The 133,945-nt window shown below is 47.3% G+C and overlaps 5 protein-coding genes across 8 annotated transcripts; 4 read left to right on the top strand and 1 right to left on the bottom strand.

Moving 5' to 3' along the window:
- Positions 1-38,744: 38,744 nt before the first annotated feature.
- On the top strand, positions 38,745-52,046 carry LOC144099187 (uncharacterized). The gene is made up of 3 exons (XM_077632325.1): positions 38,745-38,934; positions 41,971-43,980; positions 48,078-52,046. The coding sequence occupies exons 1-3, from the start codon at positions 38,923-38,925 to the stop codon at positions 48,300-48,302; spliced, it is 2,247 nt and encodes a 748-aa protein (XP_077488451.1). The 5' UTR covers positions 38,745-38,922; the 3' UTR covers positions 48,303-52,046.
- Positions 52,047-53,839: 1,793 nt separating this feature from the next.
- Positions 53,840-70,353, top strand: Sms (spermine synthase). 2 transcript variants are annotated; one of them, XM_077632322.1, is made up of 13 exons: positions 53,840-54,220; positions 57,959-58,033; positions 58,863-58,983; positions 60,272-60,359; positions 61,210-61,265; positions 62,296-62,331; positions 64,676-64,851; positions 66,069-66,225; positions 67,223-67,310; positions 67,958-68,069; positions 68,183-68,262; positions 69,122-69,237; positions 70,178-70,353. In XM_077632322.1, exons 2-13 carry the CDS (start codon positions 57,973-57,975, stop codon positions 70,209-70,211), a joined length of 1,125 nt encoding a protein of 374 aa, XP_077488448.1. In that variant the 5' UTR covers positions 53,840-54,220; positions 57,959-57,972; the 3' UTR covers positions 70,212-70,353. The 2 variants fall into 2 exon arrangements, with proteins under 2 accessions (XP_077488448.1, XP_077488449.1); XM_077632323.1 differs by lacking the exon at positions 62,296-62,331.
- Positions 70,354-73,541: 3,188 nt separating this feature from the next.
- On the top strand, positions 73,542-85,862 carry LOC144099182 (putative phosphorylase b kinase regulatory subunit alpha). The gene is made up of 6 exons (XM_077632318.1): positions 73,542-73,614; positions 74,366-75,684; positions 76,491-77,864; positions 82,831-83,082; positions 83,870-84,076; positions 85,432-85,862. The coding sequence occupies exons 2-6, from the start codon at positions 74,368-74,370 to the stop codon at positions 85,783-85,785; spliced, it is 3,504 nt and encodes a 1,167-aa protein (XP_077488444.1). The 5' UTR covers positions 73,542-73,614; positions 74,366-74,367; the 3' UTR covers positions 85,786-85,862.
- Positions 85,863-86,673: 811 nt separating this feature from the next.
- Positions 86,674-91,420, bottom strand: CHMP2B (Charged multivesicular body protein 2b). The gene is made up of 8 exons (XM_077632321.1): positions 91,266-91,420; positions 91,032-91,123; positions 90,919-90,960; positions 90,681-90,782; positions 90,546-90,596; positions 90,371-90,473; positions 89,123-89,229; positions 86,674-87,241 (listed from the first exon to the last, which is right to left on the bottom strand). Exons 1-8 carry the CDS (start codon positions 91,297-91,299, stop codon positions 87,131-87,133), a joined length of 642 nt encoding a protein of 213 aa, XP_077488447.1. The 5' UTR covers positions 91,300-91,420; the 3' UTR covers positions 86,674-87,130.
- Positions 91,421-91,546: 126 nt separating this feature from the next.
- LOC144099183 (U3 small nucleolar RNA-associated protein 14 homolog A) lies at positions 91,547-119,735 on the top strand. Of its 3 annotated transcripts, XR_013307338.1 has the most exons (17): positions 91,548-91,684; positions 91,773-91,827; positions 92,059-92,135; positions 93,795-93,853; positions 95,437-95,582; positions 98,527-98,604; positions 101,407-101,484; positions 103,591-103,713; positions 106,308-106,402; positions 107,387-107,510; positions 107,885-107,962; positions 108,593-109,740; positions 110,705-110,821; positions 111,774-111,873; positions 114,191-114,468; positions 115,367-115,469; positions 119,621-119,735. XR_013307338.1 is itself a non-coding variant. In XM_077632319.1 (16 exons), exons 1-15 carry the CDS (start codon positions 91,653-91,655, stop codon positions 114,461-114,463), a joined length of 2,583 nt encoding a protein of 860 aa, XP_077488445.1. In that variant the 5' UTR covers positions 91,548-91,652; the 3' UTR covers positions 114,464-114,468; positions 119,621-119,735. The 3 variants fall into 3 exon arrangements, 2 of the variants coding, with proteins under 2 accessions (XP_077488446.1, XP_077488445.1); XM_077632319.1 differs by lacking the exon at positions 115,367-115,469; XM_077632320.1 differs by lacking the exons at positions 111,774-111,873; positions 114,191-114,468; positions 115,367-115,469; positions 119,621-119,735 and having other exon boundaries at positions 91,547-91,684; positions 108,593-109,744; positions 110,709-110,821.
- The last annotated feature ends 14,210 nt before the right edge of the window (positions 119,736-133,945 follow it).

Genomic DNA, 133,945 nt, shown 5'->3' with positions numbered 1-133,945 from the left:
ATTTCCCTCAAGAGGAAAGTGTACAACAGCATAATCTTACCGGTACTCACCTACGGGGCAGAAACGTGGAGGCTAACGAAAAGAGTTCAGCTTAAGTTAAGGACAACGCAGCGAGCCATGGAAAGAAAAATGATAGGTGTAACGTTAAGAGATCGGAAGCGGGCAGAGTGGGTGAGGGAACAAACACGGGTTAATGACATCCTAGTCGAAATCAAGAGAAAGAAATGGGCTTGGGCAGGGCATGTAATGCGAAGGCAAGATAACCGCTGGTCTTTAAGGGTAACGGAGTGGGTTCCAAGAGAAAGTAAGCGTAGCAGGGGGCGGCAGAAGGTTAGATGGGCGGATGAGATTAAGAAGTTTGCAGGCAAAGGGTGGATGCAGCTGGCAAAGGATAGGGTTAATTGGAGAGACATGGGAGAGGCCTTTGCCCTGCAGTGGGTGTAGTAGGGCTGATGATGATGATGATATATATATATATATATATATATATATATATAGATTTAAGAGAAGTGGGCACTTCTACAAAGACACTTTTATTTATCAACGTTTCGACCGCGGTGCGGTCTTCTTCAGGACTGTAGTGGTCTCGCGTCAGAACGTCCATCTGACGCGAGACCACTACAGTCCTGAAGAAGACCGCACCGCGGTCGAAACGTTGATAAATAAAAGTGTCTTTGTAGAAGTGCCCACTTCTCTTAAATCTTTATTCTGCGGAGCCAACGCAACCTACGTTCGTAACAATATATATATATATATATATATATATATATATATTGTAGGGGTGTGTTTATTCGGTGAACCCAGATGATTCCAGCCGCTCAGGGGAGACTCGCAGCGAAGCGTCAGGCGTGGCGAAAGAGCAAGGCAGCGAACAACTTCTTCGTCCTTGAGAGCGGCAGCACGCGACGCATGTCAGTGGTTATATCGATGAAGATTACCACACTACAGTTTCCCCCCGGGCAGAGAAGGAGCCATCCTGGCGACTCATGGTGCTGAAAGGACAGACGGATCGTAGTAGGGCTTGATTCGGTCCACATGAACTATTTCGCGTCCACGGCGACGCAAGTCCGCAGATGGCGTAACGGGCTCAACTACGTAGTTCACAGGAGATGTTTTTTGAAGCACTCGGTATGGACCGTGATACCGAGCAAGAAGCTTCTTTGACAGGCCGGCGGTTGTGGCAGGAACCCAGAGCCACACCAGGGAGTTGGGCGCATATGAAGGCGCCTCACCAGTGTCACGATGGTGTTTTTGTTGCCATTGATTTTCCTTTGTGAGCGAACGAGCGAGCTGACGGCATTCTTCTGCATACTGGGCGGCGTCCGAGAGTGGCGTCGATTCAGAAACATCAGGGCGGTAGGGAAAAAGCGCGTCCATTGTGCAGGTTGGCTCGCGCCCGTAAAGAAGAAAAAAGGGAGAGAATCCAGTGGTGGTCTGTATCGCAGTGTTGTACGCGTAGGTTACGAAGGGAAGAACGTGGTCCCAGTTGGAATGAGCGTCGTTGACGTACATGGCCAGCATGTCACTCAGAGTACGGTTGAAGCGTTCTGTCAGGCCATTCGTCTGAGGGTGGTAAGAAGTAGCGGTGCGATGAATGATGCGACATTCTTTCAGTAGGGCCTCGAGAGCGTCGCACAAGAAAACGCGTCCGCGGTCACTGAGCAGTTCCTTCGGAGTCCCGTGGCGAAGAATCAAGTTGTTGAGAATGAACAAAGCAACGTCTCTTGCAGAGGCAGAGGGTAACGGTGATGTTTCAGTGTAGCGAGTCAGATGGTCTACTGCCACAATAATCCACCGGTTTCCAGCAGGAGTAGTCGGAAGAGGGCCATAGAGATCTATGCCAACGCGGTCAAACGGACGAGCAGGGCAGGGTAACGGCTGCAACGAAACAGAGGACTTCTGAGGAGTTTTTCGGCGTTGACAAGATTCGCAAGCGCGCACGAAATGTCTTACGAAGCGGTACATTCCACGCCAGTAAAATCGCAGACGTAGGCGTGTGTAGGTTTTCAATACGCCACCGTGAGCACATTGTGGGTCACCATGGTACGCAGCACAAATGTCGGCGCGGAGATGACGCGGGATGACTAGAAGCCACTTCCGTCCATCAAGCAAATAATTGCGGCGATAGAGAAGACCGTCACGAATGGAGAAGTGGTGTGCTTGGCGGACGAGCGCTTTGGAGGAATGACCGGGAGTAGGACTTGAGAGAAAATTCAAAAGTGCATTGATCCAGGGGTCATTCCGCTGCTCGGTAGCCATGTCGATAGTTGTAAGAGTCGACATATCGTAGGCACAGACGTGGTCAGACGAATTATCTCTAGGCAATGGCGAGCGGGAAAGAGCATCCGCGTCCGTATGCTTCAGCCCTGATCGATAAATGACATGAATGTCAAACTCCTGGAGACGAAGAGCCCAGCGAGCAAGGCGACCGGATGGGTCTTTCAGAGAGGCAAGCCAGCACAAAGCGTGGTGATCGGTCACAACGTAAAACGGTCGACCATACACATAAGGACGAAATTTTCCGATAGCCCAAATAATGGCCAAACATTCCCTTTCTGTGACTGAATAATTAGATTCTGCCTTTGTCAATGTTCGGCTGGCGTATGCCACAACATACTCGCTGTAACCAGGCTTACGTTGGGTAAGGACGGCACCAAGCCCAATACCGCTGGCATCAGTGTGGATCTCCGTAGGCGCAGCCGGATCAAAGTGGCGTAGAATGGGCGGCGAAACCAAAAGGCGGCGTAAAGTGTCAAAGGCTTTATCGCAGGCTGGAGTCCAGGCGGAAAGGTCGGAGCTGCCGGCAAGGAGCTGGGTCAGAGGAGCGATGATAGAGGCGAAGTTCAAGATGAAACGTCGAAAGTAGGAGCAGAGGCCGATAAAGCTCCGAAGCTGCTTCAGGGAGGTTGGCTTCGGGAACTCTGCAACTGCGCGAAGTTTGGTGGGGTCGGGAAGAATGCCGTCCTTAGAAACTACGTGGCCTAACATTGTGAGTTTTCGAGCGGCAAAGTGGCACTTCTTCAAATTCAACTGAAGCCCAGCGCCGGCGAGACACGTGAGGACATCCTTTAGGCGGAGAAGGTGAGAAGAAAAGTCGGCAGAAAAAACTACGATGTCGTCCAGATAACAAAGACAGGTCTGCCACTTGAGTCCACGAAGAACAGTGTCCATCAGGCGCTCGAAAGTAGCCGGGGCATTGCAGAGGCCAAAGGGCATAACGTTGAACTCGTATAATCCATCCGGTGTTATAAAGGCAGTTTTCGAGCGGTCATTATCAGCCATCGGTACCTGCCAGTAGCCGGAGCGCAAATCCAAAGAGGAGAAATACTCGGCTCCCTGTAAACAGTCCAAGGCGTCGTCGATTCGCGGCAAAGGATAGACATCTTTGCGCGTGATTTTGTTAAGCCTACGGTAATCGACGCAAAACCGGATGGAACCATCTTTCTTGGTGACCAAAACAACCGGAGAAGCCCATGGACTGTTAGATGGCTGTATGACGCCCCGGCGAAGCATGTCGTCCACGTTGTCAGCAATGACTTGGCGCTCAGAGGCCGACACGCGATAAGGACGCTGTCGTAAAGGTGCGTTTGTACCAGTGTCGATTGCGTGCGTAACGACAGACGTGCGACCCAGAGCAGTGTGAGGAAGGTCGAAGGCAGAAGTGAAGTTCTGTAGAAGAGCAGCGAGTTGATCGCGTTGTGCGGGTGGGAGATCTGCGTCAATAGCTTGTTGAAGAACATCGGGTGGTGTCGAAGCGGTCGCTGTATCGCAAGAGCTGAGCACATTAACGTCTAATGAAGTAGGCGTTGCAGGAAGAGTATTTACAAGCGCGGGATCAAGTTCTTCAATACGACCGAGACACTCGCCGCGTAGCAGGACGGACGGGCACGAAAATGGATTTGAGACGTACATTGCACTAAGGCCATCTTCGATCTTGAGGACCGCAAATGGAAGCAGGAGGCAGGGATGGCGTGAAGCGGCGTCGGAAGGTGTGAAGAAGACAGTCGAACTAATAACGCTTTCACAGGAGAGTGGAACGAGGGCAGCAGAAAATGGAGGAATGTCTGTGTCACTGGCGACGAGGAGTTTTGCAGGCCGGGTAGGGACGTCACACAAGACGGTATCACAAAGAGGTAAAAAGGAAACTTCCGCGCGGGCGCAGTCAATAACGGCATGATGAGTGGAAAGGAAATCGTAGCCCAGGATGATGTCGTGTGAGCAGCGAGACAGTACAATAAACTCGATGGTGTATAAGACGTCTTCGATGAGAACACGGGCCGTGCACGCCGCTGAGGGATGAATGCGCTGTGATGAGGCGGTGCGAAGCGAAAAGTCGGAAAGTGCGGTGGTCACCTTACGAAGACGACGGCAAAGAGCTTCACTGATGACTGATACGGCAGCGCCCGTGTCGACTAGAGCGAGTACTGCGACGCCGTCGACAAACACTTGAATTACGTTAGTGGGAGAACACCGAGGACTTGAAGAGTTCGAACCAAGCGCAGTTCTTGCCCCGGGAACTGCGACTGTTAGTTTCCCTCAACGGTGCCGGTAGAACGTCGGAGTGGGGACGGGGAACGGCGACGAGGGGAAGGTGATCGGCGAGCTGTGTACGTTTGATTGTCACGAGATACAAATTCGGAACTGGGCGGATTTCTCGGCGAGGGCTGGTCTGTATTGTAGGAGTAGTTCCATAGTTCAGGTCGAGAAGGTGGAAGGCGTTGGCGGCAAAGGCGTGCGACATGGCCCGGCAGCCCGCAAGAGTAGCAGATTGGTCGGTTGTCCGCGGTACGCCAAGGGTTCGTAGGGCGTTGGCGTACCCTTGGAATAGGGACATGGAATGCAGACCCAGGCAAAGGCGAAGGAAGGTTGGAAGGAGCGGCCTGGTAGGAAAGAGATGCTGATGGCATGAGCGGCCTGGCCGCAACTTGGGCGTAAGTCAGTGGTGCCGTTACTTGCGCTGGCACGGGGCTGGGCGGCAGCACAGGGCTGGGCGGGAGCATGGAGCTGGGAGGAAGAACGTCAGCGATGTGATCTTGAACGGCACGCCGTATGGTAGGGGCCAAAGACGGAGCCATGTCAGGAACAAGGCGGCCACTATCCTGTAACTGAGGGACCAGCGATAGCTGGCGGGCGACCTCGTCTCGAACGAAGGCTTTGATTTGCTGAAGTAAAGGGCTGTCCTCTGATGGGGTAGAACCGCCCAGCACAAGTGTAGAGATGGCGTCGTCTCTAACACCGGACCGCCGGGTAGAAGCGCGCTTCTTACGAAGCACGTCGTAGCTCTGGCAAAGCTTGATCACGTCACTCACCGTGGCAGGATTTTTTACCCAGAGCATTTGGCACGCGTCGTCAGAGATGCCTTTCATGATGTTCTCGATCTTATCCGCTTCAGTCATTAGCGGATCGACACGCTTGCATAGGTCCACGATGTCCTCTATATAACTAGTGAACGACTCATCGACTTGCTGAGTGCGCTCACGCAAGCGTTGTTCTGCCCGGAGCTTGCGAACTGCAGGGCGGCCGAACACTTCTGCAAAATTCTTTTTAAATGCAGACCAAGATGGCAGGTCTGCCTCATGGTTGCGAAACCAGAGGTTCGCCACGTCAGTCAGATAAAAGATTACATTGCTTAGCTTGATAGCGTCGTCCCATCTGTTGTAGCTACTGACGCGCTCATATGCCGCCAACCAATCGTCGACGTCCTGGTCGGCTGTGCCACTGAAGAAGCACGGATCACGCTGCCGTAGAGCTCCAGAACACAGCACGGTGGTTGGGAGGGGCGACGATGTCGTGGCAGTGTCATCCGGCATGCTGGAAGCAGAGGGTAACGTGCGGCTTCTTAGTTCCAGGGTGGACGGGAACGTACCCAGCAGCACCTGCACCAATTGTAGGGGTGTGTTTATTCGGTGAACCCAGATGATTCCAGCCGCTCAGGGGAGACTCGCAGCGAAGCGTCAGGCGTGGCGAAAGAGCAAGGCAGCGAACAACTTCTTCGTCCTTGAGAGCGGCAGCACGCGACGCATGTCAGTGGTTATATCGATGAAGATTACCACACTACAATATATATATATATATATATATATATATATATATATATATATATATATATATATAGCTAGCTATGTGCAGCTGCGTTTGGGGAATATTCGCCCTAAGATATATCCATAGGGCATGGTTGGTACTGTCAATTTGTATGTGCCTTCCTGTGCCCATTCGCTGTACGTCCGTCAGCAGTCATCCAGATACGTCCGGAAGTGGTACCCACTGGACGTCCAAGGGAGTTTCATTGCCTAATGAGTTCGAGGTGGCACGGCCACAGCGGTTCCTTTGTTGCCGCTCAATTGAGCCGTATGAGTGAAGAAATAGAAAAGCTCGCTTATGTCGCCAACGGAGCATTTACGTATCGGCACACAAAGGTGACCACGCAGCCGTTTGTATCGCTAAAGCCGAAGAAAAGCGACACGGTAGAGCGCTGTTGCATGTAAAGTACCAAAAGCGTTGAGAGAAGCCGAGCGCTAAAGTTGAGGACTAAAGTTGTCTTTGCTGCCTCTTGGGCCGATTTTTTTTTTTCTGCTTAGAGTGTAGGTAAAATAAAGATACCTATTAGAGCGAGTGTGGCCGCTGCTGGGGAATGCCATGGATGCTAGATCCAAAATGGGCGAGCCGTAGCCCACCATCTTTGGTAGCAGACCCACTTTGACCTCGCAAGTTTCATGGTTAAGTTTTGAGGTTAAATTGAAAGCTGTGAAAACAGCAGGGAGGCCATACGCGCCCTGCCCGGCTCTAAGAAGAGAAGGGCACGAAGGCGGGAGAACGTCCAGCATGGCCAATACCAGAAATTGGAAGAGAATGCACTTTACTCTAAGGTGACACCAATTTTTACTGGCGAACTTTCTAATCATACAGCTATAGGCGTCTGGTTGTAATTAAATGTTTTTAGCTGGCTTTTTGTAATGGCCATATCAATTTTTAGGATTTCGAAAACGCGAATAGCCTCGGCACTGTGGCTCAGCAAATTTTGGGCATTCGTGTGCGCTCTTCAAATTTCGCGCATTTTTAGCTCTGTGTTCTGCCCACACTGCCATGCTCGATGCTGCTCGCTTCTCCAGAGCAGCCGGCAGAGTGAAGGTCACGTGGCACGTGCGTCATTGACGTGTTGGGCGTTGCTGCGCACGCAAGGTGCACAGTATTTGAGAGGCGTGCGAGAATGCCAACATTTGTTGCGCCACAGTGCCGTGTTTCCTATATATTGTAACAACTGATATTGTTATTACTACTGTCAGTGCTAGGTATTCAAATCTGGAATTGTAGCCAGGCGCCTGAATGTAATAATTAAACATTTAAATATAAGAAATTAGTTTACCACCTTACTAGCTTACTTTAGTCACCTGTTCTCTGACGTCCACCAACACTGATATTTGCCGCAGAAGCCACCATTTGTCAGCTAAAGAAACCTGATTTGTAAAATTAGCGGCAGGCTTCTATTAAACACCCGGTATGGGGTCTTCACTGAAATACAATAAGTGGAAGTCCAGCTCCGTCGTCATGCGTTCTCAGTACTTGCATTCCTTCCGCAGGTTTTATTTTATGTGGTCGTGTAACAATTAACTTGCCCAGCTCTGCACTCTTAAAGTGTTGCCTTCAACAAAATAGAGTTGCGTTGCTCGCCTGCTTGTTAATTGCGAATTTGTTTCTTGGCGCGACAAACTATGGTCTACTACGTGCCGCTTCGTGCCCAAATACCGAATAAAGTAATAACAATAATATTTTTATTGCCACTACATATATATCGCTACATATATGCTGTGTCCGCGGCTAAAAACAGTGACGAGACAACAAGAAAGCAGGGAAACATTACTGCAAGTACCGAAATAGCAGCGAACGCTAGAATAATGTTATAAAATTATGTAAGTTGCAGTAAGGTTATATCGCTAAATATTAACAAGCATCGTTATACGTTTTATCAAAAACGTAATATCAAAGCTACCCGCCGCGGTGGCTCAGTGGTTAGGGCACTCGGCTACTGATCCGGAGTTCCCGGGTTCGAACCCGACCGCGGTGGCTGCGTTTTTATGGAGAAAAAACGCTAAGGCGCCCGTGTGCTGTGGTGGTGAGTAGTAGTAGTAGTAGTAAAGACTTTTATTCGACCATAATTTATAGGCCGAGCATGTCGACCGCCTGGGCGACCAGAAGCCGCTGTTCTTCCCCTTCAGCGCCAAGCCAGTCGAGCCAGGTGGTGATGGATAGAAAGGGTGGGGGGAAGGAACCCGACTGCTGAGCAGCCGGGCAATAGAAGAGGCAATGGGCCAGGTCCGCATAGATGCAGGGGCAGTTGGGACAGGAAGGGTCCGACCGATAGCGATAGAGGAAGAGGCGGGACGGGGTGATAACTGCATTCATCTGAATGTGCCGAAGGCGAGACTCCGGCACCGTGAGTGATGGATGAGGGGGAGGGTAAAGGCGTTTGTCGAGGCGGAGCTCAAGGTAGACCTCTTTTATGGTGCGGCGAAAGGTGAGCCTCCCACCGTCCTCCGAGGGCTTGGGCCAGGGGATCAACGGTGCCCGGAAAAGTGTGTCGCGGGCGAGCTGATGGGCCAGCTCATTGCCGTCAATCCCTGAATGCCCAGGGACCCAGCGGAGGAAAACGATGGAAGGCTGCAGTGCGGAGACCGCTCGTTCGACCTCCTGTTGGAGAGAAGGGGTCAGGGTGCGTTTCTGTATGTGGTGTATAGCGGCTTGTGAGTCTGAATAGACTTGTACTCTTGGAGAGAAGGAAGGAGGGCAAATGACTGGAGGGCATGCGCAATGGCGAGGACCTCGAGGGACAATGCGTCTGGAGGGTGTAGATACGGCCCGCTGGTGTGGGTTTCAGGAGCAGGTAGGTGTGGATGGTACAGGGCGTAGCCGCAGGAACCTCGAGGAGCCACGAAGGAGGCATCCGTGTAAGCTACACCCTGGGTATCAAAGAGAGGGGAATGGTGCTGTGCGGCCGCATGACGACGTCCGGCGTGCAGGACGGGGGACATGTTGGTCGGGAGGGGAAGGATACGAAGATTCGGAGCGGGGGTGGGAATAGGAGAGGTAAACGGGGAGATTGGAATGGGCGAGATACCCGCTTGAGTCAATAACCACTGACCCTGACGGGTAAGGGAAAGCCGGGCAAGTTGCGAGTCACGATGGAGACTGAGAAGAGAACGAAGAGGATGGAAGAGGCCTGTGGCAAAGAGCTTAGTGGTAGAGGTAGTGATAGGGAGGTTGAGAGCTGCCTTGTAGAGGCCCACAAGGGCAGTCTCGAGAGCGTTAAGTTGAGTCTGATTGAAGGAAGCGTAGGGTGCAAAGTACAAGACTTTGTTGAGGGCCAGCGCGTGGGCAACGCGGCACGCGTGAGCCTCGTGGAGACCTGAGCGTCGAGTGACCACGCGCCGCAGGAGGTGAGTTACAGAGTGGCAGGTGGTGACAGCGCGGTGGAGGGCTTGCACATTCTTAGCCGCATGCAAAGGGAAGCCAAGAACTTTGCACTGTGTGACGACAGGAATGGGAGAGCCAGAAAGGTGGAGAGAGACGAAGTGGTTGTGTGAGCGCTGGTAGGAGGAATGGTTGAGAAGGAGAAGCTCGGATTTCTCAGGAGCAGGAGAGAGGTCAGCGGTGGTGAGAAAGGAGTCGATGAGATCTAGGCCACGTTGCAGGGTGTCCTGTACGTGACCGGGAGAGCCAGATGAACACCAGAGAGTGATGTCATCGGCGTAAAATATATGATGCAGGTGGTGAAAAACATTTATAAGCAATTAAATTTTTACAGAAAGGTGATTGGGGTAGGACCCTATTGGCCCTTTCCCCTCACAGTACTAAGTGGAGCCCCTATTCCGGGGCCCCATTGGCAAGCAACGCCGCCCGCGTCCGTTGAACCAAGGCCTTTTGGCTCTTTAGGTCTTGACAGCCGAGCAGGGCCGCCTCCCAGTCCTCTCTGGTGGGGTTGGGGTTGGGGGGGATAGATGGGTTAGATTGACACGCCCAAACCATGTGGAAGGTGTCAGACACCTCGCCACAGAACTGGCACGTGCCATAAAAGGATGTATTGAAGTGTTTAAGCACCGCCGGGAACAGTACAGTGTTAGTGAGAATTTTGATGAGGAGGCGCTCGTCAGCGCGATCCAGACCCTTACAAGGGGCCGGGTAGCGCCGGTGCTCCTCCTTGTAGTAATCGGTGATTTGTTTGAATGTAATGGCCAGATTGTCTGATTGGGAGTACCCTTCCAAGGACAGGGAGATAGCCCGGGGAGAGAGTGCGCGGGCGGCCTGATCGGCCTGTTCGTTTCCCTGGAGGCCCTGGTGACCGAGGGCCCAAATCAGGTTGCGTGGAGTTGGATCTTCAGATCGACAGCGATATTCCAGTATGCGCCAGGCAAGCGGGGGAGCCCAGCCCAACTCGTAGTTCCGACAGGCCCCTCGCGAGTCGGTGATGATGTGTTTTGACTTGGGATTCGTGAGAGCCAGAGCAATGGCAATCTCCTCCGCGTGTGTTGCGCTGTAGGCTTTGAAAGTGAGCCCGTTAACTGTGTTTGCGTTGTGTACGACTGCGGCCGTGTACCACCCCCCGTGGTGTGGGCCGGCAGCGTCTACGTAATATACATGTTCTTGGTTACCATAGTATCGCGCCAACGCTTCCGCGCGCGCCTCGCGACGACCGCTATGGTCTTCACTGGACATGTTGCGGGGAAGGGGTCGGACCCGGAGGGCGCGTCTCCAGGGTTCTGGCACTCTCTCCCTTTCCTCAATGTGGTAGTCGTGTTTGATGTGTAGCCGGTCCAAGAGGCGGCGACCGGACGTGGTCTGTGCAAGACGCGTGTATTGGTTGCATAAGTGGGCCTCTCGAAGCTCCCGAAATGTGTTCACCACGCCCAAGGCCAGAAGCCTCTGGTTGGACGTGGTGATCGGAAGATCGAGAGCCCGCTTGATGACTTTCCGCAGGATGACCTCCACTTGGTCATCATCATGTTTGCGCAGGTGCAAGTAGGGAGTTGAGTAGAGGATTCTACTCGTTACGAAAGCATGGGCAAGCCGCAGTGCATCCTTGCTTCGTAATCCGCCCCGCTTGTTTGAGACCCGGCGGACCATTCGGCCCACCTGGTCTCCCACCGTGCGAAGTTTGGCTATGGTGGTGTCGACTCTGCGTTGGTGGTGTATGAAGAGGCCAAGGACGCGGATCTCCTTGGCCTCCCGGATCGGTCCCGAGGGGAGACTGATGCGAAGCGGAGTTGTGTCCCGGGGGAGGGACGTAAGTGCACAAATTCTGATTTAGCTGGGGCGCACTGGAGTCCGCAGTAGGCCGCGTAGTCGTCGACTAGGGTCGCTGCTGCTTGCAGGCAGGACTCCATGTGGCCCAGGTTGCCTTGCGTGGCCCAGATTGTAATGTCATCCGCATAAATAGCGTGATGTATCCCGGGCAGAGAAGACAATTTGGAGGGAAGGCGAAGCATTGCCAAATTGAAGAGCAGGGGAGACAGGACCGCGCCTTGAGGTGTTCCCCTCGAGCCGATGGTGTATGGCCCGTGTTCCGCATCTTGTATGCGTATATAGGCTTGACGGTCTGTAAGAAATTGACTTATGTAATGGAATGCTTTGTGGCCACAGTTGGTGTTACTGAGGTGGTCCAGGATTACTGCATGTTTGACGTTGTCGAATGCGCCTTTAAGATCCAAGGCCAGGACCACCTTGTCGTTGTGGGGACATTCGACAGGATCTAAGATGTCGTGGTGGAGCTGCAGAAGTATATCCTGTGCTGACTTGTGAGGACGAAAACCGAACATGGTGTCCGCGAAATTGTGCTGTGTTTCGAGATAATCGGAGAGTCTGTCGCGCACCATCGTCTCCATCAGCTTGCCGACACAAGACGTCAGAGAGATGGGGCGAAGGTTCTCCACATCGATAGGTTTGCCGGCCTTCGGAATGAAGGTCACGAGAGCCGATTTCCAATCGAGAGGGAGAGGAGTCTCTCCGTCCCAAATGCTATTGATGTATTTGAGGAGCGCGGCGTAGGCTGCGTCGGGAAGGTTGGCCAAAAGCTTGACCGTAACCTTGTCGCGCCCAGGTGCAGTGCCCCGCTTCATCTTGCTTAAGGCCGCCCGGAGGTCGTGGAGCTGGAACGGCTTGTCCAGCTCCGTGTTCTCTTCGCCTGCATACGAGTACGCCGCCTGCCGGGGGTCCTTAGTGGTACAAAGGTATCGATCCCTGAGCGTGTGCGCTAGCTGTGTTGTCGTTCCTGTAAAGTTGTGCAATGCCCTATGTAAGTGGCGTTGGGTTTCCGTGCGTGTTTGTATTGGATCGTGTGCTGTGCGATGTCAGTGCACGTTAAAGATCCCCAGGTGGTCGAAATTATTCCCGAGCCCTCCACTACGGCACCTCTTTCTTACTTTCTTCTTTCACTCCCTCCTTTATCCCTTCCCTTACCGCGCGGTTCAGGTGTCCAACAATATATGAGACAGATACTGCGCCATTTCCTTCCCCAAAAAACCAATTAATATTATTAATATTAAAGCTAACGATTATTCTAATGCTATGAAATTATGTAATTAATGAATAATGTTATGTGTTTGATCAGAAACATTAACCTGACACATTAAGCAAGCAATTTTTAATATGATCTTCTAAACAATGTTATAATGTCCGAATCATAACTGTAAAACAACATTACAAATATATTTCAAGCACTGGATCCCAGAACTTTTCTCATTGTCCTTACAGTAAAGATGTTTTTCAACGGTACGACGAGACAACGCTGTTTCGTCGTACCGTTCAACATGAACCAACCAGCCACACTCAGCCCCCTCCATTTTTTTTCAACTAGTAGCACTTTGCAACTAAATCTCTTAGACTGTGCCTGCCATGGATTCCTTCGGAGGTGACCAGTGTATGAGATGCATGTTAAGCTGTGTTGTTGAGCTCCATTGTCGTCCTCATTGTTAGCCGTTCCAAAGCGGCAAATTGTGAACTTTCACAACTGGCAGGCCTGCATACTCATGCGAGGTTGCTTCGCCATTTTCAAGAATGTTACAATTATGTTATTATATGTTTATTAATGTTGCACTCAAACAGAAAGGAGTAAAAACGAAGTACGCTGTCCTCTATAGCGCACTCCCCTGTGTCCCATACAGGCGTATTAAAGATTCTTTTCGAACATTACCGAAACGTTAGAGATACGGACATCAAGAACATTGTATTAACATTTGACCAAACCAGAAATGTATACACTGCCGTAATGTTTCGGTGGTATACCTGGGTAATGGCCGGGGCTCTTTGCGTCAGAGGGCTCAATTCGAATTTTAAAATTTCGCTCGCGTTTTGTTTCGACTTTTCGCGGAAGTATAGCGCTAACAGCGAGATTGTTTCGCATAAGTGGCGACGTTTATTCGTATACAAAGCGCTTGTAAATTCTTCTCGTAATTCGTTGCGCTGTATGGTACGTGCTAGGCGGCGAAACTGCAAACGCGTGCCTCTTGATGGTGCTATTTTTGGTTTCAAGCGGCGTTTGTATACTCTCAAGAAAGCGAGCAGTAAAAGGTAAGCATTTTTATTTTCTTCGCCCTTTGCCAGCTGGGTCGGCACGCGTGGATTCTACCGTTGGCCTCCCTTTCAAAGAAGGTAGCAGAGCACACTCCGCGAACTGAAATTCAGAAGCGGCGAAGTCAGCAGCGGCTGCCGGTGCGTGCGGACGGCTAGTTTCAATGTTATGCATTTTTCCTTCACTCGGCGCAAATGTAGTCGGCAGCCGACTTCCATCCTCCCAGCGTCCTGCGACATGGAATCCGGTTAAAGGGGGAAAAGAAAAAAAAAAACAGGCGAAAACGTTACTTTTTGTTGTGATTATTTTTTTGTTCGCTTCCGAGAGCAAAAGCCACTCTCTCGCTCAATCTCCGCCAAGCGCTTGCTTTTCCTGTACCGCATGCTTTCCATCTGCTTTCGCGCGCGACCCCGACCACGACGCTCTTACTGGGCGAGGCTTCGCTTGTTTATCATCTCGCGGGTATGAACAACCCCGGAAAATGAATTTGAAAGTCTATATACGTATGTGTCGTGTGCAACTGTGACGGCCGACGTCCCGTATAGCCGGCTGCCGTGCTGGCTGAACTGGAATATATACCGGTGTAGGAAGTGGGCCCCACTCCCCCTTACCTCCAATTTCTAGCTCGCACGTCGTCGATTTTCACGCCTTTTTTGCTGTCGCTTCTCGACCGCCGAGGTGCATTCAGTGACAGCAACAAATTCCGTGCCTATTTTCCACATTCTGTATCAGTGGCCTTAATAGCTGCACGTAATTCTTAACACATTCGCGTATATGCTTCCTGTGTCCGCCTTTGCTGTGGATACCTGGGGTGTTACGAAACCGAAATTACCTGCAAATAAGATGGGTTGGGAGCGGCCTGCCAGTTTTCTTTTGATATGTTTCGTGTTCCCCGGCAGCCGCCGAAGAAGGGTGCTGTGTCACGTTCACCCCAAGCTTATACTGACGGACCGTTTCTATGAACATAGCGGAGGGCGCCCATCTAAGCACCTCCACAGCAGACACGTTATGCGGGCAGCCGGTGCCCCTCAATGGATACACTGGGCCTGTTTATTTATTTATTTATTTATTTATTTATTTATTTATTTATTTATTTATTTATTTATTTATTTATTTATTTATTTATTTATTAGAGATACTATCAGTCCGGTCAGGACCAAGATAGGAGCGATACAGGGTACAGATTACAAAGGCGGAACACGCCAGGTAGAGAGCTGTAAAGTGTTTGACGAGAACAGTAAGGACGGTACATACAGCGGTCACGAACTGCTTTAGCAGGATACGTACTCAAGAACGAAGCGGCTTTTCCCTGACAAAGGACCCGGGCCCCTTCCATCCAATGGCGTTGGCCGATTCCCATGACCCTGCTAGCGCGACAATACAGGGTGTGGCCTGTGAAAGGGGATAATCCCCTCCTTCCATGGTCGGGGATAGCCCCTCCCTGCATTGTCACGCTATCGGGTTCATGAGAATCGGCCGAGGCGACTGGCTGGAAGGGGGTCTTTTGACGGGAAATAGCAGCTTCATTCTTGAGTTGTGTTCGACTATAGCACCATTTGTTACTACTTTTCGCCCCGTCCTGTACCTCTGTTCCTACCAGCCAATGTCCTGGTCGCCGTCTCATTTAGCAGTCGGACAACATTGTACTCTAGATGGCGGCGCTAACCTTCAGCATCCTTTTTTTTTTTTGTGTCGACAAACTGACAGAGGTCTTGATGGTCGCTGAGTGAACAGAAGCCGAGCATGCTGTCTTCTCCTTGCAACTGCTTGAACTTACTGCACCTCCTCTGACTCCAAAAACACGTGATGCGCCGGCTGACTGAGGTGAATACGATGACGACAGGCAGATTTTCCTGTCCGACTGACCTCTCTATACATATTGTTACGTGACGGCAAGCCGATCGATGAATGAGATGAGATGACAGGTGGCCACAGAATGATTTTAATGGCGGACGGCATGGCGCGAGCACTCCTGCCCGCGCCACTGCACAGTTCGTCTCCTACTTCGTCACACTACCCGGGGCCGTCGGGGGACCGTCCCGATCATGAACGAGAAGATCGACCGTGAAGATGAAATGCTGTAGATGACGATGGGCTTGAAAAATGGTTGAATACAGAAGAAGGAGGTGAAGGGCTTGCCGCCACGGTTGATGAGACGGTCGGCGAACGAGTCCCGGTCCACGAAGCATCCGGGCCGTAGGGTGCCAGGTCCTTGGACGCACCGAACGGCAGAAGCAGGGGGTGGTGTCCTCACGTGTGGGCAGCGTCTCGGGTCGGTCGGGTCATTGTGGTCGCGGAAACGTCGTCAGTTCGTCGAGTCTTGTGGTCCGGACGGGTGACGGGGCTGGGGTGAGCGGCGAGGTCGGTTCAGGTCTGGCGGGCTGGGGCACAGCCGGCCGGGGCGGACCAGGTATCCACGGCCGATGACCACGGCAGGCGCAGTACGCCGAAGCTCAGGGACCAGGATGGCGATGAAGGGACCCCAGCACCTTACACCAAATGTTACGTGACGGCAAGCCGATGAATGAGATGACAGATGGCTACAGAATGACTTTAATGGCGGATCGTCGTTGTTGTTACCCTCATACAATGGCACATGCCCACATAGGGGGATTGGCCAAGAATTGGGAGGCACAGAGTTTTTCAGGTGAATATTTCCTGGAAAATAAAATGAATGCTAAGGAAGGAAGAAGCAAACAAAAAGGAACAACGAAGTGAAACGGGAAATGCATAACGCACGCAGGAGATCGATACTGATGTTTATATCCGAGTGGTTAAATGATAATGGTAATTCTAAGAATAAAAATAATATTGAAAAAAAATTTAAAATTTCCAACGTAGCCGATTTGATTCCATTAAAAAAATTTGGACGGCGGTAAAAACAGACTTGTGGCTGTACCCAAGTATGGTGGCTCCAAACGACAATATGACTGGGCTGCTCAAACAAAGGCCAAGCTGTTGTAGTGGTTTCTCTAAAAACCGTCTTCTCATCTTGGTGTATCGGCGACAAAACAGCAAAAAAATTGTCTATGGTTTCGTGCTCACCACAGAATACACAGACGGGATTAAGCACCAACCCAGACCTGTGCAAATAAAAATTTAAGGATGGGATCCGGCAGCGGAGCCTTGAAGAGATACCTCAAGCTGCCGTGAATGGCATGATTGTCTGCTCCACGAATACCTCAGGTGCATGTAATCATCAGATCTTAAAAGAGATCCAGTTGTCATTCATAACACATTGTTTTCGAAACCTCGCTGCTGTATAGTACGCTGTAGCCGGAACGATAGGTAGCACGGGGCCATTGTGGGACGCCTTTGCCAGGCAGTCCGCAACTTCATTGGCAGTCACACCGCTATGACCTGGCACCCATATCGTGTACGAGGCTCAAATGCGGAGGCAGTAATGAATGGAAGGTGTTTAGGATTGGTGAATCTGCAGCCGAAGCAAGGGACAAACACAAAGAAAGAAAGTCTGTAATGACAGCCACTGAAGAGAAAGCTGGCTCTAGTTTGCGAAGAGCAAGCACCACCGCCTGAAACTCCGCTTGGAAAATTGGGGTGTAGTCGGGAAGCCGCACAGAAAAAGACCAATCTAGAAGCGGGCAATATATTCCCGCCCCTGCCTTTTCATCACATTGGGAGGTTTCAGTAGCTATCATTAAGCTAATAGGTAGGTTTTGTAAATGGTCTTCTAATAATCCATTTTAAATGCGGGGTGGGTGGTAAGTGCTTAGCGTTTTTCGGGACAATGTCATCACAGACAGTTTCTACAGAGGACCCACTGTTCTTTGTCGGAAGGATGTTATACAAAAGAACATTTAAACGACCAAGCAAATTTTGTACCATAACTACCTGCGGAGTATGAAATATAGGCCAGTGGACTACAAAAAAGGAAGTCGGCTGGCAACAAAAAACAGACAAGGAGCGGTGTAAATCTGAATCAAATATCCTTAGGTACGTCTGAACAGTTAGGAATTGAAATCTAGATGATAAAGGAAGAATACGGGCTTCAAGATAAAGCACGTTATTGGCCACAAATTTTGGGGAGGCCAAGGCACAACCGAAGCGCTTCCCGCTCCAAAAGAACGAGCGGGCGAATTTTGTAAGCAGCCGTACCAGAAAACAGCACAGATCCAAATTCTAAAATTGGTCGGACATACAAAACATAAATCAGCAAAAGTGCATCTCTCCGCATTCCAGACCGGGGATTACTTAATCTACGCAACACGCCCACAGCACGAGCCCCTTTCGCGGCGACATGGTCAATGTGAGAGCGCCATGTGAGGCTGTCATCATAATGACACCAATACATTTTAATGACTTAACTTGAGGAATATATTGCCGCTGGTAACTGAGATACAGATGAATAGGATCTTTCATTTGAAAAACAAATACAGCGCACTTGTTTACATTTAAGGTTCTATCGACGTAAGTCACACAACCAACTTTCAAGCAAATTCAGGTACGATTGCAGGCGTACATATAAAGAATGAATGTCAGCTGCAGCAGTGAAAAATGCAATGTCGTCCGCATAGACGTACGTGCGAATGTTTTGATAGCTGGGAATATTAAAGAGCACAGGCGACAAGACTGCCCATTGTGGAACACCACTGGATTGTTTATATCTTCCATAACTCACACCATTTAGTATACAAAAAAAACTGTCTGTTTTCAAGGAACGCAGATATCCACGCAAGTAAGTAATTCGGAAACTACAGAGTATGTAATCTTTGCAATAATATGTAGTGTTCTACGCTGTCATAAGCTTTGGCTACATCTAATGTCACCAACGCAGCATGCATTTTTTTTGGTGCCGCGCAAGACGAATGCGACTCTCAAGATCGGTGTGAGCATTCCACATGGAAAATTTTTGACGGAAACCAACTTGACAGGGACTAAGGATATTATTGCGGTCCACAAACTCCGAAACACGTAGGAGTATGACCCTTTCAATTAACCACGTTTAATGTCAATGAAATGGGTCTAATATTATCCAGAGAATAGTCACCACCATTCTTTTTAGGTAAACGGATCACTTTTTCGATTTTCCACTCAGGACGAATCCATGCACGTTTGATTGAGAAATTAACCAGCTGCAATAAGGAGGTAGGGGACTCCTCAAAGAAGATACTTAACATTTTTGATGTTACCCTATCAGGGCCAGGAGCAGCAGTTGATAACCTCAACACTATCGGGGAAAGCTCGGGAAGGGGGGATATGCTGAAACTGGTCCACTGGCGCCACAAACGCGGAGCGCAAAGGAAGTACAGAGGCGAAATGCTGTTCTAATCCTTTGACAAGTGTCTCATCTGTTTCTATTGCTTCTTGCGGGGTCAAAACACATGAGGGTGAATTTTCTTAAACCGGAATCTTTTTCCGCGATCTTAAGAATCCGAAAAGTGCGCGACGATTTCCTGATTTTGACAGGAAATCAAAATGCTCGGACTCATAATTTTCTTTCGCTTGTGAGATTGGGCGTTTAAAAGTAGCCTGGCGCGAGCACTCCTGCCAGCGTCACTGCACAGTTCTTCTTCTACTTCGTCACAATATAATGCCCAGATCGTCGAAGGCTTCTATTAAGACGAGGAATCGGCAATGAGCGATGTAAAAGCACACTACACTGTACTGGTGGGCAGCGTCAGTGCCAAGGCAAGCAAGAAGCAGGCTGGAGACCAGGCATTGGCCGACTTTGGCACAATCTCTAGAGATAGCAGGGAGGAGGTTATTAGGAGAGTTTGCACAGAGGAACAAGTTACGGATCATGAATAGCTTCTTTCTCAAACGGAGAGACAGGAGATTGACGTTGAGGAGCCCCGATGGCGATACTAAGAGTAAAGTAGATTTCATACTGTGCGCTCACCCTGGAAACGTGCAGGATGTGGAGGTCCTCGAAAACGTGCGTTGTAGCGAGCACGGGATAGTATGGTATCGAATTAGTTTAGTCTTGAAGAGTGGACGGAAGAAGCTAGTGAAGAGGAAGTCCATAAACTGGTTAGCGGTAAGAGGGAAAGTAGAGAAATTCAGGATATCGCTGCTGACCTGACATTAGGCTTTAAACAAAGACGACGACTTAGTGTTCAAGCAGTTCACAGCTCTCATTACGGAATGCGCAGTAGAAGTACGCGGTAGGACGGTTTGACAGGATACCCGCAAGCTCTCTCAGGAGACGAAAAATCTTATTAAGAAATGCTAAAACTAACGCTTACGGACAAAATAGAACTGGCATAGCTATCAGAGTTAATAAATAAGCGCAAGGTAGCCGTCTAAAGGAAATTTAATATGGAGAAAATCGAGCCTGCTCTAAAGAACGGAGGTAGCTTAAAAGTAGTGAAGAAGAAGATAGACATAGATAAAAACCACATGTATGCACTACGAGACAAGGGCAATTTCATTAGCAATATCGATAAGATAGTTGAAGTAGCCGAAGAGTCCTACACAAACCTATACAGTAGCCAACGTAATCAGAACATTAATGAGAGAGGCAGTAGCGCACAGCAGTGGGACATCCCGAGTAACGAAAGAGGAAGTAAAAAAAGCCATAGGAGCAATGCAAAGGAGAACAGCAGCAGGCGATGATCAGATAACAGCAGATCTGTTCTGGAACGATGGGAAGATTGGGGAGATACAGGATGGCTAGAAAATCTAGCCACCCTGTATACGCAATCCCTTACGACGTCGAGCGTATATATACCGCGATCTTGGAAGAACGCTCACGTCATTTTAATCTATAAGCAACGGGACGTCAAGGACTTGAAATATGACAGACCGATCAACTTATTGTTCCTTGCCTACAAGGTATTTACTAAGGTAATCACTAACAGAGTCATGTCAACATTATACTTCAACCAACCAAATGATCAGGCAGGCTTCCGTAAAGGATAATTCACAATAGACAATTTTACACTATCAGTCACGTGATAGAGAAATGCGCAGAATATAACCAACCCCTATATATAGCCTTCATTGATTACGAGAAAGCATTTGACTCAGTGGAAACCTCCACAGTCATGCAGGCATTGCGGAACCAGGGTGTAGAAGAGCCTTATGTGAAAATACTGCAAGATATATACAGCAACTGCACAGCTACCATAGTCCTCCATACAGTCAACAATAAAATTCCAATAAGGAAGCGCGTCAGGCAGGGAGACGCGATCTCGCCATTGCTATTCACCGCCCGTTTACAGGAGGTATTCCGAGGACCGAATTGGGAACAATGGGGATAGGTGTTAACGGAAAATACCTAAATAATCTGCGATTCGCTGATGGCATTGCCTTGCTGAGTCACGCAGGAGATGAACTGGAGAACATGGTCAACGAGTCAGACAGGCAGAGCAGAGCGGTGGGTCGAAAAATTAACATGCAGAAAACCAAAGTAATGTTCAACTGTCTAGCAAGTAAATATCAGTTCACAGTTGGTAGCGAGGTGCTGGAAGTAGGAAAGGAATACGTCTACTTAGGGCAGGTAGGGACCGCTGATCCGAGTCACGAGAGGGAAATAACTAGAAGAAGAATGGGGCGGAGCGCATATGGCAGGTTCTCTCAGATCCTGAACGACAGTTTATCAATATCCCTCAAGAGAAAAGTATACAACAGCTGTATCTTGCTGGTACTCACCTACGGGGCAGAAACGTGTAGGCTAACCAAAAGGGTCCAGCTTAAGTTAAGGACAACGTAGCGAGCTAGGGAAACAAAATAATAGGTGTAACGTTAAGAGACCGGAAGCGGGCAGAGTGGGTGAAAGAACAAACGCGGGTTAATGACATGCTATTCGAAATCAAGAGGAAGAAATGGGCTTGGGCAGGGCACGTAATGCGAAGGCAAGATAACCGCTTCTCCTTAAAGTACTATAGACACTTAATGTTACTGCGCGTTTTCTTCGACCAAACGATGCGTTATACATTAGAATACATGGATTACCCGGTGGTATTTGCCTACAACCGCTAAATAATTTATAATTGAATTTCTCCTCTCGTGCTGTTTTGGTTTCGGTTTCATCGATCGAACGATGACTGTGACGTCAAGTTGATATTTTAGTCACGTGATCCACCAGAAAGACTATAATATAATCGATGATATTCAATTTTAATTCATTGCGACATTTAATGCAGCCTCTTCCAAGACCTGGAATGACAAAAAAATGACCTGTCAGAGATTATATTACAGTTTTTCTAGTGGATCACGTGACGAAAACATCAATTTGACGGCACAGTCAAGTCTTGTGACTGTGTCTTGTGGCGCTCCACTATCAGAAGCGTATCTACCGATTTGTTCTCCATTGAGCAGAATATAGAAAGTCCTGTCTTTAAGCAGGTTGTGTACTATTTTCGTAGTCTGCAAAGGAATGGCTAAATCTCCCATGTTCCCAAAGGTCTTCGCATATGACATGCTATCATATGCTTTCTCCACAAGCAGAGCCATCTGCGTGCATACAAGGTGGCTATGAGGCGACACATGTATGACGTCTTCGGCGAGTGTAGCCAGTCCTGTTTCCGTGCCCAGGGTTGACCTGAACCCAATTTGGCGCGGATGACACTTTTGCTCATTTTCAAGTCACCAAGCTAAGCGCGTGGCAACAGTATCTTTTTCGAAAATTTACTTACTGTGGGCGTTAATAGGCCGCAGTGATTGTAAGCTGGTGGGAGGTTTTCCAACCTGTGTGATCGGGACGACGACTGAGTGTTTCTAGCCTTGCGGAATTTCCCCCTTTGCCATGCCTAATTTGTCACACCCAAACGGGCATGAACAGCTTCTCCTTTTAAGTTCAAGACTTCGTATTGAATATTGTCATGTCCCGGCGTTGTTCTTTCGCATTGCTTCTTCTATAGCAGCCATCAGCTCAAATATGTAAAACAGATATGTTATTCCCACCTAGTCCTCCGCGTCCTTCGTCGGTGGCAGTGGACATAGTCGGCCTGATTATGATGATGAGTCGCCTCGAGTACTCGATGTTAGCGCTGTTTGCTCCTTTTATGAGCTTTCTTTCCAGCGAAACGTCCATTCTGGACAGCCTTAACATTTATCCTATCAATTCGGGCTGTTTTCATACTGGAGAGATGTTTACAATCACATTTTTGGGGGTATCATCATCGCCAGTACGTAGCAATGCGTTTCCTGAAAAAAAAAAACGATCCTTAAATCGCATAGGAAGCGGAATCCGTGTCACCCGCCGGATGAGGAATTCTCGAGGCAGCTCGTTTGGATCTGTAGCTGTATCGAACCAGAGGAGTTGCGCTCATTGTCCACACTGTACGCTGTGCTGTCTTCTATAGTACGACTGCTCTTTCAGCATCGACTTGGGCACCGCAGTACAGTGCGTTTCGTGAGCAGAACCAAAATCAAATGAAGAGTTAGATCATACCTTTCTCGGCCTCCGGCCTTTTGCGTCCTCCTAAGCGTAGAGCCAATCTTCTTCGCGACGCTGTCTTCAGGTGGCGTCTGCTATGGCAAGCCATTCGAACACGCCACGTGTAGCTGCCTCCCTACGTAATGCTTGTTTATTTTTCAGATATGATAAAGCTTATCATGCAATTTTCCGAGCCTGAACATTAGACTAAGGCACTGTCAACAAATAATAGGTACAAGCGAAAATAGAAGACTGCTAAACAAAATGCACTGTTACTCAGCCCATCCTTAGAAGCTGTGTATGGCTGCTGACATCTCAGAAACCAACTAAATAGCCCCATAGATATTGTAAAATATTGTAATTAGAGAACGGACTACAAAATTTGCGTGAGCTTTACGACTAACAGGACAGGCACATTAACCGAACAGGACTTGTCGTCTGTAAGCAGCCGACTGCGCGGTGAATTATATATGTCACAGACACGTGCGGACTAACGTGTTGTGTAACTGCCTTTTTTTTTTTTGCCCCACTGGCTCGTTGCTTCCTGCTCACCGCCGCTGAGAAAACAGCTTGCGTCGCGTGCGCTTGTGCGTGACTTCCCTTAAGTGGCCACTCACGGTGTGCATGGCTATAGGTCAGAGCATACATTATGATTATCTCAGATCAGAAAAATCGGGGACATAACCACTCTTGGCTACCTCATTTCAATCGCTGCATTGAAATGCAACACTCAAGCAGAAAAATAAAGAGACTGCGAAGAGATGAGGCTCAGGCCAAAAATTACGCGTTGCAACGGTTAAAGCTGCAAGAAATGTCGTTCAGCGTGCAGCCAGTGCCCATAAACGTCCGCACACAGCCTACAAAGCGTTTACACGTTTCCCGAGAGTGCGAATCTGCATTTCATGCCTATATGCTCCGAGATGCGACGTACGTGCTTCATATATGCATGAAGCGCGGCAGCACGAGTAATAGGCACGCTGCATCGTGCCGTTCGAGCAGGCGTACTCCGGGTCCCTGTCGAGCCGGTTTGGAAAGCAGCTTTCATCTATGTAGACTTCGTCGTTTACTCGGAGATAAGACCCACCGCCGGTGCGTGCGTCGCCGCTCGCCTCACCGATTGCGGAAGAAGCTGAAGAGGGTTAAAAGCGACACGATTGAAAGAAACGAAGGACTATGAGCAGATTATGAGCGGATTATGAGCAGATTAGTGCCTGGAGACGGCCACGACGAACCCGTCGATAGCAGTTTGGTGCCTGTAGGTTTCTTAATTTATCTGTCATCTCTTCTTTTTGCTATTGCAGCCGTGTCATCATCAACATCATCAGCCTAACTAAATCCACTGTAAGACGAATGCCTTCCCATATCTCTACAATTAACACTTTTCTGTGCCACTGTGGCTACCTTATCCCAGCAACTTACTAATCTCATCCACCCACATGCCTTTCTCCATGGCACCCTCTTCTGCGTCTGCCCTCTCTCTGAAACGACTTAGTTGCCGTAAGGTTTTATCGGCTACCTGCCATCTTCATTGCTTCGCCTTCCAACGTCCATTTCCTCCTCTTGATTTCAACCAGGATATAATTGACTCGCGTTTGTTCCCTAATATGTGCTGCTCTCTTTGTGCCTGTGGATGTCACCCTATATCGTTTTCCTCTTCATAGATCGATGATATGTTTTCAGTCTATAGCTTCAAGACTTTGTTTTTCCCATTGATGACTAGCATCGACACGTGTGTTTTATTTTTCTTTTGAAGGCATCGATAAGCTGTACCAAATAATTTGACAGTAATGAGCTTCTTTTTTTCAAAAGCACTCGAGAGCAGGACATAGACCAAGAAGAGACAAACACGGCGCTGAACTTTCAACTGGATTTTATTTTAAATAAGCAAGTCAATTTTTACACGCATATAGCAAGCGCATTAAGCGTACTTTACAGTGCCTGCCAAATGCAGTCCAAAGGTCCTTTTCATTCTCGTGGCCATTTCTATCCGGTACTTTGGCCCTACGATCATTATATAGCATATAGATGCATGTCTGTATGTATTCCCTTGCTTTTTCTATTATCTGACTATTAGGCCGTGTATTAACCAGTTTCAGCCGAAAGACACCCATAAACATCAACAGGTAGAAAAAGATGTGGAATCGGTAAAAAGTGAAAACACCGGTTTGTGGGCATGTTGAGTCTAGGCGGCGACAGGTTTTGCCGGAAAACTTCCCCACCCCTGTCTTTTCAAAGCGCAGAAATTCAGAAGAGGCACTCAAAAGAGTTCCGTCCTAAGTTCCATGCCCTCGCTGACACCCTAAACTCACGTGGACAGGATTATAGTGGCTATATATTACGTTTTGTTTTTTAAAGGTCGTACAGGACACAGCCGAGCATCTAATCGCAGGCATCTCATTCGGTTCTGAGAACATTTTGGCCACTATTAAGAGCACGCTCTAGGTGCGCGATAAGGAGAGATAGGTGGCGCGGTAAGGACCGCCGTAGCTCGCTTCGTCGCTTCATCATCATCAGCCTTACTACACCTACTGCAGGGCAAAGGCCTCTCCCATGTCTCTCCAATTAACCCTATCCTTTGCCAGCTGCATCCACCCTTTGCCTGCAAACTTCTTAATCTCATCCGCCCACCTAACGTTCTGCCGCCCCCTGCTACGCTTACTTTCTCTTGGAACCCACTCCGTTACCCTTAAAGACCAGCGGTTATCCTGCCTTCGCATTACATGCCCTGCCCAAGCCCATTTCTTTCTCTTGATTTCGTCGCTTATTACTGCTTATTGCGCGAACCTAATGAAAGTGGGAGCAGGTGAATTACATGTAGTGCACCAGCGGATACGGGCTTTCGTTCGGTGCCTGCGCACTCTGGATTAGTAAACAATCCCTTAATCTGTTCCCTCGACCTCCATGTAAGTGCAGATCGACTATGCAAGTAAACATTTGCGCCATGAGTAAATCGACTCTCCACTGAAACGCAGCGGCACTGGATCGGCCCAGCTCGACACGCCTTTCGCACCGCAACGCGCCCGGCCGCCCGCTCCAATTGATGTTATAGTCTTTAATTACCGCCAGGTGTATCGTAATTATCTCGTTTTTTATTTAGCTTTGCGGCTCTGCCTCACAGACACAGCAGAATTAACATTTTTTCCGCGTCGATAGTGCAGCGGCAGACAGATATCCCGGGGGAGGAGCTATGTTACAAACCAGAAGCCCAGAAGCGCGTACGGCGGAGCCTGATTGGTTGTTCGCGCGAGGAACTTCCAGAGGATGAGCGAAAGGTTTTGCACGGTCCCAGTGATTTTCCGGACTAACGAAAACAAGCGAGGAGACTAGAGACACGGGCAAAACACTTCACGCGACTGCGCCGCTTGCCACCGTCGCTTAGGCCTTGGCGCGAAATTTCTCGTACATGGGATTCAGCCTTTAAATGCTGAGCGAGCATATTTGAATTTGTGTGCTGTCATCCCAAGCATCGCTCGGGCATGGTTGATGGGAGTCATAGTATGCAGGCATCTATACTAAACAAAGGCCGGAAGGAGATATATGAAGAAAGTTGGCGTCAAATGTTTCACGAAAGAGGCGGTAGAAAAGGCTGGATCAGAGGTGTCGGATTGTGAAGGTGATGAAGACATTGACGAGCCGTTCGTCGAATCCGATATGTTCGTCTAGTTTTATTCCAGTAGCCCCGGGGAAATTTATTTTCACGCGCTTTAGAACTCCTGCAAACATTACCTAACAGTAAACATTTCAAAACAGAAGATATGTTGTGCCGGGCTAAAAATATAATTGTGCGTAAAAATTTCAACCTTTTGTTCAGAAATAGTAAAAATTGAGATCGTGCCGACTGTCAAGTTTCTGGGTGTTGTATTTAATGAGTCGCTCAATTGGAATATGCATACTGAGATTATCTACACAAAAATAAACAGGATTAATGGCATCTTATGTCGCCAAAGGCTCACACTTCGGACAGGCATGAAGATAATTATCCACAATGCATTTATATTGACATTCATAAATTAGCGCCTTATGGTCTGAGGTTCAACAACCAAGCTAAATCAATTAAATATACTACTGACACAAAAACGAGAAATTAGATTAATGGAGAATTGACCATGGTGTCCTCTTAGAGATCCCTACTTCGTCAAGTTCAATATCATAAAGTTTACTGCGCTATTCTCATTCAAATTTATCCGGTTGTATAAAAACGCCGTTGCAACAAAGAATTAAGTTACATTATAAGGTCTTAACTTGACTCGTTCTGTTTCTGCCTACAATTACGCTCGGCTACAAGCCTCTCAATAATTAAGGAGCCTGACAGTAATAGTTATAAAGTTAACTATTGAATATTAGTTAACTCGCCTGCTAGATAGCACGTCTTAGCTGTATTCTGATGTACTACGTCGCTTTCAATGCTATGCCAAAAAGGTGCTCTTCTAACTCAAAAAGCTTATTTTTAAAAATTGTGTAAAGTCTTAGGTGAAACACCTCGTATATTGGGTGCGGCTTATACCCCAGAAAATACAGTACGTTAGCATTTTTCCATGCCTTTGGATACACTTAAGGACAATTGTCATTGTGTACGTATGGTTGCACGCTTTCCTATTATATCTTCGCCATCCAATAGCAGATTGGTCTTCTACGACCACGTCACTCCCCCGGACTGTTAGGAGGCTTTCCTGATCTCCTGCTTCGCAACAACCGGAATTTCAACATCTTCACCATCGCTACACCTATTATTAGTGTCTGGACTGTTTTGCTCACTGTACATACTACGCAGAATTTATCAGCTACTTTGCCTGTCTCATCCATAATGCTGACGACACTGCCGTATTTGTCCTGTTCTTTCTCACGAAAGATCTTCATTTTATCACCGTCTTTGCTAGCAGTTTGGAATAGAAAAGTGCAGCCTTTATGTAAAGAAATTGTGTTTTCTCTCCAGAGCAGCGTTTGATAAGCTTAAAACGGCGGATCTATGTTACGGCCATGCCCCATTCGTTCTTTTTGCTTTCAAGCTCACTTCATATACTTCAGTACTAATCTCCCTTACTTATATTCCCCAATATTCTCTCCCCAATCCTCTCCTCTGCTTATGTCGCCTACTATCCGCTTATTAATTTCGGCAGTTATTCTATCTTCACTTTATTTTCGGGGTTGACAATGCCATATATTCTGGCGTTTCTTGATGATATTCCTTGTTTCCTGAGAGTGCTTGCCAGCTTCCTGCCTGGCGAACCTGCCTCTTATTTCAATTACGCACTGCGTGATTACATTAGTGTATGGTTGCCAATACTTCCCTGTGCGCTGCACCTGCCTTTCTAGGTTGAAGATAAACAAATTATTTCGAACAAGATCCTGGCCAGCCGCGGTTCTCTCTTTACTGTTATCAGTGTCTTTCAGACAGGTTTTGTAGCGATAGCTACTTTACGGTAAAATTCCGAGCCTTCGGCGTGGCGGCGGCATGTGACGGTGGTGGCGCAGCCACGGCGTGGCGGCGCCGCCACCGCCACGTGGTCACGTGGTTGGTCACGTAACCAGCCACGTGGTGCGGAGCAGCTGCCGGCGGCGCGGCGCGCCGGGGAAACCGAGCTGCCACAGCTGTGCGTATGTTCCCTGTCAGGTAATACGAAGATGAAGGTACGCCCAGCGAAACGGAGCGGCGAAAGACTGACTTTGCAGTTCAACTGAGCAAGTTCCACTCGGCCAGCTGTAGCTATCACGTCACTCCAGGTTTAACCAGAGCTAAACCACTGCCAATTCTTTCCCGGTCTCATTACATATTTCGGCTAAATATAGAACTCGTTATCCTATTCTTGCTACATCTAGCCTTTTATGCAGGTGGACACACGTTACGAAATCAATTTCATTTTACGATTTCCAAACCGGGCTGTTCCATTTCCACTTAAATCGTGGTCTCGCATTACGAAAGATACCATGAACTCTTTTCTCCTCTAAATCATATGCATAGCTTTCTCCTGCCATTCCTCAAATATATCCCACAGTCGCCTACTATCTGCTTAGCTACCTGCTTTTTCACTACTTTTGTGTTGATGTCGTCCATCGGCCCCGTGTACTGCTTCTTTAATGCATGAAATACATTATGCGGTTGCGTTTTGACTCTCCTGGTGTCCGATCGCTCGTGTCTGCTTATTTTTATCCGTCCGTCCGTCCGTTCGTCCGCAAATAGGCACAGCTAGGTGCACCTGTGCAAAGGTCAATGTACCCCTACTCTGCACGTGTGCTAATCCTCTGCACAGGTGCCCCTAGATATGCACCTGTGCGGACGCTGAACGCCTTGAAACCGGCCCACGTCCGTTTTATAGCTAGTTCTGTAATACATGGGCGTCAGTGGGAGCCCACCTCACCAATAAAGGTTCAAGCTCGCCTGAATATCACAGGAGCCACCCGTGTATTTACAAATGCAGGTGACAGCCTCTGACGGAGCTGCATTAAGAGAAGCCCAGTGGGTATCCTACAGTGCATAATGATTACCCTACTGCATTAAATGCAGTTGGGCCTATGTAAGTGCATATGCTGCGCTACCTTCAATTTGTACGTTTATGTTACGTTACAGTAAGTTGTGTTAGGTGGGTTTTAATGTCCCAAAGCTGCACATGTCCTAACACTAACGTGAGGGACTAATAGAAAAGACCTAACGGGCCTGATTCAATTAGAACTAGAAAAACAAAAAACTCTTAGGCGATCCTCGGTAGATCGCTTGAATGTGATAGCAGCCAGACGACCGTTATATCCGAGGCTAACACAAAAAATTTCGTTATATCTAAGGTGGCGTGCTTAGGTTCTGTTAGGCTAATAAATTAGTTTTTTTTTATATATGAGGTGACATACTAACATTAGTTAAATACGAAGTAGCATACTAAGTCCGTATAGGCTGCGCACTAAGCTCGCTCGTTGACCGGTGGGCAGGTGGGGCACAAGCCACTGTCTACCGACAGACGCCAATCGAGATTTGCGCTTACGCAGACCCTTCTTATGGCAACGCATTAATAACATGTATATGAAAGAAGAATTTTGCATAGCAAAAAATGGAAAGAAAAAGATAAAAACGCACTGTTTATATCGGAGCCGCAGCCATTGGAAAGGCTGTTAAAAAGGAAAATTATTTTGAGAAAAGTAAATTATGAATAAATTTTTTTACAGGGCTGGTTTAGCTAATAACGTTAATAACTATAAAATAAGGATGATAAGAGGCCTGGGCTTCAGGATGTCCACTCCTGTTGTGAGGATGAAGAGGAATTGCAGTGGGATGCATGTACTATGAGAGTCGCCGTAGTGGCGGGCTGCGACTTAATTTCGACTCTCCGGGGTTCTCTAAAGTCCACGCATGTCGCGAAGCACACGAGTCCGTTTGCATTTCGCCTCCATCTAAATGCGGCCGCAATTGCTGTGATCCGATCTCGGGCCCTTGGGCTCGACAGCCGAAAGTTATATCCACTAAGCCTCCGTGGCGGGTTATTTGTATTTATACTAAGCTTGATTAAGATTACAGTATTTCATCATCATCATCAACCTGACTACGACCGCTGCAGGGCAAAGGCCTCTCCCATGTCTCTCCAATTAACCCTGTCATGTTCCAGCTGCGGTCACCGTATCCCCGTAAACTTCCTAATCTCATCCGCCCACCAAACTTTCTTCCGCCCGCTGCTACGCTTGCCTTCCCTTGGAATCCTCTCTGTTACCCGCGGTTATCTTGCTTTCGCATTGCATGCCTTGCCCAAGCCCATTTCTTCCTCTTGGATGGATGGAAAAAAACTTTATCTGACTTGATTTTGACTAGGACGTCATCAACCCACGTTTGTTCCCTCACCCACTCCGCCCGCTTCCGGATTCTTAAAGGGACGCTGACGACAACACTATCAAGTTTTTTTTGTTTTTTTCTGTTAGCAGAAGTTGATAGTTCGGCATCTCGAGGCTTTGTTGTCGATTGTCCGGCAGCGGAAGATGCCCTTATTGCTTAGGGATTTGTATTCGAAGTTGAAAAACTTTTTTTCCCCCGCTGCGGTTCAAACTCGTGACGTTCTGATGACGAAATAACTGAAAAGTGACATCAACTGACGTAAACGTGGACTCCGCGATTCCTGGCAACGAGCGGTTCAGCATACCAGCAGCTGAAATGAAAACTACCACCGGCTGGACGTTGAAGCCTCTATCAGACGTTGCTACCGTCGCTTCGTCTACGTTTGCACCGCCGTTACGATAGATCCTGTTCCCGATCCCGAAGTTCTCGCAAAAACTTCGGCCTGCAGTTCAGGGAACTCAACCCCACATAGCGTGCGATGCTTTTGAGGGCTGAAGCGGCGTGTTTGACAGGATAGTCCGAGCGCCGAGGAGTCGGCAGCGTCGGCAGAAAGCCAAGCTACTTGTGCGGCAGCTGTCACCGCCAAGCCACGGTCACGATTGATGAGTAGAGACTGGTACGAACGGACATGTTTAAATTTTATAATAATAGTCGTCGTGGCGCTGGTTATGCAGCCCAGCGTATTGATACACTGACGAAGCCAACACGCCGGGCGGTGCGGTGCGTTTGCTAACGCGGAGGCTCGTGCAACATTAGCTAACCAAAAATGTTTTCCTCGTCACAGGCGCGTGCTACAGCATGAACTTCGTCTGAGAAGCACGTAGAGGGGCACTTGGAGTTCCTCTGCCGCTCCGCACTTTTAAGTCGAGGCCCGTCAAAGACGAAATCACGTGAACACGCAAAGCGCAGAGCCGCGAAGCATTAATACATACCGCAATTCAGCTGGCAGTCGGTTGCGCATAGTATATAGGTTTTCGTTGGCTTCTAAAATCCAGGTTGTTTTTTTTTTCATCTTTATCGTCTGATAAAAGTGCACTATCGGTTTCAATACCTATCTTTGACCTCTCCTACTATCTGCACGTGGTAGCGATTGTGATTCGGCTTGAACCAGTGGGCAGGCCTGTGCACTTTCCTTTTATTTCTTCCTGGCAAAAACAGACAACAACACTTCTATGCTTAATATTTAAACGCGTAACTTTCACGCACGTTTGTCAGCCTGAGATTTTTGCCTTTTTCGGCTATTTTCTATTCTATTGTATTTCGGCTATTTTTCGTCGATTTCGGCTATTTCGTCATCGCGCTTGTACCTGCGAGATTTGCCTGTGGCGGCGATACCTGTATTTTAGTTCTTGCGCTTTTCTACCATACAAGAGATTTATATTTTTTTCAGTAAGAGTGGTCTTTTTTGGTTAGGAGCTGGTATTCTATCGGTACAAAGCAACCTCAATTTCTCCTCAATGTCTCTAACGGTACTTCATTATTTTCCTTTCCAGAGCTCGCTATGTTTTCCTCAAGCTGAACCCTTTTCGTTAGCCTCCACGTTTCTGCCTAATAGGTGAGTACCCGGAAGATACAGCTGTTAAATACTTTTCTCTTGAGTGATGCTGGTAAACTACCATTTATGATCTGAGAGCACCTGCCAGATGCGCTCCACCCCATTCTTGTTGATTTAGCTATTTCACTCTCGTTCTCCGATCTACGGTCACTACCTGACCTAAGGAGACAGTATGTCACCCAATGCTGCTGAAGAATTCGTCGATATTGGCAACTACGCCTTTTTATTTATAAAAAAAAAAGTGGAGGGGACAACTAAGCTCCGCCTTAAGGGTATTACGCGGTAGCTTTAATGGGTTAATGCCCATATTTGCGCTATTGGTCATTCTCTACTTGACATTCATAGATCCCTGGGAGTCCTCGTACCACTCACTGGTGCTGTGGTTAAGCGATGAGCCCCTGCCTTGCGGTGGTAGGTGCGGAACTGCTTGTTTATAATGTATATTTGGTACTTTCGCATTAATTTATCCAATCGTTTATCTTAAACAACCGAGCAGAGGAAACAGAAGAATCAAGGAAGCCAATGCTCCAGCAAGCAGGAGGTCAACGTTCATTAAAATATTCGCCCCTGAAAGATTTGGTTATCGTGCTCAGCTCTCCCCAGCACAAAGGCCTGTAAGCAATCGCACCTGCAGCTGTTTGGTCGCCCCCAAGAATTCGCAAATGCCAGGTGCAGGTGACAAGTGCATTTTAAGAGCCGAAATCAAACTTCCGCGGCCAACAGCGCTTCGTTTTGCTTCGGATCTCAATCTCGGCACCCCGCCATCATGCCATCATCAACTTGTACGCAACAAAGGGGACTGCTTGCGCAACCGCCCGACCCTCAGGGGTTGCGACCCTCAGGGGTCCCGACCCTCAGGGGTCCCGCGGTTGCGAAGCCGCATCAAAGCTAGAAAAAAGCTCATCGAGCCGACCCTGCAGCCTAAGGCGCACGACTCTGTGAACTCCATTGAGGCGTGCCACGGCGCGAGGACGCTTGTTCATCGCGGAGACGAAGCCGGGCATTGTCGAGTGACATTTCGGTCTTTAATAACGCGTTCCTTGCCTCGTGCCTGATGTCAGCGTGCTCAGCGCCAGGTGACTGGGTGACGTACTCGGCAGGTAGACGCCGTGCCTATTGCTTGTGTCATATAAGAGCTCGCGCCAGGCCATGCGGCGACCCCTGCGGCGAGGCACGAGCCACGGATGAACGCGTCCGCTGCGAGGCACGTTTCTGAGCTCGAGGTTCCACTTTCCCCTCTCTCCCCTACCTATGATTGTTCTTTTATCTCCCTCGCTTTCCCTTTCTTTATCCACCTCTCTTCTAACCACGCTGCAGTTTGAAACTGGTGAGCACACTGAGTTCCTGGAGTGGAGGTGCTACCTTATTACCATGAGCATTGATGAGCACTATTTTTCAAAGCCTCAGATATATGTAAACCTAATTTTGACCGATATAATACGCTGACTATTTTCTCTTGATCCTTTTTCGTCCTTATTAGTGGCCACGCAGATTGGAAGATCTGACGATAGTAGAGGCGTAGGCTCACGCACGCCTATGACAAGCGACAAAAGGAATACAAATGAAATATAATTGAAACAAAACCCTTACAGTATATCCCGGCCGCAGTCGATGTGTCTGATGGATGTAAAGTCAGCACAATTAATGTTCTAGTACGTGTCCAGAATGTCTGAATCTAGGTGTAACGCGAAAAGGACACAAATTTGAGGCACACATACGGACACAGGCTTTCCCGATTATGCATTCACGTGATAATGAAAACCACACTGCAAGATCTTGCACAAAAATGGACATGCCTGCAACCACGAATTGAGCATTCTCGCCGTGCGTTCCGGAGGTAAAAGTGCCCTTTTTAGAGATTGCCACCATCAGATCACTGACACATTTGTCCACCCGTCTCACCAGTCTTATCGTCTGACATTGTACTTCGCCTGAGGCGAACGTCGTGCCTTCCTTTCTAAGATCTAAAAAAGACATTCAACATATTGTGTATAGACTGCCTGCGGACTATCAATAGAACATTCTAGTAAGTTCCCTATGACAGCTTGCTTACAAAACGGCGGAATAAGGAGTTCTTCGTCGTCGGGTGTTCTTTTTGCGTTGCTCTTCATTTCGGGCATGTTTCAGAAAAAAAAAACAGCTCAGGTGTATAGCTAAACTTGTTCGGGAGCCTACCCGGAATTACTGCAGTGGCGTCTGGTGCCATGTGTGAATTCCACCGCGGCATAATTCTATGCACGTGCTCAGAATGAAATGTAGTAGTAAGTGGTTTTATTAAAATAATAAGAAGAAATGGAAAGAAAAGATTTTTGCTAGCCCCGGCATCTGCCATCGATACTGAAGTACCTGAACTGGGGCAGCGGAAATAAATAATAACAGGCAGAATGGAGAAACGAAATGAAAGAGGCGAGGGGACAGGTAGAAAGGATGGGGGAGAGGTAATATGCACAAACTATTTACGCAATAAGAAATATCAGAATGAAACTGAAAAATTGCTTTTTGGGCAAAGGAAATGGCGCAGTATCTGTCATATCTCGGCAGACACCTGAGCCGCGCCGTAAGGGAAGGGATAAAGGAAGTAGTGAAAGAATAAAGGAAGAAAGAGGTGCCGCAGTCGAGGGCTCCGGCATAATTTCGACCAGCTGGGGATCTTTAACGTGCACTGACATCGCACAGCACACGGGCGCCTTAGCGTTTCGCATCCATCAGAATGATTTGTACAGTTGCAGTTTGTACAGTTTCACTTGATCCTTAGTAATGTCTGTACTTATTTCCTCTCTCTTATTGTTTGTGCAGTTCGTCCATTGGCCGCCAGGCGCTAACACTCGAAACCTGTCCGACATTTGTAAGTGTGGCTATTGTCAGGTTATTTTTTTTATTCCGGACAGTTTATGTATTATTATTGCATAGCAAAGGGCACAAGGCGTGAGTGCGTTTCCCTGCATTGCCACACACATAGGCACGCATAGGGTAGCTATGACGTCACATGGGCCCCCTTAACTATTAGCGGTCGGGTATTTTTTTCTTATATTTGAAGTGTTCATGTCCTGTCCATGAGTTTTTTTTTTTTTTTTGTTCCGTGGAAAACAAGAACTATATATATGGGCGAAGCGGGAGACACTGAACGCGCTGCCTAGTACAGTAAGAGAAGCGGGGGAACGCAGCGGCACTTAAAGTGAAGCAATCCGCGTGCCGGCTACGTGTCGCGTGCCGGCTAGAATAGGCTTCTTAGCATTTGCCTGTGGATGGTGAGCCCCGGTAATATCATTTCGCTCTTGCGTAACTGTGAAGTCGAGAAGGAATGAAAATATGGCCTTCTTCTATAATTACATCCGTGACATTGCTCGCGTGTGTGCGTGTGCGTGCGTGTGCGTGTGTGTGCGTGCGTGTTAGACTATCTCACAATACGGCTTCTGCACTTGGGACCGTAGCTGAAACAAAAATGTATTGCCAAACTAGAGGAGGTGGAATAAAGTTTATTTACTCAAGACGGAACAAGTGTGGATCTTGCTCTCATGAGAGGGCTCCTCACAGTCCATTGGTTCGCGCCTCGACCGGGTGACCAGTCTTCGCTGGTAACCAGGTTTAACACCTCTAACTATAACTTCACCTAATGTTCCTAAGACATAAAACAAATATTCGGTGGCCTTTTTCGCGAGAAAGAGAAAAATACGTTCTGCCAGTGCTCTTGCGAAGCTTTTGTTTATTTAGGTGTCATGTAACTGTTTGGAAAGTGTCTAGTCTACATTGTAGGCCCATTGTAATGTTCACATCTACTTTTTAGAAATACGCAGTGAATGTTTATTTTTACTTCTGCCCATATTGTAGTGTTTGATGTTGCTGACCTTAATAATTTTCTCTTTTCACCTTAACAATATGCCTGTTTCGGGCGCAGTAGGTGCCTCGATAAGTTTATAATTTTTCATTTCCCGTTTTTAAGTCATTACTTATAGTTCGGTATTTGTCTTGACACTCATCACTTTCACGTACGGCAACGCTTACGCCTTGACTCGGCTGCTTGGATGTCTTAGCGAATAGTTGGTACGCGTATTTGGTATGGGGGTTTAACGTCCAAAGCTACACACGGGCTATGAGGGACGCCGTAGTGGAGGGTGATATATTATTCTCTGCGACGATTGCTCTGCAATTAATCCAGCTAGACGCCGCAACAGAAAAAAGCATCTCAGACGTAACAAGAATTACTAGAGCAATCACCGCAACTTGACGACTGAGCCGCTCTTGGGACCAACGTATAGATATTAACATGAGCCTAAACTAACCAGGGCTCTTAAGCTATCTTCTGGGCCTATTCCCTGTGTCATCGGTCGGTCATAAATGGATCATAGTCGCGACCGACTATTTAACAAGGTATGCGGAAACTAAAGCGGTGCAGCGCGGTACGTCATCTGAGATCGCCCAGTTTTTTATGCAACAAATCGTGCTGCGTCATGGCGCACCGTCCCACGTAATCATTGATCGAGGTACGGCGTTTACGGCACAGCTCATGCGCGACGTGTTCGAGCTCAGTCACACGAACCATCGCAAAACTACTGCCTATCACCCACAGACGAACGGGCTCACAGAGAGACTCAACAGAACGATCGCCGACATGATCGCAATGTACATAGACTCGCAGCACAAAACCTGGGACGAGATTCTCCCGTACGTCACATACGCTTACAACACGGCCACCCAGGAGACGACCCGATTTACACCATTTCGTCTGGTCTACGGACGTGACGTTCAGACGATGCTGGATGCAATGCTTCCATGCAGCACTGATGACCACCCACTCACGCCAGACGCCGAGCAGTTCGCTCAGCGCGCCGAGGAAGCACGTCAACTTGCCCGTCTTCACATTCAGCGGCAGCAGGGCACGGATGCACGCCGCTACAACCTCCGTCATCGGCACGTCGAATACCATCCGGGAGACCAAGTTTGGGTGTGGACCCCGGTACGCCGCCCAGGCTTGTCTGAAAAACTGATGTGCCGTTACTTTGGACCGTACCGAGTTTTGCGCCGCGTCACCGAAGTGACCTACGAAGTTCTTCCTGACGGGACTGTGCAGCCTCAGCGTCGTCCACCCCGCTCTGAGGTTGTGCACGTTGTCCGCATGAAACCCTACTTCACGCGGTAATGGATAGTACGCTCAGTGTTCTGCTAGTTTTCGCGTGGGACACCTTCGCCCACCTCCCTTGTACATTTTTGTGTGCTTGTGCTGTTTTTTTTTCTCTTTCCACTGCCCATACTGCAACCCCGCTTTTGTTTTTCTTTTTTTTTTGGAGGGGGAGTAATGCCACCTGGTGTTCTCAGGTGGCGCTGAAGTGTCTTCGAAGACGTTGAAGTGTCTCGCGCTGGCTGGCTGGCTGCTTGCTGTATTCTGCTGGTTAGCGACCTGTCTCCCTGTTTTCCGTTACAATATGAAGTGTTAGAATTCATGGCAGCTAATTGGACACCACTGCACAAGGAACAAGAAAAACCTTTTTTTTAATTACGAAACTTCCTCGTTTCCGAAGTTAATAACTTCGCTTTTCGCAATTTCCCCATCGTTCCCCTTGGTTTTTAAAAGCTATTGCCAAGACGCTAGAAAGAAAACGTCACGAATTTTTCACCTGCAGCTTAAATTTTTCAACTCGTGATGCCCAGGTCCAGTGCGCAAACCAGCCGACGCGCTGAAGCGCGATGCTCCCGAAATAGGCTGACACGTATAATAATGAAGAGACTGGAAATTCCGACCAGGTTCGACACGTGCCCTCTATACACTCAAAATTTCCCCACTTTAAGCCTGCTGTGATACGTGTCGTCCCGCACTGCAGATGCGTCTACTTAAAGTGATACACGCGATCTTTCGAGCGCGACACTCAACACGTGTAAAAAAAGAAAGAGGGAACGTTTTTCGAGAAGACCTAGCACATCCGCTGAACCACGCCGCAGAGACGCAGAAAGCTTCGACGCTTTCTTAACAGCAGCACTGCGCTGGAAGCGGGGTCGGAGCACAAGCTTCCCGTTGATAACTTCGCATTTATAAACGGAAAAATGAAAAACCCGACAACTCCCAGCTTTCAATCCTCCTCTCTCTTTCTCCTATTCGAGACGCTGGAGTAGAGAGTTAACTTGCTCTACAGCGTCTGGTTGATCACAGTATAGTAATTCGATGGTTTCGTGTTTCCTCCCGCTCTGGCTTTTCCGCTTTTACTGTGCTGGAGGCGCTGGGGGTGTGTTTATCTATGTACGCGAGGTGACGGGGAGAAAGTGTCACCGCTCCTTGCCCGCTTCCCCGGATGGTTGTGGTGACCCGAATCCGGTCGCTCCGCACGTCGACCGAGCCCGTCGTCAAAACGGCCGCCAATCACGGGACGACCGTCGCCCGGGAGCCCGCATCCCTCCTCCTCCTCCTCCTGAGCCTCCTCGGGCGAAGCGACGGCCCACGACGGCGCAACCGGAGAAGACGACCACTGCGTCCCCTCTCGCTGACGTCGCAGTCACCGCACGTGGTCTTGTGCGCTGGACGTCGCCTAGCCAGTGGCGCCGTTTAAAAGCACCGCACCGACCGATAGCGCGTCTTTTGGAATCGGGACCTACCGGTTGTTCCTGGACAGGCGATAGGCACCTCTGCCACCGCTACCGCCGCCGCCGGGAGATTTCTCAAAGTCAGCATGGGACGACAGGTACGTGGGGCCACGCTTTGGTGTTCCTTGCCGTCTCGAAACTTCGACAGGTCCTTTGTTTTCTTTTCTCTTTTTGCTCTCATAATTCCAGCTTGTTTACAGAGATAAACAATTTTTTTTTTATGGTAGGGGATGGGAGAATGACAGCTGGAAGGATTTTGGAACATTTTTGCTCTTTTTTACGAACTTTCAAGCTCGTTTATTTTCTCACTCCTGATGCAGAGACACCACGGCTAACCTGCATGTCTGCTGTGCGCTACAAAGTCAATTGTATAAGCAGCACTGCTTCTGTTCGGGAGTACAAATTTTCACCTATTGAAGTGAATTGGCTGGGGGTGTGCAATCATGTGCTTTGAACAAGCTGTCCCCTGGTTCATACGCTTACACCCTCACCACTGGCCGTTACTGCTGGTGATGTAACCCTACTTAGTTCTCCAGCGGTGTATTCCACTACCACTGATATCCATCGCGGTATCAATCAAAGGCACAGACGCAGCAGAACGAATCAGGAGAGGAACCATTACAAAACATCCCTACGAAAGCGAATTTTATGGCTATTACAGCCGGGGAGTTGTGGGGGAGTCGTTTTATTTATTCATTTATTTTTCTGCAGTTTCTAAGGCTGCGACATTTACCGCTCCGTCGAGTTAGGCAATACGACTCCCTCGTTTCACTGCCTGCGGAAGAAATTGCCTGTATACCTTGTTGTCACAGCGCGAACCACGTGCAAGGATGTGTGTGAGGCACAGGAAGAACATAAAGAAAAGAGAGAGGTCACATATCTTTCAGAAGACAATATGCTCCTTTCAGGAAAATAAAGAGAGGGCGGATCTAAATTGGCAATCGCGCCTTAGGTACTGCCGTGCCAAATTTCTCTGTCATCATCATCATCAGTTAAATCCATCAAGAAGTCTCAGCCAGTTCACCGTGCGAACTACGCAGCAGGTTAAGTTCACATAACTGGTCATGACAACCAGGCTTTTGAACAAAGGTGCACAATATTTTGCAGCGATAACCCTGCTGCAACTAATGGCTAATGAGGAATTTTCAGGTTTCTTCCGGAACGTTAGCTTACTATCAGTGAAAAAAGCTTCAGACCGAATACCTAACAGAGGGCTTCTGCTTCGTCGAGCCATTATTAATTGTTGCTGATAAGATATACATTGTTTCTTGTGCTCAACACGAACGTGGAATTATTTGATAACAATTTTTCAGAAAGCACAAGTGAAAACTGGGGAGTAACATGCCAGGATCCTGTGGAATAACGTTAAACTTTTCATTCGACAATAATCCCTGAAAAGCAAGCGTAAGAAGGCCTTGACTACTACGTGAACAGAACTCTTTCAGCGGCGGGGAGCTTTTCAGCTGTGCTTGCCCCATTTGGGTTGCTGTTTGTGTGTTTATACGAGCTGCTTTCAAACGCACCCGCTATCGTCGAAAGGCGCTAGCGTCCATTCACGTCCATTGGAGGCATTATCGAACGAAAACAAACACACGCGCAACTGTGTCGCGTGGAAGCAAGGCCGGAAATGGTAATGTTCTTTGCTGTATACTTTACAGTGCCTAGCACAAACGCAGTGCATGAAAGTACAAACAGGCCGTTCTCGCACGGTGCAAAACACGCACAGATACGCGCCAAGAGAAGGAGTGAAAAGGGGAAAAAAAAGAAGAAGGAGAGGCTGAGAAACGCGCCAGAATTCAAATTTTTAGTTTCGGCGTCGCTCGGCTCGCGCGCGGTTTCCTGCAGTCGCGCTAATTCGACGGCTTCTGACGGCGCCAGGTGCGGCGCGCCCATGGAGCTCGGAATAGCTGCGAAAGAGTTCTCACGGCACGCGGGAAGAGAGAGCATCGCTTCACTGCCCACGGCCCGCGCTCGGCCCGGTCGTGGAGAAGACGAGCATCGACTCCTGCTTCCTCGTTCGCGCTCCTATTTTTTTTCTTTTTCTTTTTGCCTCCCTTGCAAATGTGGTTAGTCGCCAACACCGGGCTGGTGGCTGTGCTGGTGGTGGTCGGTGACTTCCCGTGTTTTTTTTATTATTATTATTCTCTCTGTGACGAATGTAAAAGTGGGACGTCCGTGTTAGTTAAGAAGGCCACACCCAGACTAAGTGCATCCTTGCGAGCGAGGATGATTTCGCATCTGACTGAAACGGAGACATGAGGTTAGGGTAAAAAGCAGGAACCCACTAGCGAAGAGATCCTCGAGCACTGGTTTCGCGCGAATCACGTGGCTGCTGTGGTCGCACTATAGGCTTGAGTGACATCGATGTCGTCTTGGAGGCGGGAACCGAGGTCACATGAAAGCGTCTATAGAGCCGTAGGTCACTACGCTGGACATCACAGAAATCACTCGGCAGTGATTCGAGCACTGGCGTCGCATGCCTCGTCTTCTTCTAGGATTAAGAGCGAGCCACGATAGTTGTGTAATCGTATGTGCCTTATTCGTCGTTATACCTTCCGGTAAGTTAGCAGCCGGTCATGTCCTGCCAAAACGACGTCACTGCGACATCGTTCTCATTCTCAATTGCCAGCGTACTTCACTGTCTTTGATGTCTCGCAGTTGGCGAAGGGATGGTATCTACTGGGGCGCGTTTAAGAGATATGAACTGCATACTTGAACTGAAATAGTCAGTCATTAAAGCAAGGAAACAATTATGTTATTTCTCGGACGTGAACAGCAAAATACCGTCATAATACACGAGGCCATATTTAATAATCCAGAGTTGCTAACATCCGTTTGTTGGCCGTGAGATACGTCATTAGCGAGAGCAGCGTGTAATCTAACTGCGAATCTTCGCTGCTTGAGGTATAAATCCAGAAAAGGTCGTTTGGGCGGTGTCCTAGTTCAGTAAGAGATTATCTCAGTAAACGAAAACTAAAAATGTGTATAAGCCACAGAACGCACATGTGTACCGCCAGAAGAACGCACTTCACCGTGTTTTGTTCTCTTAGTCTATCCCTTTCTAGCATTTTGGTTTCGTGTACATATTCCTAATATTAAGTAATTCACTAAAAAAGGCCTGTTCTTTGGCGCAGGTCTCCTGGACGCTATGGACACTTCCAGCAGTACTGTTGCTGCTGAGGCCAGACTTCTGCGCGGCATCCACACATTCCCGATCCATGATGAGCGCAGCGGCAGCAACCAACAAGCCCCACAGGGACTACGACCTCAACCTAGAGGACGTCTACGCTTCACCCGCGACCATGGCGAAGTACATGAACTCCTACAGCTTTCCGGGTCCCGTAGACTACTTGTCTGCTGCTGCCGCGTCTTCTGACGGCGCCCCCTTCGAGTTCTACCCGACGCTCTCGTCAGGTTCGGTGTTCGACAACTTCGCTTTCAGCCCAACGATCAAACTCGACGAACTGGCGTACCATGAACCGGGGGAAACCTCATCCAAACATTCGAATAGAAACAAGGAGAAGGCCTGGAGGCTCAAGGAGGACGATGACCAGTTCAGAGAAGGAACGCGAGAGTCGTCTAAAAGCGGCGTGAAAGGCGATGGGTGGAGACGACCGGAAGCCAAGGACGACGACGAGTTCAGAGAAGGAACGCGAGAGTCGTCTAAAAGCGGCGTGAGCGGAAATGGGTGGAACTGGCCGGAAGCCAAGCGGAACTCGGAAGAGTCGCGTTCTGCCGAAGAGGAAGCGGCGGCTGCGGGCCGCAGGAGGAGACCGCACGGAAGTTCCGGGTCGTACTTCAGAGGCGTTCCCGAGAGAGACGAGAGTTCCGAGGAAGACGTAAGAGACGCGTCTCGGGAAGAAGACGACGACAGGGCCGCGACTTCTAAGACGACGTCCCTCAGCGACCGCGACGAGATTGCCTACTCGCGAGGGAACAGCAGGCGTCCTTTCGTCCGCGTGAAGAACAGCGGCGCGCTCGTCAGCGAAGAGGCGTCGTCGGAGGAAAGACGCAGGGGTGCGGAGGCGTCGAGAGAGTTCGATACAAGGCCTAAGAACGGTGACAATGGCGGCAACGGCCGCAATGGCGGCAATGGCCGCAATGGTGGCAGTGGAGGAAATGGCGGAAACGGTGACAACGGTGGCCTGTTTGGCTCAACTAGGAACGAAAGGTTAGAGAACGGGCGAAGAAGGAACATTGGCGGTTACCAGAACAGCGGTGAGCTGCCTTCGTTCATGGCCGAGCCTACCGGCAGCAGAACCCAAGAAGTCTCCAGCGAACGCGGAGATGATAACGGCGTCCGGGACCTCAGGTACAACTCCTACAATGGCAACGACATCGACGATGACTCCCTGCGGGCAGTGAACGGAGCCCCGCATGCGACCTTCGCTCCAACTCTCACCACGACCCAAAGACCGGACGTCAGCGCTCTGTTGCAACGACCGGACATCAGCGCTCTGCTGCGACAACAGCCAGACATCAGTACTCTGCTGCGACAACGGCCGGAGGTCAGTGCGTTACCGAAGCCGGCCCGAGACTCGTCTCTCTCTGGGACTCGTACGTCGAATGCAAGGCGCAGGCCAGCTCCGGCCTACACTCCGGGCAGCACCATGTATCAGTCAGAGCAAGATGACGAGGGTAGCAGCTCCAGGGACCAGGAGGACACAACGACAAACGGCTACAGCAGCACGAGCACGACTGCGGAGCCATTACGGTTTTCGTCCGAGGAAGAAACACCACGCCAGGAGAGTCCCGATTCCGCAGAGGACAAGATTCACACGCTCATGAGGCCGACGCAGACCGTTACCAGGATGCGGAGACCGACGTCCGCAGAGCTGGGAGCAGCGGCCACGTCGTCGAGCAACGGTGCCGGCAGTCGCGGAACTCCTTCAGCAAATAACGGGCAGCGAAGCAGCAGCACAACCACCACCACCAACAGCAGAAAGCGCGGTGGAGTAGGAGGGTACGGTACGCCCGAGCCGCCACCTCCCCTTCCGCCGGCATCTTCGCTGCTACTGCTTGGCCGGGATCCGACGCCTTCGCTAGACCAGAATGCAGCGGCTACAGCGACGACAGGCGCTGACCAGCGGGCTGCGGCCACGAATGGCAACGGCGGCAGACCGAGGACGCTTTTCCACCAGCAGGTGAGGCTTTTTTAGTGCGAAAGCAGTACTTAACGGGGTCAAGCCCAACCAAGAATCTTGTGTGAAGCCTCGGAGTAACTCGGGTTAGTTCGCGCAAGCTGCAGAGAATAGCAGGAAGCTCGGGTAAGTTCGCAGGAGCGTCGCGCCAGCTGTAGCAAATGGGAGGAGGACGTCGCGCCAGTTGCCTCCGAGTGGAGAGAGAGGGTGTGAAGATTAAGAACGAGAAAAGCGACTGAGTGCACATGCAGATACCAGAAAGGAGAGGCGAAGAATGAACTTATGCGTTCGCACGTCCACTCAGTTTAACCAAATTATAACCCTACCACTTTTAAAAAAAAAAAACAGGCTTTTCTTAGAACTTGGAAATAATCTCATTCTTAATAACAATGTATTTATATGCATATAACATCGTTCGGTTTGTGACCGGGCGGCTGGCATGGTGCCCATTTGTAACACAAAAGCAACGGCAAAAGCTGAACAATTCCGATCTGACAGTTGCTTCTGTAGACCATACGTCAAACTACTCACGCCTATTCAGGGCGATTGGCCATGAATATGGAAGCGTGCTAATCAGCAAGTAACGTTTTTGTAGAGCAAGGCGCAAAAAAAAATGCGTGATTGAGTGGGCATAAAATAATGAAATCAAAGGCTGAAAATTCGTCAAATTTAGCAAGTGATTTTAAGGCTCTTTCCTCGTCTTTATATTATTGCTGTGCGTCCTACATCGTAATATGACGGGCTACCGATGTCTCATCCAAGGATGTCAAAAGTATGTTGTCGGGAGGTGGAGGGATATGACTTAGTTGCACTTGCAGCTATGCTGCTCACTGGACTAGAAAGTGCGAGCAGTTAGTCACTGTATGTGTGAAATCTCGCCGCGCTCTTTGCTCTGCGCGTAACAGACTAACAATAAAACGAGAAATGCGCCAGTCTGGTAACTAGCACTAGTTACTAATTATTTAGTCGTTTCTATTTGTCTCCCTTCTTTTTATCATCAGCCTGGAACATTTTTTTAGTGCTCTAGAGCTAGCACTCATTGGAGGCCTTTCCCCGCATTTAGCCATTGTGTGTTTGAATGAAGCCTGGTCTCTGGCAGGCGGCAACCTACCCACCAAGTTGTTATAGCAACCACTTGGAACTCATGTGGTTATAGTAACCACATTGCACCACATGGTAACCACGTCGTGACCGGGTGGTAGCCACGTGGCACCTTGGAGTGGTAACCAGGTGGTAACTGGGTTAGCGTATATATTCCATTTGACCCAACTACGCAAACCAACTGCCATTCTTTTTAGATATCAGCAACCAGCTGGCCGCCGTTCTTTCCCTGTAAACGATGGAGTGTTGTTATCTAAAACAAGAAAGGAGATGCCCGGGAGGGGGCAGAGCAAAGAAATGTTTGCACTTAGACATACTTGTGGGTCAAATTCGCTCAACTTAAAAACAGTAGGTAAAGACAAAATAAGGCGACACGCGACGAACATTGTGGGGAGAGGTGACACGGAAGTGAACATGACGTCGCTATGTGGAGAAACAAAACAGAAGCCTAATAAGGAATTGTCGAATGTCGAGGAATTGCGTCTTTCTTTTTCTTTTTTGTCATCTTCTTTTCCTTTATTTGAAGATGTGAATGAGTTTTATTGCCTCTTCATGAAGGGACGCGGACGACTCACTTAAATGGTCCTTTTTCTTAATAGCATAATAAGCCACATCACACCGGTGACCGCATGCCCAATTCTGGACAAGAGCATTTATGAACAGGAAAGCGTTCATGAAAACAATTTTTATATATATATATATATACTGTAAGATTTTACTATAACAATCATCGTTTTTGCTGTCGTCAAAAGTGTTCCCCATTGGATTTTTATGGCAGTATCAACTACTCGATGCGAGCGGTGGAAAAACGTTAAAAGAAGGATTTTGCTACACATGGGAAGAATGGAACATTACGTTCAATACTTCCATAACAGTACCTTACAACTTTCCAATACTCAAAATTTTTCTCCAAGAATGTTGGATATAGTGCGATGTGGGTCACCCATCTTCGTGTCCTCCCGCAACTCCCCCCCCCCCCCCCCCCCCCATACTTTCAAGTTAGCGTCATGGAGGGCAGCCTGCTTTGCCTGAATGAGTGAATCTTTGTACTACAGAGACTACAAAGCTACTTCTAATATAATACTGCAATGATTTCGAGTCAGCAGCTCTTACATCATATAGTATAGTTCCTTTATTTACGTCATGCCGCAAGTTCACTTTGACATTGCTCGCCTCAAGCACCCTGAAACGAACCGGTGTATTTCCATTCCTTAGACCCACTGGCCTTTGCTAGCGTATTTTGCGCGATTTTGTGGCCGTATATGCAGTTTATCCCTGTCGAATATATTCACTTATATCCTGCTGATTTTGTATAATTATAAAATTGGTGTTTATTCAGTTTGTGCTTCACATCAGCATGATTTTTTTTTCATTTGATATGTCGTTTATTTCCTTCGCTGTCTTCTAAAGGTTTGTCTGGCTGTCCCCTTTTCTCACTGCAAGGCAGCAGATCGGATCTTATTGAAGCTAAGTCTCCCTCGGTCACGTTTGTTACACGGTTGCAACAATGCAATACAGTTTTACGCTGAAGTTTCCACTCATGCGCTGCTAGAGCTCGACAGACTGAGGTGAAACTAGGCAGACGCGTCGCACATCGTAAAGCTAGCGAACGCTGATGACTGTCTGCTTCGAAACGTTACGCTTCAACAGTCGAACTGAACGCCCGTCTTTTGAATGGCGGCGCGGTCTTGCGTCAAAACGCGTTCGTCCGTGCCGCAGTCGTCACCGCGCTGGCGCCCGTGTATCCGTGAAGAGTAGAAGAAACACGGCCTCCAGTGTACGTATTTCAGTGCGGCGTTTACGGAACCAACGCGCCATTGGACTTGTATGGACACGTGCCTGTTGGCTGCACTCTTGTTTTGCAGAGGCGTGCGCTTGGCATTGTCGGGGAGGTCCGGTCGGTCAGCCGACTCGGTTTACCCTTCCGGTTCTTTTCACTGTTTGCCTTTCACCGAGCAAACATATACGCCTTATAAAGAAGCGGGGTTACATGCGTGGCGCTGCTTTTATAGCGGATCACTGTAGCCTTTCAGTAATAATCGCTCGGTGAGGGCCAGTCTTGGCCACGTGGCACAAAGCACGTGGTAACCTTAAGTGAGAGCTTTTGTTCGCTGTACAACTCTATCCGGCTTAGCAGCGCCACCTTTATATTCTTGCAGTCATAAATTTCGTCATGACGCACACTTTTTTAACTCTTCCTAACCCGCGGACTCTATGGACGTATAACTTTCTCGCAAATAGTAAATTTGTGCTCAAAGTGAGTTCAGAAATTGAATGACATCACTTTCAAGCGGTTTCGGCCAATGGTTCTGTAGAAAAAATTGGACGGAACACTTAAGCTCCGCCTAAGGGTATGACGAGGTAGCCTAATGGGCCAATTCGCATATGTGCAGAAGGTCATACTGTATACACTCGTAAATCCCTGGCAGTCCTCGTACCCCTCCTGGCGCAGTGGTGCAGCGGTTAAGCGATGCGTCACTGCCCTGCGATGGCAGGTGCTCCCAGTGGTGGGCCTTGTGCGGCCAAGGTATGACGCCGCAAGGTCACGTGACCTAGCATTAGGAGGGCCACATTAGGACAGCATTAGGAGGGCCGTAAAGGCGAAAACTGTCCGGCATCGGCAGCGGCGGCGTCTGTGTGTGGCAGGTGGTGCTTAGGGGGATTTCCCTTTCTCCATCTGCTGTCTGCGAACCGTCCGCCTCTCACCCCGTCTCCTCTCCACTTGCAAGAGAGAGGAGAGAGACGCCAGACTATAGGAATGACTCAAACTAAAATGACTAGCAAATGAAACTAGCAAAAACTAAAATGACTAAGAACGACTCAGCAAAAATGAAGAACTGCGATTACGTGTAGAAATGTAACAAAAATAGAATAATGATGGGGAACATAAAAAGAATTGAAATAGATTGGCAAGTGAAAGAAAAATGCTATCGCATTTCCACCGCATCAGGCCAATTGATCATCCCCAAACTTTGTTTTACTTTCCTCTCGCCACGCAGGGGTTCCAGGGCCCGTACTCCTACCGATTCGGCTTCGACACGGCCGACCCGTACAACCCGCAGACCCGCTACGAAGAGAAGGACGCTGAGGGACGTGTCCGAGGATCCTACAGCTTCCTGGACCCCAAGGGACGCCTGCAGGTGGTTCGCTACGAGGCGGACCCGAAGGGTGGCTTCCGGGTCAAGGGGAGCTTCGGACAGTACCCCAACGACAGCAAACCCTAGTCTTCTGAGCCTTGACCATCCCCCCCCCCCCCCCCCCGCATGCGCATCGGCGCATACGCTTTGTCGGCGAGGAAGCGCGCAGTGCGCGACTGTTGACGTAGTGCCACTGGTTTTGCCACGGCCAAGACGCCCGCGCCTGTCTCGCACTTAACTGACGTCGTTCCAGTTGCCAGAACAGGGGCGGTAAGGCTACCCGCTTTGAGTGCCTGCTCTTAAAGTTGGCTGGAGAGAAAGTTTTAGCACATGATGTGCATTGATACCAAGCTACTGAAGATTGCGTCACCTCGTATGTCCTCGGCTTCGCTTCCACCGATATGAACGCTGAGAAAAGCAACCGTAATCTTTCTTGTCTTTTGAAGAAAAAAGAAGCCAAATTTAAAGCGAGAAAAACCGCTTCAGTTTTGTTCGGTTTGGATCATCGGCTGCATTAAGCCATCGCGTTGCCACACATTAAAAACACGCGTTACTTTTTTTGTGTGTTGCCTCGGACATTGTTCCTAGAAGCATACTCAGTGTACTGAAAGTGACGTCCGAAAAATCTTCGGCGAGTAGCTAAGTAACTGTTTGACTGGGTCGCGTTCCCTCAACACCTAAACCGTGTGTGTTCGGGGTGCCTGTTGAGTTGTTGTCAGCTGTTCAGTTTCAAACCTTGGCATTTTTCTTCGTTGGCAAACTTTTCATTGGGCCTCTCAATTCGCTTAGACGGTTTATCTTTATATTAGCTTTACATTTGTGAAGTACGTCACCAATACCGATCACTATGGGTCATTCTGCACTGCTTGTGTGTAATCCGGTCAGCGAGCATGACGTCTCCAACAGTTCAGATATTACTCGCGTGGAAGCAGTGAAAGCGACTAAAAAGGGCTAACAGACCTAAGAGGGAAACGCTGTGTCTCCAATGAAGCATCCATTCTTGCGAAAATTTGTACCAGATAAGGCCGAGTGGCCGGCGTTCATTTGGTTGAAGGCAGCTCTCATACCTGCCCACATCATAGGCCTTCCATCCTACCCCGAGAACGTAAATTAAATGCGTAAATCACTCTGATCAGTGTATTGGAACGTACACATTTTGCTGCTTACCCAATCTGACTAAAGTGATAGCATCCACTCATTTCAGCGGGTGCCTGCACAACCCGGTACGGACCCCATTGTGTCAATGCTGCCATGCAGAGAACGGCCTTTGAATACCAAACTGGATGCTTGCAGAGCTTATTTTAGGGTCTGTTTTGCGTCTCAACTTAGCAATGGGAAGCTGGGACACTCTATGAAAAGGAAAGGAACGTCTAGACCGCTAACGCTCTGGCGGTAGCTCTGTACCTCAAAATAAAGTGTCGCGAAAGTCTGGTTATTGCTGGCCACGTGATCGCGTGTGAATTCAAGTGCAGTGTATCAAGAGAGCATGCTTTCATCCCGGAATATTCTGTTCTAGTTTTCGTCTAAAGACGGAACTTAAGCTCAGGCAGCGTCGCGCAGGGAAAGTCTAGAACTAGCAGAGCGCTTAACGGCGTCGGCAACAGATCATCCTGTATATACATCCCTCCCAATACAGCCCTATTCCCCCTCGTCTCAGATGCGAGGTCGACATCATCACCACAAGTTTAACCGCCGGTAGTGCTTTCATCACTAGAAGCTGACACATCTATATCTCTATACATGATACAGCTGACGTGACACATCTGTAATTTTATACCTGTCACATTTGATGGGAAATGACACTCTATGTATAACTCTACGTCTGATGTAGATGGGTAATTATCGCTCATAGCGAAATAAAATAAACCAATAACGGTCTGTGTAACAAATAAGCTGAGAAAGCGGCAGAATAATGGTGAACACAAAAAATAGGTGAAAAAAAAAGCAACCACTAGCTAGCCTTACAAAAATGCGTTCAATGTTCGACTGTCTTCGGAGCACTGAACATCTTGCACAGTTAATGCGGTCGAAGGTTCCTAGAAGTCGTGCTAAAAGTTGCAAGCAGGCACATGCGACCCAGCGAAGGTGCCCTTTTTCTAGACGATATGCGAAAGAAAGGCTACTAATTTACTTAAAACGTGGTCATTTTATGCTTCGAGCTTGGGAATTCATAGCTAGTTACGCCTGCAAGCGATAGCCGTAAATTTCGATGCACCAGACTAGTTACAGTGTCGTGGCGGCAATCCCGTCTCCTTGTAGTGAAGCACACTTTCTCTGCATAATTACCCTACAGCAAACATATTATTGTAACAATGGTCCTGCATATCGAAGTTTAAGCTCGTCCCTTATTTTTTCTCCATACTTTTCGCTTTCGGTTTGGTACATTTACGCTCTAAAAACTGAAAGAGCTCTGTTCCTGCGATGAGGTCTTGATATGTATAAGACGATTACGAACGAGTACACGCCTTTATCACTTCACGCTTCCTAATATGATACAGAAAAGGCCATTTTCTGCCTTTTTGAAGAAAGTCTAGCCTTGCATGCCTTCGGATCAATGAATCACAGTGTTATACGCAGCTCGTTATATCTGCGACGCACACGTAGGAGCGTGATTTGAGGAATTGACAATGCCGCTACGCTATTTTTACGTCGTTTATTTCCTTGGTTCTTTATTCGATATCTCAGGCTGTTGCATCGTTAACTTATTTTTACCTTGAATGATGCTCAGTGGTTGCTTAAGGAGTACGCTCGCATTGCTTACTTAGGCTGCTTGTTCTGTGCATGCCCATTTCAACTGGGAAGGCTTTTTTCTGCCTCGGGTGTGGTTTTCTTGTGCGTCATTCTTTCCTACAGGCGGCAAGTGCGATTCCCGTTAGCCAAGCTAAATACGCGAGCCTTGAAAATATCCACAAGTCTTATTCCCGTAAGCTTATTGTAGCCTGCTTGGATACTTGTATTTGCATGTGTCATGCATCGATCGAATTGCACATGAACTATAGGGGGCCGCTTCTTAGACATTAAGCGTTTAACTACTGTGATATACTAAGATGGCAGCAAGATATATTTACGCCCATATATATGTTCAGTAACCACGGTGTGACTACCCGAATGCACAATGTGTGATTTATTGTGTAATGTGCACAGTCCAGGATGATACTTCCTACGCATGTACCGCGATGCTTTGACCTCTGCCTGGTTCTTCAGTGAAGTATCATGCACATTGCTGTTGAGACGAATGTTGTTGGCGCGCTGCACAGCTTCAGATCTGTTTATGCTGCTGCTTCATACTGACTGTATGTGCGGTCTTTAAAATGAGGACTGCAGCGCGAAAGAGGCGAAAGCAAAAGCAGATGACCAGAGGCTAGACCAGCCACAGACTTCGTCTGTTTCGTGTTGCAGAGCTCATCATGACGCGTTTACTTTGCCATAATTTGCTGATAGAGATTTGCTGTGTTTCCTTGCCTTGCTTTATACTCGTACTTGTTATTTCTTTCCTGTATACCTCTCCTGTGTTCGCTGAAAAAAAAAGCACTTGTTACAGCTTTGATGTTAGTATGAAGTGTATTTGACAACGGTGGAGCGTTTGTTTTGCTGAGTTGTTACTTGTATAAACTGCCCTTACTCTGCGGGTACAGGCTGAGCTGTTCTAGTACGCACTATTTTTTTCTAAGAGGATTTCTACTGTACAGTAACGCGACCGGTGCATGGTGTACGAGTGCGGTTAGGTTTTGTTTTATTTTTGTATTTTAAACCTCCTGACATTTTAGAGAATGTTGTTTGTTTACTGGACTCAATGTGTTCAATAAAGCCGTATTTTCGGGAGCACCCATCATGTCGTTATTTTCAATTCTTACCTGGAGGTGATGCCGTAAACGTCCTGCGGGTAACTATATGGTAGAGGCCTAAACACGCAAACAAATAATCTGTGGCTTTAAGTACCATTTATTTATAGAACTTCTGACGCAAGGTTTGTACTATCATCATCAGCCTGGCTATGTCCCCTGTAATTCAATGGCCTCTGCCATAAGTCTCTCCAATTAACCCCGTCCTTTGCGAGCTGTGGCGGCCGTATCCCGGCAAACTTCTTAATCTCATCTGCCCACCTAACCTTCTGCGTCCCCCTGCTACGCTTGCCTTCTCTTGGAATCCACTCCGTAAAAATAAGTTTTCTATCGGCACCACTACGTCAATAGATAGTTGACAGCAGTGTAACATAGCCCACGACAGCGTCTCCCTTCCATGTGGCTTGCAACCATTGAGCGAAGTGTACAAGCGATCAGAGAAGTAGGCGGACTGTGAAATGCCTGCGGCGGTTTACGTCATTACGAAAGTTAACGCGAAGACCGTAGCAGAGGGCCGCGGTGTTATGCTGTAACGCTATGGAGGCCGTAAGAAATCCGTATGGGGACCTGCAAGAGAAGTTAACTCAGTGGAAACGTGGAGTACTCTAACCACTGGTAGCACCCCCGTACCGCCCGCACCTTTTACTTACCGCCTGTTCTATTGCGTAACAGCGTTAGATGTCTAAAGATCGGGCGAGCCATGGCCATAAGTTTCTTCAAATACTTCCCAGATTTGTTCCATAAGGTGTATGAACCCCAGGCGTAGTACATTAGATCCCGTTCCACTGGCCATTGCAGGCAAGCTCATGGCTACGGCCGTAAGTGATCCGGAGATAAGACGGAGGAAGAGGGGAACTTTTATGGAAAGAAAATATTGAAGACGAGCGCCGTAAGTTGATGACTCAGTTCAGGACCCTGGTACATTCCGCTGCCGTTTTCGCCTGTTCCGTAAGCTGTATACCTGCCGGTCGGGTTCAGAGTTGGACAGCTCTCCCACTACTCGATAGTACGATGGGGGATAGCTGTGATAGTCTTATTGCGTTGACAAGCACATACCACGTGGTAGAGTGCAGAGGGTTCTCCACAGTGGAGGCAGTTTTGGTGTGCAGCCACCGCGGTGGCAGAGTGGTTATGGCGTTCGGCTGCTGGCCCGAAAGACGAGGGTTCGATCCCGGCCGTGGCGGTCGAATTTCGATGGAGGCGAAATTCTAGAGGCCCGTGTACTGGTCGATGTCAGTGCACGTTAAAGAACCCCAGGTGGTCGATATCTCCGGAGAACTTCATTACGGCGTCCCTCATAGCCTGAGTCGCTTTGGGAAGTTAAACCCCCATAAACCGTAAACCAAACCAGTTTGGTGTGCATAGTATTGGGAAGATTACATGTAGTCTTGTGGAGTGAAAGAACGAGCTAATCTGTAGGTGTATGAATATGAATTAGGTGAATTATCACCACTCCGTGAAGCCGCCTTCCTTCCCTAGCAGGGCAGAATATCGCCACTAAATGAACAAAAAGAGGAGCTGCAGGCATCAATAGCGATTATTATTAGACAGAAAAAAAATGGATGTTCAGGAAAATGGCCGGCTAACACCTACCGCATGAAACTAGAGCGCCAATGACTTTCCGCACGAAAGCAAGCGGCGCAAGGTCGCCTCGCAAAGGCTACGAAGCAGCGGCGGCGCGATCTCCTTCGACGCGTCTCTTAACGGCGTCCCGTCGCGATCGGCGTCGTCCGCCGGCGGCGCGAAGACCGTTCAATGATCTCGCGCATGCGCACTGCCCGATCCGTCGCGCGAGCGCGGTAGCGCTGCTGCCGCCGCTGCCAGGCCGCGTCTGCCGCGATGCAAGCCGTCTTTCTCTGTTCTCTGCCGAATCTGGCTGGCCCCGCCCACGGGAAGAACAGTCCCCGAACCGCGAGAGCAGGCCAGGACGGCCGCGAGATCAGCTGGCGCCCGAGCACGGCCACCGTCCAACGGCCTTCGCGACGGACGCACAGGGGCGCCGACGCAGAGGTGGCCCAACGCACAGCACCGACCAAGGAGCGGAGCTTAGCGCGAAACCCGCATCATTGACCGTTTCATGCACATCACTAGGACAGCAGCAGCAACAGCAACAGCCGCCTCCTGCAGCAACCTGAGCGCCGGTTCTGGGGACATCCGGCCACGGTAAGGACTCCCTCTACGCTGACCCCGTAGGGAGAGCGCGTGCTTTGAATATATACACACTTCCCACATCTCGTCCACCGGGTTTGCGCTGGAATCCCGACAGTTCCTCTCTTCCTCATCCGTGAATGGGCCTTTACTGTCACTCGCGGAAAAGAATCGGATATTTAAACGCGAGCGTATAAGCCTGGGTAAGCAAGTAGACTGAGCGCTTTTGTTAAGCGAGCGCTTCCGGGGGAACGCGCCACGGTCGGTCGGTCGCTCGGTCGGTGGGTTCGTCGTGCATCGATTGATCTGCGGAGAAAAGGATGAGGCTGCCGCGGCGGTAGCGGAGAACGCCGTGTTGTGCGCGAAGTCGCGACAGGACCCAGCGCTCTGTAAAGGTATTTACTGCGGTTTATTGTGCTTTCTGAACAGTAAATGATGGGTACAGCAGGTTTATGTTCTGAAGCCCATTAATAATAATGTGCGGCCTCCTCCACGTTCGTTATCAGTCTGGCGCGCGGAAAGGAATAGCGAGTACCCTGGCCTGGGCCTTATGTGAAAATTTCTGGTATCTGATTCGCTTCCAACATACATAACTTACACCGCCATGCTACAGAATCATTTCAAACTAGACACTACGCAACTAGTACTCATTTACTCTAGTTGATGAGACAAAACTGAACATTCTGCTGGTCGCTTCCTTGCGATATTTTTCTGATGTTAAACAACTTATCTAACAAGCGCGTTAAAAATATAAAATTTAATTTGTATGGAACAAAATCAGTTGGAAGTTTTCCCATTGTATGGAAAGTGCAAAGCGGCTAGACTCATCACACAGAAATATGTTCCGCAGAAAAGTAATAAAGACTGCACATTTCAGCGCGCAATGCGCGACGCAGATATTCTATACCAATGTTTAAATTCATTCATTCATTCATTCATTCATTCATTCATTCATTCATTCATTCATTCATTCATTCATTCATTCATTCATTCATTCATTCATTCATACACAAAATGATCTTGAGTGATGATGTTCTGTATGACGTGACCTTATTCCTGTTCATAGCTCAGCGGCAGTACATATCGCAGAACCATTTGTAAGGCAAATATACTATAGAGGAAAATGCACAACAAAGTCGTACCATAAGCTGCAAGGAACTCATTGTCCAAGCTGCATGCTTCACAGCAACTCGCACAGAGATGAAACAAGTACATACGCCGGTGAGACGTGACTAACATTTTTAAAAGAGACGATAACTCGGGTAAGAAAAAAAGCAAAAACTATGAAGCATACATAAGGTACAGTAAAATATAATAAAGGCTGCAAGATAAAAAAAAATTGCATAGAATGAGGCATAGTTGCATAGTTCACAGGCGATGGTGTCGCTAGCTAGCACGTCGCAGGCTGTTACGATTACAGGTATTCCAACGTATATCAAAGACTTATTGCTTTATATATATTTCGGCTCAGTCTTTCCACTTTGAGTTTCCCTTTCTTGTGAAACCTCTAAAACCAAAGCAAAGTTTAGAAGCCTAGACAGAGCCCCAGGTCCTATTTCTGCATGCGTGATTATAAGAAGCGGAAGTTGCCGAAAATAGAAGCGTAGTATTGACTTTTTATCACATAGAGATGGTATTTAAGCAGTCACAAGAAATTTCATTCGTTTTCATTCCCTAGAAAAATGCGCCCTTCAGAAAATAGTGATAAGATCTGCCGCCGCGGTGGCTCAGTGGTTATGGCACTCGGCTGCTGACCCAAAAGACGCGGGTTCGATCCCGGCCGCGGCGGTCGAATTTCGATAGAGGCGAAATTCTAGAGGCCCATGTACTGCGCGATGTCAGTGCACGTTAAAGAACCCCAGGTGGTCGATATTTCCGGAGCCCTCCACTACGGTGTCCCTCATAGTGCGTGTCGCTTTTGGACGCTAAAACCCCATAAACCGTAAACCAAACCAGTGATAAGATCTGTCGGGTTCCAGCGTTATAAGGGTCGTCACGCCCAACTGCGAAATTAAACACCCAATGAAAGTGCCGGCGGCGCCAACCTGTCCGCCTCCCTCGTCGATCATCCTCTGAAGAAAAGCCTCGTATACCGGAGAACACATCTTCGCTATTGACGCTTGTGTTGGAAAGCGTGTCGTTCTGGAAACCAGAGCGAACACAACTAAGCGATTTATTTCCACCTGAATGTTTTTCTGTGATAAAAACGCTGAACTCTATACACGTGTTTTATATGGCGTAGATTGCTTCGATGCAGTATGGTACCTGATTCCAGAATACAATCTGTAATGAGCTTTTATTTCTTCGTAAACACGCCAGCATCGCTGTATTAATGACCACCACTTCCGATGTCTACAACGACGTGGAAAAAAATATTCTGAACTAAATGAATTCTCAAAACATTCCACACCATATCACCTTCCCTACAAAGTTTCCTCAGTTTGGACAGACGCTGTTTTGTTGAAAATGAAAGTTTGGAACTTGCAGCGAAGTGCAAAAATTCCTCAGTAATTCGTTTCGGGACACCTGTGACAATGTTTCTTCAGCGTCCAACGCGCTTTCAGGAGTCCTGAAACGCGTATTTGTTTGTGTTTGCGCTCGCGTGTTTGTTGTTAAACTTTAAGAGCGCTGTCATGGTTGCACTCAGAGAAACAAAGGGTACGACTGGCACCTGTCACTTCTTTGCGCACACGTACTGCATGACCCATAATACACCGGTGCGCAACCGTAGCGTATACGAGTTGGTACTGGTATGGGGGTCCCTTTGGTTAACTCTCTCAACACAGATTCATGTAGTGAAATCTTTGAAAACCTGAGAACTATATTATAATGCTCGCGCAATAATTTGCGATAATACCCATTAATGTCTTTCATTTATTTCGTGGCTTGTCTGTGGCTTAGAGGAAGCAGCTATACATGTGCAATTACCGCCCATCTTTGAGGTCCGCTTCTTGCTTTAGGGCTAAGCGTGAGAAATGGGCAAGTGATCTTTGGCCTTATCTGCACAGTGCTCTCACACAACGTGCCATAAGTACCATCTTTCCTAAAAGCTACCAGACCGCATGGTTTGCTTCTCACTTGTATAATAGAACCTTTATGGCTTCCAGAAAGGCCAAGACGTCTCGAGAGGTCAGGACCAAGGCTCTTCTGAATGGTACAAAGATTTAGAGTTTGAGAGGTGGCATAAGTGCTCCACTATACCACCACCAGCAGCATCTTCATAATTATCATCCTCGCCGCAAGCCCAGCTATGCATACTGCAGGACAAAGGCATCTCCTATACTTCTCCAATTAACCAGGTGGTGTGCGAGTTCACTTCACTACTTCGAAGCAAACCATGCAACCTGATTACTTTTGGCAAGGCGGTGCGGTAGACCTCATTCAATCCTTGTTATTTCTAATCGTTTGTAGTCACTTGAGGACTGCACTATAAGCAGGCAGACCCCCATGCCAGTTTTGTTTTTGTTTTTATGTTGTTGTTGTTGTTGGTGGTGGTGGTGGTGTGGCGGTAGCAAACGTCCACATATAGACATGTAGTAAAGGTACCCTAGAGGCCTGCTCTCACACAACCTGACACGAGAGCGGCTGATAATGGCACCGGCGTGCCGCGCGGTCTGTATACAGACGTCATATTTTAAGCGCCTTCAACCTCTCTGTTCAGAGGCTGTTGTACGATAAATGAGTATGCCTGATGCCTGACCGTTCAAGCGTACTTTCGAAAGCAGCTTACATGTTTGATTCTTGCGCTTGCAGATTCACCGGCAGAAATGACTGTTCGTACAGCAATGATGGATGTGTGGCTGGATAAAAGCGCCGTGGACAGCCCAAGTAAGGCAGCCTTGAATACCTATCGAGAAGGGTCAGGGGCCTCCCTGATGTGTTCAGATCCCTTTTTGCTATCACATGGCTACCGTGAGGTACCTCGTGCTTGGCGTTTAAGTGTCCTGTATGTGCACAAGCTTCGCGTGGCTACTCAGACTACCTGTAATATAAGACTATCCCTCCGCCTTTTCAAGCCTGCAGCTAAAAACACGGACAAAACCAAGAGAAATAGCTGAGGACAAAACTGCGGTTTCTGATTTCCAATAACTACTCTAATTTGCTCACAGAAATGTAGCGTCTCATCATGTGGGAAAACAAGGTGCGAAGCATGTACGTCTAATGTTGCCAAGTGTTCAAACAGACGGCATACGGTGGGGTTTCGGTCACTGCTAGCATCTGTTAACCACAGCAGGCCTCATTCGAGGGTAGTTTGCGCAGAGCATTTAAATGTAATTGATGGTAATGTTTCTCCCGCTTGGATTGGTACTATGTGTTCAACTTCTTAATTTTGTTACATTTTATATTCATGTCCCTTATATAGAACACATAAGAGTCATCCAAACTATACTGCATTCATCTCCCATGTCACTGCATGCCACGGTCCTCCCTTCGCCTTCCCCACGCTCTCCACACCTCCCGCAACCCTGTGATGCCTCCGCCTTCATGACTGATCACATATGATTCTGGTTGAGATTCCGCCTATATCTAGCAGCCATAAATAGAATGGCGATCAAAAATCAACGAAGGGTTAAAAGTATGTGTAAGAATAGCGTTACGTGTTGAGAGGCGAATCGAGCTGAGCGGACCGGGTAGCACCTTTTCCCTTTTCTTGCAGAGAGAAGATCCACTGCTGTGAAATCTGTGGAAGACGTGTTGTCCACGCTGGGCTTAATGAGAAAGCACGAGCAGGCCATGGCTGGCTCGCACATTTATCTCTACACGGCCGAGTCAACCGGGTAAGGCACGCATTCTTTTTGTGTACCTGCTGGTTTGTTGCACAAAATTTTACTGTGTTGATGAGACACAGAAACGAGGAGCTGAATTTCTTGCTGAGCAAGGTATTTAGAAGGCCGGAAGAGCCTGCGCAGGTCGCACTCCAAATGGCGTTATGAGTTTAGAAGAACGTTGTTCTCCAGCTCTTAAAAAGGGACCCTGAAATATCTCTTTGTCGCTGTTACCTATGGCAACGCCTCCTCGATTTCAATGCCAGCCAGATCAGCCGGTTTCGACTAATCAAGCCCTTTTCTACTACCCTTATGCCCTTCCCGAATTGGAAAAAAGAGAGCACCCCATCATTTCCTACATACCACAAGAAACAAGCGAACAGATTTCGTTCTCTTTTTTTTTTTTTTAGTGCGAAAGGCTAGTAATCTTGAAAAGGCCGATGGGTCCCTGAAGCCTCGTCCTTTGACCCTTGATCTTTGAGATGAAATGCGTCGGATACGATGTGGTTAAGGGAAGGTCACGGGGTACGAAAGTTTAAAAGAAACTGCCTCGGAGGACAGTGTAAGGCAATGTCTAGGCAACAGTCGAGCGAATTCGCACTAGTTAAGACAATGTTTAGAAAATAGTGAAGCTAATTTGAAATCAAGTGCTTTTGTACACATCATACTTGGTTTAACGGCGTGAAAACTGTCTTTTTTTTTGCGAAGTGATGCTTTTTAGAGGAGCAGTCGTCAGCCATGCCAGCAACTGGCGCTGTGACGTAAGCCACGGTTTCTCATTGCTGACACCACATCTCGACGAGTAAACGAACTGAGCGATCCAAAGCGTTGCCGCTGCGAAAAGAGCGATGTGTCTGACATTGAAACAGAGGAGCCGTTGCCTATGACAACCTTTCACTCGCCACAGTTATGAAGGGAGATGGTTGGCGTGGAGGTAAACAGGCGCTGACATCACAATGGCGGCGCTCTATGTCATCATAAGACGGGTTAAAAAGCCGCTACATGACACAGAAACTTTACGACAATCTCCGTTTGTGAGTGCTATGCGCTGCCAATGATTGAGTAACATGGCTGAGCTGTTCGCGATGATGTGTTATTTTTTTACTGAGTCTGTCAGCTCGTCATGTTGAAAGGGGCAGCTGAACATTTTTAATTTCAGCTAAATTATTTCCGAGTAGTGGGAAGCAGCTAAAAAAAACGAGGCAATGAGAGATGTTATCAGAAGTCTTGGTCTGGTATTTTATGGCCACACGTATGATTAGGTGCACGGCCTTAATATGCCATGTTTGCTTTGCTCTAGGCTGTCCTGCCTCATCACGGTGTATTCCAGCGGCTTCTTAACTGTCACCATCGAAGACGCGAACCCTGATTCTCCTCTCACCAACCAGGTACGTTTCCACACTAATTTATCAGTGATGACTTTGGAAGTTTCAACAGGTCCACCGCGTTAGCTTTACATCCAGTATAAACATAAACAGTATAAACATAAAGCGCATAGGTGCTCTTGGCTCCCCTGTACAGTCAGTCACAGGTGTCCACTCACTCGTTAGGGTACGTTCGCTCGAAGCATGTCTAGAGCCAGAGGTGTCACTAGGGAGAGCAGCACTGAGGGGCTCCAGGTGCAACCTGAGGAAGGCGAGGAGGGTAGACCGACCGCGGAATCAGGAAGAAGGAGGTGATGAATTGTTGAGGTTAAAAGGAAGGAACAGCTGAGGGGGGTGACTTGCCGCTGACTCTAGTAGCACCTCTGGCCTGCCTAGGCCGCATTTGGTGCTCAGGCATTGCAGTTGGTCATCACTGAAAAAGAAACATCGCCTTGAAAGCTAGCATGTGTTGATGCAAACAGTCGCACCTGCATGATGTGAATTAGTCGCAAGAGCTTCGCTTAGCACGACAAAATTAGTAGGTGGAATTAACGGCAAAACTAATTCGGAGCGTTCACGGCATGCAGAACCGGGCAGGAGTTGCTCGCTTTTATGCTTTTTTATTCAGTGAACTCACCTAGCAGTACTGTGAAATTGTGGATAGGATTTCGTCGCTTACACTAACCGTTCAAGTTCATGGCATGGCATGATACTACAGACGATGACCCACGCGTCAAGTTTCTCGGCTTTAATTCAAAGTATTCAAAGCACGATAGCGCACAAGTTACTCGCGTTGTACATTTCTTTTTAACGAGCCCATGTGGAAGCGCTGTGAGCAGCTGTGCGTTTTTGTCTCTTGCCCTAACCACTCAAGGTCATGGAAGAGCTCAAACTGAAAATAAAAGAGAGCATCAATACTCGTATAGAAAGGTAAGCGCTCGCAGTAAACGCACGTACAAGTTTTGTCTGCATGCGGCCGTGTGCGTCTGTATCGAAAGTAAATACGGGCATAATAACACCAGCATAAGCGGCGCTCGTCTCGTGAAAAAAGAAAAGATTGATCGAGGTTCCTTTCTTTTTGTGTGTGTGTGTGGCAGTGTTCTCGTTCGTGTTGCAAGATTCGCTCACTTCCTGCATTAGTTATCTTTTTATTTGCCCTTAGTCGTCGTAAAAAAAATAAGTGCAAAGAAAAAACGTACAGTTTTCGTCGAAGGAACGGATGCCAGTGTCTGACAGGAGTGTAGTAGTCGTCGGCAACTGTGGCAGTGTTTTAAGTTGTAGAGCTAAGCTCTGTCTAGCTATCCCGCACCAGTATATGATACGGGGAATTACTTCTATTGCTGCCTTGAACATATATAGCGAGCCGATTGCTAGCCGACAGCATCGGCTGTACGCTAACTGGCCTGCGTACTTTTGACGAAGACTGTAGTATAGTACCCGCTACATGCTCCGTGTCGTACTGACAGCGTTCTGTCAAAAAGAGCTACAATGCATGTCCCGACTCTTAATTGCACGCTTTAGAGAAAGATGATCTGAAAAAGAAAAATGTTAATACTTGCCGTTTATTGTCACAGTCGGAACGTATTTGTCTATCATCAGCGTATAGTGTCGAAGATGAGATCATCTCGAATCTTGCTAACAGTGAAACACAGAGCGCTCATGGCGTGCAGTGACTCGCGCTGCATCTTAGGACGCAGTCTTGCATGACACTTCTCGGTATTGTAAAGAATTTCTCGGAAAAGCATCGCCGTACTAAAGGTCCGGATGTGGCAGCGAAATGAGGCAGCTGTACAGACTGCGTCCGACAGGAAAGAGGCTTATCTAAAGTCACAAATACAACGCGCCCCGTAGACTGACTTCTATTTCTCGCAACGCAACTCCTTCTTATATCTTTCTATTCTTCGTTCTCTTACTCTCTTCAAGGGCCTATACTGTGCACTCTCTCTCTCGTGCCACGCAGGTCGGAACTGTGTTCACATCAATGCGAGGCCAGGCCGTAAGTTGGACAAACCGCGAAAGCGTTAATCCGTAGCTTGGGCCAGTAGTGCTGGTCCCGCTCTTTTTTCTTCCCGTCTTCATTTGCTCTTTTCGCACATTAGAGTAGAAAGAAACAGAGTAGCAACACTTCTCTAACTAGGTATCCACCGCCAAAACGGGAGAAGAAATGTCTTTGTGCATTAGAGAAGGAATGCCTTTGCGGATTGCAGCAGCACCAGCCGACAGCAATGCTGGCCCTGTCGCTCTAGCAAATTGCCATCAACAAAGTCACTAGCCAATGTTATGATCAGTTAAATTGCTCGCCGTTCTGCTTTCCTCATTTCGAGCAATTACGCAGTCGTAGTAGTAGAGGCTCTGCGCCGTGCGCAAACATGACACTCAGATCTGAAAAAAGGCACACTGGCGCCCACTGGCTGTTTGTGCTTTCCTTGCTTGCGTTATTCAGGGCATGCCGTATGCTGCTTGTTCGCGCATGCGCGCCTGAGTACGACTGCTCACTTTCTGCCTGACCTCCTTCGCTACACAGTCACGTTGAATGCCCGCTGCCAGATCAAAGCCAGCGCGCATGCGCAGAACCATCGTGAGCACGAATTATAGCCCTGCTACACACTGGCCAGTGTAAAGTGGCTGCGTTCGCCGTGAGCTATAGCATTCTCGTGTTACCCCTAACCTACGTGACCGTAACAGTTTCTATGTCAGGGCTGATGCAGCATATTTTCAGTCCTTTGCTCACTTATCTACGTGTTTGCCCGCTTCCTCGCAACTCTACCGCCCTCTGCAGAATTGCCTGTCTACTAACACTGCTGTATACTGCGGCCAGTTTCTGTCTCTGTACCTGTCGCTGTGTTATTCCCCCATGTCGCATTTCTTCCTTCTTGACATCTTCCACTATTACCCGGCTAACTGTGTACCTGTGGAGTTGCATTTGCTGTTTTGTCTGTCCGAAACAAAATGTCCTCGCCCAGTTGTCCAAGCCTCTTCGCGCCGAACGAGGGGACTGTGCTTCGGTGTTTAAAACGTGCCTAGCTGGTGCCTCTTGAGCGAATAAAAAAAACTTGCTTCCGAAACAGCTTAAACAGCTTGTCCATGCTTTGTTTAGAGAGCCGTTCTGTTAATGTAGCACACTACAGTTTAAACAGAACCTCGAGGTACAGTGTTAAACATTCACATTCTTGCTAGTTACCTCTGTTATTTTTACGCCGTTGCGAGGCATTGTTTAGGTACTTTAATGCGTTTCACCAGATGAGCAAGAGTAGTTTAAAAAAAATGGATGTTTAAATGCGCGCCTTTCTCGTCTCGCATTGATGTTGGCCACAGAATCTAACTCAGTAGGCTGTTCGCGAAGCTAAAGAGGGCGACGACATGGCTGGCCTCTGACGGAGAGTGCCATAAACTCCGCTTTTTGGTCTTTAAAAAATGCATGTGCTGTACACTGCCACCCGGTCGCTTAAAAACTAGGCTTTGCACTATTCAGCACTAGGCAAAAGCACTAACAGAATTCAAAACAAGCAATGCGACAATATTGGCAAACACTCCGGAAAACCATCAGCAGAGTTAACAATAGACTCATAAATTCCTGAGTATCGTACCTTGCACAGTGCAAAGCGCCATCTTTGCGAAAGAAAAAATTGAACTGTTCAGTGGACTACACGGGAATTCTTGCAATATTTTTGACGTGGTGAAACTCAGCATGCTCCGATATTTACGAAAAACTACTCACGTTGATCGGTGAAGTCGAGTGCTAAATTCAAGACAAAAAAAATCCATATTCTGTAATTCTCCCTAAACCTGTCGACTTCGCACACTGAAAATCTCGTTAACTGAGAGGATTTCTCCTTGCACCATCATATCTTTGTGAGCAGGTCTTATTCAACTTTTTGTCGTGGTGGAAATCTTCTTCCAGATAAGTGAAAAAAAAGAATCAGTACAACATAGCCCTTTGAACAAAAAACCGTATATTTTCGTACAGTTTGAAGGTTCCTTTATAGTAGAAAGGTTATAAATCTATCAAAACGTTCAACGTTTCTTGGTTATGTGGTATCCCCCCATAGTCTCTGTACAATGCGGCTTAAATCGTGTTGCTTTGAGTGATTGCGAACACCAAGAGACAGTCTTTGACTGTGAAATAAGAATTTATGTAGCAAGAGTATCACACTGTGCATCATGATATCGAAGTATGCCGCGTTTGCCTGCTTTCATGCGTATTTGCTTGCGCATGCAATGAGACATTTCTGTGTTCCCGTTCAAGCACATGATTTCAAATACCAAGCCTTAAAAGAGACCGCTTCTACAGGTACAAGCAAAAGAAAAAAAAACTGCGCGCCCTTCTGGTTCCCGCGCAGAATTCCGCTCATCAAGCGAGGAGCCCCCGTGCCAAACTACTACACGACCTCGGACGAGAGAATTCTCGAGTACGACTTTGACAAGATTGTGTTTGAGGAGAAATCCAAGTACCAGCACGTCAAGATCTTGCACTCGCCCACGCTAGGGAACTGCCTCCTCTTGGACGACCTGCAAAGTAAGTTTAGATCGGAAGTCTAACGCCTCCGTGCCTGGCCCGCGTACAGCGTCAATAGCTCCTAGCGAGAACACTTGAGTGCGCAGTTCTTCGGCTCAGAGCCATACCCGAGCGCATCGCGCAGCTCTCGCACAGTCACATTCTATAAACCATGCCACATTCGATCATCACGCTGTCCGCCCGAGGCGCCCGCAACTGGAGCTTGAAAACCATGCGCTCAAGTGTTTCCGCTTTGAGTGATCGACCAGCTACACCATTTGTTTGCTTGCTTGCTTGCTTAGTTATGGACCTGCGATGTGAAGGAAAAGAGCAACGCACAACAAAATCACTAAAACAAGTTGAAAAGAGAGACATTTTATTGTTACTATAGTTGTTTTTCTGGCCGCATTCCTTACCAGCCACTCCAGTTCATCATGATCATCATCAACAACAGCCTGACTACGCCCACTGCAGGGCAAATGCGTCTCCCCTGTCTCTCCAATTAGCCCTGTCCTTTGCCAGCTGCGCCCACTGTATGCGCGAAAACTTCCGAATTTCATCCGCCCATCTAACCTTCTGCCACCCCCTGCTACGCTTGCCTTCTCTTGGAGTCCACTCCTGTTGCCATTGATGAACTATGACCTATGAAATACGAGGTATGAAATAACACATATTCAAGGGCGCTCACTGGCTACTGGTGAGCCCTGAGCCTTGAAGAATTGGCAGCAGCGTTTTTGTCGCGCAAATCAAAAGCGTCGCACAGCTATGGCTCAAAAACAGTTTTATCTTGAGAAACTAACCTCTACTCAATCTGGATATTGCTCTGGGGAACGAAGCAAAACAACTAGATATGGCGGTGTTATACTCCAGGTCCTCACAAACGTTACATGCTGGCAGTAGAGTCATTGACTCGTTGGTTATAAAAAGCAATGTGTTACTAAGTGCTGCCTAACTTTATCTGTTCACTCATTCATTCAGAAAACAAAAAAAAAACACTTAATGCTGAAACACGTCTATCACATTCTATGTCGAACATTTCAGCGATTGCTGCACTTAGCGGCTGATGCAGACATTTTTTTATTAGCCATTGCAATGAAAATCGTTATCCCGTTTGTGAAATGAAGTACTTTCAGAAGCTAACTAAAGCGAAACTCTGCTCAATGATTAAGCTCATGCAGTTGGTTTCAGGGTTATAGATTACGAATCTCGCTTTTATTCATTCCTTTTTTTTTCTTCAGATCTTGCGGAGAAAGACATCAACTATACGCACGGCTTGATGAAGTATCCGAGCGTCAGCTATGCGCACAAAGAGGTGCTAATTCTGGGTGGCGGCGATGGTGGCCTTCTATGCGAGTTGCTCAAAGAAAAACCCAAATACGTCACTATGGTGGATATATCCTTTACTTATTGCCTATTTAAACGGCCTATTTCGTCCTGGTGTATAAACAGTGTTGTTTGCAATAGGGCAGGTGCATCGATATAGCATATTTTTGGTTCCACACCAGGATTTACAGTTTTTCGTATAAGGTTGGCAGAAGCATCATCTTTATTGAATATCAACGTGCCTTTCTTGTAAGAGTTGAATTCCCGGAGAGTAAGTTAACTTACCAAATTTTCCGTGCAATGCGGTCCTTGTCGAGGTGCAAATATATGAGATGGGTTGTGGGTTGGGACTGCGTGAGTCACTTAATACTATAAGAACCACCTCCGTCCTCTTAGTCACTAAAGAATATAAGCACAACTTAAAACTCAATAATGATAACAGTTCATTGTATTGATTTATAACTTCAAACAGGTTTATTGTTGCAAAATATTTCGAACAAGTAATACGGTATTGACTGGAACTAGTTGGCGCACGTGCCGTGAAATTTCACTAATGGGTAAACAAACGAGGATAGAGCAAGACAACGCAGTATTTTCTTTGCGTTTCCGCAGCTCTCATCAGTCCCCTCAGTTGTTCAGCGTTGATGCATTAAAGGCTGCACGAAACACTTTACTTGCCAATTGTCTCAGCATTCAAAGGCATCTTGTCTCACGTTTTGATATCGTCATAGACGACCATCACCAATTGCTTGTTAGTACAACATTCCAGACGATTTTTTCCACCAACCGACGATGACGAAGATGCACAATAGAATTGAGAATGGTTCCGCTCGCCCTCACTCGCCCCGCACACGAGCGCGTGCCCCCCCCCCCCCCCCCCTCATACACACACACACACACACTGCCTCTACTACCTTCGCCGAACCGCTAGACGTCCAAACGTTCCCGCACACCATTGCGTCTGTGGAGACAACCTTGAACGTGCTTGCAAGAAGGATAAAAGACAAGAAAGTAAACTTTCGATGTCACTTTGCTTACCGAGTTCTAATCCTTGACGGCCGTCGCACATCGATGAAATGGTGATCAACGCCTGTCGACAACATCTCAGAGGTGCTTGCGGCGATGTACTGGACACATTGACAGGAACCAACTACGAGGTGGGTCCAACGCCCGCTTGTGCGTGACGCTCAGTCTGTGCTTTAGTCACTGAGGGGTTCTATTAGTGAAATAACTGGGTCAGCGAAGTGCTGGTACGGAGAACTTCAGCTTAAGTGCATTTTGGGCCACCATACTGTCACATGCTGCTATGGAAGCAACGTTTCATCGCGTCTATGATTTTACTTTTGACGTTTCGTAGGCAACTAAAAGTTGTCATATTATTTTTGTTTATTTCTAGAGGAAAGTTTCCCCGTATGCAAGACACTATTCGAGCAATCTACACCTCGAATTCCGTTTTCTTTACAAACTTTTTTTTAACACCTGAACGTGCGTGAGATTGAAGGACTTTTACGCCATGCTCCGAAGCTGACCCCGTCCAAGCTGGCTTTGTTACACAATAACTATTACTGAGGTGAAGCACACTTGACGAAGCTTAATAAGTTTCGTCGGTGGTGAAAAGCAAATGGCATTGTCATACACCCTCGCATTAATTTTGGCGACAACCTTTGGCAAAACTGCCTGCTTTGTGGACTTTACGAGACGTTAGCTCATCCATCTTAGCTGTTTCTCAATTCGCGACTTGTATCACGCGTACTCATATTGTTGTTCTCATATCCCGACTGAGCGAACAACATTCTTTTTTAAGATCATTATAGATGACTGTGTGAAGAAGATGAAAGAATACATAACGGAGGGAAGACAGTTTGACGTTGTGTTCAACGATCTGACAGACATTCCCATCAGCACTGAGCCTCAAGGTATGTATGCGAGTCCCGGTTATCGTGTAATGTGCCTGTGGTAACTTATCTCGGTGCTTACGAAAGGAAATACACACTGCATTGCAACCTTTTCTTGTATTCGACTACTCCAGGTGAACACTGGGACTTCATCAAGAAAATTGTTACAATGGGGCTTGCAGTACTGAGAGTGAACGGCCTCTTCCTCAATCACGTACGTGAGCCTTGTTATTGCTTGCAGCCACGCGGTCACATTAATTCCTCGTTAACTGCATCAAAATCATTGGCAAAAATAGAAGGCGTCTGTTATATCAAATCCAATTTCGTGATTTCTTGGTTTGATAAAGTGCGTTGTTTTGAACCAGACGCAGAGCATTTAGCATCATTCCTGAGCTTAAAGGGCAACTGCACTACTTATTGAGAATTCCACGATATTCAAGGATTCAAATCTATACATACTGTAGGTAAAGCACATCAAGCTTATTTGCGCTGGCATTTAAAATAATGACGTAATAGACACTTTAATTTTGCGCTTCTTCTCAAAGCAAGAAAGCAGTGCGAAGAAGCTTGATGTGACATCACGGAAGGTAAGATTTCAAACTACTGCAGCCGTCAGCCATAACCTGCCGTGTCATGTTGGATACTGCCAAACAACACTCGACGAGTTTTGGCTTCGGTGGCGTTGTTTTTTTTTTCTTCAAAGCACGCGTTCATGCGTTGTAACTGTACCGGTACCTTCAACGACGACATCAAGCGTCCCCCACTTGGCGCTCTACGCTGCGGAGAAGCTTGAAGCCCGCCGCGACTTTAATCGGCGATTACGTCACCATTTGAAATGCTAGCCCACAAGGACTTCGTGCGCTTTACCTGCAAGTTTCACACATTCGACTCTTTTAAGCTCGACGATTTACAAAAAAATATACAGTTGCCCTTTAACTTCTTTCCAAAAATTCACAACTGATTCTCGCGATCGGTAGATGCAGAATGAACAATAAATCTGTGGCATCATAATTGGGTATTCCTAGTCTATTTCGTGCTGCTTCTGTTCAAGTTGCCTTTTTTTTTCATTTCAGGCCATAGGTGTAAGCTGTCCATCGGCCCTCGAGACCTACGAGGGGCTTTTGAACGAACTGCCCTTCAAGCTCACTTTCTCAAAGCACACTGCTCATGTACCTTCATTCATGGAAGAGTATCCTTTCTCCGAGGCCAGTTTCATGCCTGCCAGTGCTCAGCATAAGTCAAAGCGGCTATCGCTGCTGGAAAGACGGGTCATCAAAAAAATTGCGGAAGAAAAAACGAAGCTTACGCATGCTTTGCAGTGGTGGCTTAGTGCTGTGCGCGTCTTCCACCACTTGACGTAAAAATCCTGGCCTTATTTCCCTACTTTTTTTCTCGATGTTCAGGTAGCACATTATAAAATTCTAATTGCGGTCGCTAATTTCCACTGATTTTTGTAGTAATGGTCGCACAACAACTGCTTTTTAATTTTGTTCCTTTACCAGCCATTTTACGGGACATGCAAGGTGAAAGATGTTGCTGCACAAAACTAGGCGTTTCAGTGAGGAATCTTCAAGGCACATTTATTTTATTTATTTATTCAAATACCCTAAAGGCCCTCCGGGGAGGGTATTACATAGGGGGGACACACGAAGCACTTTGACAACACTTTGCTTGCTCGAAACAGAAATAGAGCTGTACTCTCGGCTTATGTATGCAATGGTATTTTACGGGACATGCAAGGTGAAAGGTGTTTCTGCACAAAAATAGGCGTTTCAGTGAAGAATCTTCAAGACACGTAGAGCTGAACTCTCGGCTCATGTATGCAATGGTATTACGAAGTTGCAGAACATCGTCTTTAATTTAACATTAGGGCTAAAGGGTATAGTTTTGGATAGTTGATATGTATTCATGGTCGAGAAGTGCAAAAAAGGCGAAAGAAACCGAGACGACTTGGTTCCACGGTTCCGCCTTTACCTGCGTTTTTTTTTTTTTGGTTCTCGAGCACTGTTACTGACGCTTACCACTTGACAGAAACCGCAGCAGCCATTCGGAAAAGCAGTATTTCAACAGAAAAAAAAAGCATGTTTGTTCGCTTTCCTTAACACACCATGCCTCGCTCTTTTTGACAGCTGGGTGTTCTACAAGATCACGAAGCTGGAATGATATTCGCGTCCTGTTAGCGTGGAACAAACTCTTCTCTTACCAGCCATTACTATTCTGCTCTTCCGGCAAGCTTCGGCCAGCGATCGCCGCCGCCGACGCCGCACGGTGGCGCTACTGCAGCTAACCGTCGACCGTGCAGTCGGCGCAGTCCGAATTACTCGCTTCCTTCTTCTTCGTCTGCTCCCCATCTCATCATCGTCGTACTGTTTCGCCAAGGTTCGAGTTCCAGAGGTTTTCAATTTAGCTGCTCGAAGTAAGCGTACTAGGCGGCTCTGTACTCTTCTTTCGCGTGCTAGAAGCAACATACGCACTCTTCCCGTACGCCTACTGCGTCCGAATAAAAGGAAATTTGAACCGCGCTTCTTTCTCTCGGAGTCAAAATGCTCAAAGAACCAATGGAAACGCCGTGTGCCGGGGTTGTTGTGGCAAGTCCTCCAGCGATAAAGGTACGTCCTATCACTCCAGGCGAGTTCTACTGATGCTCCCCACTGACAATTTCTCCCGACGGCATATTTCTTCTAGTTCCCTCTCCTTCCTTTTTGGTCACCGTCTTGCCCTATTCCCTTCTATTCCATCTCTCCCGACATGCCCTTTATCCCTCATTCTCACTCGATTATGTCGTTACTACATTGTTCACAAAAACGAAGATAGTAAGGATATAGTTTCTCCTAATTGGGCGCAAAAACATCGCGCTATAAAACAGCTGAAAGGACACGCCGGTATTGGGTATTATTTGGACAACAGAGAAAAAAGACGGTGGACAAAAGGCATGAGAGGGAACCAAAATACGAGTGCTGGTTTACAACTGACTGTTCAATTAGATCAGATAGAAACGCGAAAAGAGCACATCAAAGGGTGCGTTATAATCAGTTATACATGTGCCATCTAGTGTTGATCACGAGAGCGTACCCGCGAATTTTCCACACGAGCCCAAGCAGTTGATCTTCCAACATGGGCCGATACACTTGTGGATTCTGTTGACACGCTATGCCGAAAAGAAAAACTCTGTTCCAATAAAACAGGGAATTACAAGTCCGCACTCTTCCCGTTTACTTGCATCTTTTACGCCGTCCTATTGCGGCGCTGTTCTCAAGAAAAAAATCGCGCAGCCTTTCAGCCCAGAAAATCGACTCTAACTGAACTTTACGCAATACATGCCATTTTCTTACCACCAATTTCTCTTTCTTAAAAATCTGAACGCCGTGTCAGGACGTTAAATTACGAAATTATAAAATGCGATATGCGTTAATTCAAACAGAGAGATAAGATTGGATTCTGTATCCACCGTTATGACCCTGTCTGCAGCTCGCGACGCGCCGAGCAAACAGACGAGCGGAGAACACATAAGCGCGCTGTCTTGCGAAGCCGGGAGAGAATTCCTCGCTTCCTGGGCGCAAGTTGCCACCCAGGAGAGGCGTGCCCGGTGACAGCGGCTAACCACGCGGTTTAATAAAAGACGGCCGTTCAAGTGAAGAAAAAAAAAGAACCGAAAGTAGTAGTGGTAGCAGTGGTTTATGTGGCTTATTAAAATAATAAAAATGAAGGCTAAGATTTTTGCTAGCCCGGCATCAGCCATCGATACTGAAGCACCTTAGCTGGGGCAGCGGAAATAAAGGATAGCAGGCAGAATGGAGAAACGAAATGAAAGATGTGAGGGAGCAGGAAGAGAGGATAGGGGGAGAAGTAATGTACACAAACTATTTACACAATAAGAAATGTGTACCGGTTGCGCGCGTGATTATAGTAGGACCGAAAGAAGAAGCCAATTCCAGAAGACATTTCCAGTGTTCGCTCGCGAGCCGTGTTCTACTCAGGACCGCGTGTCGTTGTTTTCAGCCGTCGAGGCGAAGTCGCACGTGCACCCCACGCTTCTAGGAAAGTTAAACCGACATCCCTGCTAATTGAGAAGCAGATTGCCGAAGGCCCATTCGGCCACTTCCACAGTGGTATTGTCTCACAGTGACAGCCTCTGCATCTATTCTTCTGTGTTCGGTTGGCTACGATCCTGGAAGAAGGGGCAGGTCACAAGGTCGCTTTGGGTCCTTACCAAGAGGCTCTAGGTATGTGCTTTCAGGACTTTATTTTAGAGCGAAAGCTATACTCCTCCTGCACTAAGCTGAATGCCATGAGGCTATGAAATTTGACCTTCAAACCAGGAGGAGCGGAAGCTTGGCTCTGACGTCATGCCACGTCACTCGCCACACCTCGCCACAGCTGCGCGAGTTGAGCCGACGGCGCTCGCTTGCCTAGCAACTATCGAACCACGTGACTCGCTGCGCCTCGCCACAGCTGCGTATGCGGAGCCGACGGCACTCTAGCAACTGCCGGAAATTGCTTGACGTGCGTGTGCCGTGTGCTTACTTTCACATAAAGTCATGGATGAGCAATGTGCCGGAACCAGTGCTTCGATGATACAGCGTCGCCGTCAAGCGGAATCTCATGATCTTTACGACATGGTAAGGCGTCAGATATAGGATACCCATGCTTAACAGAGCTTTCGCTCGTCTTACTAGACTCAGCTAGGTTGAACCACAGCTATTTTTTTTCTTTACCATTGAGGTACGAGGATAGGCTGGTACTAAATGCACTTGAATGCCTGGCGAAGGTCACAATCCCCTCGTGTTCAGAATCGACAGAAAACTACAGAAGTAACGCATTCGGAGTTAAACAACCCCCTGCACAGAAAATTTACTAAGGTAGAACTCTTACATAGTCATTAATCATCTATACAAAGCAGAAATATTAAACAGAATAAGCGGATAGTATTAAAATTGGAAATGTATACGCTTTGTAAGTGCAAAGCAGTTAGCATACTTGTACTAAAATGGAATAAAACAAAAAAAAAACAATTGACAGTCCGTAAAACAATGAAATGGAGAGAAAGCACTTCACAATTTCACAGGCAAACTTCACAAGGAGGTGAAAAGTCTAGTCCAACGAGAGCAGTTGCATCAAATAAATTGCACCAAAATAAATAGAAATACATATGGCTTTAATCGTGCAAGCAAATATTTCCACTCAGCAGTATTTCTTTAACTTGTTTTTGAACGCCTGATTAGCTAACAATTTCTGAAAATGTATTAAGTATGTATACTGATTGGAAGGCAGGGCGGCAGCAAGATCCAATGGACTCAGAATAGGGGGTCCGACTACCAATTTTAGGTGCAATTAAAAATGTTTTCGTCATCATCATCATCATGTCTGCATGTGCCACGTGTGCTGTAGAATAGTAGAAGCAAAAGAAGATGTCCGGCTCTTGCACGTCTCCACGTGCTCGCTCGAGCTGGGGCTCGGGTTCTTCAACGGTCAGCCTCAGCGTTCGCCGTTGAGGTTCTGCTCTGCGTCAACCTTCGCTGTCTTCGCGTCCAGCTTGCCGTCCCAGCCTTACCTTCGACTCTGCAAGGTAAGAGGGACAGGAGGTACAGCTTCTAGGGGACAGCACTGGCTGAGGCCACACTGCGGTACGACTAGTGCTCCGTAGGCAGGCTTAGCGGGAAGATGTTTGCCATTTAGGAAGAATAATTGAGTTCAAAGCATTTTGGTAACACTGAATTTTCTCCAACTCTCCTTTTAATAAGCAGTGTTTGAGTCAGGTTGGAAAGGATTGTTTCCAGCTACGGAACTTAGCAGTGACGAGCAAATTAGTTAGGTTTGCTAAGCTCCAAAGCTGAGTTCCTTAGACATAAGGAGTAAAAAAAAATTCGAATGCCTCAATAATTGTGTAACGCAAACCAGTAAATAGCTCAGTTTGTTCGTGGGCATCGTGTGCTCTAAACTTAGTCAACTCTTTTCAACCGTTTGTTCTCATGTGCAGCCACTTCGTTTTGCTCCCGCATTCCTGTGGTTTTCGAAACCTTTTGCCTTTGGGACGCACTGTTAGAGATTGCAGGGTGTATCTGAAACAATAAGAAAAACGGAATTTAGAAAGTTTAGTGTTATTGTTTTATATCTCTTGTAAATGGAGGCTTCGACTTAGAAACTGCATTATACTTGTTTCTCCATAAATATCAAAATGTCTTAGCCTGCAAGGGTTGCTAATTATTATTTCGTTACTTGAATCAGCTCCCACAGCTTCGTTATGAAGCACGCCGCTGGCAAGCGAGTCATCTTATAAGACACTAACGTGAGCTCTGGCGGATTTGATCTGCCTGCAGCCATGGCGACGAAGAGCGGACCTCGGCTGAGGTACTACTACCGGCTTCTGCACCGTACCATCCTGGACTACCAGGACCCCGCGAGTGGCCTCATACCTGCCGAGAAGTACGAGCACCACGCCTGGGTGCGCGACAACGTTTATGCCGTGCTCTCCATCTGGGCCCTCTCGCTCGCCTACCGCAAGAATACCGAGCTGGACGAGGACCGTGCTCGTACTTTCGAGCTCGAGCAGTGCTGCGTCAAACTGATGCGAGGCTTGCTCATGGCCATGATGCAGCAGAAGGAGAAGCTCGAGAGCTTCAAGGAGACGCAGAAGCCCACCGACAGCCTGCACGCCAAGTACAGCTCCATCACCCGAGGCGCCTGCGTTGGCGACGAGGACTGGGGTCACTTGCAGCTGGACGCGACGTCGCTCTACCTCCTCGTCCTGGCGCAGATGACGGCGTCCGGACTGCAGATCGTCTTCAACCTCGACGAAGTGGCCTTCGTGCAGAACCTCGTGTTCTACATCGAGGAAGCCTACTGCATACCCGACTACGGCGTCTGGGAGCGTGGGGACAAGACCAACCGCGGCATGCGCGAGCTGAACGCCAGTTCCGTGGGCATCGCCAAGGCTGCCCTGGAGGCTATGAGCGAGCTCGATCTGTTCGGAGGCCGGGGCGGCGATCCGTCGGTGATCCACGTCCCGTCGGACGAGGCCGAAGAATGCGGCGCCGTGCTGTCCTCCATGCTTCCGCGAGAGTCCAACTCCAAGGAAGTGGACGCGGCCCTCATGTCGGTTATCGGGTTTCCCGGTTTCGCAGTCACCGACCAGAAATTGATCGACGATACCCGTATGGCTATCGTCGACAAGCTCCAAGGACAGTACGGCTGCAAGCGTTTCTTACGCGACGGATATAAGACCCCGCGCGAAGACAAAGGGCGCGCTTACTACGAGCCCTGGGAGCTGCAGGGCTTCGAGAACATCGAGTGCGAGTGGCCGCTCTTTTTCTGCTACATGGTTATCGACGCTTGCTTTCGCGGAGACCGTACAACGATGGACGACTACTGCGACCTTCTGGAGCGAACTTTAATAAAGACCGAAGAAGGATTGCGGTTTGTGCCGCAGATGTACGCCGTGCAGGCCGACCACACCGACCAGGAGTCCGAGATGCCGCACACCCAACCCCGCATACCCATCGGCCAAATCCCGTTCGTGTGGGCCCAGTCGCTCTACATCGTCGGTCGCCTCTTGCACGACGAAATTATCTCGCCAGGAGAGATGGATCCTCTGAACCGGCGGCTGGGCATGCTGAAGCGGCCAGATGTCGTTGTCCAGGTGGGTACCATCCTGACCAGTCGAACTGTTCACACGTCTTTCGTGAACGCTACGCGGCACATATCGTTAGCGTTAACGACGAAACAGTATAACGTAGCGGTAGTTAACCTGCACATAACTTAATCCCCTCAGTGAATAATGTAGTGAAGCGGTCAAAGTAAACCATATTTTATTTTAATACAAAAAGCTGTAGAAACTAAGAAAAACGCATTTCAGAGTATTTTACGAAAATCACGTTCCTTTCACCCAAACTAACTCATAGGAGAAAATGCAGTAGTAGACTTGCTTATCCCGAGTTGTGTTAGACTCCTAAAAGAAGGAAGTGTCAGCAAATTGAAACACTTCCAGCCTTGAGTTTGGCGCATGTTAGCCTCAACTGCTTATGCGCCGTAGAACCCCAAGCACCACCACACCACCAGTTATGGTACCGCGCAGAAAAACGTATATCTGTCGGTAGGAACTTCAAAAGGGGACAGTGGGCGTCGTGTGCGCAACTAGTGATGAGGTGACAATGACAGTATGATGTAGCAGTACCATGGGAGTGGTCAACTTGCCTGGATTAGTGAACACATCACTCAAGACTGTTCCTTTTCCTAAACACGCTTTATGTACTAGGTATTTTTTGGAAAACCAGCAAAATACCTTGAGCGCCGTTTTCTTTCCTCCAGGAGAATTGATCACTCCCTGCTATAGCTATATTATGCTTATATTTGACCAGAGGCGTAACGTATCGGCACCAATACTAATTTTCTCCTTTCTCTGCTAAGACAGGTCTGTAATGACTGTAACTTGCCTAACACTTCCAGGTGGTTCTACTGGCTGAGAGCTCTGCTCTACGTGACATAATAGCCGAACTCTACCCCGACATCCAAAAGTTGAGTGAAGTCCAACCATTCGAGGTGCAACCGGCCCGAATGCTGGGGAAGCTATACTCGCACCTCGGCAAAAATCAAAAAATGGGCCTCACTGGCCGCCAGAGTAATGACGTGGGTCTTTTAGCCACCAGCAAGATGTACAGCCTCCACGACCGGCTGTTTGTCTTCATGCCTCAGAACCTGGACAGCGAGGAGTTCCACCTCGTCAACGACGTCGACCTTTTCGTCAGCACACTGCGTTCGGACGTCGCTGTACTGCGTTCCCACTGGTATTTCGACGGCCGGCCTACTGTGGTGGTAATTTTGAGGGACCGACACCTGGTGCACAACAAGCTACCAGCATCGCTGCGCCAGACTATTAAGAAACTAGTCAGCGGCTACATCAACGCGACGCGAGTTTCCTTGGGCAAACTGCGCGATTTCATGAACACCTCGTGCGTCGTAAGCCTCGAATTTCTCCGCGACTACGAGGAAGGCGATTTTGAGAGTCTGCCCCAAGGCGTCCAGACCTACCTGGACAGGGCAGCTCGGCATCCGGAGCTCCTTCGCTCGGTAGGCCTGCAAAGCCAGCTCCTCTCGGGCGCGTCGAGTGCCGCGACTCGTCGGAAGCCACTCGTCTCCGGCATCATCAAGCGCAGCCGCACCATCGCGTCACAGGAGCACGCTATACCGGAGAATCCCGCAACCGCTGTCTCGCCGTACCAGACGTCGCCGTCAGTTTCGAACATAGCGTCCCGCCGCAACTCTATCGAAGAGGACGCGGCGCCGACGACAACGGTCGATGTCCTTGCCGAGCTCAAGCTGGACAGTGTGGACACGAAGGAGCTGGTGGACACCCTGCGCGAGACCGATTGCCTGGAGGAGCAGGGAGACATTCTGCACTACCTGGCCATACGCAAGGGCCTCACGTGGGACACCGGTCTGGGCTACCCAAACTCGGTGATCACCGTGCGCACGTTGTTCCTGGAATTCTACGAGCGTGCCTGCGAGGAGCACCACTGGGGCCTCGTGCGACACTTCGCGAGTTCTCTCGGCAAGCGGGTCGAAGACCTGGCCAAGTCCGTCACTGCCTTGCTGGTGCGCCAGAAGCAGGTGACCGTGGGCATGCCGCCGCAGAGCGAAGAGGTGATCACGCGCCCACTCTCGACCAAGGAACTGAACGTGATCATCGCCAGGGCGCACAGGGGAGACGAGAGCACGGCCATGCTGACCAAAGAGCTGCTCGCCTACCTGGCCATATTCATCCGCACCAGTCCAGGCCTCTTCAAGAAAATGAACCGCCTCCGCGTGGGCCTCCTCATACAGGTTGGTGTCGCCGGTATAACGTAGACCATACGACCACTCTGCGTGTTTCAGAAATTCCACAAGTGCGGTGTGAGCCAAGCAGAAGAGACGGGGGTAAGGCTTCTTCTCTTCCTGTAAGCCATCTCTTCGCTTAAAGGCTCCTCGCATTCACCGTCGCCACTAGCGGCGCGCTAACGCATTTGAAACCGCGGTATTTTGTTACTTCGGTGGCCAATACTTTTCTGGACAACCGTTGGCATCTTAGCGCACCAGACCGTTAGACTCTTCACTAAAACGACAACTGAGTGATATACCGCGAAAGCAATGCCATTCTTGTCCTAGCCGATTCAACGCTGGCTTATTTTTTTTAATGCAGACATGCAATTCAGGGCTGGTGCGAGCCCAGTTTTCCCAGCTTAATAAACTCCATGCAATTTATAATCTGGGCAAAAATTCATTTAAAGGCTTTTTCTAGTTACTTTGACGTTTGTCCGACAGCAAAAGGTGCATTTACCATCGAGAGAATTGGATTTAAGAACAATCCCGCCGGTCGATTGAAACTTGTGACGTCTTTGTCGAAAAGGACAGGTTGCCGCAGTTTTGAAGTGAATGGGGGCACAGCGTAGCCTCTGAGATAGCGACACTTCGCCGCAGCTGCTAGACTCATGAAGCAACCTTCGAGCGGAATTAGTGCCGCATAGGCCTACAGACCACATGGCAACTAACGCTTTAGGCCCGTTTCACATGCTGCGACTGGACCGAAAATATCCGGTGTAGGCCGCAGTGCGATTTTCGGTCAGTGCTTTCCCATGCGGCACCGACACAACGAATTCGGTCGGAGGAACAGGCAAGGTTCCTTGATGTTTGATAGGCAACCCATTATTAAACGCGACAGAAACGTCACACGTAATGTGTTTATTTTATGACCAGCGTATTTTTAGATGCAAGGTATTATTCCGTATGTTTTCATTAGAATAAACAGTTTTGCTTCCACCGCGGCAACAGCTCCCACGTGACCGCACGTCGCACGCCGTCTCGGTGCTCTCCATTGGTCAGTCGCAGAGCGAACACACCGACACAGCGACTGAATACCAACCAGACGAAACTCGATCGCAAGCCGCCTGCGACTAGACCGGCGGCTCTCCCCAGTCGCAGACCGACAGAATTCGCAGAGTCGCAGGCGAAAATCGCATGCATGTGAAACGGGCCTTACCCGAAAACCATCTGCTACCGACTGATTTGTTTTCGTCGATTGGTGCGCACTGCTCGACCGCTACACAAGGGCGGCGCGACTGTCTGCACGTAGTGGTGACGGTGGGAAACATTTATTCAAAGCTATTTACAGGAGAGAGCGGGGACTGGCCTTAAGGGCCAGCCCGTTACAAATTCCAGGAGGGGTCCCTAGTCCGAGACCCCTGCGGCTTCCGCGGCAGCTCGGGCCCTAGCCACGAGAGCTCGTTGGCTCCCTAAGGTAGAGCAGCCGAGCAGGGCAGCCTCCCAGCTCCCTCGGGTAGGTGAGGGGAAAGGGGGTAAGCGGGGTTGGAAGCAGTGAAGAAGGCGGAGATAGATTAGGCAGGAGGCGCCCACTATGTAACCGGCATACCTCGTGGCTGCCATTCAAACTTCCCAAATCGCTGTCGTTGTTTGATTTCCGGCGGTGCGCAGTGGTTTCGCTTTCAACGCTGCTCCTATCTGGCTCTTACCACGCCTTTGCTTCCACCTTAGGCTCCTTGCCCAGCCGGCACGCACCGATCGACTTTGTAGCCTGTCGGGTTGTGCTCGGCCGGCGGTTAACTGCAGTTTTCATGCCATCTTTTTATTGCCTCATGGAGAATCAACACTTTCATTTTCTTTAGGGGGGACCACGGGAGTTTGGAGACGCTGACAACGGGGCGAGTTTATACTGTTCATACGGCGCCTCCTTATATTCGTTATAAACGAGTGCGCTATGAGGCCATGGTTGTCCATTTTTTCGGAGACTCAGTACCGCAGCCTTAATGTATATTTTGATGGCACTTCCACCCGGTACTTTCTAAATCGTGGTGGCGGTGTTCGTGCTTTAGTAAAAAAGTATATAAATTGTGACCTAGTACTAAGATTTTGTTGTGTCACTTCTGACTACGAAATGGTTTGCTTAAATTTTGACCGTACTATTATTGCTGTTTGTTACCGCCCTCCTGATGACCGCACTGCAGAATTCTTTTCTTTCATTGACATATTTTTGAATTTTGTGAACTCTTAACAACCTCATGAGTGTCACTCTGGGCGGCGATTTTAATGTAAATCTGCTTTCCGATAGCCGCACAGCAAAAGATTTTATTTTGCTTCTCTCCGCAAATGGCTGCATTAACACAATTGGCACGCCTACAAGAGTTTCTATGCGTACAGAATCACTCATTGACCTTTTTATTACTAATGTAGATGAAAAGAGCATTGTGTCTGCTGTCTTTGACCTTAGTGACCATTTCCCAATACTGCTAGGGGTGAAATCAGGTATGAAGAAAAACCAGCACCTACTTGTGGAAGCCGCCTATGAAAGCTTTATTGATAAATTTAAAGCGCTTTACACCGAACATTTTCCGTACAAGGCGCACGTAGCACCTCGGAAAGGGCGCAGGGAGTGGATGACATCACAACTGCTCAAGGAGATACAATCGAAAAAAAAATGTACCAAGACTTCATTAATACACGCGATCCCAAACTATCAGCAATACAAAGTCCTCAGAAATAAGCTAAACAAAAAGTTAAGCCGTGCTAGGGATTCATATTACGATGGAAAATTCAAATCATGCCACGATGATTCCTGAAACTTACGGAACCAGATTAACAACGTTGTTTTACGCACACCACAAACTAGCTCTCCTCAAGAAGTACTTATTCAAGGACTAAGTGTAAATGGGCAGGAACCAGCAGCGGCATTTAATCAATATTTCGTTAGCCGAGAATACCAAAGTTTGTCAAACATAATATGATGCTCGCATCAGGCAAAGTAGCGATTCTATGTATCTAAGTCCATCTACATGTTCTGAAGTATTCACTGCATTCATGAAGATGAAGAACAGCAGATGCCACGATGCGGATTATTTGCAGATACGGCCTGTGAAGCACGTTTTAGATATTCTAACCCCAATTTTAGCACATATATACGGAGTGTTTCCACGGTGCATGCAAATTGCTAAAGTAACAGCTTTCTATAAGAAAGGTAATAAGGTTTGTGTTTCAAATTGTAGGCCAGTTTCCATGCTGCCCATCTTTTCTAAAGGACTAGAAAAAATTATCCGCACGCGAATATCATGGTTTTGTGACAAACACCAAATAATAACAGATTGGCAGTTTGGTTTTATCAAACATAAATCTACCGAGACAGCATTACTAAGCCAGAAAGAGTACATCTTACAGTGTTTTCGAGGAAAAAAAACTTGCCCTTGGTGTTTTTATAGATTTTTCGCAGGCTTTGGACCACATCAGTCATAATATACTTTTGGCAAAACTGTTCGAATACGGCTTCAGGGGTCATGTTCATGCGCTTCTTGCGTCATATCTTGCACACCACTTTCAGTTTGTAAGTATTAATAACTGTCGATCCTCAGTAAAAAAAAGTAACTGCTGGCATACCTCAGGGAAGTATCCTTGGGCCGCTTCTAAATGACATCGTTAATCAATGCCTGCATGCGAATTATGTTATGTATGCAGATGACGTCTCACTGTTCTCATTAAGGGCATGTGAAGATGGGATAAACAAGGCAAATAGGACACTAAGTATACTCCATCAATGGTCCCTTAATAATGAGTTGAAAATTAATGTAACTAAAACTAAGGCTGTTATATTCAAACCAAAAAATAAAAACAGTATTCTACAATGTGATCTTAAGCTAGGTTTGGAAACGATAAAGGCTGTAGACAATATTTAGATACTAGGGGTACATTTCAACAGCCGGCTAAGCTGGGACAATCATGTTAACGCTGTCATCAGTAAGCTTTCTCGTCACAGGGATCATTAACCGGCATCGTCACTTAGTTCCATGCAATGTTAAACTTCTTGTATAATTCGCTCTTTATGTCCCAAGTAAACTAAACGCACTTAGTTTGGGAACTACAGGTACTAGTAAAAATAAGATAGTTTTACAGAAGGCTCTACGTGCAATACTAAACGTCCGTTCTGATATAAACAGATGTGATTATTTCCGCCAGTTCAATGCCATAAAATTACATGAAATGTATAATGTTAGGCTGGCTGAAATATATAAGGACAAAAAAAAAATGTGAATTACTTGCATGACACGGCACACATTTTGCTAAATGTAGTTTACCCTAGGAGACACAGCGAACTATGGCATATTCCAACATGCCGCACAATATATGGTACATATAGACTAGCAAACCCGTTGCTCCATCTTTTAAATAAGTTTCATGATTCAAAAGTTGGTGTATCGCGAGCATGCCACAAAGATATACTGGATGTATGCACTACTTTTTGGATTTCACCATGCTTTCACTGCTTCTTTATTTCTTTCGTTCCATTAAATGTTGACCTGATTTGAATAACCAAAGACCTGTTTTTCTATTAAGTATATTTTTCTGTTTCTTTTTTGTTATTTTTTGTGTACGCTTCATTCCTTATTTTTTTTTCTAATGATGCACCAACAGTTCTTGACAACCATTGTTAGCATTTTGCGACGTTACTTGTGTACGTAATTTGCATGTTGCCTGCTGTCCTGAAATGCAGGGGCCGAGGGGCATGTCAAGCCACAATTTCTGGCTTTTTTCTCTCGACTTTCACCATGTGTACATGGGAAATAAAATTGAATTGAATATTGTTCGTCATAGGCAAGCGTTCGTTATAACTGCGGCAGTTAAAAATGGGCTCGACCGTATGCCGTAAATCACCACGTGTGTTACTGTCGGAAATCTGAAGAGTATTGAGAGGCAGCATAGTCTCAGTGTGAGCGCAACAAATCTCACCTTGCTGCTGCGCTGAAACATGCAGGTGATGATGGCGGAGGTGGCCCACACGTCCCGGTGCGGCGCATCAGAAGCAACTGACCGGCTGTTGAACTTGAGCCCGTTCGACATGCAGTCGTTGCTGATGAACATCATGAGCGGCACCGAACTGGAGAACACGCAAGACATCTCCACGATGCCCGGCGCCAGTCCGGGCACCTTCACCAACAAGCGCATTGGGATTGAAGGCTTCGGGCTCAAGGAGCTCGAAGAGACGTCAACCCCGCTTGGGAACGAGGTGCCTCTGCATTTCCTGAACGAAGTTTGCGAAGGCCACTCTGGCTCCGATCGAGGCCAGCCGTGAGGCGAAATTGCTTCAGCGCCCTTTGAATTCAGTCCCCTTCGCTATAGAAGCTTCTAGCAGAGGCCTACCTAGACCTATGATAAAAATAGAAGCCTAAATTCTGCCAAGCCCAAGCCGCAGAACGCAAAATGTATTAATTTACGTGCGGATGCTTAGTTCGCCTTGTTTCTATTGCACAGCTGACAGATTTATACTGTGCGATAAATCTGAAAGTGAATTAAGACACTTTCCACAGTAACGTGCGCCCTTTGAGAAACGAGAGATGTAGGAGCTTTACAGACAACCATATCGTATACCTTGTGTGTAAAACCCCAATGTTGTTACTGGAAGCCGATGGGGCGTGCATGTACCTTACATGCAGAAGCATTACCACGTATACATATATTGCGGCTAAAGCTGCCGAGCTAGCTTTAGTCTCGGTTTTCGTGCAAGCACGTGGAGTCGTGACATGTATACTCAAGCCTTGCCTGTCAGCACTGTCTCTGGAGCCTACAGAGACGCGTGTGAGCATGGCTGCCTTTTCCAGACGTCTTGCTAAGAGAGGCATAACCCTAATTCGGTCAGCCATAGGCGCTGGCAGTGGCTTGAAAGCGTGCCAAGCATTTTAACTGCCAGGAAAAAAAGGCATGTACATCTTCCACTTCATGGCTTCCAGAAGTAAGAACCCATAAGTGTCCACAAGTGGGCTTTTAACCTCATCTCGTCTGCTGCTCACACCCAGGGTGCCCAGGGTCTGTGGCTGCGGCGCCGCCGACTGGACGGCGCCCTGAACCGGGTGCCAGAGGAGTTCTACAACCACGTCTGGGGCATCCTGGAGCGCTCCCCCGGAGTGTGGGTACGGGGATACTGCCTGCCCGTGGCCCTCACCAAGGAGATGACCGCCGGGGAGATCAAATTCGGGCTGCGCGTCGAAGAGATGCTGAACAGGGTAAGGATACATTTGCACCGCCACTGTCGAAGCACGAGTTCCTGATAAACTGCGAGAGCACAGCAACTGAGTTACCACGTCTTTCTCTTGAAAAAAGAAAAACGAACCAGTAGATGACTAGACTGGGTGCCTTGCACCTTGCAGCTATTCCTACACTTTGCAGAGAATCAAATCAAACTCCCACGCGCACTAAGGTAGGCCTAGTACAATGGTTGGCGTTTCAGCCACGTGGCCCACTTATGCGAACGCTAATGCTGCAATCCTCAACCTTTAAGACCGTAGATGTATAGTTAGTTGCTCCACTATACAGCCCAAAAGCAAACCAGGTACGTGGCCCGGTGACATTTAGGCAAGGATTTTTAATGTGTTATCGAAGTTGAGCTCGCAGTGGCCGTTGTCGGGAATGTGCCCCGTGTGCTCATGTGAACCAGAAAGCCTTCGAGTGGCCGCCCTCGTGGAAACATGCATGCAGCTATTGTTGCATCTAACTTCTCCCTTTACGGGAGCTTTGCTAGAGCACCAAAGCTATCATGTGCCGTTAACCTTAGAATCATCAGAAACAACCTTCAAGCCCAGAATATCTTTGCGGCCATCTAGCCTGCGCCAGTTAAAGCTACTTGGCAGTGGATAACTAGGGTGAAATTGCTCAGTGGGTATGGCGCTCGGCTGCTGAGCCGAAAGACGCGGGTTTGATCCCGGCCGCGGATGTCGAATTTCGATGGAGGCGAAATTCTAAGGTCCGTGTACTGAGAGATGTCAGTGCACATTAAAGGACTCCAGGTAGTCGAAATTTACGGAGCCCTTCACTAGACTGCCCCTTATAGCCCGAGTTGCTTTGGGATGTTAAACCCCATAGTCCATAAGCCAAACCGAAATGAAGATTATATATGAAAGGGCGAATAGCAGTCTTCTCGTTGGACACCTCGACCGAGCCCTGAGGGAAAGATGGTGGAATTGAATGAAGAGGTGCCCAAGGGGAAGGCTCTGGAATAATATCGACTACCTGGGGATCTTTAACATGCACTGACATCGCACAGCACTCGGGAACAGGTTTCCTTTCGCCTCCATCGAAACGCAGCCTGGATTGAATCAGCCTCCTCGGGCTCAGCAGCAGCTTACATTACTTATCACCCATCGTGGCTACCACTTCACAGTGCCGTTTCATATTCGTTGCACTGCTAACCCTACCCATCATTCAAGAACCTTTCCGTATAATAGACTAAAGCTGCCGTTTCGTCCAAGACATCAGCGGCGGCATCGGCGTGGGATGGACTGCGCCGTTAAAGCTTCTTATGCCTGAAACTAGCTTTCCTGCTGACCAGTCCACGCTGACCAGTAGTCCCACTATTGCCCAGGTCCCGGAGCCCGAGTATCGGCAGCTGATGGTCGAGGCGCTGATGGTGATCAGCCTGGCGGTGGAGAATGACATAGTGACCACCTTCAAGGCGCCCATCGACGTCGAGTCCGTGGTGCAGCGCGCACACGGCTTCTTCCTCGAGGACCAGCGCCAGACCAAGGGCGACGCTACACTGTGCTGCGCAGCGGGCGCGAAGCCCGCCATGCCCTGCCAGGCGGCCGTGGGCATCTGCCAGCACTTCTACGACTCTGCGCCAAGCGGATGCTACGGCACCATGACCTACCTGCTGCGTGCTGTCTCCCTCGTCGTGCCGGAAGTGAACGCCTCCCTTCTGGACTGCACGACCTCATGACCGCTTCCTGCTGTCCCCTCCACCCCCATCTTTCTATATTTTTTTATAGTTTAAATTGCGTCGCAACTTAGGCTACACTGAAGAGAAAGCTACTGATCAGAGCTTGGACAGTCTTGCTGCTATTCATATACATGATCTACAGCTTGTGTGTTCCCATTTCTGTAATTTCTTGCATGTACACAGCTACTACATGCTGGCACACATGCCACCAATACTCTTCCTGGCTGCGTTAACACAAACGTTCAATTAGAATTCACAGTGTAGGCACCCTGTCGTGATATGAACCACTCAATATGCAGTTTAGTGGGTATAAATTGTATTAATGAACTCCCATGCCAGGCACAGCTTTTAAGCCTCTGTGGTCACTCCTGCATGTCGTAAGATAATCAACATTTAAGCTGTTTCCACAGCAATGGCTGTGTTTCGCGATGTGACAGCTTGCTTACTGTCTGCTAAGCCTGAAACAGCTGTCGATAACTTAGAACCAGCGTAGAGTTTCTAGAGAGCAATTCGACTGTCGGACAATGTACAATAGAGATCACCATTATGATGTTCTCTGGAGGAAGACGACTGCTCCGTACAAGTTTTTTTTTTTTTTTTCATGCCCCGAAAGACTATGTAGTCCTACTTCACGCCTCTGCTATAAGAATAAAAACATTGCTTTACCAAGTACTGTGAAATACGTGAATTAAAGTGCACTTTAAACTATTTCTGAAAAGCACATTATTTGAAGGCAGCTGCATCCTCTGTTGGCACAAATCTATACGCAACCATTATCATTAGCTTGTGCCAATATCCGCTAACCACATTATGCTATGCAAGGACGACACTGAAATGACTTATGGCCACCCCTGCCTCTCGCCAAAGGTGGAAGAGAAGGAGGTTGCCTTGAAAAAAGCACATTTGTGATTTATTGAGTTTTGCAGTGCAGAATTCATTTTTTCAAGTGGTAAAGGCACACAATACTAATGATACTCAGCACAGCTGCCGAAAGTACTGCTGCATAAGGATCAGCTCAACCTACACTTGCGCCAAGGTGCTTTTTGCACAACAACAGATATATCTCAAAAATCCATTTCCAGTGCAAATGCATAGCAAAAATATCCTCTGAAACAAAATCTCCACTCTCCGAACTAACACATTTTTAATTACAATGTCTTGAGATAGCGAACAGGATGCCGTTAAAGTTTCAGCGCTACTTGCTTACTGAACATGAAAAGTCTAAATAAAATAAAGGGTCAGCAATACACTTGAAACATTCTTGTCCCAAGATCGATATCACAACCGACCGTCTGTACATATATTACAAAGGCTTCACACAAGCAAAAGTAAGAAAACTAAGCGTTCACATCTTCAACTTGGCAAGCTGGCGCTCTATTTCATCGTCTGTTGGCAGTCGTGCCTTGCTAGACCCTTCGCCAAGAGGGTCGGACCTGGCAGATGGAGCAGCAGCAAGCTGCACAAATGAGAAACATAAAAAAGATTGTAAGCAAGAACATCAACACACTGCAAGACTTAGCTTTGAAACAAGACCTTCGATGAATTTTGATGAATTCACTCTTGCAGCTAATGCCAAAAGAACCTGATTTCCTAAGAGCCATTTTTGACCAAATTTTTCTAATCCACTTACCAAGTCAGAATTTAAGATCTTCATTACTTTTTATTTCTGTTACTTTGAGAATAGCTTAAAGGAGTACACACATGAAATTTTGGCTGGAGGTTTTCTTTGCAATGACAGCTTTATATTCATGCATGTGGATCGACACGTGATATTTGCCTAAGACAGCTAAACAATTCACAATTGATTATCTTCCTTCATACAGTTTTGGTTTAAATTTCAACTGCTGAACAATGGCTCTGACATCAAGGTGCAAAATACGTCCCGTAAAGCATGAAAAAACTGCGAATAATAATAGCTGCTTCTTCATTTGTTGTCATTCCGAATCTTGAGACAGGCTAGCTTAAGCACTGTGGTGAATCAAAATGACAAAGCAGGGATTACATTGCAGTTTTTTCATTCCTCATGTGAATAATGTCGAACCTTGACGTCACAGCTATCGCCTGGTGGCTGAAACAGCACGGAAAAGAAATTCAAACAAATTATTTAATGATTGTAGGCAAACACCACATGGTGGTTCATGTATACTGATGTCTTAAAATCATTAAATACAATAAAACGCAGCCACAAATTTGGCGCCTATACTCTTCAAAAAGCCGTTAATTAGCTTATCAACTCAAAAGCCACAATAATTTTCATTGCTTTTTCTTTCTTCTTCCTTGAGCACAACTTAAGAAGCTGCTTCTCACTTACATGCTCATATCTAAAATATTTCTTCACATGGGGAATTCAATTCCCCATAAGGGCCGATTTATCATAACATGCGGACAATGCCCTACAGTACAAACCTCGTCATGGGAACAGGTGAAAAATTGTAAAATAGTTCGATATGGCCGAAATTCTTAATATTAAACTTCTTCCAAAATGCTCGCAGGAGCAGCGCAAGTTAGTCGGTGGAGGGACAGCAACTCAGGTGATCTTAACTAGAGAAAAAGGGAGACATTTTCTGCAGCTTTATCGCCATTCTAAAGCTGCTTGCGCCAATTATCGGCACCACAAAAACCAAGCGCCAAATGCCAGTTAGGTTGGCTTCGCTGCACAGCACCACCAGCACACGGCGGAGCCTGGTCAAACGTCAGCTAGGTGGCTTTCCTGCATTACAGCGGAGTCGCGTGAGAATCGGGACGCCAAAAGGAGAGCTATCGCAATTTTCACAGCTTCCGTGATATAAAATTATGGTGAGGCTTAAAAGCAAAAAGAAAAATAATTTTGCCTCAGTCTGCGCCAATTGGCAAGGGCTTAGGGTCGCTACCATGTCGCTGGTTCCAGCGCTATTAGCAATGGTTGTGAGAGGGGTAAAAGGGTGCTGACCACCTGGCTGCAAAATGTTCGGGCAAAATATCGTTCGTGGCACTGCTGGTAAGCGCGAGATGAAGCATGAACCATGACACAAAAAGCTTGCTGCACCACCACCAAGTACTCGCGCAGCGAGGCAAAGCCTGCTGCCTGACAGTTGAGCAGACATAGTTTGTCGCTCGGTGGTTTTATATATCCGGAAAACCGCGTTCAATATAGACAATACTTAACAAAAAGCTAATCACAAGGCGAAATAACTTACAAAGAAAAAATGCGCAGGATATGGCCAATAGAAACAATATAGTGAAGTTAAAAGTAGCATACATTATGGGATGTGAAGACCTCATTACGATTTCAAAAGGAAGAAAGAACCCTTTCATGTTTCACTACAATTACTGCATAGTGCCTTTCAACAAAGCTCACCTTTCCAGTCATCTCAATACCGATTTCATCCAAAACCTTGTTGACAATGGCGTCCTGCTCTTCTTCGTCACCAGATTCATCCAAGATTGAGTTGAGTGTGTCATCGACTACGCAAATAAAAGATTACAGGACGATCAGACACCTGGTATGACAATTCTGCAAAAGCAGTTAGATTTACCCTAGATGATTACTTTGATGCTTTTACTCTAAAAAGACAAGTAGGACACATCGCTGTCCTGCTTGTCTTTAACATTGACACACGTCTGTGTCTAAATGTTCAAGTTGGCCCACTCAAACGGAATTGCACCAACCTGTCCGCAAACATGCCATTTTACACTGCCTTTTGGAGGACAGAGGTAGGTAGTTTAGTGTGGGTGGTGCCTCCAGAGGGCAGAGTTTGTGTGGGTGGGTGGTGAATAACATCTCTGGAGGGTGAAGGTGGGCCGGGGCAGGGTGGGGCGGTGGATCCAGGGCAGTAGTGTATGGGTGGGCAGCGCGCTAGCTTGGAAGGTTTCACTCTCCGAGGCTACAGCCAGACAGGGAATGTGACTTAGTAGAACGTTCAGTTGGGCGAGTTGGTATAAGTTGATACCGGAAAAAACAGCGCACAAAAGACCAAGGACAAGAAGAAAGAAAGAAGTGCACTGCTCCTCTGTATTTTGTGCACTATTTTTTCCAATATAAGCCAGACAGGAGCTGTCATATTCACATTGTAACACTGGTACTGCTTTCACAGTAAAAACTGAGATGGAGGCAGCAATTACCTTTCCTTGTCACAATTTGCAAAGGTAAATAAGCAAATAACTAATCAGTATACTTTTGAAAAAGAAGTGATAAATACATTTAACACAGACTTATAGTAGGGTAGATTTGATTACCTGTGGCAGCAGCAGTGGAATACAATTTACAGTTCCTTAAATGTCTTAGCATAATACTGTTAGCTTTTAGCAATACATTTTTAGGCAGTTATTTTGAGCAACAAATAGCAAACAGAACTGACAAAGGTAATAACACAGCATTGCCTCATCTTTAAGATTATGCAACTGCTTAGAGGCACTACAATTAATTGAAAATAAAACAGATCTTCCAAGCATTATTTCTAATCAGGTATGCCCAGTGGCCTTTCAAATATGTGCAAGGTAGTTGAATATTTTGCCAAAGCAAGATGAATATGAAAATTATAAATTGAATATGCAATTCTGAAGTAAATGTGTGCTGTTCTAAATGGCACAAAAGCACAGCACTTGCCTATTTCCTCAGTCATGCCCATTTTCGTGCTCTCCTTCTCAAAGTCTTGCATTGTCTTGGCAATGTCCTGAGGCTTGATGCGTTTGTTGACTTCGCCCATGGTCTGAAAAAAAGATGTCATGTATGTAACAACTGCGAAAACAAACATCAAACAAAGGCGATGAGGATTCCTCACCTTTGCAGTCGTGGCCATTGCGTTCGCGAGTTTCACGTTGGCGTTCATTAACTGTAAAATTACGAAACGACATTCAGTCACTGAAAACGTCTCGCTGCTGTGCTCGGTGAGCTGACAGCTGGTGACGAGTGTTACCTTTGATTGCGAGCCGATGGCTTGGACTTTGGACGTGGCAGCATATGTCCTGGCTTTCTGCTTACGTATCTGCACTAGCTGTTTCGCTAAAACAGTGCAGACCTGAAAAAGGTAAGGGCCAAGCTTTGCACAAATCACTGTAGCCGATTATGGTGGAGGCAGGAGGTTACAAGCCTCTATCGATTCCCACGATTTACACACAAGGCAACTATTCAACAGAAATAGTACTACCACGCACCTGTTTATTCCCCTGATTAGCCGCCTTCTTTATTTCGAGTTCCTGAAAGAGAAAACAACGGATATAAAGCATCGTATTTCTGCCCCTCATATGCGGAGGGTCGTATGTCTTACCAGTTGTTTCTCTTGCCTTTCTAGCTCCCGCCTGTCCCTCTCAATGTCTCTCTGTGTTTTTCGAAGCTCCCTATTCTGTTGCCGCATTTGCTCTGAAGCAATAAATAGATTGAAATAAAGTGGAATAGAAATCACAATCTTTTTTTGTGGAAGCAGGACATGACGCTACAGCAAGTGATACGACAATAATACGTGAAAATGGCAGTGAAGCTGTTTCGATGGCTGTCAGCTTACCTGCAGGCGATACTTTCTTTCCGAATAGGCTCATTTTCGCTGTATTGCTGTCAGCTCAGCATACGAAGATCGCGAAAAACCAAAAGTGCCGTAGCAGTTTCACAAAGTTGCTCCACACTGCTTCACGCCTCCATTGAGTTGAGTCAGTGAATAGCTGTTATTGCGAGCCGCAGTGCCGTAGTTTGGAATGGTTCTGGCAGTTTTGTTTTTCAAAAAAAGTTCAAGAGTTACAGTGCAATAACACTGCAAAATTGTGCTACAACACAATTAAAACTTTAAGGATACATTAAGCTACCGTGATGCTCCTAGCGCTTTTGTGCTTTGCCACTTCGCTAACCACCGTAGTAGGAACCGTAGCCAGCCGTAGTTCGCACGTGTGCTTGAAACATGGCTGCCTCCACGTTGATGGATGCTTTATGGTTTGTATGCAGATTGATCAGTGATCTTGCGTTGTTTTGATAGTTTCATAGCTGAGGACGAAATCATATAAATTATGTAATGTTCCAGCAAAAAGCCTGACTTGCTGCAAGAGGAATTTGGAAAGGACAGCGAAGACCGCAAGGTTTGTCATCCGTGTTGTTTGTTTCTATCGCTTCGTTTATTGATTTCATTTAAGTAATTGTACCACTCATGCACTTAAATAACATACCTTGAAGCCTGTGGCCTCGAGTTTATTCTTCTATATTAGTTTGCAATTGATTTCAAGCTTTTCTTTCGCCTGAAAGCGCTTTTTTTACTCCACACATTGAGAACCCAATTATTTTGTCTGCCTTTTTCTCCGTCGCTACTGCAGTCAAAGCGCAAGGATCAGGTCGATTCATTTCGTCACAAGAAGTTGTTGGATGCCATCGGATCCCTGGGAGGGAAAAAGTAAGCTGTGGTTTTTGTGGCTTTACGACATGTGCTTGTATTTGGTTCCCGACTAGCTCTTTGCTGCAAGCTAGCTTTTTCTCATTAAGATTTTTCTTTCATCCCCGTGCTGTGTGCAGAGATTTTTAGCTGTTAAATTCAAGTGGACAACTTAAAGCACATTCATTGAATGCTGGAAACAAAAACGGGAAGGCTGCGGCAACCCACAATTTCAGTTCATCTATTGACTGAGAAATGTACTGTGGCAATAAGCTAGCATTTATACAGGCTTTGTGGCTTTTCTGTGGCTACGCGCCGGGCTATGTGATCCTGTTAGGTTGACAGCATGGGGTGTGAACATGCAGCATGACTGACTTGCTAATGAGCAGTCGTGCCAGCCAGCGGAGATCGACTGTGACAACTGCAATCTGAATATGTTTTTGGAATGGCTGACCAACTGCGTGGTCATGCATCCGATGGCTCATTTCATCCATGTTATGTTTTCCCGTTAGTGCAATGGTTTGGGCAAGTTGATATTTCATCGTTACAGGGAAAACGGCTCAGAAACAGGACAGGACGAGACAAGTGGTTATGTTTTCAACAAGGAATGTTCCCCCCTCCCCCAGAGACAGTGACTGGATGGAGAGAAAGAATTTATTGCAATGATAGCTGTATGTGGGACCCTGTTCTTGTGGAAATGGCGATGGCATCATCGTTGTGACAAGTCGGGACCAACAATAGCTGCTTTTACTAGTTAGCCAATAAGAATTGTATCGAGGTGGGCTGGGAACTAAGCATCACTTTAAGTGCGTTCTTAATGCATTCTTGTGGCCACACAAGAATGCGTTGCTCTGTACTTGTTTTGTCCTGTGCACAGGTTCCCCCCTGTGAACGCCGAACGTCATGAATTTGGTCAACATCGTTTATATAGCTAGCATTGTATTACATGAGCTTCAGTGGGAGCTCGCCACACCAGTACAGGGCTAAGCTAAACTGGATAACAAGCCTAGATGATAGCCTCGAAGCATACGTGGCCGTCTATTTGAGCTCCTTTAAGAGAAGCGCCACAAGCTACCTACTGCGTAAAGGAATACCATACTGTATGGGTAATTCAGATGCACCACAGGTTAGCCTATAATGTCTCTTATGATGCAGCTATAAATTCTTCTTTGTGGAAAAGAGTAATTGCCTCAGTGCTTTCCATGTTACTTCTGTCTGAGCCAGAGTCATCCTGGGATGACTGAGGTGGCCTTGGGTATTACTTGTCGTCTCTCCTCAAATCCAAGCTACGTCTTATGGCTTTGTCTTGAAGGTGCAGGTGGTTTACACCACTAACTGCTGCCATATGGGGCTTTAAGGGAAGGGTCGAGCTCTTCCAGGAGTAATGAGTTTGGTTGCTGAGTATGTTAGGAAGTGGGATGTTTCAAGAGCCGCCGGGTAGGCTAAGTATGTTTTGTTGTTGTGATATTCCACCCTGCATACTTCGCACTGCAGGTATCCAGGTCATGGTTTAATGTTGTGCAGTCTTGCGTCATATACTAGTGAGCGGGTATGTGCGGAATGCCAGAGGCTCGTAGCTATCTTTTTTCAGCATTACCTCAAAGAGTGTTTATGTAATGTATCGGATAGTTTTATGCAAAGGTCTTTTTTATTATTTATTTATAAAATGTGTGCTTCCAGAAAGGTGACACCACGGACTGAGCCAAGCTTAACAGTCTCTGAATATGACCTCTCAAAAGGTACAGTATTCTCTTTTCGCTGTTGTTGTCATGCCCATATTTATCTTTTTTTAATTATTCACATTTATGGGGCCAATCTTAGTGCTTTCTGATGTTTGGTATAATGCCAACAGAATACAGTGTCATCATGATAGACCTGGAAGGAGAAGCTGACTAAAAGGAAATAAAAGAGAACGGATTGATTGTGGTGATTGGTCACGGTCCCATTGTAGCGTAATTACAAGTCGGAAGAAAACTATGCAGCCAGTGTGGGCTGATCACAGCCCCCAAGTAAATATGTGTTTTTGGTTTGTGTTCAGAATGTTTTTCTTTTTTTGTGTAAATGCCCATCCTAAAGTTGCACTTGAAAGGTGCTGGTCTTGGAGGTCCTACGAAAACATAGCTTTTGAAAACTGCTGGGCCACCCGAAAGCGGCAGCTAGTTTTGCAACTTTTTCATGTAAGGTAGCTAGACAAACTGGAATGCATAGACTACCTTATGCTGAAATGCTTGTTTATCTAATAGGGTTTTTAGTTGCCCAGATCGTTTCAAGCTGTTTCCAACTGCAGGCTTTTCAATAGTCTGTGTTGAAACTTAACCTGTGGTGGAACTTGGGGCATATAGTTCCAAACGCTGCTTTTGTGTTTCTGTCTGTTGCTTCAAATTGGCAAAAGTTTCGTGTCATAGCTGCTTTTACTTGCAAACATTCCCTTTTTTATGCTAGTAAAATTTACAGCTGGTAGTGACATGAATCATAATTTCACGTGTGTATGGTGTGAAATGCCGCATTACCCATTACACTTTGGCTTCTACTTCTGCTGACTATCTGAAAACGTTGCATCATTATAGTATGCACTAGTTTTCTGGGTTTCTACTGCCAGATTTTAAGGCAGTTGTGTTTTTGTAGCAGCTGCAGCTTTTTCACTTGAACAAAGCATACTTGGTATAGAGCAGAGCAGCTCACTTTCTTGCTCTGTAATGTGACAGAATTTAATACTTAATTCTAGATATAGGTTTAGGTGGCGTACTGTAAGTCTTGGCCTCCTTACAAAATAAATGCCTTGTCCAAAAGATAAGTTCAAACTAGTCCTGTTGTTCCAGCACCACATATGTGAGCTTTTGCTATTGTGTTTCTCGTTAGAGCAGGTTGTCTAGAGCACACAACGCAATCAGTAGTCACAAAGTGCAAGTGTTGGCTTTCTGCACGTTACAATAGCATGATGGGCTCTTGTTATTGTGTTTCTTGTTCGAGCATGTTGGAGCACACAGCGCAATCAATAGTCACAAAATGCAGATCGTTGCTTTCTGGAAGTTAAAATGATGAGAAATTTATTTCACTAGTGAAGCCAGTAACAGACAGAAAGCTACACAAGCACATTTGTGTAAAAAAAAAAAATTGGGCGTTTTCATTTTTGCTGTATTGCACTGTGATGTGTAGCTTGCTGTTTCTATTTACACATGCCAGCTGCTTGCAATTTCTTCAACAAATAATTGGTGCAGAATTTTATTGCAATAGGGGCTTGATGGAAGGCATTGGGTCCCCTTTGTTACCATGCGTTTTTGAGGGCATAAGTGAAAAACTGTTTTGTGCAATGTATTTGCAGCCTCAGTGGAGCAGGTGGCTGTTCACCAGCTCCTGGCTGGCCTTAAGAAGACAAGCAAACACAGGCAGATCAAGAAACAGGTTCGCTCCATTGTCCGCAATGCCAAGGTCCTGCCCAAGCCCCTGCCCCGACCTGAACTCCAGAGGGTAAGTTGAGTGCAAGGATCATTCCGGCTTGAGGATGGTACACCGAATGCAGTTTCTGATCATTCAGCATGAGGCCCTGTTTTTGTTTATTCTTGATAGACAGCACTCTGATCTCTGAAGATTGTGCTTCAGGAACATTGGCAGTGGCTTGCAAAGTTGCACAACACTTGCTGCTATATATATATATATATATATATGAAGAGAAGTTGGAGGCATGGGAAAATGGAAGTCATGGTTCGTGTAGTAGCACATACACTCGCCGACAGCTTTTCTTGACAATGAAGGGAAGACTACAGGGGAGGAGCGTTTGTAAATGTGTCATTCTGCCAAATAGTTCAACTGCATGATGGCATGTCAGGCCGCCTGGCGTGTTGCTCTCCATGGTCGCTGCAGTGCATAGCTGGTGCAGCTAGTGCCATCTGTGAAACCCTCTGGTAACAATGTGCCTAGCAAATTTTTTTCAATCAAGAAAATGTTTTTTCTTTGATGTTCAATGTTGACAGTTGGCAGTTGTTTTAGAAATATGCCATAAATGGTGAATATTAATAATGTGCTATGTTTTAAGAGAAAATTAATAACTGCAAGTGGAGACTATATTCCACTGTGCAGGAAGGAGGGCATGTTTTGGCTCCATAGCTTCAGCTCCATTGCCAGAAAAGGCTGTCGCACCACCATATACAGTTAAAACACGATTTAACGAAGTTGAGGGGAGCCGTTAATTATTTCGTTAAATTGAGAACTTCGTTAAATTGAATTAGGCATTTCTTGGGCACATAATTCAGTACATTCGATTACAGTAAAACCTCGTTAAAACGTACCCGCTTAAACAGTACTTTCGTTTTAAAAGTAGTAAAGTCAAGTCCCCGACTGAGCACCCATTGAACATAATGCATTTTGCATCCGCATAAACCGTACCAGCTTATCGCGGTCGTATCGGTTAGCACGTACCATTTTCACTTTTCGTCGCACTCGCGCGTGACGAATTCACGCCGGTAGCACCGACCCAAAGGACGGTTCGTCTAGCAGCGCAACAATCTTCCCTAAATACCGCCGACGGGACGGCAAGCCACACAGCTAATGACAAATTGGCGCCAAAGTTGGTAATCATACAACTAGCGTAATCTTTGGGGGTCCGTATGGTCATCGTCATGACCCCCCGCGCTACTTTCGAGTGGGTAGCGCCAACACCATGACTGGCGCCGCTAGCGCGTATGAAAAGTAACAACAAAAATTCTTACTCGACAAGAAAGGCCCGAGGGGACTACAAATTTATTTTCCGCCAAAGAAGTCGGTGATCTTTGCCTGCGTGCGCTTTGTGAGCAACGGCCGCACCGATTTCTCGTAGGTCTGAAGTGCGTCCAGCGCGTCTTCCGTCCCCTCGTGTGCGCCGGCAAAATGTCGCAGCAGATCGAGAGCATCCATCACCTGACCTGGTGTCGGCACGGGAGCTTCGGCACCTGCAGGGTCGTCGGCAGCGTCTTCAGCCGTCACTCCCTCCACGCTTCCTACAAGCCGCAACATATCGGCATCAGTCAAAACTTCCGTTGTGACTGCGTTTGCGTCGGCGTTCACGTAGTCTGAGAAACTTATGCCTGTGGGCACTTCATCCACTGAGCGAAGGTGTTCCCAGGCATCTTCATCCTTGTGCACGGCGCTCGCGCAGTCCGGACCAGCTTCGGCAGTTTCAGGGCCTAGTGTACCGAAACCGGCAGTCCTGAAGCCTTTTTCGTTTCTTGCAGGGCTCCATATGCTAGTCAGGAGGGTTAGCGGCGCGCTTGCTCGCACACACCACGTCCGCGTTCACGATAGCAAGGCTAGACTGATGGAGGCCTAACAAGCTGAGCTTGACAAAGACGTGCGTTCAAAGGCACGGGGAAATCCGCACAAGAGTGAACACAGAGCACAACACACAAACGCACACAAAAAAAAACGCGAACTGCAACAGCGCCATCTATGAAATGTGGCACGAAACTTTTTTACTGCTGGCGCCATCTCGTGAGCTCGACTCAAAATTAAAACTCGTTTTGCGCCGCGCAGTTTGAAAAAAGCGACGGGATGAAGATGCTCCGCGCTGTTACCGCTGACTCGCAATCAATAAATTTTGGGGTGCTGTCTACAAAATAGACCAAAAATTAACACTTTTTCACTTTTATTTCTCGAAAAAAGGTTCGTTAAATCGGGACAGATCACGGAATCGGTTTCGTTATTTCGGGTTAGTCAAAGCATTGAACCCTATGGGCGTCTGAGGGGGAATTAGGATACCTTCGTTAAATCGAGATTTTCGTTAAATCGGGTTACGTTAAATCGAGTTTTGACTGTACTCTTATCCCAATGGCCTTCGTATGGCGGAGGAAATGGCAAAGTTTATTGGGAATGGAGAGCAACTTTGGGGGTAGTTTTATAGCCCTCCCTGTGTACATATCTTTGCAGCAGGCTGCACTAAAGGCCATGTAAATAGATTGATGCTAACCTAGCAGGGAATAGCTTGTCTTTAGTCAGTGCAGGCAGCTTGAACTCATGGCAAACAAGCACAAAACCATACTTGTGACTATGGCTTGACCATTATTTCAGAGAAGTCTGTGATCGCTGTCTTTATGTTTAGGGTCCCTATAAGGCGGGCATCCTTTCACCCTGCAATGTAGCTGCACATTGCAGCCAGTTTCTAGAAAGAAGCCTTCGGTTTGAGACCTCTGAGAATGCTAAACAGGTGGATATTTTGAAAGGAGTGTATAGTTCAAATCTTCCCAAGCACAATTGTGTGGCTTGCAAGGCAAAAGGTGTGCATGCCTTTGTAGCTTGAATACCTGCTCAAGGGGTTTCTCACGGTGATTTCTGCTGGTGATTGAGCGAAATTTTCAGCATTAGAGAAAGTCTGTTGCTGTTACTATCAATTTTTTGCAAGTGTAGGTGAGATCTTGCAAGCATTTTTTTCTTTTTTGCGCAGGCTCAGCGTCAGGTGGCCTACGATAAAGTCAGTGAAGAGGTCTCCGTCTGGGAGCCTGTGGTCAACGACAACCGTATGGTAAGCAAAGAAGCTCGTTTCTTGTCTCTCACAACGAACAATTCAGCATGAAGCATTTGCTTTGAACAAGCTTGAAATTGTTTTGCCGCTGTGCATGCAACATTGTGCCTAGGAAAAGTAGCAGTTGCGGCTGGGTGACACACATTTCTGCCTGGTAGGCCTGTTGCAGTGTAGTGCTGGGTGCTCTTACTGGTGAGCCAGATATAAAAAGTGTAAACCCAAGAACCCCTTTTGCAAGAACAAAGATGTCTTCTTGGTGAAGTGCACAATTTTGTAAATATAGTCGAACCTCAGTGTAGCAAACTCTTATATAGCGAATTGTTGACTTTATCGAATTCTTCAGAAATATTTTTAATGAACAAATGCAATTTTTACTTAATATACAGAATGCGGTTGGCCATAAAATGGACATATCGAACCCCCCAGTGCAAAATGGTAGCCGTCTCGATGGCAGCCGACAGGCTTTGCCGTGCTGTGCAAGTGGCTGGTGGTGGTGCAGCAAGTGTGTGAGCCAAAGTTGGCGCATTACCTCCAGCTCGTGTTCTTGCTGTTGACTGCATCCTGGCAGCAGCAGCAGCATGGACAGTTACCGTAAAAACCCGCGTATAGTACGAGGTTTTTTTCCTATTATTAGCACCTCAAATTTCCGCCTCGTATTATTTGCGGATCCGAACAAAAATTTCAGTTTTGCTCTAAGTTTTGGTTTCGTTATTGCCGCGTGGTTACGGCTTGGCTTTGTTATTGATTTGTGGCTACGGCTTGGCTTCGTTACCCGTGACGGCGTGGCTAGGGCTAGCGTGGCCTTCCTGACAGCGTACGCGCCGACGCATAGACCACGCTTCGCGAAGGGAAGGTTCTTTTTTTCTGCCGTGGAGGAGCACGATGTCAGGGCCACGAAAACAGTATTCGGCTGCTTTCAAGAGAAAGGCTATTTTAGTTGCCGAGAACATCGGCAACAGTGCGGCCGGGAGGCAGTTCGGCGTCACCGAGGGAAGCATCCGCGGATGGCGGCGACAAAAGGAAGCACTTTTCGCCTGCAGCGGAACGCGAAGAAGCTTTCGCGGCCCGAAGAATGGGTCATACCCAGAAATTGAACTGGCCCTGACGGAGTTCGTAAGAGAACAGCGAGCCGCACATCTACCTGTGAGCGTGGAGCTCATGCAGGTAAAAGCTAGGGAGCTTGCTAGAGGAAAAGGTATTCCAAGCACCGCCTTCAAAGCGAGCAAGCACTGGATATACCGGTACATGTGCCGTGCTGGGTTTTCGTTACGGCGGCGAACGTCGATTTCCCAAAAACTGCCCGAATCGTTTGAAGAGCTGCTGGTGGCTTTTCAGCGCCACATTATTTCTTTACGGAAGTCCAAGAACTTTCAGCTAGGGCAAATAGGCAACGCTGACCAAACGCCAGTTTATCTGGACATGCCATCACCCCTCACAGTGCACGAGAAGGGTTCCAAACAAGTTTGCGTCCGGTCTACCGGCAACGAGAAGACTCGGGTTACGGTCATGCTATCGTGCACAGCAGACGGCCACAAGCTCCCACCCTATGTCGTGTTCAAACGCAAAACAATGCCGAAAGGTGAGGAGCTGCCAAGGAATGTCATCGTGAGGTGCCACGAGAAAGGGTGGATGAACGAGGGTCTTGTCCTTGACTGGGTGAAGTCCGTGTGGTGTAGGCGGCCCGGTGCACTATTGTCCTTCCCGTCGATCCTCGTGCTGGACGCGTTTCGCTGCCATTTGGCCGACTCGGTCAAGAGAGTGTTACGCGATTGCGGCACTGAACTTGTCGTCATCCCAGGCGGAATGACTTCCCAGCTGCAGCCACTTGACGTTTGCGTAAACAAGCCTTTCAAGGACGCGGTCAAGCGGTGCTACGCTGAGTGGATGCGCTCAGGTGAGCCTGCAGTGACGCCGACTGGGCGGCTGAAGCGGGCATCGCCAGCCACGCTGTGCAAGTGGATTGTGGACGCGTGGGCGAGCATTCCTGCGGACCTTGTGCGTCGGTCTTTCAAAAAGTGTGGCATATCAAACGCCCTCGATGGCACAGAAGATGAGTGCCTGTGGGAAGATTTGTCCGACAAAGAAATCTCCGAAGAAAGCGCTGTTGAGGATGAGAGCGATTGAAGTGCGGTGTCCAATTGCAATAAATGCCTTTCTTCGTGCTTACCTGGTTTACCTCACTCGTATTATACGCGGATAAATTTTTTTTTCTATTTCGCGTCTCTAAAATTTCACCTCGTATTATATTCGGGTTCGTATTATACGCGGGTTTTTACGGTATACCCTCGCACTAACCATGCTATGTTAACTACGGGTGTCCAACTTATGTTAACAGAAGTGGTGAAAACGGTCATAGCTTTCGTTCCTTTGTGTTATTTGCCATGCGACACTGCTCTGATGCGGGTTCTCTCTCTCTCTCTACCTTCTAGTAAATGGTGCCTGATTTGCTGTCTCTTCACTGAGTAAACTGTGCTGCCCTTGTGTGTGTTTCTGATGAAATTTTATATTACGTGTGAATTTCGGCTACACTTAACTGTGTTGTGATTTTTTACCTGCATGCTATAACTTGGGTCAACTGTAGCTAGCCTAAAAGATACCTGACAAAATTAGACAGTTTCATGGTCACAGCCACTTGTTTGAGCTGCTTGCACCTTCACCATGGTCCCAGGTGCTGCCATATTCCAGTTTTCGTTTTGATAGTGTTAGTGCATGGCAGAAAGGCTTTTCAGTAGCCGGTTCATTTTTTCTGTGGACAAAAGCTAGTTCAACAGCCCATGCATTTTGTTTCTGTATTCTTTACAGGCTGAACAGCTGCGCTTTCCACTCAAACAGGCAGACATGCGAATGGAATGCGCCCAGAAGTTTGTAGAACGTATGAAGGTGGGTATCCCTAACAGTGGTAGCACTTGTGAGGGTGCTTTAACTGGCAACTTTTGGCTTTTGCATAGTGAAGACATCTGGCAGTGGCATTGATGGAACTGTGGATGCGCAGTGCAGTCGCATTTACACGATTGTAAGTCAAACCCCCCCACATCATATTTCTGAAAAAAAAACAAAAAAACTTGAAGGTCGTTTACACTTGGCCTTTTAGTAATAGAACACGATAACACTATCCTCCTGCCTCCGCTTATCGCCAGCCGCTATCGGTTGCCGCGCATGGGTGCGCCCGTGGGCACATTCCAAAACTAAATTTATTAGTCACTGGACTACTCGTCCACACTCGTGCCATCGTCCTCACTAGCGCTGCCGTCGTGATCGCTGCTGCAGTCCCACAGCTCGTCGTTCTAACAATGTCGTGCATCGAAATCCCGCACTTCACAAACAGCCACATCACGTGGAACAGCTGAAAATTTTGCCTCGCTGCAGCTGCCACACCTTTATCGCCCGTTGCAAACGTTGAACTTGTGGCCCAACGCGCAGTTCTTTTCTTCGGTGTATAGAATGACAGCCATCGTGAATGTTGCCGGGAACGAGTGGCGGTCGTTTACCGGACCCGCAGCACAAATGACGAATGACGAAGCAGTACATTAAATGTGCAGCCGGCATCAGTCGAATGCGTCAGAGCCAAAGAGAAACTACGCGTGAGCGGCGTCGGCTCTTCCGTTGGCTACCGGCACTCCCCGGCGCTGCTGCGGTTCCGAGTGGGGGTGCTGCCGCGATTAGAACAGTAGCCCTTCCATCAACTATCGGCGCTCCCTTGAGCGCAGAGTGCGTGGTTGAAAGTAAACACTTAAGAACTTGGACGACGCCTAAAAAGAGTATAACACGAATGTGTTATCGACCCGCTGCCACTTTTTAGCAGACGCAATCTGTGGCTGTGTGTGGGGAGTGGGCTGGTGCTGGTTTGCTGCTTATCAACAGCCGCCATCGGTCACCTTGCGCGGGGTGGGGATTCTGGTTCTGCGTGTTGACATAACATAACAGCTGCTCAAGGCCAGCACCAAGAGCAATGCGATGGAGCCACGCAGAAAAAATGCCACCACGCTGTAGCATGCCTGATATCTTGTTTGTGTCGCCTTTATTTATGGTGCGATGCTTCGGTTTCGATTTAAGTCAAACCCCCCCCCACGCTTCGTATTTTCAAATTTTGGAAACTAGGTCGACTTACAATCGTGTAAATTTGGTACCTTGTGCCACGTGAAGGAGGTCAGGGAAATTGAGGTTTTGGTTGTGATGCACTCGTAATTTCAGCCCCACTTATACATACATTAACTGCAGGGAATGTGGGACACAGTGCTGCACGATGTCCAGAAATTGATCGTGTCTGAAAATTTTGGCATCTGAGAAAATTGATCACCAACTTCTTATTTTAAAAATGAGTGATGGTGTGAAGAATTGTGTGGTAAGGGCTTGAGGCTACAATGTTTAGTGCACTTTGGCTTGCTTTCGATTGTCTGTTGCCAAATGCAAGTTTAAGAGCATTTATTATTTTTTTCTTTGATTTTTTTTCAATTGCCTTATAGTCAGATACAACTCAAGAGAACAATGGCAATGCCCCTCTCTCAAAAGAAGCCAATGGCGACCGATTGCCATGCCATCCTTGCACTTGCCAGCCACCTGTGATATCACACTAGCAGTTATAAATGGGCTGACTGCGATGTCATGACAATCAGTTGACACCATTAGCTGGAGGGCCTCCATTGATGGGCAGTTCCCACTGCGTGCTTGAAATGTATCCGACTTTAGACTTTAGTGAAATATGGCATACACTGCTTAGCTCACTAATCTGTAATGAACTGTCTCTTTCCACTGTACTATGTTTGCAATCGCAAACAAATTCACAATTTGCACATGCCTGCATTTCAGCTGGACCTAAGAGTGTTACTCAAAGACTAATTTCTATGTTCTCTGTGTTGCTGATTCTGGTAAGAATGGTGTTCATACCTATAGTTGTGGTGTATGTCTATTCTGCAAGTCTGGAAGTCAAGTGAAATAGCAGTTCTTGAAGCCTTTGTGGTGGTTTTCTCTGTATGCTGTGTGTTTCAGCCAAGAACTGAACTTGAGCGAGAAATCAACAAGATCTTGAAGGTCAGTGAAAACGTTGCACGCCCAGGAGCAGAGCTGACTCCAGCTGAAGAGAAGGCCCTCAAGGCAATGAGCCTGGAAGAGGTGAGTGCTGATAAGAGCACCAGAATATTGTGTCAGCATCATGTTGAGCCATAAGCTCGTCTATCTCCTGTTGTGAACTGTTTACTTAGCACAGCTGTTGTGGCCTTTATCTCATGAGGAAAAGCCTTAAATGTTAAGGAATGAAAAGAGCACCAAAGCTTTGTGTCCTAGTAATCTGCATCGTATTACAGTCGAGCCTTCATATAACGGCCCCACTTAAGACGAACTTTCGCTTATAACGAACGAGACCTGCGCAACCGTCAAAATATACATTATTTCAATGGCACGAAATCACACATATAACGAACATCATTAAGCCCTGCTGACCGGTTACAGCGAACGGACGGTGTAAACCCGGCGCCGCAATGCGAGATAACCTGCCTCCGAGCGGGCTCGACTGTAACTTATAAGCTTGTCTTCTACTTGTCAGCTGTTTATACAGTATAGGTAGTTTCGTTTTTGGTTGTTTTGGGCAATCAGCATTGTGAAAGCTCCAAATTTCAATTGTACTTACTTAACCCTTTTAGACATCGTTCATTATTTCCATGAGGATTTTTTTTTTCTCCATGAGTAGTTCATGAACATGCTTCTGGTGAGTGAATAAACTAGGAACTTGAGGTCCCTTTCAATGATTCAATGTTTTTCTTTTTTTCTTTTCTAGCAGCACATAACATGAGGAATCCAGGATAAAATGTTTTATTAAATATCCGCTGTTGAAGCACTTGCAGCCAATTTCAGTGTTTCGAGATGTATATTATTTGCAGGATTCATTAGGTGACAATGAATAGGGCTGAGTGCATTCAAAAGAAATCGTCACTATGGGTCCGCACGCAATCAGAAAAAGCTGCAAGCTTGCACTGTACAAAACTCTGTACATTGCATCTACTAAAATGGTTGCCTTAGTACCACCAAAAGTGTGTCCTCCTCCTGCCTTTGCAAAGCAGAGGGTGCATTTTTTTTCTTTAGTTTCATTCAGTGCGAACCCACCAGTCGACTTCAGATTTTTGGTGATGCCTTTTAAAAACCATAAGCATCATGCCAGTCCTATTTGAGAATTAGGGAAGAAATTTTCTTCCTTTGAGTTGCATTGAAATGTACCTAATGCTACTGTTTACTTGAAATGAATGTAAACGGCACCACTGGCGCAGTTTTATTACTGATTAACTTGTTGACCTCTGTGCACTTGTCACCTGCATTACTTTTTCTAACCAGCTTGGGAACTGCCATTAGTTTAGAAAATGTACCAACTATGTACTATCAAAACTCCTTAGACTGTGCTGTTACTTGCTTACTGCACGCAAACATGCAGCGTTGGTGGGCCTATTCGGTGCACTCTGTTTACGACAAACTTTAAGATAGCGCAAAAAAACGCTATGTGACATTCATGTTTGTTATAAAGTTGGCTTACATCCATGCTTTCAAGAACACAATGAAATTTTCATCACAATAGTTAGTTATACTAGACAGCATCACGTCAGGTATACAGTCCAATAAACACGTGATATTACGAATTATTGGCTACTCTTCCTAAGTATTTTTAACTAATGCAATTTTTACTGCCTGTATCGAACACTGTTGACCATAAGAGATGTATCGAACTTCTCAGCATCAAGCAGTGTCTGTTCGGATTGCAGGTGGCAGGCTTCTTTGCGTAGATAGATGACTGGTGGTGGCGGGGAAGGCATGCGCCCCAAGATTCGCGCTTTTATCTGGCACTTGGCCGGGGCACCACGGGAGATACCGCTGTGGAGGTTTGGTAGCCAGGCGGTCAGCTTGCATTTATGCCGCACACCTGTCAACAGTGCCCCGGAAGATGCGGCACGAATGGTTGTAGCCTTGCAATGGTTGTAGCCTTGCATATTTTACGCTGATATCAGCTGTCACACTGACGTTGCGGAAACAGCGACACCTTTAGCGCTGACGTACCATTTTACATGTGACATGGCTGGAAAACAGGGAGGCCACCCTAGCTAGGGCTTGTCCTGTCACCATTGTGTGCTGGTGGTGCTGTGCAGGGAAGCCAATGTAACTGGCACTGTTTTTTGCAGCCTCCGCAATCGCTGCGAGCACCTTTGAAGCCGTGCTAAAGCTTTGGAAAAACTCTCCTTGTTTTTCTAGTAATGATTGCCTGAGCTGCCATTCCTTCACTGACTAAATTGTCTTTGTGAAATTTTACATTACGAATTACCGCTGTACTGAACTGTTTCATGGTTTGTTACCTCTTTGCTGTAACAAGGTTCGACTGTAATTCGTATTGGCTCAAAATCTTTATGGTGCTTTGCGAGTCATTGATAAAGCACATTTCGGAGAATTCTCCCATTGCTAAGCAAACAGCTCTCACACTTGGCAGGGAAAACCGTCCTGGGGAATGGAATTAAACTTTCTTACTTCTGTTTAGGAAAAAACATTTATACGTAGTGCAGAATGGTGTTTGTTATCACTTATTTTTGTTATTCAGACCGAGATGAAATCATGTTGTCATGCCTGCTAATTTGGACAGTTGAAATGTGTGCATGCATATTCTACTTGTCTGGTAAATGCACCATACCAGCAGTGTTTCACTCACTGCATCTAATGGCTGCTCTCTTTGTCAGGCCAAGGAGAGGCTGGCTGAACTGAAGAAGATGAGGGCCCTGCTCTCATACCAGGAGATGAAGGCTCGGAGGCAGGGCAAGATCAAGAGCAAGAAGTGAGTGCAGGGGAGCCGGTTTATCATTTCGCTCTCTCTGTTTTGTGCATTTAGCATTGTGAGATGCCTGCCTGCAGCGTCTCACTTTTCTGATGAATGATGAAGATTGTGATGATCTCAGACCACCAGAGCCGAAAAAAAGATTGTTTTAAATTTTGTAATAGCATATCATTCAAGTTAAAGCTGGGCTCCTTATGTTTGGATCAGGGTCAGAAAGAGATGTCTGTGGAGCTTTTGTCTGTTATGTGACAGTTTCTAATCTGGTTTTTGGTGATGTTTGTCAAGACTGCGCACAGAAATAGGCCATCTTGGTTTAGTCTAGTCTCTGTATAGCCCAGTGCTGACACTGTAGACCTGATCTTATCTTCTGCTGGCTGAGCACTATAAGATTCTGTCTCGGATCATAAGTTGCTGTATAAGATGAGCAGTTGCAGTGTGCACATGTTGCGGTAATTAAACATTTCCAAAGTTTAAGTGGCTAGGAATTACCCTAGTGAGGCATGGTGTCACATGGTGTCACCGTTTCACAAAGTCTGGACCACTTAACTAGAGAAATCCATTGGCTATTGCTGTGTTAGAGCAAGACCAGGTGCAAATGTCAATGGCAGTTTTGTACTTGTGCTCTTCTTTGTAATGCACTTTAGATTGCTGATCGCACAGGTTCTTTTTTCTATGTTCCTAAATGAACGTTTCAACCAAAACTGAATGCTACAGCCGAACATGTAACACCTGGGCAATAAAGTTATTGCTTAGGGTCCTTGTCACTGGTCACTGTCATCCTTACATGCTTGTTGAAGCATTTTTCTGGCTTTTATGTGCATTTCTGTCATTGCTGATAAAATTTGTCTGTATTTTATATTGCTGCTAGCTTTGTAACACACTGCCACACAGAATATGCTTCAGCAGTTGTGGTGTTGATTTTCTCTTATCTGTGCTCCTTGGATTTGTGTGTCTGTAGCCGTGCCTTGCTCATGAACTCTGCAGGTATCATCGGATACTGAAAAAAGAACGTCTGAAAAAACAGATGAAGGAGTTTGAAGAACTCAAAGAGAAGGACCCTGAACTTGCCATAGAGAAGCTGCGGGAACTTGACAAGCAGAGGATTCTGGTGAGCCTTCAAAGCCAGTCACTTTTCAACATGCAGTCCTGTATAAACTGACACTGTTCACTAGATTCCTTTAACATGGTCATGCAAGTGTACGGGGAATTGAGTTGACCCTGAGGTCAAGATATTTGTTGTGCTCAGTTTTGCTCTGGCAAGTGACTAATCATTGCTCATGGCACTGAACATGAGCAGTGTGGCAACATGTTGAAATCAACATTACGAGCTAAGGATAAGTGAACAGAAAAGTAGAGGTGCAGTAGTGCTTTAGTAAGTAAAATCACACCAGTGTTGCTTTTCAAGTTGGTCTGTATTTAGTGCTGGCTGGGAGAGAAATCCCATGGTTGATCTTTCACATACATTTTGCTTTTCTCTTGCAGGAAAGAGTGTCGCTGAGACACAAAAGCACAGGAAAGTGGGCAAAACAACAGATGCTGAGAACAAAGTACAACCAGGAGGTAAGCGGGCTCCCATCTAATGCCTTTCATGCGTGTAGTAATTCGTACTTTGTTGTGCTTGCAAATGCCTTGCATTTTATGGACATAAACCTTCAGTGTGAGCCGAAATTATTTTTAAATGTACTGATTTATGCACCGATAACTCTATTGATGCTTGCGTTGATTGCGTCTACTGTTCATTTCATGACTTAATGAGCATTCATCAGTGTAAATTAAAGGAACTGCAAACCTCAATAGGAGTTGAGTTGAAACTAATGAGGTAATTTTCAAGCGTGTCAAGTAAACAGATTTACTTACAACAGGGCTTCATTATGGAGGAAAATACTTGCATGTGTGTCAGGTGCCTGTGTTGCCATGGTGTCTTGTGCACTTCTCCATGCTATAGGCAGTGCCGATTTTTGCAACAGCATTTCAGTTTGTAGTTCTATTTATTGCTTTTCAGAAATAACACCCCAGGGAACACGTTTAAACAACATACAGTAGAATCTCGATGGTACAGTCAAGTTTGATACGAATTTCGTTTTTTCTTCAAATGGCACTTCATTTGTATTGGCAAAGAAAGTTAGTATTTCTGTTTCTTGTACACAGCACATGTGAGCAACTATTTTTTTTTCTTCTTCTTATGTCAAGAGTCGAGAAGCCTTGCTGACACAGTTAGAGCTGAGCCGGCAGCTGACGCAGAAGCCCCTGGTGGAGTCGTCTGACGACGAAGAAGGTGTGGATGTTAGTGCCGCTGAAGAAGCTGCAGCTAGACAAGCTGGAGAGCTGGAAGCCCGTTTCTTCAATGCGGCAAATCCTTGGCTCAAAAATACGACTGGCACGAGGCCACGTGCCGGAGCAGGAAGTGCTGATGGCAAGAATGGCAGTGCTGCGTCTCTTAGGAATGATCTTGAAGGTGAAAATGAGGAAGACGGTGGAGCTGTGGCAAATGTGGCTGGTAAATCTGGCAATGAAGCTGAAATCCCTGACTGCAGTACAACTGAAGGCGCTCCTTCTGACTGCCCTCAGGAAGAACAAATGGATTCAACAGCTCCATCTGATGCCAGCAACAAAACAACAGCCAGAGCCAACTCTGGCAATGCTGGGGTGAATGGCCAGAAGGAGGAGGCTGAGGTAGAAGATCCTTTGGAAGAGAAGCAAGCAGAACCCGGTTCTGTGGAAGCAGGTCCAGAAAGGAAGCTGGCTTCAAAACGGGAGAAGGTAGGTGCCCGTGTGAAGAAGAGAGTGAAGTCAGCATCGAAAACACGAATGGCTGAAGACATTGACAAGTTATTTGATTCTCTTGATGAACCTACTGCTAAGAAGAGGAAAGCAAAGAGGAGTGACCTGAAACTAAAAAGGCAAGAAAAGGGAAAGAAGAAGTCGGTCTCTTTCAAGGAGACAGACTCTGGTGAGGGCAGGGAGAAAAAGTCCGTTTGTGATCCTACAGCTGGATCAGCCGATGATCTTGAAGATGTCAAGAATGAGGCACAGTTGAGTGAGACGCTGGAGAGGAGGCAAACACTGAGCGACTTGGAGGCATTAAAACAGGACTCCACTCCAGGACTGGTGCGTCAGAAGCTCAGGGCTCCTCAGTCAGACGTGCCAAGTGCAGAACCTGAAAAAGTGGAAGTTGACCCTACCAAGTTTCTTGAGGTCAAGCAGCAAGTCTTGAGGTCCAAGGCGCCAGACTTGAGTGGACCTGCCGATGAGGCCTTGGATGACGAGGAAGCTGAAACTGAGCAAGTCGTCACCATTGCCGAAGCATTCGCAGATGATGATGTCATCAGCGCTTTTAGGTAAGTGACACATTTGACAACTTCACTGTGGTACGCAAATTGGGGGCAGGTTTTGAATCGATTACTGTCTCTGATGCTTTTGATATCTCATATCACAGCATACAGCACAATGTCTAGTTGTGCTAGACTGTCTTTGCTTCCGTAGTCATGCCTTCATGGATGTGTTGCAAGCCTGACATTCCGAGCTCATTCTGCTTGAAAACTGATCCTGGAGCTCCCTTGAAGAAAAGCTCATATCGGAGGGCTTTTCTCCAATCTGTGTTAGAGCACTCGATTACAAATGAATTGCTTGATTTAATTCACTGAGTTGGTTTGGTTGAATTAATTAGTTTAGTTGACTGGGAACAAGTTGATGAGCAAGCAGGCATGCACTGCAAGTGATGTGTGCCATGATGAGGGGTCTAGAAATAGGTTCCTTGTTTGCCTGGTGGGAATGTAGTACCTGATGTCCATTGTGTGACTAGGGGCCTTTTTCAGTGCCTAGGGAGTTAAAGTCACAGGGTAAGTCGGTACTATTGTAGGTGCACGATTGTTGGACATTGCTTGTCAGTTTGAACAGGACCACTCAGTTTCACTCTACCAGATTTTAAGATGCTTTGATGTACATTCCATTTACATAGAAAGTGATTTAAAAGCCTGTTAATCCTCTTTACAAGGAAATAACAGATGTAGTGATGGAAGCGTGAAGTGCTTGTAACTTGTCCATAATAAGAATAATGAAACAACAGCTACATAATGAAGAACTTCAACTTATTTTCAACTTCACTGACATTAAAATGCTTGCCCAAAGGCGATGCACTTATCTGTAGCCACATATTTTTGCTGTCATTGCGTACTGGAAGCTCTAGTCACTTAATAGTCGGCGAAATGTGTGGCAGTGGAAACAGGGACAAGACAGGAACAACAGCACATTAGCAAGTGTTGATGCCTGTCTCGTAGCAGCATTCTTGTGCATTTCCTGCAGGGAGGAGAAGGAAGCTCAGGTGAAGCAAGATGAGCCCCAGGGCGTTGACCTCTACCTGCCTGGCTGGGGAGCATGGGGTGGGGGTGGAATCAAGGCGGACAGGAAGAAGAGGCAAAGGTAATAAGGGTGTACTCTCCCAGAGTGTTTCCATTACCACGTTTTGGCGCTTGCGTTTCATTGTTGGTGAAATACATTTCACAGCCAAATTTCTTGCACCAGCTTTTGTTCGACTAGTCCATCAAGCACACCGTATGCCATTAGATGCTGCATAGGGAAGCACATCTACATTCATCAGGAAGTAGCAGCATACCCTTGTTTCTTTGCTGAAGGTTAGGCTCCATTCTGAAAAAGGATCGGACACAAAGGGTAACAAACAACTGCACATACGAGATGCACTCATTCTGTGTGCTTTGTGTTGCTTCTGTGTTGCTTGTTGTGCTTTATGACTGACTGCTTTCCCTAAGCATGTACTAGCTATCTCAACACCAAGTTGGTTTATGGCTGATGCGCCAGTGCTTTTCCATCAGTCAGCTGTTGAAAATGCTGCTATTCTATACTCTGCAGCCGACATCTCTCTTACACAGCTTGTAAAATTAGTCTTGAGGGTGGGTGACTGTGATAGTTCTGTTTTGCAGACTGACACATTTTTAACACTGATTTGATAATTTCACATCACATCGTAGAAATGTAGAAAGGTGCACCATCTCTTCTAAGCATTGCATTTGGAAAAATTGTCCATGTTTTGAGCTGTATGGCAGAAGGAGTTTGAGTTTTGTGTAGAAACAACCAAGGTTTATGTAGCTCCACAAGATGAATTTGGAAGTATTTTAGTAAAACTCAGCAGCTAGGATTTATTGTTTTTTTTTTTACTCACCCATTCGCTCACTCGAAGCATGTGTTGTTTCATATATAGCTGCTGTTCTAAGGCTAAATGATACACAGCATGTACTGGTGCTACTCCATATATTATGGCAATAAAATTATACGGGGGCAGTTCAAAGGAGGGTAATGTGAAACTCGTGCATAGCGTATGAAGCTAAATTTTCTTCTTCCTCATGTTGGCGGCTAGATTCTTTGTGAAGCCTCCACCAGCACCTCCGAGGAAAGATCAGGCGCTTGGAAATGTGATCATGAGCGAGGCGAAGGAAGAGAAGTTAGAGGCTCATCAGGCAAGTCTCCTTCTTTTTGTTTGTGTGTATGTAGCTTTGAAGTATGCAGCTGCTGAAATAGTGCTTGTGCTTTCATGCTATTGCTTTTTAATGACCTTTCACATTACGTGGTGCGGTTTTAATCGCAGTGGCCAGTTTTGCTGCCATACAATGTGCCGCATGAGAGTTAGATGTGGTACATGTGCATGTGGACCTGTGGCACATTTTTACAAATGGTGGTGAATTTGCAACCGAACATGAAAGGTGCATTTACTACATGCATTTACTTTCCTGTTGCCACTCATGTAGGTGTGAGCCTGAACTTGATGCAGTCAGAATTCTTTGAGCTAGTTGCAGCCAGCCCTTGTCCTGTGTGTTTTGTGGCCATCTTTAGCAGCGCCGTAGTATTTCTGAGCTTCAAAACAACATTTAGGTAGAGACATTACTGGCTTGGGGGGAGGGGGCAGCCTAACAGGCATTGTGTGATGGGTTTGCATGTTCTGTTGTAGTACAGTAGCCGACGGGTAATTCGGACTCCACTAATTCGGACTTGTAGGATATTTCGGACCTCGATGAGGCACCGTCAGTCGCCCCATAGAAGCGCATACATATTCGCGATGGATATTTCGAGCTTCAAAAGTCCAAAAGTTCGATTTTTCGGACTAATTTCAGTCGCCTGCGGGCCAAAATCGGCCATCTTATCGGCTTTTTCGCTGGCGCAAAAGGCGCCATCTTGGATTGAGGTGGATTTATGCTGCAGTTGGCTTGGCTTGACACACATTCAGTACCTCATTGTTGCTAATAGAGGTCCCTGCGATCTCTGACACTTCGAGGTGGCAGCCGGATTGTCATTGCCGCCAACTTGCTTTTGTCGCCGACGTTGTCGCAGGCAGTTATCGCTTGTCCCATACGTTGAAAATTGGTTGTTGGGGGGAAGGAAATTGTGCCGGTGCTATTTCACATCTCAGTGGGATGGGATAAAGGAGGGGCTGAGAGAAGAAAGGAAGAAAGAGGTGCCGTAGTGGAGGGCTCCGGAATAATTTCGACCACCTAGGGATCTTTAATGTGCACTGACATCGCACAGCATACGGGCGCCTTTGCGTTACGCCTCCATCGAAACGCAGCCACCGCGGTCGGGTTCCAGCCCGTGTACTCCGGATCAGTAGCCGAGCGCCCTAACCAATGAGCCACCGCGGCGGGTCTCATACGTTCGCCATTCGCCATTTCGTCACTTGGGTTTCTCTGACTGCGTTGACCGAGTGGCGCTCAGTCTTCACGAAGTTAAATCTGTTAGCCGTTTTGTGATTGCGTCCGGCGATTCCGCCACTTTGAAAGAAAAGTGCCTTATCTTTGCGTGTGTTTAACGAGTGATGTGGTGCACACTCCGGTTGTGGACAACATGGCCCCGCCGGGTCCGTCAAAGAAGCGTGGGAAGTATTCCAACTAAATGCGGTGATTTTGCTGTCTAGCGTGTACAGTGAAAGCACAACCTTGGCGCAAATCGTCGCCAGCAAGAGAAATTTTCCGCAAGGTAAAATCAGTGACATTTTAAAGCCGATTTCATCTCAATAAAGTTATTTTTTGTACTTCACAGATTTTTTGGACTGTTCGATTATTCGGACCATTTTTCGGGTCCTTTCGAGTCCGAAAGATCGGTTGGCGACTGTAGTAGTAGTAATGCGTCTATTGTAGTTTGGGGGAGAGGTGGATCTGTGGACTATAACTGTCTCTTGCAAAGGTCACTGCAAAAGCACTATGTAGCTGAAGGGGAATGATAGGATAGGCTAAAAAGTGGCGGGCCTGGACGTCAGAGGAGAGAAGGGGGAAGGTGGGCGGAAGAACAACACTAAAAGAGAAAGTGGTGTCCCAGCCATGTGCAAGGTTGCCTTGGTTTTGTGCAGTGTTGACCAGAGGCACTGGCAATCAACAGGGTGCACAAATGGCATGCCTTAAAGAGCTTATATGGGAAGTTTTAGCACATCTCCAAAGGGAACTTACCACATTTTTCAGTGGAGTGGGAGCTTTGTTTTACGTTGACACTATCTGTTGATGAGCTACTACCTTTCACCAAGCTTTGTAGCATTGAGGCTGGCTGAAGTGATGTTTTGAAGTGCTTTCACTCATAGTAAAATTCCAGATGAAGTGTGTGTTTTGCTTCATGTCAAATTCTGCTGTAATGTTTGCTGCGGTGATCACATCACAGTTCATTTGTGGTCTGCCCATAAGGAGAAAGAACATGGACCTGTTCGAGGAAAGCTTAGAGTGTGGCCCGGCTGTCTTTAGTGTATGAGCAGGCTTGGGCTTTTGACGATGCTGTGGCACCTCTTGCTCTCTGCAGGTCGATGTGCTGCCCTTCTCGATCAGCAAGGTGAAGCTATTCGAGTCTACAATCAGCCACCCGGTGGGCAGCATGTGGAACCCCGAGACCTCCTTCCGAGAGCTCACTGCTCCAAAGGTGGTCGCCAAGCTGGGTCAGGTCATCGACCCCATAGACGCTGATGCACTGCTGCTCAAAAACAAGTCTGAAGCAGTTGACAAACTTCTAGAGCGACAGAAGGCAGAGGAGGAACGCCAGCAGCAGCCACCGCGACGAGGGAGAAGGAAAAAGTGACAGAGGTATGATTACCCTGAGAGCTTATGCATGCAAAATTTGAGTGATGCTTTGGGAAATTTTCCAGGAAAACATAAAATCTGTTTGTTTCCAATATCTTTAAGGTTTGTTTTGTGTTAAAATAATCATCTCAATGCTGGGGTCAAACCAGCTGCTGGTCATTAAAATCTTAGCATGCTGATTGGCCTCCAGGGCTTTTTGGTATGTGTCGCAGGCAAATGCAGGTGCGCAAGCTGTCATCGGGATAGACGTGTGACATTGCATATGAAGTGGATAGCTTTTTCATAGTGGCTGGTGGCATCACTATTATCCTTCAGACATCTTTCAGGAGCAAATGGGGGTTTTGTGAGCAGCCTTAAACGTTTAAAAAAAGAAACTTTGACATCATGTCTTGTGCACCGAATGAGTGGGCACATACTGAACCTTAAAGCATTCATTTAGGGAAGAAGGCTTGCAGACTTGAAGACTTATTCCTTCTTGCCCCTGGAAATATTTACTTTGACAAAGTCGTGCAAGCCTAGCATTGATACCAAGCAGATTGAGTATATGCACTTCAGGCGATTGGCTTGCATGACTTCGCCAAAATAAACTTCTTTCTGCACACCCACATGCCATAAACGTCTACAGTCGACTATACATTTAAATTTCCAACACTTACATGTTCTAGTTGAAAGTCACTGCTGGATGGCGCTCCATCCTTGTTGTTTGCACAGTTTTGTTATTTGGCACAGAGAGAAGTCAGTCTAGAGTTTATTCAAGTGCATATTCATTTGTATTATGCAGTAGAGAATGAATTTTAATGTTAAAATAACCTACTTGTTCTGCCCAAAGCAAGGCATTTGAATAAATGCATGGCTGAGTGTACACGTATGCCTTTCCAATTTTTTAACAACTTCACACAAGCATCGATTGCCTGGCCCTGCTGCCTTGCACTGCTGCGGCGGAAGAAGGAGGAGAGGAGAAAGCATGTGAGGGCAAGGGCATGTCCACAATTCCGGCTGCTGGAGTAAGCATCATCTAATAGACTGTTCTGATTACAGTCAAACCCAACTATATCGAACTCGTTTATATCGAATTACCCCGTGTATCAAACAATTTCTGAGCACCGTAATGTTACAATGAGAACATATAGGAAAAAGTACGGTTAAATCGAACAAAAATAGCAGCCACAAGCGATATATCGAACTTCAACACCGCAAAATTTCCCCAGAAGTTGGCTTTCCCGCCTGGAAGCCGGGCCAGCTGCCGACACCTTCCCTCCCAAAGTGGTTTAGCCCAACTGTGTGTGTGTGGTGCGGCTCTCCCTCCCTCAGACAGCCACCCCCCTAGAAAAAGTGGTTCGACCCATCTCTCGCTCTGTCACGGCCACGTGGCACATGCGCCTGCACGCAGTTCAGTTGCAAGTCATGTTCTCGAAACGTAGTGCTTGTCCGCTCTGTTTAACCAGATGGTTGCCGTGAAACGGTAGAAGTTGACAATATCCGCAAAGATAGAGATTATCAAAAGAGTTGAACGTGGAGAAAAGAAGTTGGATATCGCCGCAGCATACAACATCCCAAGAAGCATGCTGAGTACGGTCTTGAAAAATAAGGCCGACATTAAAGCTAAGGCAGACAAGAGGCCTGGTGCTACCGGCGCCCGCCGAGTACGTACGGCTGCATATGAAGACGTGGAGGCAGCAGTGTACAAGTGGTTCCTTGATGTCAGGTCGCGGAACATCCCTGTTTCTGGCCCCATAATTGAGCAGAAAGCAAAGGATTCGCTTACATACTGAACAGACCCGACTTCAAAGGCGGTTCAGGTTGGCTGAAGCGCTTCAAAGTGCGCCACAGCATTGTCGGCCGGGCTGTCACCGGTGAAAGCCACGCGGTGGACGTCAGCAGCGTGCAGACATGGATTGACGGAAATTGGAGCGACATCACGGCAAGATATCATCCCCGCGGTATATTTAATGCCGATGAGACAGCCTTGTTCTGGCAAATGCTGCCGAACAAAACGCTGGCGTGTCGTGATGATAAGTCCCACGGCGGGAAAGTTAACAAAGCCCGGATATTGGTGTTGCTTGCCACCAACATCGATGGATCGAGCAAGCTTCGACTACTTGTGATTGGCAAGAGCAAATCGCCGCGGTGCCTCAAGAATGCACTCTCTGTTCCGGTGACCTACGTGTCCAACGGAAAAGCTTGGATAACAAGCGAAGTTTTAGGCAAGTGGCTGAAGTCCTGGGACAACGACCTGGTAAGCAAAGGCAGAAAGGTCTGCTTACTCGTTGATAATTTTTCTGCTCACCATTGTAAGATCAGCGCCAGCAACATAGAGTTTCACTTCCTGTCACCGAACACAACGTCGGTGCTGCAGCCTTTGGATCAAGGTGTCACTCGTGCACTGAAGGCAGGCTACAGAAAGCGCCTTGTGCAAAGATTATTGCTAAATCTCCGCACTGGCCGGGAGTTGAAAATTGACCTCCTGGGCGCAATAACGATGTTGAATGCATCGTGAAACGACGTCAAAAAAGAATGAATTTGAAATTGTTTCCGTCACTGTGGACTCTGTGCTTCCGGCGAGGCTGGCGCCAGCTGAACTGAAAGTTGCGATGAACCCCTCGACATCGATGAACCACTTAAGGAACTTGATGATTTGTTAACACAGCTGTCAGAGTTCCCAAGTGCCATTTGTGATGGGACTGCAGCTACAGACTTTGTCTCCGTTGACGATGATGTTGCGACTACCAGAGAGCTCGCTGCCGAAGATATTGTTGCTGATCTGGCTAGGGATCTTGCCGGCAACGGCAACTCCGAGGACCTAACGAGTTCCAACCTGCCCACGTGTTCTAAAGCACTTCATGCGCTGAGCGTCGTTCATCGCCTCTGCGCGTCCATAGGAGGCTGTGGACTCGGCTGTTCCCAGTCACTCGACAACATTGAAAACTGCATGCTAAACAATTCTTTGAAAGCGAAAAAGCAGAAGACGATCGGCTACTATTTCTCATGCTAATATGCACGCCGTGCATGTCTTTAGGAAGTAAAGAACACTTCTTGATGAAATGCATTTTGTACGTTGGCAATTTCTTTAAACATTCTATATCGAATTACACGATATATCGAACTAATTCCGGTTTTTTTGCGTGTTTGATATATGCAGGTTTGACTGTAGTGTGAAGCAACCCCTGCCCATCATCTGCTGTTAGGCATCGGAGCCCCAAGAAGCTGCGACCTATTGTTTTTTTCCACTGCATAGCGTGGGTGATACTGAAATGAGCACACATTTGCGATAAGCACCTTAGTACGCCCAAGAAACCATTTTCTTTGTTTGATACCTCAAAGGCCCCTGGTATGGGACATTACATGAGGGATCGTTACTTAAGAAAAACTGTTTGAAGAGGACCCTTGGCATTGGCTCATTAACTTTCTTAACACAAATGCTCTCGAAATGTTACCTGCAAATGCAACTGGGGCCTAGCGTCCTGCTTGGAACGTTACGCGTTTAGTTCAATCCAGAACCACAAGCACACAGCAGATGGAACACGAAACAAATGCTCTCGATCTGAGCCATAAAACTTGCTTTGCAGGGCTTGCTTCGCACAAAGTAGAACAGCCACGCAGACGATGTTATCTCCAGTACCATTAGCGGCATGCATGTTCGTTTCCTGTCCCGATTTCCGCTCTGCTTAGCCTTGGCGCCGCTGTGCTGGGCAGTCGACGCTCGCAGGAATTAGTTAGAAAATTGGCAGGGTGCATACTCTGTTTTTACAAATACAGTGAAAGCTCGTTAATTAGAACTTCAGGGTATCTTGAGCTGTGAGACTTGGTTCATTCGCGTGCCTTTCCCGTCTGCTTAAAACAAAGCTCATCAATTTGAACGTGAATGGATTGCACCATTGATAATTCAAACTACGCGGTGCCATGCCTGGCCAGCCTGAGCAAGTGGCGGGCGGAGCAACACACACGCGAGGCTGCGCTGCCTCTTCAAGGAGAGATGGAGAGGGTGAAATTGCACGCGAGGTGCAATACCGGGCAATTGGGAAAGGGGAGGCTCTCATCTGTGTTAATGGCAGTACAGTGGCAGCAACTAGCTACCATGGATCCTGGCTGCATGATCTCCAAGATTGGCACCAGACTGCTGCAAAGTGATGATCTTGAAGGCTTCAGTAGCTGTGTTAGCATTTTTGTTGAGCGATGGGTGACACGGCCAGCAGCGATATACAGAAAATAAGGTGCACCACAATGTCTCCAGCTCTCCAAGTTCAAAACGACGCGGTCATGCGCAAAACAAACAAATTGAACCTTTCGCTGATGTTTGCTGCACGTGTTTTTCTTTCAATTGGTTGCAACCACAGCCATAGCGGTTAGCTTACACGGTGTGCTGCGGTGTAGCGATTTAAAAATATCATCCACCTGCGGTAATTACCCCGCCAAATGTTTCAAAAGAAGACTGAAACCATAATGGCGACGCGTTGTTGATACAGGATATCGCAAAAAAAACCTGCTGATTGGCTTGGCAGTTAGCGCCCGGGGCTGGTAGATCAGGCAACATGTACATGCAGCCACACTAGCGACTTGCGCTTTTCGACCTAAACGGTCATGCTACCTCCCCGACTCACTAGCGCGATTTTGTGAGTTGCGGAGGTTGTGCTATCGCTTTAGTTGAAAAGCGGCAGTCACAGAACGATAGCACACTGCTAGATTTTCCAGCCTTGTATGCATGCTCACAGGTAGTCGCATACTCTTCGCAACTCCAGTACAGCCCTCCACTGCTCAAGTTCGGGACATGCTAATTGCCGCCCGCCTCTTCAGTTTAGAAGGCAAAGAAGAGGCCTTCCAGTAAGTTCAGAACAGAAGGTGTTGGCCGTTGCCTTCTGGGGAAAAAAAAAACAAAGTGATGACAAAATGTTTTAGATCAGCAAATTGGGTAATCTCACTATCTGACTGCTTCCCGATCACAGTGTACCGTATATTCTTTTCAACTTTGTTAGTTCTAGCTTAAATGAATTTGAAGTGCATCAGCGCCCTCATGGAGTTCGAATTAACAAACTTGCACGCAGTAACAAGCAAACCACAGAATGCGTTTTCTAGCTCCTCAATCAAACCTCCTTTTTCCTTTACATTCATAGGAAGCTAACAATGTTTATATTTCTTTTGTTTCTTCTCTTTTTTGCAGCAATTCAAGCGCATTCAAGCCTCCAAAAGAATGCCTCGAGTGAGCTTGTATAAATGTACATAATAAAATAAATACACTGGCATATATGAACTAAGAAGATGGTGCTTTAAACACAGCCAGATTTTGTGTATGTTCTAAAGACTCCTTTTGATATTCATTATGGTAACATTATTGTTATTTTGCTTTGGTCATGAGCTCAAAGATGATGTTCTGCAGAAGCGGAAGAATGTGCCTTAGCCTTTTCAATACGAACAAGGCCCCCAGATTATTCATTCATTATCATCGCTGACTCCGACAGCGTAACACAACCACACACAGACACGCATCTCCTCTTTCGCACAAAACATCCTACATCACACCCGTCACATACCCTAGACCCGCCTCGTCTGGAAACCTGGGCGTGTGTCCATCCACCGAGAGGAGGCAGCCTTTTGGCGCAAAATCCAGACTACAGTCAAATCCTGCCTCAATGAAGTTCACGGAACCTGCGAAAAATTTTGTTGAAGCGGAAGCTTCGTTGTCGTGAAATCGGCCCACAACATTGACAGATTGGACCGGATAGTTCATGAACAACGTTTATTTTACAAAAATTTGTCAGTTCTGGCCTTTCGCTGTTTCGAAATCCACGTCGTTTCGATTTTCTTGGCACACCGAAAATGTCAGAATCGCGTAGTAAACGCACCCACTACATTTGCTATCAAAACTAATATTTTTTTCCGAACGAGTAGCGCCCTTGCTTTCGTCGTGCGAGAACTCGTACTTAGACCGCACTGCCTGGAGGCATTTCAGCGTGAGCTAAGCGCGCGTGCGCCCTCGTCACTGCGCGTTGAGTAGCGGTCACATGCACGTCGAAATCGATCCTTTAGACGACGTGCCAGAAATGCAGTTGCTCCGATTCTTCGAAGACGTTTTACGTTTTGCGACGCGCGGTATGAGCATACAGGCGGAGTGACGATCTGTTGAGATATCCGCCAAGAACCAACGACACTCGCAGTGGCTGTATTCGGTCAGTGCCGGAGTGCATCACACACAAAAAAAAAACCTTAACACTGTGCTCGCCTGCGAAAAATCGAGACTACAGTGGCCTAGCCGGCGTCAGGCTTCTTGCAACGACGTGCCGTTAGTGAGTTAGCGTCCAGAAGGAAAGTAGAGAAATTCAGGATCTCGCTGTAGAACAGATATTCAGCTCTAACTGTGGACAACGATCTTAGTGTTCAAGCAGTGAATGATAACCTTGGAGATATTACGGAATACACTGAAGCAGTCGGTAGGATAGTTAAGACAGTATACCGGTAAGCTCTCTCAGGAGACGAAAGACCTGATTAAGAAATGTCAAAGCTTGAAAGCCTCTAAATCGGACAGAATAGAGCTGGCAGAGCTATCAAAGTTCATCAATGACCAAAGAACGAAAGAACATTTTTTTAAATCACTACAGCACTTAAACCAGCCTGCTTCAATAGCTAGAATTACAATAAACGACGTATCAGCTGTTATATTCTTGTTGTTCTATGCCTCACGTGACCTAAGCGTCAACTACACATCACAGCCATTGTTCGGCTGATAAAACCGAAACAGCTTCGAGAAGAAATTCAATTCTACAATATTTAGCGGTCGCAGGCGAATACTACGGGGTGCCTCGTGTATACCAATGTCTAGCGCATCGTTTGAAAGAAGAAAACGCGAGCAAAAATTTCGTGTCCATAGTCGTTTCAAGGGTATCTTCGCCGCTTTTTCTTACTCGTTTAATTTTACTGAAACTTTCACGGTACGTTCTGCGCAGTTTTTTTTGGCCCTTTGTGCCAAGTTAATTTCGCAGCTGTGTGCTTCTTTTTGTTGTACGATGGAAGAGCTGATTTCGCGGCGAGACCACACTGTGGTGAAAGAGCAGCCACTTAGTGCGACCGAAAGTGAGCGCCGCCACTTGGGGCTGCACGTGTTCAGGTGGCTGTCCTCTCCGCCGATTCTGCGTGCTTTCCTATGGAGCAGTGGCACACCCGCAGAACATTTGCAACCTCAGTCAGCGTTTAGAGACCCGAAACTCTATATATGCCTTTTTCTTTCATTTAACCGCCTAATTCTGAGGAGGTAGAAGCTTTCATACTGCTTGCTGTCCAATTCGATTTCCGACCATGCGCATATTCATTAATTCAGGATTGGTCGAAGGGTTTGACATCACCTACACGTTATGCTGTGGTATGAAAACTTGGAGTCAAATTGTGACTGTGATGGCGTAGAAGGACCCAAATGTTTATTAAACAAGTAACGGTGTGAAGTAAATTAATTGCGCTGAAAAGAAAATTGTGGCAGTTGGAAATCGAAACCATGACCGTTGGGTTGCGAGTCAGACGCGCTACCCTAGGCCATTCAGGTAGTCGTTTTTTTTTTATTCGTGGAAAAGTTTCCGTAAAGGAAAATCTGAATATGCTCTTGCCACAAAACACCAGGCTACATATATAAAATGAACCCATCATGCCCTGCATGTCTTACCTTCCCAAACATAAAAATTGTCAAAATTCTGGGATTGGGAAACCCACACGTGCATCTAGGTAGGGAAGCCAGCTAAGCAGTTCTTCCAGGGTAGCATTTTACATACCCTCCGCACCAAAGTTCACTGCTCATGTACCAACGATCTTGATGACCGCGGTGATTCAGCGTGGCGATCCATCATACGGCTCTTCCAGAGACTTAATAGTCCCATCAACTTAAATTCATCGTCCATGGCACAAATATATCTCCCTGGCATGAAGCCATGCCTTGACAGGCAGCGTTGATGTGTGCAGTTTAAAGAAGAATGTTTTTGCAGCAGATGAAATGCGCCTTCTCTTAACTCGTTTAAAAACACTGCATGGTGTCAAGAAATTCTAGAAAAGGTTGCCGATACAGCGGTATAGGTGGCGCTGGTGAACACTGTCAAGGTTCGGTTATACTGCACGTAAGTATACCCCCGAAAGCAAAAGATTGGACAGCCATCGCCGTAGCTCAAGTGGTAGAACACCAGACGCGAAATTCAGAGGTCATGGGTTCGGATCCTACCGGCGGCATGCGGTTGTTTTTTCTTTCGCTTTTATGAAACTGAAATTCATGAAAACTATGAATTTAAGAAAAAAAAGTCATCCCCTGTACTCCTTGGTTTCAGTAACTGTTGGCTCCCGTCATATATGTCATAACGAGCACCTCTTTCCATTCCCTATAATCTGTTCTCCCATTTCTGCCCCCCACAACTCTCAACGAGCGTAGTCAAGGAGAGCAACGATGATACCAGGAGCATCGCTGTACGTGCAACCTCCATATTGAATTTTCAGTATTTTCTTAGCAAGAATGAATGAATGAAAACTTTATTGTCAAGGAGGATTCTCGCGGCGTAGGCCCAGTGGCCTCTGCAGTCTTGCCCTGTCGATCAGCTTCAGCTGTTCTTCAGGTTTCGAGCAGGACAGCGCAGCCTCCCACTGCTCCGGTGTTGGTGTGTTTGTTTATTGGCGCTGCCTGCATTTTTGACAGGCCCATGTAACGTGATAATGCGTTGAGTGTTCTACGCAGAGTAGTTTGCCTTTCATCACTAAGGGCCCGACAAAATGGTAGCTCATCCAGAAGCATATGGTACCTAGAGCTTATCAATTCCCCCTTGTATCTTTAAAGCAGTTTCAAACTGTTGAAGCTATGCTTTAACGGTAGTAATATCTTCTGTATGGGGGGGGGGCACCTGGGCTAATCCTCTCTAACTCATGTAGCTCATATAAAGTACTCCGAGCTAACGATCTATGGTGATGCCTCTTAAGGAACGCGATTCTTGCTGAAGCTTCAAAAACGAATTTTTTTGTTGTTGGAAAAAGTCTCATTTCTGCAAGCTGAGAGATCACAGCCTGGGCCATTGAGGTACAGGTGCGGCAGAATAATACGGAGCATGCGAAGGGAGGCGAAACTATGAGAAACTTTAGTCACTTTAGTTTTCTGCCATTCCGCGACCGTTCCTGTGTTCGGTATTATTCTGGCAGCGCCTGTACGTTCGTTCACCTCGGTTAACCAAGGGGAGACATTGTGCGTCTTGTGGTGTATTACGTAGTTTAGTATGCTTTAATTATCCTAATGAGTGCATGTAATTAGAAAGATGTACTAATTAGGGAAGAAAGTAGCAAATAACCATTAACGCTGTAGAACACACCCTTAGGCGCAGCATAAGCGCCCCCCCCTAATTTTGAGCCGTACCGCTGCACGTGCAGCTTGTTCCTCGGCCTGCAGTGACCGAATTGTGCAGCTTTTATGAGCGTGCTCTGAGGCAACAATAGAATTTGGCGCCTTCTTGTGCGTGGAGCGATCTCTGACCATTTTTTTAGCACTTCATTTGTTTTAAGCTTTGGACAGTCCCTCATGGTTGCCTCACGTGTTCCATCGCAGTTCGCGTGTACTCCTGTGCTTCCACTGTACACGCAGGTCCTTCATGGGCGGACACCAAAAAACCAGTGAATCGTTTTAATTAGTAAGCTGGTTAACTAATTTATAATGCATTTTCTAACTATTAGAGTTAGGCGCCTGGTTACAATTAGAGATGTGTAGCCGGTCGCTAGTAACCACCATACCAGTTTTTAGAATTTCGAAAACGCGATTACCCTCGGCGCTGTGGCCCAACAAATTACCCTTGCCGCTGTAGCTCGACAAAATTTGGCTATTTCGACTAGTTACGTGCACTGGAGCGGTTGCTTTGCCTGCATGCGCTTCAAATGCGCATGTATTTTGGCACGATCGATGTAGCCACAATTTGTTGGGCCACAGCTCCGAGGGTAATCGCGTTTTCGAAATTCTAAAGAACTGATGTGGTGGTTACTAACGACTGGCTACAAATCTGTAATTGCAACCGGGCCCCTAACTCTAATAGCTAAAAGCTTAATTATTTAAAATTAGTTAACTACCATACTAGTTAAAATAATTTAACGGTTTTTCGATGTCCACCAATCCTGGCGCAGCAAAAGCCATATTTTTACCTCTAAAATTCTATTTTTGAAAATTACTTGTCTTCTCTGTAACACCTGGTATTGGGAGGATACGGTGCCTCACAAGATCTACCTTTACAGGCGGTGGCAATTTCTCCTCTTCAAACACGACCTTCATACACCTCAACCGTCAAAAGTGGAGAATGTCAGTCATGCGCACACCAGATTGCAGCAACTTCGGCAAGTCACTGTTTAATGTCCACGTCGACGCCGTAAATCACAGCTGCCGTTGCACTTCCGTCGGCGAAAAATGGGCTCGATGCAGCCTTGGGGTCCAAGGTTGCCCGGTCGACACATCAACAGAGAGGACATTCCCCTTGGCGTTGATGCTAACCTCCTTAACTTGCCCAGGAAATGGCTGTTAAGGAGAGAATTTGTTGATGGAATTCAAGCCTTTTGCGGCTGCGGCAGTCACATAAGGTGTACCAACAGCGTCGTACTTAACTCCGACCCGTCATCATTCAAACAATCCATCGAATCAACTATGTGCCCTGAATTCCACTCCCTCATGTAATACCCCTTTAATGGGGCCTTGGAGGTTGTAATAAATAAATAAATAAATGAAAATGTTTGCTAACTGCAACTGGTATATTGCTGGGACGCTTGCGACTTCAGGCCCGTACGCCCTCGAAATCCTGCGGAGCTCCCTTTTTGTGTCGTTTCACCACCTCGGTGTGTCCACCACCGCACTCAACGTCTTCTGAGCAGGACAAGGTATTGATGTCCCCGCGAACTCAGAGGTGAGATATTTGTTTTCTGCGCCGCCGGCTTGAAGTTCGGGGACTGCTACCGATTGCAGACAGCTGAGACGTAAGCCACCCATGTGCCGTCATTTAGGATGGTGAACCCGTCACATAGACGTCATCAGAAAAAAAACTCAGGAAAATGGGTAGAACGCGGGAAGGGCTTCCAGGACGGCTGGTCTATAGAGCCCCGGAAGAAATCGGAAAATTCCATGGAGGAACGGAAAAATAGAACGTACAGTTTTCCTCCGTGCACGTGGATGCATTGTGCACAACTAGCTGTATCCCACAGTCATTGAAGGTGTTTCGTTCACTGTACGGAAGTTAGAACCCACTTGATTACAGAATTAACACAAAGGAATGCGAAAATGATTCCTACGGTTTCAGTCCGCTTGTAATAAGTGCGGGATATAAGACGAACTAAAGACGTCAAGCTCTGGTACGCGCATGCATGGCGAAACTTGCGCGTCTAAAAAAAGCTCTTGGTATCACTGCATCTAGCCGGGCTAGAGGCAGACAACGGAAACAAAAAGAGAAAAGTCTGGCCGCAGGAAACGCGACGACGCTCCGACTGCCCATGGAAGCAGCGGCGCAGCTAAGTGCCCTGTCACTGTTCCCGGTCTGTGCACCCTGTCGGCGGCGGTAACGCGTGTGCGCAAGCGGCCGACTTGTGCATGTAGTTGGAAAATGCGGCAATCAGTCTTCCTTGGTGCCAGCCACGAGGGCTTATTTTCGCCGTACTGGTGGCAGGGCATCTGGGCTTGACGTACAGCCCGTTGCCAGTGGTTTCCGTCGTCTTCGCCGTCCCCCGGAGACGCCTGGAAGCCGTCACACTCACGACCTACCGACGACCGCCGTTGAAAGATACCTACAAGCCAGGCCACCGGCATCATCGAAGGTGAGTGCATGCGAGTCTAGGCCTCGCGGCGAGGGCGACAAATGTCCGTGAAACCTGTTGTGGACTCGCGCTGTTTCCGCGATAATTGGATATAGTTAGCAAGCAACACGCAGCATGCAGATTGGAGGTTTCATGGACCGTCGCCATCAGGTTTCTTGTCCGTGACGGAAGCGCGGCGAACTAGGATTCCCGGTGCATATAGCTTTCGGCTTAGCTCGCTATGGGGAACTAGCGCTGAAGTTTGCGGGGCTGATTGCAGCGCCATAACACACTGCCTTGCGAGAAGAGCAAGCAGTTTTGGGTAGCACTATTAGTACTTTTCCGCGCCACCTTCAGGCGCTTATTGGTGTGAGCCTCCGCGCTCTGCCGAAGGCGCACGTGCCGTGCGTCAGCTATATGGGCTACGCCCAGAGAAGCTAGGCAATGAATGCCGTCAGCCAAACGCGGTTATCTAATCGCGCAGAATGTGTTCTCGCGTTTGCAGCGGCCCAAGCGGCTGACAAAAGCAGTTTTCAGTCACCGAATGGAACAATTCCAGTGCCAGCTTTGCAGCGCAGGTTCCCCATAGGCAGTTTAGCTGTAGGTATTGAGCCAGAAAAGAAACTGCATATATTGCCCGCTTTGCTCGCTGTCTCAGTGGGGTTTAGACATACGAGCCCGCTGTCATTTGCGTCACGAAAAAAAAAAAACTCATTCCGAACGACGTTGTGACCAAGCCACTATGTCATACCACTGAACGCCCGGCAGCGGATGTGCTCTTGGGCAAAATGTGGTTCTGTGGCCGTAACACGGCGCTCGAAAATTCTCGCCAGCCTCGTCCAGCAACTCCGAAGAACGGACGTTGCCTGCGTACTGCAGCACACCGTGTTTTCGCTGCAGACGAGATCGCTAGTTCGCTTTTCTTATACATTTTTCTTAACGCCGCGCCTTGAGGCTGGAGTCGCGCTCAATTGGCTGCCACGGTATGCGCAACTGCGATATACTTGCGTGTCTGTCGCCATTTTTGCAGATGTGTTAACTTCAGAATTCTCATACTTGATCGAAGGGCACTGATGCATTCGGCCCACAGTGACATCTGGCCCAATATGACAGTCGCGGATTGAGCAACGTTCCTTTCGTGCATCCTCCGCCACCCACAACAAACGCTGTACTGTCAGCGGCTTCGACTGCACTGCATCGCAGTGTCCAGCTAGTTTTCTGCGCTTTCGATTAGCAGGACCGCGACTTATCGAAACGAGAAAACTGACATGGCTGCAGATGAAAGCGGTACCCCTAAGGCTGTATCGGCACCAGGCGCCGCTGAATGGGGCGGAGGATGCAACGTAGTCAAAGACTGCGTGGTGTACGCCACGTTTGTTCCCGACAGTCAGCCAATTGTACAGCGTGACCCTCGACCTTTGGAATTCTCACGACGTCCTAGTTTGCCTTTGGTGATGATTCCCGTTTTATCTTTGCAAATATGTCAACTTGCAGATGCACCATCTCGCGACCAATCAGTAATTTAGTTGCCACCTGCCACGGTACGAAGTTTGCTCACAATCAGCTGGGCAGGTTGCGATGACGCCACGAAGTTAGTTGACCTAGGTGGCCCATTGCCTCTTAGGTTGTTTCTCTGGGAATTTTTCTCTTATTTTTCGCTAACGGTAAAGAGATTGGCTAGCACCATATCTACGAGAAACCTGGCTCTGTTCTCCGTTTTTATGTGGTCTAGGTATAAGCTCCCCGAGATTGTTCACAAATTCTCTGCTATGAAAAATCTCAGTCGCAATCATTTCTATAGTAAAGGTTCACAATCTGCGGCCCGGTGCTACTATTCACTTTGACTACACTCTCCCAAGAAATGCAAAGAATTTGCATGCAAAGGTTTTAAATGGGCTTATAGAGGAGTATCTGGACAAATTTCCAACACATACTGCAGTTTTCACAGATGCCTCTCTGCAAAAAGAAAAGGCAGCTATTGACAGTTATCTTAGGGCTATTGATCTTAGTTATTCCTTTCGGGCCCCTGATTATACGCCTATGTTAGTCGCTGAACTTCTAGCGGTCCAGTTGGCCTTACGAAAGGTCCCTTGAAACGTTAATAAGGTCACTATACTTGCTGACAGCCTTTCTGTCCTGACTGCACTCGAAGACTCGAGGGACTCTCCTCTGGGCCGTTCCTTATGATTTTTCACTCCACTACGTGTTAAAGAATTGTGTTTTCACTGGATACCTGGGAATTGTGGCATTGATGCTAATGTGACGGCAGATTTTTTTTACCAAAGTCTGCCCTTTGCGGACCTGTGGTGTCATTTATTTCAAACACTGTGCATTTCACAACAGCCTGCTTTCAAAGTTTCCTGCAACTGCATTCCTTCAGTTATGAGCATCTCCTTGCTACAGCAGATTTTCAGCATTTGGCATTTCCTTGTAGTGTGCACTTTATAATTCACGGCAATGCGAGGTGCATGTCCATGACCCTCTTGCGGTGTAGAATATACCACGACTAAATCTTTATGTGCACCGATCGGGGTTCTCTCTGTGGAACGTTTTTGAAGCATGTGGTGAAATTAAATCACTTTATCACTTTAACCTCTCCTGTGGACACTTTGCTTCTCTGCGAAAAGCTTGTCTGCAGATTCCCCTCGCTAGATTAGGGCTTCCTCTTTCTAGTCCGCTTCTTCGCTCCTTTGGGGCAAGCGCCAGGGGATATGTGCTAAAACCAGTGTGCGATTATCTGCATAATTTCATCTTTGCGTCAGGGAGACTTCTTTGTTAGTTGTAATTTTCAAATTTAGTAGTCTAACGTTCGACGGAATACCGTCTGGTCAGGATGAAGCATAATAACAGGGTGAAGTTTGGGTCACTGACCAAGTCAAAAACAAACGAAAATGACGTTTCGGGTCCCGTACGGGACCCTTGTTCACAATCTTGAAACGCCTTATTCCAATGACAGCTTGTTGGCCAAATTGATGGCGAATATTCACGTAGTCTAACGTTCGACGGAATACCGTCTGGTCAGGATGAAGCATAATAACAGGGTGAAGTTTGGGTCACTGACCAAGTCAAAAACAAACGAAAATGACGTTTCGGGTCCCGTACGGGACCCTTGTTCACAACCCGAAACGTCATTTTCGTTTGTTTTTGACTTGGTCAGTGACCCAAACTTCACCCTTTAATTTTCAAATTTATTTTCAACCTAGTCTACCCTAAATTTATTTCATAACTGTTTGAATGTGTTAGGTACCTTGACCAATCCCCACTGTGAGTATGTGCCACTCCAAAAGAGGGCAACGACAACAATAACAACAGCGAGCTCGTAATGATATCGCGTCAATAGATTAGAATGTGAAAGAACCAGAATATGTTAAAAAGCGAAAAAAATGTAAGATGCACAATAAAACAGCCACTTTAATTCACTCGGAAAGATGGCACTCGCCATCGCATCGATTCAAAGGGGATGCCAATAAGGTCTGTCTATCTAAACCAGTTGTTAGCGAGGTGCTGGAAGTGGTAAAGGAATATGTCTACTTAGGGCAGGTAGTGACCGCTGATCCGTATCATGAGGAGGAAATAGCTAGAAGAATAAGAATGGAGTGTAGCGAATATGGCAGGTTCTCTCAGATCATGAATGGCAGTTTACCAATATCCCTGAAGAGAAAAATATACAACAGCTGTATCTTGCCGGCACTCACCTACGGGGCAGAAACGTGGAGGCTAACGAAAAGGGTTCAGCTCAAGTTAAGGACGACGCAGCGAGCTATGGAAAGAAAAATGATAGGTTGTTACGACTATTGATTGCTACCAATAGTCGGGTTGCCTACTCGACGGAGAAAACAGTGCCTGGAGGGTGTCTCTCGGCAAAGTCATCCACGATCTGTTCGGCGAGTGAACCAAACATAGACCGCTTACAAGATAGGGACGGTCTACACGCTCATCGTACGCGGCGGCAGCGGCGACGCGCACTTCTTCGACTCGCTGGCTTGGCCGGCTCTCATTCGGATCGTTTGGCAGGTATTCCTCGGCTTTCCTCCCAAGGAGGAGGATAAACTTTATTTTCGTCGACAAAAGTAACAGATGGTGTGGGGTTATAGCCTCATCAAGTTGCCATGAGCCCGTGGCGTTCGGCGACTTCTAGGGCTCTTGTCACCACCTGGATCTGTGTGTCCGGGTCGAACTGAGCAATGCGGCCTCCCACTGGTCTAGATTCGAGAGCTGCAAACCTGCAGAGGGGAGACCTGAGGGCAAGCCCAGAGTACGTGGGATAGAGTGGAATGTTGGCCACATGTTTGACAGGAGGGAGAGTAGACCCCAGTGTATATGCGGGCATTTATCGCGGGGTTGGGGAAGGGGTTCGTTTTGAGTTGCCTCCACTCAACCTCTTGGAGTTTGGTGAGAGAAATATGTGTGGGGGGATATAGAAGTCTACCTAAGCGGTAGTGCATCGTTATGTCATGCTTTAATCAGTACTTTCACTCTGTTTTCACCACGGCACACGATGACGTCCAGTTTGATTATTCGCTCCCGGATCTATCACCCGATTTCATTACGTACGAAGATATTTTTAATATGCTCCTCAACCTTAAAGTGAAGACCTCTGTCGGCCCTGATAATGTACCTAACGTATTCCTACGTCGCTATGCGGAACCCCTGGCCCATATTCTTACTCATCTGTTCCAGTTATCATTTCGAAACAATGTTCTTCCTGACGATTGGCGAATGGCTCGAGTGATTCCGGTTTTCAAAAAAGGTGACCGTCTTGATGTTGGAAACTATCGTCCAATTTCATTAACCTCCAGCATATGTAAACTCATGGAACATATCGTGTCTAACTTCATAATTGCATTTCTCGAAAAACACAATATTTTGTCGTTTTTCCAGCATGGATTTCGGAAAGGTCTTTCAACTGTTACTCAACTGGTAACTACCATTCACGAAGTGGCATCCTCTCTTGATAAGGCCGAGCAAATAGATATGATATTACTAGACTTCAACAAAGCGTTTGATCGTGTCTCACATAGCAAACTAATCCTAAAACTTCAGAACATTGGTCTTCCTCTACCGATAGTGAAATGGATTCAAGCCTACCTCAGTAACCGAAAATAGTTCGTCCACGTCAATGGCTGCTCCTCTGAAATTTTACCGGTTGGCTCTGGGGTCCCTCAGGGTAGTGTCCTTGGCCCTGTTTTATTCTTAATATATATTAATGACATCGTTGCCTCAGTTGACATCGCATCTGTTAATATCAGGCTTTTTGCAGATGACTGCGTTCTGTTCAAAACTATTCGTTGTACCGATGACCAAATTGCTTTGAACAATAACCTTAATGTTGTACACCAGTGGTGTAGCCTTTGGTCTATGGAATTAAACAAAATCAACGAATATCCAATAGTTCAGGTCGACGAGTATAAATACCTAGGTGTGACGATTACTAATCACTTGAATTGGACGAGCCACATTAATAAAACCTGTGCATCAGCCTTTAAGAAACTAGGTTTTCTTCATTTTAAATTAAGATCAGCCCCTTCCCATGTTAAGCTGCTTGCATTCAATACCCTAATCAGACCTCAGCTGGAGTATGCTTGTGTAGTATGGGACCCTTACTTGAAGAAAAACGTAACCAAACTAGAAATGGTACAGAGAAAAGCCGTCCGTTTCATATTCAATTCATATGGCCGATTAGATCCACCATCGTCTCTGATGAGTGCTAACAACATTTTGACGTTAGAAAGCCGACGAATGATTTCCAGACTTCGGTTTCTGTATCTGCTCAACATCACCAACTTGGCATCAATCCTCAATTGTTCATTCATCCACGTGTGAGTCGTCAAACTCGGCACTCCCACCGTCACAACCTGGAACCAATCTTTGCACGTACTAACAGATTTAAAAATTCTTTTTTTCACGCACTGTCACCCAGTGGAATGCTCTTCCAAGAGATATTTTTTCCGCTGATAATGTAACAGTTTTTGAAGCAAGTGTACGAAAAACCCTGTGCTGATTTTTTCCTTTATATTTTTTTTGCTTTAATGGTTGCCGATTCATTTTCCCCTTTTCTACTTTATATCATGTGTTTGCACTGCACCCTGTTCGTTTTATATTTTGTGATTGCTTCCCAATGGTGGCGCTGAATTGCATTTTTTGTGACCTGTATTGCCCTTCCTGCTTGGTCTTCAATGACTGAAGTATGTTTTAAATAAATAAATAATAATAAATAAAATGTAACCATACGATCTCTCGCCGTCCGCAGGACGGGCGACACCACATCCCGGTCGACGAATCCTCGGGCATGATTGTGGGCCGCCCCGTTCCATGGATGGGATGAGTGCGCAGGGACCCAGATCAATTGGATCGGGCGGAGTTGGTCCTTGGTGGAGTGGAGGCGAGATAGGGTGACGGGGGACACCCGGCCTTTGGCGAAATTACGAATCGCAGATTTAGAGTGGCTGAAGATGGTTTCTGCAGAGGTGGATACCATTGCCAAGGCTATGACCGCCTCTTCGGCCTCTTCAGACGATCTGACGGGAATAGAGCACGCAACCAACGGCTGTCCACAGTGGTTTACAGCCGCTAGCAAAAAAGCATCGCGATCGGGGTATTCGGCGGCGTCGACGTAGACCGCTGTCTGATCTGTTAAATACTTTTTATGCAGAGACTTAGCCCTGTCCTTGCGGCGAGCGACATGGTATACTCTGGGTGCCTGTCTTTAGGAGGAGGAGGAGGAAAGGCAGGGAGGTTAACCAAACGAATGGCCGGTTTGCTACCCTGCACGGGGGGAAAGGGGTAAGGGGAGAAAAAGATGGAGAAAAGACAGTTGCAGGAATTTAAAGTCACTATGTAAAGTCACAGCGTTCAGTAAAGTCACAGCCTATCGCGCAGGCCAGAAGTCTTCAAAAAGCGGAGCAGTGCCTTGGAGGCCTTCACCACCGACGACCGCCGCGGCCAGTGGCCGAGAATTCGATTCCGTTAGTCGGCGCAGGTCTAGATGCTCCAGTGCACGGCAGAGAGACTGTCTTTCGGCGCTGTAGGCAGGGAATTCACAAAGAATGTGGGCTATAGTCTCATCACACCCACAGATGGCACATGCAGGGCTGTCAGCCATACCTATTAAGAAGGAGTAGTGCTTGGTGAAAGCTACACCAAGTCACAGGCGGCACAAAGTTGCTTCACGTCGTGGTAGGCCGGATGGAAGCCGAAGCTTCAGATCTGGATCTAAGGTTTTTAAACGCGAATGCGAGTATTGGCCTGAATTCCACGCGGCAAGCGTCCCGCGACAGGGGCCTACCCGCTGCGTCGGCTCTCGTGATGGGGATGGGCACACAATCACCCTCATGGTGAGCAGTTCGCGCGGCCTCGTCGGCGCGGTGGTTGCCTGCGATGCCGCTGTGTCCTGGCAGCCATTGATAAACAATATCGTGCCCTTTGTTGATGGCTGTGTGGTGGAGCTCTCGGGTTTCGGCGACAAGTTGTTCATGGTACCCATGACGAAGAGCAGGTTGTAAGGCTTGGAGGGCTGCCTTTGAATCAGTGAAAACAGACCATTGCTGGGGTGTTCCTTCACTGATATGTTCAATGGCGACACGAATAGCAGTAAGTTCTCCACCAGTCGATGAAGTCTGGTGTGATGTTTCCACTTTCTTAACTACGGTCCTTACGCGGATGACTACGGAGCCCGAGGAACTCGAAGCAGTCACTGAGCCATCGTTGTATACGTCCAGTC

The sequence above is a fragment of the Amblyomma americanum genome, chromosome 7 (genome assembly GCF_052857255.1).
Source record: "Amblyomma americanum isolate KBUSLIRL-KWMA chromosome 7, ASM5285725v1, whole genome shotgun sequence".
NCBI lineage: Eukaryota > Metazoa > Arthropoda > Arachnida > Ixodida > Ixodidae > Amblyomma > Amblyomma americanum.
Note: the sequence above shows the minus strand (reverse complement) of the source record. Positions and strands in the feature narration are given on the sequence as shown.

Coding starts and splice junctions, on each gene's coding strand:
- CHMP2B (XM_077632321.1), bottom strand. CDS start 91,299: ATGAGCCTATTCGGAAAGAAAGTATCGCCTGCAG. Junction 91,124..91,265: donor AAAGAAAGTATCGCCTGCAG/GTAAGCTGACAG, acceptor TTATTGCTTCAG/AGCAAATGCGGCAACAGAAT. Junction 87,242..89,122: donor GTATTGAGATGACTGGAAAG/GTGAGCTTTGTT, acceptor TCATTTGTGCAG/CTTGCTGCTGCTCCATCTGC.
- LOC144099187 (XM_077632325.1), top strand. Junction 43,981..48,077: donor GGACGCTTTTCCACCAGCAG/GTGAGGCTTTTT, acceptor CTCGCCACGCAG/GGGTTCCAGGGCCCGTACTC.
- LOC144099183 (XM_077632319.1), top strand. CDS start 91,653: ATGGCTGCCTCCACGTTGATGGATGCTTTATG. Junction 95,583..98,526: donor CCCGACCTGAACTCCAGAGG/GTAAGTTGAGTG, acceptor TTTTTTGCGCAG/GCTCAGCGTCAGGTGGCCTA. Junction 110,822..111,773: donor GACAGGAAGAAGAGGCAAAG/GTAATAAGGGTG, acceptor GTTGGCGGCTAG/ATTCTTTGTGAAGCCTCCAC.
- Sms (XM_077632322.1), top strand. CDS start 57,973: ATGACTGTTCGTACAGCAATGATGGATGTGTGGCTGGATAAAAGCGCC. Junction 58,984..60,271: donor TACACGGCCGAGTCAACCGG/GTAAGGCACGCA, acceptor GCTTTGCTCTAG/GCTGTCCTGCCTCATCACGG. Junction 68,263..69,121: donor ACGGCCTCTTCCTCAATCAC/GTACGTGAGCCT, acceptor TTTTCATTTCAG/GCCATAGGTGTAAGCTGTCC.
- LOC144099182 (XM_077632318.1), top strand. CDS start 74,368: ATGGCGACGAAGAGCGGACCTCGGCTGAGGTACTACTACCGGCTTCTG. Junction 77,865..82,830: donor GCGTGGGCCTCCTCATACAG/GTTGGTGTCGCC, acceptor TGAAACATGCAG/GTGATGATGGCGGAGGTGGC. Junction 84,077..85,431: donor TCGAAGAGATGCTGAACAGG/GTAAGGATACAT, acceptor ACTATTGCCCAG/GTCCCGGAGCCCGAGTATCG.